Source organism: Eretmochelys imbricata, chromosome 10, assembly GCF_965152235.1.
Source record: "Eretmochelys imbricata isolate rEreImb1 chromosome 10, rEreImb1.hap1, whole genome shotgun sequence".
NCBI lineage: Eukaryota > Metazoa > Chordata > Testudines > Cheloniidae > Eretmochelys > Eretmochelys imbricata.
In genome coordinates this window covers 17946141-18090319 of record NC_135581.1, presented here as the reverse complement: position 1 = coordinate 18090319, position 144179 = coordinate 17946141, and the positions used below count along the sequence as shown (strand labels likewise).

The following is a 144179-nucleotide window of genomic DNA, read 5'->3' as shown; positions in this document are numbered from 1 at the left end:
ATTCCTCACAGTGCCAAAAGTCTGACTGATATATTTAAAATGGCAAAAAGTGGCTTTCATCATTACCCCACCCTTTCACATTTTGGTTCTGCAGCCTATGCAGTATGTATGACCACATGCTCTATTGTATTTACTTCATTATTCATGATGGAGAGCAAACTGCCATGACAATATGTTCTGCTACTCTATAGACTAGTTCACTGGAGAAAAATGACTACTGGACGTGACTGGAACCTTCAGTGTTCTGATTTGGCCCATTAAAGGGAGAGGTCAAAGCTGTAAAGTTCAGAACCAGACTTTCCTCCAAAATGTGATGGGCAGGATTTAGCTGGAGACCATCTCTAGTGACACTTTAAAGGTCTTCTGTAGGAAGCTGACAAAACAAGCACCCATTTATCATTTATCTGAAATAGGCCCCAAAAATCCTAAGAGTGCAGAGAAACCCTCGTGACTGTGTAGGAGTTAGAACAGAGTGGAAGTCCTTTGAACAGCATAATATTGTGATTGGGGCAATAGCGAAAACTTAGAGCACGTAAGGATTTGGGGTTTCCTCATCTGACATCTGGGTGCCAGGGTCCCCTAATAAATATGTAGTTAAGACCTGATTTTAATACTGTGACTGAGCTGGTGGCATTTCAGGGCCTCCCATCAGCATGGGCTTGGTCCAACTCAAACTGAAGTGAATGCAAATCTTTTTGTTGACTTCAACGGTGTTGGATTATGTCCCACGAACCTGCACTCATTCATATATATTCCATGTGGGCTTGAAAAGACGAACCATGGTGACCATAACCATCAGAAGCAACTAAATTCTACACTCTGAAGTCATGGCAAGGGAACTTTACATTTGTCATCACTTAATATGCATATCAAGCCATCAGTGCAATATTACTCTTATGACACACTGTACAACACATTGAAGAGAATCTTGCACAATTCTGGTTCTTTAGAACTTTCCCTAGTACTGAGAAGTAGGACCTCAGGGACACATAATGGGAAAACTCTGGATTCCCATGGGTCATTTAATGAAACCAATGCCTAGAAGAAATGTCACTGTGGTGTTGTGGGATAGGAATTTGTTTGTTTTTGTTTTGCTCTGGGTTTTTTTCCAGTGCCACGAGAATTGATTTGAAAAAAAAAAAAATAACAGCGTGTCAAAGGAAATGTCCTGTAATGAATCTAAATATATGGAGTTGTTTCAGCTCTTCGCTGATGTCTGCAAGAGCTTTGATTGGTAGTCACCCTGAATGCAGTTCTTCCTGCTGTGACTGTTTGAGACAGGAGCAGCGGTGGAAAAGTGCTGGCTGATGCTTGGGCCAAATAAGTAAAATAATTGAAGGATGCTGAGCAGGTGGACTGACTGTTTTTAAATGTTTCCTTTTCCAAGCCCACAACATCTCCTTCATCAGCTGAAAGGAAGCATTGTCCTCCCCACTGCTAGTCATTTAAATCTCTGCATCAGAATTATTTGTATTAACTCTTCCAATTAATAACTGTTGGTAAATTACTACCTTATGATCAGAAATAGCTTCTCAATGTGTTAGCAAAGAAATTCTCTTTATTTCATGACTCTGACAATTAGCTGCAAGGCATCCTATCCAACCACTAATGTCATCCCTTCACTGTCATGTCAAAATGACATTTGATGGTCAGGGAGCCGACATTCACTAAAAGCACATTGTGTATTTGTACTGGTACTCCTAAAGTATGATCCTTAGTTGTGCAATACGACTCCAGACCACCAGAGAATAGATGTAACTCAAAGATTCAATACCTAAGAAAAAATACTGGGCAAATAAAATTACTAAGATGGCCTTTAACAGTGTATTATAGTTGTACATTTTATTTCTGGCTTGTTTCACAGTTGCAGAATTGCACTCCCTTCTACTTTCCCAACAAAATGAAATCCATAGTAGCTTTCTGTAGTAGATATATTCACTCTTTATTCTTGTTAAGCATTTGTTTGGGGTCATAACATTGCAAGACACTTTACAGAGCTTAATAAAAACCACACTCTTACCTCAGAGAGCTTCCAATTAAAATTGCACAAACAGAATGTGAAGGTCACAGAGAGAGGAAAAGGGTGAAGACAGCAGGGATGAGGGTTAGAGCAAATAATAATATGATATTTTATAAATCCAATTCAACAGAGACAGAGTCTGACAAGAGAGGGAGGAGAAGATAGCATCAGTGTGGAATTAATCATGAAAGTAAGACAAAGAAAGTGGGACTGAAAGAAGAGAATGAGAATTCTTGGCCTAGAGGAAAAGGTATAACAAGAGGAACTACAAGAGCATGAGGTGAAGAGCAAATGGGAAATGAAGTGGGAGGCAGGACCAGAGCTGTACCCAGCATTAAGAGCAAGGTGTTATGCTGGAAGATGTTACTGGCTGCCATCAAGTACGTCTTTGCAAAATAGACAATCACAGACCCGGTTATAGCCAATGGTTGTGCTAAGTAACCTTCTTTCAGTCTCAATGTAAGGAACAATTAAATGCCCCTTTAGGTACTGAGATAGCTAAAAACAATAGAAACTACCACCCAAGGCAATAGGCCTCATGGCAAGGCCTGAGCAAAACTAACCCAGAGAGATTGAGGGATTTCCTTGGGACTGGTTGCAAACACAGGGGCTAGGGGATCTTTTGGCAAAAATCTGTGCATCTGAGAAGCAGGAAAGACAGCAGAAAGATGCAGTCATGTATTTGGCCCCAAAAGGGAGCAGACACATGGAACTCACTGAAGAGGCAGGTTTGGGGATATCTGAGCCACAAAACAGCCTGCTGCTGTTTGTTCCTACTGTGTTCAGGGAAACAGGACTTTGTGATTCTTTGTCAATAAACAGGATTGCAACAAAGAATGTATCTGATTGTATCATCAACTTTTCCTTCTACAGGAAGCAAACCTGCAAGGCCCCAGAAATGACTAATCACTCAGGCCAAAGGGGAAAGGGAGGACAAAAAGTTTGAATTTTATGCACAAAGGAACAGGGAGCAGGTGAAAGGACTTGGGGAGTGAGGTGCACCTCGCTCCCCAGGAATTCACAACGGTGATAGTTCTCAGGGCTCTTTGTAATGCCAGTCTATGTAGGACTACACAGCAAAGTGCTCGCTTAACATTAAATTAAAATAATATTTCATCATGCAATTTGAAGTGTCTCCCATGTTTAAACTTATATTTCAAAGGTTAATAAAAGTGCATTTTAATAGCTGCATTTATATATAAACTCAGAGAAGCAAAAGCCTAATGATTCCATTAGTTTTCCGTAATGGGTTAGATATTCATTTTGTACACAAAAGATGGATTTATCTTCAGATCTGACACAACATCCTCCTCATTCCTATTTTATCATCTTGTCTAGATTCAAAAAGAGAGGTGGGAGGCACTGATGTCAAATGCATTTTAGAAATTAAACAAATACTCGGCTGCTAACACTGAATTCTTAAAGTGTGGTTGTACTCTGGCTAACTAGCACCTTGAGGTTCCATGTTGATTATGTCTCAATAACGTTAAGCTCAAATCTACTCAATTTACAGATAAAAAGATGTTAGTTCCTATCTACCAGCCCTGAAAACACAAGCAAAACTCTGATAGGGTCTGATTTTCAGAGGCCTTGAGCATCAGCAATTCTTACTGAAGTCAATGGGAGCTGCAGATAAGAACATAAGAACGACCATACTGGGTCAGACCAGTGGTTTATGTAGCCCAGTATCCTGTCTCTGACAGTAGTCAGATGACCATCACCTCTGCAAATCAGGTCCTAAAAGTCAAGTTGGATACTTTCTAATTTATGCCTCCCCTGCAATAAAGACTGGAAGTTAGTTAACAGGATTCATGGAACAGAACAGACTCCAGCTCCCCCTCCCATAAGTGTACTGGCTTTATAAAGTGAAACAGAGAAAAGCAGTATGAACTTAATTTGGTCTGAATTTTCCAAAAACACCTAAGATTGTTAAACCATCCATTTCCCATGGAAAGTCAAAGTCAAATACAGTGTTTATATTGTATGTGAACCAAAGAACATCTCTCACTTTACAGCACTAGAGAGTCCCTGTGTAAGCTGGTGACATTCCACACCGCAGGGGCATTGATGTCACCAAGACTCGTTGTGCTGGGTGACTTTAACATTTACACAGGTGACATATCTTGAGAGTTGGCTCAGGATTTCATGGCCGTCATGACAGCCGTGGGATTATCCCAGAGGATCATTTGCTCAGTTCATACATATACGCGTGATCTAGCGTAGGGGTTGGGGATTGAAGGGAAATTTTGTCCCTTCCATGGACTGATCATCACCTCCTGCGGCATGAGGCGAGGATTCAGGACTCCGGTCAGGGCAAAGCATGTGTTTGGATGGTTTGTCCTCAGAGGCTAGTGGAATTAGACTAGTATTGGGGATTCATTGGGACTGCATACCAGTCTTTTGTCTCTACTATTGATGAAGTGGCTTTAGGCATCCTCTCCCACAACTTCATCCTCAAAGGTCACCTTGGTTTACAAATGACCTTCAACAGATAAAGCTAAAGAGAAGATGCCAAGACAGCTAGATGGTACATTAACCATGTCCTGAAACCCTGGTAGATGATAATACATGATAAATATTATTGCCTTTCTTGGCGGGGTTTCTAACCATATTCTAAGATCTAACAGTACATGAAACCCCAATCTTTTCCCGAGGAGTAAGACTTTCAGCTAACATTCTCCAAGCTCGTAGAGAAAACCACAGATATATTCTCCCCATCTGTTTGGAAGTGGTTAGTGAGTCGGCCGTGAATTTGATGATTACACAGGAAGATTGGCAGGGAATTTGTGGAGTGAAAATAGAAAACTTATCAGGTTTAACCTGCGAGCATTACAAAATTCTGTACACTGCTGTATGCCAAAAATAAGGGGACATTATATTAGTGCTCCCTTGCAATATAAAGGTTGCTGTGTAAGGAGCAACCTCGTCCGTCAAGCATTTCCCCTTCAAATGTAACAAACACAATAAAGTCATTAGGTTTAGAAAGTTCCCTCAAGAAGGGAAAACGAACACTGAAATATTTAGGTAATTCCAGCCAATTGTTGAATTGCTGTGACAATCCAGCATATAGAATTGGATGCATTTGCTGTTTGCTCTGGTTGAAGTGAGGAAACATGAGGCCAATTTAGTCCATGCTAGATTTAAACGGGAGGGACCTAGTTGTAATGTACATACTGTTCCAGCGAAGTTTCAGTTCGGAAATCTGCTACATAATTATAACAAAATCATCCAGACACAATCACTTATGACAGAGAGCAATGAACCAATGCAGCTATTTCCAAAGTTGTAAAATGATGTAATCCAGGGCCAATAATGACATTTTCGAGAAAAACAACAGAATAAATATGTAGTTGGCATGGCAACTAGAACACTTGGGTGTATATTTTTACAGACCATGACATATAGCCATATTTAAAAGAAAAATGCAATCACGTTACATTTGTAAACTCATGAACGGACACAATTCAAATATTTCTGATAACTGTCATCTTTGGTTTTGTATCCAAGGAACCAAGGAAAATAATTATTGTGCCTAACGAAATCAGTGACACTGTACATCGACAGGCTAAATTTTGCCCATGAGACACAGGTACGATCCTGCTGACTTCTGCTTGCATGAGCGAGGCATGCGGGATTTTGCCCATTAATTTTATTTGTATATTAGTTCTGAATTTTTACCGTGCTTACATTGTGTGTTTTCAATTTGTCTATCTTAAAAGGTAAAAAGATTTTTTTCAATTAACATACTTTTATCCAGCACCATCCCTGAACATGACACTTCCCAGACTATAGCAGAGGTGGCCAAATGGCGGCTTGTGAGCCACATGCAGCTCTTTTACTGTTAAAGTACAGCTTGCAGAGCCCCTCAGGCTCTCCCCATTCTCCATCTACCAGATTGGGGTGGGGAGCTCAGCACCTCTGCCTTGCAGCGGGGTGGTGGGATAAGGGCTTCTGTCCAGTGGGGAGGGGAGGGCGTCAGCAGGAGCGGGGCTGAAGGCCTGTCCCCCAGCTCTCAAACTCCTGAAGATTGTCGTATGTGGCTCGGAGGCTCAGTAAATTTGGCCACCCACTCAGTAAATTTTGCACTCCAGCAGTGCAAAGGGGCCATATTCTAGCTCAGCCCCACCAGTTGAGGATTCTCTTGGGACAGAGGAATCTCCTGCTGGAATACAGCCGTGGGTGCTGGCTTCTAATCCACACCAACAGTGTGCAATTGAGGGGATTTGCTGGGGGCCTTTCATTGACGAAAAGAGTCGTGACTGGAACTGCTATGCTCGACTGAAACTGAGCAAGTAGATACTCTCATTGGAGGATCATAGCCAACCAGTGGAAATTAGAGCATCCCTAAGACTGCTCTAAACTATGCCAGGGCCATATACTCCTCCTCTTTAATAAAAGCATTATGACTGATTCACAATTATTGGTGTGGTTAGTAGCCATTTCTTTATCATGTCACCTACATTCTGGCATGGTCTTCAATGAAGTTTTTTTTTTAATAACTGAGAATCGTACAAAAATTCCTTGTTAAATGTATTGTTTCTCTCCTGATTAAAATGATCTGTGACAATTTTCAGCCCAGAGTGAATGCTTAGAACCAAGGTATTAAGAACCAAGTTATGTATCCTCCATACAAATCAGGGGATTTTAATAAAAACGCAGACACCCCTTTCAACATAGTGCAGTCCAGGGCACTGCGACAAGAAAAGGGAAAGGCCTGAGAGTTCACTGAGTGCAGTTCTCCATTAGGACACTTACTTTGCATAAATGTTTCCGTGTCCAAAACCTGGTTCAGCCTTGGTCCTGCTTGCTCAACCCTCATTTCTCAAATCAGTGGCATTTCCAAGTTTAAATTTATACCTCAGTGATTTCTGGAGCAGTTTGTCCCTCTGAGGAGGGAACAAACACAAGGAGGGGAAACAAACATATCACTGCCCTCTTGAGCAGAAACAGCTGTATCCACAGCTGCCACAGAGCACTGCTGTGAAAAGTATACTGTAGCTTAGCAATCTTCTCCATAGGCTTCTTGAGTTTGAAAAACGTGGGGAAAATCGTTATGGAGGGCAATGTAGCAACCAGTAAAACAATATTGTGAGGGTGGCCTCAACAGGCAACCTTCTCACTTAAGTGACCACTTTAAAAGATCCTTAGAATTTTACAATACAATTTTGTTCAGCGTTCACTTAAAGGCCACGTCTCTGCTAAACAATCAGTTTGTGCTGGTATCTTGGTCAATCATTTAAGGTGTCACTGTATTTTTTAAATTAGTGCAAGTGGATATTTAATCAAAGGCGGCCAGTTTGCATAGTATGCAGATCTTACTCTTGCAGAAATCATATTATTTTCTTCCTGCTCTGCTCTGCTTCTGAATGGAAGAATGACCAGCTATCTTTCATGCTTAAAAATCTGCTTTTCTCACCCTGATCCGTACTCCAACATGTCTATAAGGAAGTTTGCTCCATAACAATTCACTTTTCTCCATTAGCCTGATGTCTTTCCGGTTTACCCATTAATAGCACAAGGAATAGCTGTCCAAAGACAAAGCAAGATAAGCCTCCCTCCAAACAAAAGAAAAGCCTCAGTTAAGCAAACCTGCGTTGGACATAATGAGAAGCTGGGAACATCATGTAGAGACAAATGCAGCTCACCTCATTCACACAAGCACACTTGCTGACTTCACTGAGGCTGCTTGCATGGGGAAGGCAAGGGGGATTTGGCCTAAAAGTTTTTTAAAATAAATTTGTAATGCAGGATGGGAAAGAGACAATGTAATTAGACATGCTAAATACACCTCTACCCCGATAAAACGCGACCCGATGTAACACGAATTTGGATATAACCCAGTAAAGCAGCGCTCTGGGGGACGGGGCTACACGCTCCAGCGGATCAGCGTGTCAGCGTATCTGGCTCCAACATGCTTTTCTCAGCTGCGTGTTAAGGGTGCTGGGCTGGGGCTGAGGGGTTGGATAAGGGGCACAGGGTCTCGGGGGGCAGTCAGGGGACAGGGCATGGGGGGGGGGGTTGGATGGTTTGGAGGTTCTGGGGGCAGGGCAGTCAGGGGATGGTGGCATTGGATGGGGGTTGAGTCCTGGGGGTGATTAGGGATGGGGGGGGTTTCTCTGGAGGGGGCAGTCAGGGGAAAAGGAGCAGAGGCCTTAGACAGGGGTGGGGTCTTGGGAGGGGTGGTTAGGGGCATGGGAGTCCTGGGGGGCCTGTCAGGGGGTAGGGGTGTGGATAGGGGGTGGGGCAGTCAGGGGATGGGGAGCAGGGGGGTTGGGTAGGAGGTGAGGTCCTGGGGGTGATTAGGACAAGAATCGGGGGGGGGGTCGGATGGGTCGGGGGTCCTGAGGGGTCAGTTGGGGGTGGGAAGCAACTATTAACAGAAATGCTCGAGGCCAAAGCAAGTTCAATATAACACGGTTTCACCTATAACGCGGTAAGATTTTGTTGGCTTCCGAGGACCGCGTTATATCGGGCTAGAAGTGTATGTAATTTAGACATGCTAAATCGGGGCAGTTTTGAAATTTAGGGAGATTCCAAATGCAATTGAATTGACAAACAATTGTGTTACAAAAACAACGAGGAGTACTTCTGGCACCTTAGAGACTAACAAATTTATTTGGGCATATGCTTTTGTGGGCTAGAACCCACTTCATCAGATGCATGTAGTGGAAAATACAATAGGAAGATATATATACAGAGTACATTAAAAGATGGGGGTTGCCTTACCAACTCTAATGAGACAATTCAATTAAAGTGGGCTATTACCAGCAGGAGGAAAAATCCCTTTTGTAGTGATAATCAGGGTGGCCCATTTCAAACAGTTGACAAGAAGGTGTGACTAACAGCAGGGGGAAAAATTAGCATGGGGAAATAGTTTTTAGTTTGTGTAATGACCCATCCACTCCCATTCAGGCCTAATTTGATGGTGTCCAGTTTGCAAATTAATTCCAGTTCTGCAGTTTCTCGTTGTGTTACGGATTACAGCTGTGTTACAACCTGTGAATTGTGTTACAGATTACAGCTGCATAAAACAATGTGTATTGAATTATCACTGAAAGGGAACCAATACTGACTTTCCATGGACATTCAACTCACTTTCTTTTATTTCAGTCTCCTGCCCTTGGGTAACTGAATTAAAACTACAAGCAACACATTGATTTGAATTTGGATATTAACGTTTTTTGATTCCACCTATGGAAAAGCATGAGATCTGGTAACCAGAGACCAGAGCTAGTTTAAAACAGTATCAGAAGAGACATAATTAACCTATTTAGCTCCAAATATTGCTAGTTAACTTCCTTACAGCAGAGTATATCTTATTCAGTAGGATTTTTGGAGGGCGATATCTATCCACACTTCAATTTATTCTTGTTTGAATTAAATTTTAAGAGCACAGCTTTTTTATGTTGTCTTTTAGAATGATTTTATTGTATTATGGTACAGTATCCTTAGCACTTGGATGGTAGGACATTTAAAATATACAACAATCATAATTATGTTGCCATGTTGTTGTTGCCATGTTGTAGCTGTTGGTTCCAGGATACTAGAGAGACATGGTGGGTGAGGTAATATCTTCTATTGGACCAACTTCTCTTGGTCAAAGAGCCAAGCTTTCAAGTTACACAGAGCTCTTCTTCAGGTCACCTATCACCTTGTCTCTTTTTGGCCCACTAAAAGGTATTACCTCACCACTTAGTTTCTCTAATCATAATTATTGTATTTACGCACACAAAGAAGTATTATGTATAAGGACCTGATCCTCTGCCCATTGACTTCTATGTCAAAACTGCTACTGACCCAAAGAAGAGATTCTATTGATGGACATGCACACAGCCTGCATAGATCCTCACCACCCACCCAAAGATAATAAATCATTGTAACACATTCAACTCATCACAGAAGACATCCCCTAGGATACACTGTGAGTTTACCTTCTTTATATGAAATCAAATTGGAGGGCAGGGGAAGAAATAGGTTGACAGTGTCCCCTTAAACAGGTAGGAATGTCTGATGATAGTGAAAAAAATAACCAAAGCTAATAACAAAACATGTTAAACTTAATACTGGAGCAAATTCAATCAGTCAGTCAGCATTGCATCAGTGCTGATCAGGGTCTTCTTTCATACCTACTGAATACTGATAAATACCGAGGGCCAGATCCTCTACTGTTATAAACAGGCGCAACCCTATTAACTTCAATGGAGTCTCATTCATCAACACCCGTGGAGGATCTGGCCCACTATTTCAATCAGCATCAAAAGGATTGTGTATTAAGTGGCTATGTATTACTGCTTGCTAGCATATGAATTTGATAATGTTATTAGCCCAGTCCTATGTGGCCAATGACATTAAGTATTAGCTTTTACTGTAAAACCATTCTACTTCTTAGTGCATATGACAAAATATATGCAGTGGTAACTAAAGCAGTGGTAACTAGCCTCCAATCAATTACATTCATCAGCAAGGAGGCATCTTAAAATAACTAAAGAACAGTGTATCATCTAAAGGGAAGCAAGGAAGGAGAAAAGATCTTCTGTGAATAAATCCTGACACAGGGACACATGCCTTTGAAACATCCTTTTGAAGTGGTCAAGTGTGAAGTCAGCTGGGACAATCAAAGCTTCTGATGGGAAAGCAAGGATGAATCATTTGCACTGGCCTCTTTTCACAGCTATGGGCCATGTTCACCAGAACTTCACTTGAAACCCAACTGCAGGACCTGAGGCAGCAAAAGCCATAATCCTGAAGAACTAATTAATAATAACAGAAATGCTTGTGCCTAACAGGACTGAGCTGAGCCTGAGGAAGGTGTCATGGCACTATGCATGAACACTCTTCTGGGAACCAGCAGAGCCTTGTCTCTCCATATGCCATATTTACAAAATGCTGATCTACCTATTTTAGGTACTTATATTATAGCCCTGTCTGAACGCCTCACAGTCTTTAATGTATTTATCCTCAACACCTCCATCAGGTAGGGGGCAGCACTGTTATCCCCAATTTACAGATAGGGAATGGAGGCACAAAAAGACTAAATGACTTGCCCAATGTCACACAGATAGTCTGTGGCAGAGCAAGAAAATGAACTTGGCTCCCTCATTGCCTAGGCTAGCCCCTTAAGCACTGCTAAGCCATCCTTCTTCTCTTAGGCCCTAAGGTCCTATTTCAGCAACATACTTAAGCACATACTTCACTTTAAGCATGTGAATAGTCCCAATTGATTTTAAGTGCATGCGGTTAAGTATCTTGCTAAACGGGATCAAAGTGTTGATATTAGTGACTAAGAATATATGGGAGGAATATCTCTGGTTTTGTCAGCATCCATGTCTGGCAGCCAGCGCCGGCCATGGCGGGGAGCAGATTCATTTTGTTCAGTTTGTATTTGTTCTGTGTGTGTGCTTTGTGCGGTTTCATTTTTGATTGCTCAGTTTATTTTATTCCTTGGTTATTTTATTACCTGGCTATCTTGTTTTTGGGTGGCTGCAGTGATGGGTTTTTATCTAATGCTAACCCTAGTGTGGGTAGCTGATGTAATTTATCTTTAGATTTGTTTTTGTTTTTACGAAGAGCCTTGCTGCCACAGTAAATGAATAATGTAATCTACCTTCTGAGCTGCAAGAAACTGTTTGTCCTCCAAAATATTTTCTCCCATTCCAAAACTAAAGACTTAGGAAATAAAGCAGGTTATTAATGAGGGAAAAAGCTCATGGAAAAAAGAACTCTGATGAGCAGTCTGGTCAACTGGGGAAACCAGGCCTGCAACTTTCCTCCTCCCAGAAAACAAAGCCTTTTCTGATAATCACAGCCCTGCGCAAAGTTGATACTCTGTTTAATTAATAAATAAAGGGAGAGCAATGCAAAAGAACAAGGGCCAAAGCAGCTGCAGTCTTTACATTCCCAGTAATAGTGAAGAAGAAAGAAAATTACAAAACTTTTAGAGGGGTGGAAAATTCAGCCCAGACCACCTGAAAAGTCACAATTAGAAACCAGAGAGGAAACGCATGTACAGATTGCTCCCAGGGCAGGCCTGCTGCTTGCCATTAACACCAGTGCAGGTTAGGAAGGGGCTAATAGAAAAAGTAACTCATCTTTGCAGGTCCTGTCCACTGAAAGTCAGGAAATAAAAGAAAATAGAATTAAAAGTTAACATGAGCTGTGCCAGGGACAGCTCTAGGTAATTTGCAGCCCCAAGCTCAGTTGGGGCTGGGGCTCACAGGCGGTGCTGGAAGCGGAGGGAGTGATGTCACCTTCTCCCAGCGCCTGCAGGGGCTTTCCTCCCTCCCCCGCCCGGCCGCGCAGAGAAGCCCCGATATAAGGGGTGGCACCAGGCAACGCAGCAGCCAGGGCACAGATGAGGCAGCGCAGCCCCAGCTCCCCAGCAGGACTCGCCCTCTCCTCCCCAGGTAGCGGCTGGGCCCTGGCAGCTCAGCATCCCAGGGCTTGGGCTTCCCCTTCCCACTGCGGCCGGGGGGGCGCGGTGCCCTGGCTCCGTCTAAGTGGTGCAGCTCCGAGAGCGCAACTGCCCCGAGAAAAAAGGATGGCTGGAATGATGCCGCCCCTGAAAATGTGCCGCCCCAAGCACGTGCTTGCTTTGCTGGTGCCTAGAGCCGGTCCTGAGCTGCTCTGTCTTGATCCTCTTCCAGTGCCCTCCCTTCCATCATGTAGCTAAGGGCAGCTCTCATCCTCTCCTTCGCTTCCTTGCTGTCATTCCATTCATCTCCCTCTTTCTCCTTCCCCCACACCACTCCAGCCTCTCCCCACTGCCGTAGGACTTCTTACATGATTAGTTATATAATATGGCCCCTAAAAACCCAATCCAAGATCCGGATCCTTTTGTGCTAGGCACTGTATAAACACGCAGTAAGAGTCAAGAACTTACAGTCTAATTAATAAAGGATGGGAAGGGAAACAAGCACAGAGAGGCAAAGTGAACCACCCAAGATTTCACAGCCAGTCAGTGGCAGAGCCAGGAACCACTACCCAGGATTCACGACTGCCAGTCCAGTGCCCTGTCCCCTGGACCTCATGACCTTCCCCCTTGCTACCTCTTAAGCTCTAGTTCAGTCATCTCTCTTTTCACACAGACCTTCTATACTAGCCAAAGTTATTCCATCTGCCACACACCTCCACCCTTTCCCCTGGCACTCACTCGTGCTATGCGGAATGTGTGATCTCCCTTTGGTTAGTTTGCAAACTTACCACATTGATTTCCAAACCATACCCCTTTGACCATTTCTGACTGGCAAGTCTAAGAATCAAAGCATCGCTGAAGCAGCCCTGTGACTAAATGATGATTGCATCAAACTAGAAATGATTATTGTTTATAATTCATCTTTTTCTTGGTTTCATAATTAAGGAGCTGTTTCTCAGAATGGCTGAGCACCAACAAATCCAATGAGTGCTGTGGTTGCCCAGCACTGCTGGGAAAAAAACAAACACCCTAACTGGCTCCCTAATTGACTCTAGCATTTCCCTACACAAGGGCAGTCCCTGCCTCAAGTTTTTATGCTGCAAAATATAGTCCAAGGGCTGGTCTACTACATACAAACCTGTCACTGAAATTACTACACCCAAAGAGATTGCCCTGGGATGCACTGATTCAGAGCCTGGTCTAACTCCCACTACAATTATTAAGAGTCTTTCCATAGACTTCAATAGGAAATTAGAGGGCACCCCACAACCAGTCTTTTGAGAAACATTGTATTACCACTAACCACCTTGAAGCAGGCTTTCTGCTGCAAGAGGCCTCATGTCCTGCAATATGCCAGCTGAAGCCAACATGTTCCAGAGCGGACTCAATTTCAATCTGTGTAAGCAGGATAAGGCAGACAGAGAAAAAAAAATCTGTTGTTTCTAATTAATCTAATCTCACAGAAAATTAAACCCTATTATATCAAAGAGCTAAACACAAACAGAAACTCTGCTCAGATAGTATTAAGTCTGGTGCCAAACACTTGTGCTGTTGGGCATTGGTATTAGGGAAGTTTCAGATCAGTGCATTAAGTGATGCTCTACAAGGGTCCACATGCCCTTACCACAGTGCATAGAGATTTATCTGCAAAGTGCCTATGGAAACTAAGGGAAATTAGGCAGTGTTAAGCCATGTGCACTGCTCCAAGTCTGTACCTACCCTGAAACCCTGGGTCATGAATATGAATGAAAGATGAAGCACTGACATTTTGATACTCTGTAATAACATACCAGATTAACAGGGAACACCAACGCTATGCTGCAGACAGAGAAAAGAAATCCAATCACCTCCTTGCTGTGGTACAAGGGTGATTCCTGCGAGTCCTACAGCATTAGAATTGTGATTGTATCAGAGCTGTGACCAAACATTTAGTGCTGCGTAGTTTTTTTATTTTATTCTCCTTTGCTAATATGAATTCAGTGCTGGGAACCTCACAGAACTGCAGACTGTAACCTCAGTGTACCCTCGGAAAGGATTATAGCAGGGACAGCAGCAATGGAAGCTTCCCCACACAGTTTATCTAATGCTTCAGTCCTGACCAGGAAGGTTGCAATACGTCCTTTATATTCCACATTCATTCAGCCGGTGATTTCTCTGCTCGGATTGCCAGCAAGCAGCAAATAAATGCAGATTGTAATGCGGGGTTTTGTGATATGGACATCCGTCCACCAGGAAGCAAACTGAGAACATCAGCCATTACCAGAGGATAATTATTTTTATTCACTACCAACTTGGTCCATATGCTACTTAACCTTATCTTGATTTTGATACTTCACAGAGGAAGATGCTTAGTTCCTAAGAAACACTAAGAGGGAAAAAATCCAACTGGATAGGTCATCTTAAAATGATTTACTGAAGATGTGTGGGTGAATCCTTTGGGTGTGAGATTTCTGTGATAGGTTCCTTTGAAGAGATGCTGATTGAGCCATATGGCATGTCACCATTGTGAAATTTAACATAAACCTCACAGAGAAGTTAGAAATCGACATTACACAGTGAGGGGAGGATACTAAATCAGGATGTCTAGTGTGTCATGCTCCTACCAGGAATAAGATCATTCTCTGGAGGATGTTTTGCCCCAGAAACTTAAGCGGGCAGCCACCAAGCACATAAAGAAAACTCAAGGAGTTGAATGGTGCATGATAAATGAGCAGGACGAGAATGCAACCCAGGTAGTGCAAAAATGCACATTCAAAGTGCAATGCAGACACTGAATTCAGAAGGGAGTCCTGCAGCAAAGCAGATTTAAAGACAGAATATTGTCGGCAGTGTACATTCTGCTCACATGATGTCAAATTTCTCAAGCACAGGGTTGGTTGGTACATTGGCTCATAGCACCATGCCACAGTCTTTCATTTCCTTCATAATTTAAAAATCCCAAGTTACACAGCTGGATAAAATGGCTGTAAGTCCTCAAAGATAAACAGCAGGTCTGATATTTAATTGAACAAAGGCCTTGCCTGAAGTGAAGATTTGCCAGCTCCCCATCAAGTTCATTATGCCAGTGATTTGTTACTGTTCCACAATCACTGGCATCAGCTTCTGAGTAGGTTTCTTTTATAGGTTTATATCCGTGGAAAGCTGGCACAGGAAATAGCCCTGGGAGACCATTAGCAGACTGCTGCTTTATTCTAAGAATGATCCCAAATTAGTTCTAATCCTATTGTTGACCTTGGGACTCTTATGCCACATACAGGTGGTGTGTTGCTTGTAAATTATAAAGTGCAAAGTGTTACCACGGTGGGAATAGAACCCAGGACTTCCTGCCTCCCAGCTCAGGGTTCTCGGTCATGTGACCTCTGCACCTCTGGCCGACTTTTATGTGATGTAAGAATCTTGTATCTTCTAGCTGCATGCTTCCTGACACATACCTACGACATGCGTACCTGGCGTTAGATCCAGAAAGGGACATAGGTGCCTTGCCAGCCAGACAAATCCACAACTTCGAGTGAGGTGCCCAGGTTCCCTATGCAAGGCCTGGGGAGAGGTGCCTAAGAGTGTGGGCCACAAAAGCCAGCTTAGGAGGAGAGATCCACCTAAGCTAGCCAATGGGAGATGCCGACTAGAGGGGTGTATCCAAGCTTAGGCTCAGCAGCATTCAATTTTTACTTTTCCAATCTCAGCGATTAAGAGCAATTTCTTTTTTGAAGTTTTTTTTATTGTTAGCTATTTTTATTTTTACAGTTGCTGGAAATCCAGAGTGGGTAGGGCCGGGGTTGGGATTAGTGCTGGCAGCAGGGCTGTTGATGGCCACCTGTACAGCCAATGGGCCCAAGTCCTGGGGTCCTGGCTGGGCAGAGAAGAGGCCTCCAGCCAGGACTGCAAGGAGGATGAAACCCCAGCTGTGGACTGCTGCTGAACAGTTCCAAGCTGGAGATAGCTCCTGGCTGGGGAGTGAGGGAAGGGGGCTGTGACAGCGGGGCTGCAGAGGGCTCCCTGCAAAGCCAAAGAGCCAGTGACACCCAGTCCCTGCTGGCACAAGGTGTGGTGAAGAGTGTGGTCAGTATGGGGCATGGCAGAGCAGAGACCCCTAGTGAGCACTGTGAGGAGTCGTCCTTGGCCATGGGAAGGCAACACCACTGCTGAATGGCTCCATCCCTGGGCAGGTTTGATGATTAAGTGCTCTCCCATAAGAATAAAGATTTACAGTGAGGCCCAGAGCAAGCTGCTGGTCAGAGACAATCACAGTGGGGTCACAAGAAGCAGAGAGTCTTCTTAAGAGCTTTGGAGCAGCATGTGAAACTGTCAAGGCTTATCTGACTGGACCCACTATACCATTAGAGGGGCACCAAGCACTAGGCTCAGCACTTCTGCTGCATGTAAACACTCTGGATGCCCCATGGCCAGAGAAGGCAGGAAGAGCAGGGCGATGTTCAGGATGGCCAATCCACTTGAGATAAAGAATTAACCTGAGCCTTCATCCTGGACTCAGGCTTATCCCCAACAAACTTTTTCTTTTGAGGTAGGAAGTAATTGACGTTTAGAGTAGACCCTAGTCCCCCCACCCTTTTTTAAAAAATCATCCCGCGCCTTTGCATTGCCTGAGTCCAGACAAAAGCTGGAGAATATTTCTGGCCCAACCAGAAGCAGCAAATCCCAGAAATCTCAGAGCCTGTTCTTAATTTCCAGCTCAGTACTCCAGATTCAAGACGTGTGGGTAGTTTGGATGACGTTCAGGAAAGCACCTGACCCAAACCAGTCTTTTGTTGTTCACCTATCACTAGACACCATGACATGCACAAATGAGTCCATGAGAGCAAACAAAGCTGGCAGCTCACGTTTGAGGCCTAGCAGCCTTGGCATCATGCCTGTAGGAAACTGGTTTGCTATTACAATTTCTCTTACTTCTGAGCCCTCTTGCAAAAGGAGAGATCATTGTTTTGAAGTAAGGGACCCTGGAGTTTGGAGAGAGGGCAGGCGTGGTTTGTAAAACAAAGACCCTATTAATTTTAAGGCTTGACTTTCAGTTTTGCCACCCAGGCATATCTTCTTTTTTAATCCTGGAAATGAAGATGTTAATTGGAGCTGACAGGTTTCCCAGGTTTTCCCCACTAACAATATTTTTAGTAAAGTCATTCCACAGTGGGGCCCAATTCTTCCATGACTTCAAACACTTTCCCAAGGGAACTTTTGAACCTTTCTTTTGAAATGTTTGATGCTACTTGCAGGGAAAAGAGCCCTTATTGATTTAACATCTATCAAGCACAGGCAGTTATGAATTCCAGGCTTTTCTTCTGAACTTGCAGAGGTCTGAGGCACTATGAATACTGGCAGGCTGCTAGTTTGTTTTATCTACCCAGCCATGAACCAACGATAAGCCTGAAGCACAAATCTGAACCTTGGGGAGGTTGGAGCCTGAATGCATAACTGCATACAAATATGGTGACTGGCCCTTATCACTGTAATGGTCTGAACAAAACAGGTAGATGCCATAAGCATTAAATGCTGCCATCACCCTACAGAATCAGAGAAGAACTGGGAGGAGAGCGCGTTCTTCGCAGAGTCTGAACTGGAAGATGGTCTTTGCCCTATTCTTGGGACTTTGTTTTGTCAAGCAGCTGATCTCAACGCCAGCAATGAGACATCTCTATAACCTAGGGGCCACTGACCCATTTACAGCAGTAACATTTGCTGCCAGGATATTAATTGCACATGTGGACAACACATCACAACAGAAGAGCACAGGAATAAGAAAAGGAAAACTTTGGACAATATAACAAGACTTAAAAGCACTTACCAGCTGAAAGAAAGGGAAATGTAGCAAGCAACAGCTAGTTACAAAATGGACACTTTAGGGCTGCAGCTGCTTGGCTCTGCCATATTTAAAGGGGCAGACCCAGAAAGCCATGGTAGGGGCAAACCCTCTCATCAGAGAGCAACCTCCCAGTGGGGAGAGGCAGCAGACTACAAAGGGTGCAGATGCAGCTGGGGAAGGTGCTGCTCCTGTGTGTTGCATGCTCCCCTGCTATCACAAAGTGTTAATTAAATTGATTTTTTTCCCCTATAGTCTGACACTAGCAGTTGCACAGAATGTATTTTTTTAAGTTATGGTGCTATAAAACACACTTACATGATCAAAAAGTGAAGATGTAGAAACACACTTAGCCACCTCACAGCTTTCCTAGACACATGGCCTAGAATCCCTTCGACAGCTGCCCAGGTTCCATTTTGATTTCTATTGTCACAAACGATACCTAACGTTTAGGGGGATTTGAAGTGTTGATGGTAGTGGCAAAATATTTGTACTGTGATGCAAATAGCTAAGAGGGTTCTTCTTAGCATTACCAGAAATTATAACACCTGGTTTGGAAAGGCCTCTTTGCAAAATGACTGCTCATTTGACAGTAGAGAGACAGGGTGGGTGAGATTATATCTTTTACTGGACCAACTTCTGTTGGTGAGAGAGAGAAGTTTTCGAGCCACGCAGCGCTCTTCTTCAGGCTCAAAAGCTTGTCTCTCTCACCAACAGAAGTCGGTCCAGTAAAAGATATTTCCTCACCCATCTAGTCTCTCTAATATCCTGGGATAGACACAACTACAAATACACTTCATTTGATAGTAGCAGCTGGCTTAACAGGAAGATTGTGTCAAAACTGACAGGGGCGCTTCTTCCTGGTGCTTCAACCCAGCTCTCCTCATAAGCCCACAGTTCCCAATGACTTCATGGTTCTACTAAGGTCAATATGAATTTGCTGATGTAGGGAATTCCCTAAGCTGCTGCTCCTCAGCTAAATGACCCCTGGAACTCACAGACAGGGCGGTTGCTTAAGTACTCCATTGCCACAGCGTTGATATTTTACTAACTTGTTGGATCCAACTATGGTTTGTTCTCACAGCTGTGATTACTGATTTGTATACATAATTTTATTGGTTATATATAACATAGTTTCCATATCATATACAAAGAAAAGGCTCTGAACAATCATGTAACAGCATTTAAATTCCACTCTGACTAGTTCTAGAAATAAATCCAAACCAACTTTAAGCCACGGATCACTTTTAACCCATTGACATCTAGGTATAAATAAGCTACAAAGAGACAGTGTAACCTAGTGGGTAGAATACTGGACTAGGACTCAGCTGTCCTGGCTCTGCTACTACTAGCCTGCTGGGTGACCTTGGGCAAGTCACTTTCCTTTTCTGTGCCTCAATTTCCTTATATCTAAACTGGGGATAAGGATGCTAACCTCCTTTGTTTCAAGATCTACTGATGAAAAGCACTATATAATCCCTGTGAGCTGCCTGTACTGTCCTTGTAATCATCCCAGATATTAGCTGTACAGTCCTAAAAATACCTTCCCATCATGTGGAAAAGAAAGGACTAGGTAAAATAGATGAGCAAGAAAACACATCTGCTGCATCAACAAAACATGGTGATCCTCTCCTCCATAGCTATTTTATTACTGATATATTTTTTATTATTATTTATTATTAATCTGTTGGCCAAGATCCTTTATTCTGGAAGTTTTAACAGATTTACATGTTATTGCCATGTAAATATCAGCAATAAAACAATCATTACAATAGTGAGCTTTTGTTTAGAGAAACCATATACAATAATATCAGATCTCTACATGGAACTAGCCCCGTATGGCTCTGAATTCATGGTAATTTGTGGAACATGAAACACAACATGCCTCCATCAGCATGGTACCTGAGCTCCTATCTGAGTTTTCATGATAACACAATATACCAAAACACAGTATTATAAGTGCAATATAAAAGAAAAAAGTTCATAGTGATGCTGTACTTTATAGAAGAATAGAGGGGGACCAGGAACCAGACAAAAACATGTTATTTATTGCCTGATTGCTTTACCTGTTACACATCTGTTACCTTTCCTTGCAAATGTCAAGGCCGATTAACAGTCTGGTTAAGGTAACCTGACATATGTGATATAAACAGATATGGTTTTGATACATAATACTTTTCATGTGGCTAAGCCTGGACCAGATTCTGCTCGTTTGCACCAGTATAAATCCAGAGAAACTCCTGTGAAGACAATCAAGTTAATCTAGTGTAAATGAGAGTCTCTATGAGCCAGACTAATACTCCTACATCTGCTGAGTAGCACCCGTACTCCAGAAGTAACCCCAGTAAAGTAGATGTGGAGTAAGATTCTACTTACCGTGAGTTAGAGGAGCAATTTGACTCATTATGAGCAGGGCTTTGCAGGCAGAAGCTGGATCATGATTTGATGCCAAGACTTTATAAGCAGATCCCTGCACAGAACCCTGAACATGGCAGACTCAGTTGTGGCACACAGACAAAGCCCTGCTTTAGAGGAGGTACGGAAGTGCAATAAACAGCAGGAACTCTGCAAGGCGTTCTCCTTGAAGCTGCTACCTTCAGTTCAGATCCTCAAAGGTATTTAGGCTCCTAACTTCCACTGAATTCCTCTGAGGATCTGGGTCTCTGTGCTCAGTGCAAGCTTATGCAGGGTCAGTCTTTTTGGGGACACACAATAAATAATGCAAGAGTTTGTACAATGGACATAATAAAAACATGCATCAGAAAAATGACAATTGAGAGACTTGAAGTCTGAAATACTAGAAAGTCACAATTGTCAGGAGACAAAGCTAAATGAAAATGAAATGTTTCTAAGACACCATGTCTATAGCCCTTTCCCACCACAGGACACTGCCCCTTATTAATTGTAAAATTAGGACTTCGCTCATCTAGCCTCTACGTGAACACCTTTGATCAAGATCCAAAGCCCACATTGACATCAATACTAATATTCCCCTAAGTTCAGTGGGCTTTGGATCAGGCCTTTACTGAGGAAGGGAATCCTAGGCCAGGTCTATGTTGGAAGGCTTTGTTGGTATAACTACACTGGTATACCATATTGGCAAAAGGCTCCTAGTATATACCACTAAAGCTCACGCTTATGCCATATGAATTATTCTAGCTCCCTGAGTGAAATAAACTATGCCAGCAAATGCAGTTTTGCTAGTATAACTGCATCTACATTAGGGGCTTTCGCTGGCACAGGTATGCCTGTCACACATTATACCCCATCTCACCCCTAGCAGACAAAGCTATGGTGACAAAACTTTGTAGTGTAGACCTGGCCCAAGCTAATGACCTCTCCCTAACTTACAGCTACATTAAACTCCCACACACGTATTTTTCTGACTCGTCTCTGGACTCTAATTTTGTCAAGAGTTTGTTCCAGGGTGAAATTTCACCACTTTGGCCTATAAACACAGATACTTGCTGTGATCATGATGAAGTTCTCACAGGCAACACTAAGTTTGCCTGAGTTGGTTCAGTTTTGCCATTTTCACAGCAAAAGAGGTTGTTTTTCATGGAGAAATAGGATTTTACCTTTTGGAATTTCATTTTCACAAAGGCTGACTAAACATTGGAAACACCCCCCATTTTTTTGTTTTGTTTTGTTTTTTTGTCTCGTGTACTAGTGCAGAGGATTTCCTAATGGTGAGAAGTCTTATACTAAATTATAACGATTATAATTACAGGTCTCTGAAGGGAAGGGCTGACTAACAAAATTAACCATTTAATTGATCTATTTGTCTGCCTGCTTAAATAAGTAGAGGAGACTATTCCACACCACAAGTGCTGGAGTTGAAATCTGGCTTTAATCCATGAGAAATAAAGTTTTCAGAGGTCTGATTCGGCAATCAAAATGACAATGTGAAATGAACTCATGTTCACCTGGGGCTTGCCTTGTCAGATACAATAATGCTTGTTCCAATCAGGTCAAATAAGCAATAACTCACTCGCCCAGTTTTTATGGGGGTCACTGCAACTTGTCACTTCATTATTAGATAAATTTGAACATAGACACTTAAATTGGTTTGTTAACTCCTGGCACTTCGAAATGTACTTTTGTTAACAAAATGAGTAGAGCGGAAAACATGTTTGTTACAAAACTGCAAGGTGCTGCAGACCGTCAAGTGTGCCCCCCGGCTCTATGACTATAGAAACCATAAGCCTAATTATATATGAACTCACAGGAGACTTTTGCATTTTGGAGACAGAGTTGTGCTCTGTGGCTGTTTGACAGAACTAAAAGTAAACTCACATGGATATTGCCTGACGCTGCAGATACAGGAGACAGAGCATGCTCTTTTGGGTGTTTTATGAAACTGTCCTAGAAAATGTAAAAAGGTAAAATACTCAAAAGCACCTAAGTGACTTAGGTGTATAGGTACATAACCCCCATTGATTTCACTAGGAGTCTGGCCCCTAAATACCTTCGAAGATCTGGGTCTAAGCTCCTTTGAAAGTCAATGGGATTTAGGGCTTGTCTATACATGGAGTTTCCCCAATTAACTCCAGGTGTGGGCACTCTACTCAGGAACAAAAGAGCCTTCTTCCGGTTTAGCTTAATCCACTTTGGAAAAAACCAAACAGCTATTGTACATTAAATCCACACATCACCTTAATCCACATTAACTTTGAAGTGTAGACAAGTACTTGAGCCCGCAAATCCTATACTTTTGAAATTTTTACTTTAAGGCCCCAGTTCAGATAGGTACTTAAGCATGTGCCTAACTTTAAGCACATGTGGAGTCCCAATGAATGGGACTCGCTGAATCAGGAGTGAAACCACCAGAATGTTCTAGAAAGTGAATAGGATTCTATAGAAGTTACTTGAAAAGCTCTATAGAAATTCTTCAGGGCACATGCCTGGAAGTCACTAGTACATGAATCTCTGTAACCAGATGGAAGGGGACACTTTTTTCCCCAAGGTTATTGGGGCATCCAATAGCAGTAAGGCTGCAGAATGATTTAATGGCAGGCAGATGCCTTACATAGTGGAAGATGTTGCAGATATGGCTAGTTCTTTGAAATGCTTCCCTCTTCCAACCAGCCACACCTTAGATGTGGCTGCATTCCTCTTCAGCCAGCTGATGATGATTTTGATAACCAGGGGGATGGTTTTCGCAAAACATTGAGAAAGCTGGGCGTTATAGTCCAGTAACCCCTATTCTCCCCCCTGCAGCCAGTCACGATCCAGCAGGGCCACGCAGGGGAGTAAATAGGGGACTTTACTCCCCTGTATGGCTGAGTCAGGGCTGCGACAGTCTAGCCCACTGTGAAGTATTTCAACAGCCACCCCATGACTTTACCCGAAAGATGCTGCAATAGGTAGTTTTTGGAAACATCTACACTGCACACCACAGGCGGCGCTGTGTATGGTATGTGTAGGTACTTGGTGCAGTGAAAAGCAAGCTGTGTCCACACTGCAGGATGTGTCAGTGAAAGGCTCCGGGAGGAGAGGGCTGTGGGACACTACATTACTGCAGTGCAGATGTGGGAGGCACTGCTTGGGTGGCCAGAGAGCCAGGTAGGGTACATACCCACAGGGTTCAGGCATGTCATGTCTTTACTCTACTTGCCTAAGCAGTGCGTCACTGTCTACACTTATTTATACCCATGCGGGGCGGGGGCTTGCAGTAGATGTACACTACGTGCACTGTAAGGAGTGTGCACTGTAGACATACCCTACAAATCCTTTCCTGCTCTTCCCCTCCCCCACACTGAGTTTGTAGTTTTGGATAGGAACGAAAACCCTTTAAGAATTCGACTACAGTAAAGGAAAAATAGTAGAAACCTCACCCCTAACAAGAGAATCAGAGGGCTTGGCCGTATTAATCCCTGCAAGCTGTACAGTAAACTATGTATCTGATGAAGTGACCTGTAGCTCACGAAAGCTTATGCTCAAATAAATGTGTTAGTCTCTAAGGTGCCACAAGTACTCCTGTTCTTTTTGTAATAACTGAGTAAACCCAGAACCTAATTAATGTACAAACATATTATCACTGCTTGTCATCCCGTCAGCTGAACAGACACCAGATTTCACAAATCAAGGAATAAGTGTTAATTGTTTTATCACACTTGGACCATGACTTAAAGTAGACTGGAATAAATTCTGGGTCCCCTAATTATGCCAGCTCTGTAGAGATTAAATAGACGGTTGTCAAAATCCTCAGCTTTCTCTCTGGTTTTATGTGGAACATTGTCAAGGTGAATAAGACCTTGTAAATATTTCCACTATTCAGGAACTGCCAGAGCTATCCTGGTTTCCCCTAGCAGCATGAGACAGCTCTTAGCCATCAAGCCAGCAATGCGTTTTGACTTTTTTTTACATTAATTCATTGCAATATCATCAAAAAATGTAAACAAAGGAAGCATAGACACTATGGGGACTCATGCAGAATGAACTGAAACATACATTTCTTTTGATGGAGATATAAGTTTAAGAAAGGCAAAGTGAAAACAGATGCGAGAAAGTTCCCACTCATCTTACGAATGTTAGACAGTAGGTGGAAAATTGTTCATTGGTAGGGTGACCAGACAGCAAGTGTGAAAAATCAGGACAGGGGGTGGGGGGTAATAGGAGCCTATATAAGAAAAAGACCCAAAAATCGGGCCTGTCCCTATAAAATCAGGACATCTGGTCACCCTATTCATTGGATACTTTCCTGTTGGGTAAAGATATACTATTGGTAAAAGAAAAAGAGCCTAATTTTTCACTACGTTACATGCTGTGCAAAGTGGGTGTCTAACACTACCATTCTGTTTTGATAGCATTTTATACCCAGTTTGCACAGGGGTAAGTGACTGCAATGCAGACCAGCCCTAAACAATATCATGGGTTAATTGCCAGGAAGAACCCACATATGCATTCAACTGCTCATTGTGCCTTAATTTTATTTTACCCTCTCACATTTTACTGTCAGCCTTGGAACTAGTTTGTTATATTGGTGCAAACCCAGTTTACCTTCATTGACCATAGCCTGTACCTCAGTGTGCCATCTGTGAACTGGGCTAATACATCCCTACCTCACAGGGGATATTGTGTGGGTAAAAATTATTATTAATGATTGTGAGGTGCTCAGATGCCCTCATGATGAAATCTATTTAAGTACCTGAACAGATAGAAGTACAGCACAGCTGGACAAAGAATATGGCCCTTTGTTTCTTAATCCTTGTAGCTCTTAGGGCCAAGATGTGGGGCTTGCTAGAGCTGGTAGGTTTTTAGATCTTGAAGTGAGCCTAAGTCTCCTAGCCCCAGGTCCTCAAAGGCACTTAGGAACTTAACTCCCATTTATTTCAATCCTTTTGAAGAGCTGGGTCTTATTTCTCTCACTGAAATAAATCCGGTGCTGGTTTTATCTATCAGAACTACAGCAAGGAAATCCACAGCTCCATTTCTGTGAGGGGTAGACTAAAATGGGCTAGGGTAAGTGGATGACTGTCAGCAGAAAGATATGAATTACCCATAATAAATTACACACCCTGTGAAGAAGCCTAATTTTTAAAATGGTTAAAGTGGAAAGTAAAGTACAAAGCAGCCAAAGGCACACAAGCCACCAGATGGAGGGAATGCTTTACAAACAAACCCCAGCTCAGCACCCACAAACAGAGCCAGCAGGACACGAACTGTAGCATCTTTTTAACACTTAAAGGCGTGTGAGTTTTGTTGAGGGGGTCAGAGACTGTGGAGGTTGGCGAGAGATGGAACAGAAGCTGCAGAAGCTTCCTAGAAGTGGGGGATACCCACTGGTGCTTGAATGGTAGCCCCACCCCTCCCCTTCCCCCAAGGTCCCACCCCTGCACCGTCCCTTCTCCCTAAGGTCCTTCCCTTGTGACCAACGGGAGCTATCAAAAGGTTTGGTTCCTGCATGTGGCTGAGGGCTCTGAGCTCCCATTGCAGCCAGGTGGGAAGAGGAGCGTGTTCAATACTGCACAGGATCAGGACCTTAACTGGAGGGAGGGAGCGAGAGATCACGGGAATTGATAGCTCCAGCCTGTGTTTTGGCTTGTACAGAGCATTCTTGAACTGCGCCAGAGCAGGATATTATTGCATGGTGAGTCTGTTATTTTGAGTACTGCTGTACATGAGCATCCAGACTGAGCACGCTGCATTTATTTCGTACACCTTTCACGCTCCAGTGAATCAAGATCCCAGGAAGAACGTGTCAGTGCTTTATATACTACACTCCCCAATCTGCAACTCGTGCTGCTTCTGTTTTGGCTTCATTGCTGCCAGAAGAATTACTTAGAGCAGTCTGGCAGACTGTGAGCAAGTTCAGCGCTCAGAAAAGCAAGAGCCAAACAGCACTGGGGGGTGGCACAGTGCGAGCAGAGGCTGCACAAGCCTCCCCAGGCTGCTCTGCCACCACACCTCAGTCCTGACCTGTAGTTAACTCAGCCAAATTGCAAGTGTGGATGCCTGACAGCGGGCTGGAGGAGGGATTGCAACATGTACAAATGGAGGCTGGGAAGAGACCATCAAAGTCATTCCAATTAACAGTCTAACGATTTGATTCTACGCCCAAGGACAGCAGTGGCAAAACTTTCATGGACTCAAATAAAGCAAGAAAGATCCCTAAAATAGAATTTATCCTTGGGTCTTTAGAGGTGACAGGCTAGCCCCTACAGTCAGCTTTTTGACTGTGATAGTCACACCTGGTCTGAAATCAGGTGCTCTCTGACTCAGTTTTCCAGCTCAGGGCCATGTGTCAGCAGTTGCCTTCTGGCTAGTAGAGTGCTTTGAGCCTTTGCTAAATTGGGGATTTGGCCTACTAGCCAGACCAATGAGGCCTCTCCTTCCCAGGGAACAAATGGAGTCTAAAACAACACACACCTTTGCCCCACCTAGGCAGACTTCACTCCAGATGATGAAGGGCTGTTGTAACAGCTGTTGACTCTCTGAATGCATCCTTCCTTCACCCTTTCCCCAGGGAAAAACAATTCTTTGCATTGTGTTGTAGCATCCTGCTTACAAGCACGTGGTGGCACCATAGAAGAGCCCATGCCCTCCCAATATTGCAGACCCCTAGGATATTAAACCATGAGCAGCAGTCTGCCTTAAACCAGAGACTGCCCAGAGCCTCTTCCTACTACTGTGTTCTCAGCTTGTCTGAATCACCACTCTTCTCCAGGACTCCCCACGCAGTCCTGGCCCTAAACCAGGGGTGGGCAAACTTTTTGACCTGAGGGCCACATCGGTGTTCCAAAATTATATGGAGGGCAAGGTAGGCAAGGCTGTGTCTCCCCAAACCCTAACCGCCCCATCCCACTTCCCACCCCCTGACTGCCCCCCGCAAACCCCTGACCCATCCAACCCCCCCTACTCCTTGTCCCCTGACTGCCACCCTCCTGAGACTCCCTGCCCCTAACTGCCCCCCTGGGATCCCACCCCCTATCCAACCCTCCCTGCTCCCTGACTGCCCCAACCCCTATCCACACCCCCGACCGGTTCCCCAGGACCCTACCCCCTATCCGACCCCCTCTCTAAAGCCCTGTCATAAATATAAAAGGAAGGGTAACCACCTTTCTGTATACAGAACCATAAAATCCCTCCTGGCCAGAGGCAAAACCCTTTCACCTGTAAAGGGTTAAGAAGCTAAGATAACCTCACTGGCACCTGACCAAAATGACCAATGAGGAGACAAGATACTTTCAAAGCTGGGGGGGAGGGGGCAAAGGGTCTGTCTGTGTGATGCTTTTGCCGGGACCAGATCAGGAATGCTCTTCAGAACTCCTGTAAAAAGTTAGTAAGCAATCTAGCTAGAAATGTGTTAGATTTTCTTTTGTTTAATGGCTGGTACAATAGCTGTGCTGAATGGAATGTATATTCCTGTCTTTTTGTAACTTAAGGTTTTGCCTAGAGGGATTCTCTATGTTTTGAATCTGATTACCCTGTAAGGCATTGACCATCCTGATTTTACAGAGGTGATTCTTTTACTTTTTCTTTAATTAAAATTCTTCTTTTAAGAACCTGATTGCTTTTTCATTGTTCTTAAAATCCAAGGGTTTGGGTCTGTGTTCACCTATGCAAACTGGTGAGGATTTTTAATCAAGCCTTCCCCAGGAAAGGGGGTTTAGGGCTTGGGGGGAAGACGGCTCCAAGTGGGTTCTTTCCCTGTTCTTTGTTTAACACGCTTGGTGGTGGCAGCATAGGGTTCAAGGACAAGGCAAAAGTTTGTACCTTGGGGAAGTTTTTAACCTAAGCTGGTAAGAATAAGTTTAGGCGGTCTTTCATGCAGGTCCCCACATTTGTACCCTAGAGTTCAGAGTGGGGAAGGAACCTTGACAAGCCCCTTTCAGAATGCGGCCCTGCGAACATGGGCAGAGGACTCAGGAGGAGCAGGGGCAGCTGCACAGCTGGAGAGAAGCAGCGGTTTCCCCTTCAAAGTGCCACTTCTCTCCGGCTGGCTGCTGCTCCTCCTGAGTCCTCCGCCCGCGTTCCCGCCACCCGCAGCTCCCACCTGCTCCCCTGAGGCTTCAGGTGAGCCTCCCTGCCTGCTCTCCCTTGCCCCCGCAACCCAGTACAGCCCCCTTCCATGCTGGTGGCACGGCAAGCTGAGGCTGCAGGGGAGGGGCCGGGGGGCCAGCCTGCCCAGCTAGGAGCTCAGGGGCCAGGGAGGATGGTCCTGCAGGCCAGATGTGGCCTGCTGGCCTTAGTTTGCCCACCTCTGCCCTAAACCATTTTTCAACTTTCCAGGAAGTTTCTTCTTAATGCACCTGTCTCTACCTGATGCACTTTGTCCTCACCTGCTACCTACCCCCAGAACCCTCTTCATCTCATGCTTCATTCTTACATTGAACATAGTGTGCACTTTATATAGTCCTGCAATCACATGATCCCCTAGTCACATGGTCCAGGACTATACCTCCCATTAGGCCCGCTGAACTAAATCTCCTCCCCTCCCCCCCCCATGGCTTTGGTCAGAGTTGACTGGAACAGGCTGCTTGGCCTATAGCCTCCCTTAAAAGTACAGTGCACATCCTGTTAAAATGCCATGCCTTTAATCATGCCAGTTAATGGGGTATTATGCATTTCAGCACTCATTTTTCTTCTGGAGATATCCTACAAATGCTTCCTTAGGAGATGTCCCACCGCATATCAAGTATGAGTGAATAGGCATATCCCCTGAAGTTCATTATAATCTACAGAGATTCAAAAATCTATGGTAATGACATGGTTAACATTCTATACGTCTGTCCTTGACAATGTAAGGTTCAAAATAAAGAGACGTTATCAACTTAAAAAAAAAATCTGTCTTTATTGCCCTTATTTATAAGCGTATAATGTTTTGAAAGTTAGGTGTAGCAATGGTCTGGCCTGCAAGAGCCATCAAACAAAGATTTAGCACTTTTCTTTTACAGCACCTTCCATCTGAGGATTTCAAAGTGTTTTACAAAGCTCACAACACTCCCAAGTATTATCACCTCCATTTTATAAATGGGAAAACAGGGGCTCAAAAAGATTAAAATGAACATAGTGCAAAAGAGACTTCTAATTTTGGGTGCCTCTTTATTTGTGTCCCCTGGACTCTCAGTACAGCCAGCTGCACTCACTCAGAGCAGTTAGAGGCCAGCATGTCATGCTCTACCATTTGTACAGGTTACACATCCACACTGAAAAGGACAACAGCCTGCTGGATTTGATGTAGATTCACTGTGTCCACAACACTGGGTTGGGTAAAGATTTGGTTCCTCAGTGCTGAGTATGAAAATAGATAATGCAGCAATAAGCTCTTTCTTCCTCCACTTACTGATTAACAAGCTATGAACTTGAGCAGGGTTTTGCATTTAGTGGAAAATGACCTGAGATGTGACAGTAGGATCTGAACTAACCCAACGTTTAAGAGAATTCCAGTTTGGATCCATCTTAAAGAGAACTTTGGTTTTGGATCTGAAGGACTTTCCCAAAGTTTGAATATCAGTAAAATGCCATTGCAGATTTGTACTTCTCATGTTTCTCAAAATGAACACACACAGATTCATTGATGGCAATTCAGTTAAAGAAGGTGGACAAGATGAAGTGTCCTCTTCACAACTGCTTCTTTATCATGTTCTCCCTTAGTTTCACTCAGGAAATTGAACACTTTAGAAAAGACCTTGTTCAAAATATCTCTGTGAAAGGTGATCTTCTGGATGACATTATACGCACTGCACCGTGGTAATTTCTCTTTCCTGTGGTGGTTGTTTCATACACCATGAGTGAATATTTCAATGTGGATTTCAAGTGCCTTTTTTTGGTGGTGGTGTTTTTTTTAAACCAAATAATGAAACAATGTATACTATACAACCTTAGATAACATCTATATCCATTTTATGGTGCTGTGGCTGTTGAAAACTGCTGGTACTATAAACATGCCTATTATGATTAATAAATGAACAGTGTGTTGTTTAGTAGGAGGCAGCACTGGGCTCTAAGGACTAAGTCTAAAGGCTATTAGAGTTAATGGAAATACTTCAGCGGGCTATAGATCAGGCCCAAACACACAAAGTCCAAACTCACTCCAAAAGATAATCTCAATACATTTTTCATAGATTGTAAGGGCCTGATTTTTATAGTGTCCTCAACCTGGTCTCCCTCTTTGCACTCACACTTTTGCATTTGCAAATAAATAAAATACAGTTTTGCAGATACACTGAAGCCATGTAGATATCTAACTGCCTGATTTGCAAATGAAATCCAGTTGTTAGACCACTCAGTGAGTGTTTTTGCCCACAGATTGTAAGATCACTGGAGCATTGTATTTGTTGTTGTGTTTGCACAGCCACACAATGGTGTCTTGGTCCATGACTGAGGTTCCTAGGCAATACCACAGTGCAAATAATTATTCCAGTGCAAAAACAGGGTAGCCAGGATTCATGCAACAGGCCATAAATGTTGCATCTTCCTGTTTTTCAACACTAAAAAATGATGTAACTTGCTTTTATCATCTTTTCCTTCATGTGTTTTGGGGCAGGGATTAGAAGCTTGTCTCATTTAACAACATCTGCTAAAACCCAATGGTTTCCATCTGGATGGTAAAGATTTATGCAAACTCAGTTTGAAATTTAACTGCAAACTTTTAGTAGAGGTTGAACGTATTTACTCCAGAAAGCAATGATATCAAGTTTCTACAAGCTCCTAATGGCCCTTGGCTCATTTTATTTAATGTAATCACTCGAAAAAAGTATTAAATTTCAAACCTTTCCCTTCCCCTCCTCATCTTGTTTCCAAGATAGTGATATCAACGGAGACCAAGCAATTTCATTGGGATGTGGACCTGAGCTTTTAAATTGCCTCCAAAAGGGAATAAACAGATACCTGTAAAAATAAAAAAAAAAAAAAAGTACTATAATAGCATTATAAAGCCAAGGAAAAAAGTCATTTTTTGGATCAAGCAGTGGCAACATCATTGCGTGAAAGAAATCAAGGAGAAAATGAAGTTTATTTTTATCTAGAAATCGAACAGCTAACCAAAGAACCTATGATCTATAGTACTCTTATATTCCTGTGACATGTTTAAAGAAAGCAATGATGAATATTTTAATTTTACATTTTTCTTTAACAATGGAAGCTTCACTCTCTCGCCAGCTGAAAGCCAGATAAATTCCAACACTCCCAGCCTGGCTGTACCCAACAGGGCTCTGCAGACATGTGTGAATCTGATGTCAAGGCACCCTTGTGCCCTTCCATATGACACAGAATTTATGCTTATAGGTCTTTGCTCCTCACATTTCAAGCTCCAATAGCTTTTAGAAATCTTGTCACAAGCATAGGCAGCGAGTTATATCTCCACGTGGGGTGCTTGGCACCAGCAATATTCAGAGCCCAGGGGCCCAGCTCCACCAATATTTGGGGCTGGGCGTCCCCCCTGGCCCCACCTGCCGCCCCTGCCCCCCCACGAATGTCCCCCGGCCTCCTCTTGCTACCCCCAAGCACCAAAGCAGAGGGTCCCTGCCTCTGCCCTGCAGCTCCATGCTGCCTCCCTGCAGCAACTGCTGCCGCAGGGTCCAAGTGACCCCCTCATCTCCACTGCCAGGGCAAACTGACTGAGCCTGCCCTTCCACCTCAGACTCTTCCCTTTTCCACCAGCACAGGGCCCCCCACACACACACACACGCAGTAACCGCTCCTGCGCCATGCTGGGCAAGCAGACAGCCCCATCCCTCACCCCCCAGTGAGGGGCAGCAGGAAGGGAGGAAGCGCATGCAGCACCTGCCAGCACCCACCATGGGGGAGGGAGATTCCTGGACCTGAGAGAGGCCCTAGGAGCACATGCAGCGACAGTGGTGGGGGTGAGTGTGCTGCTGGGGGGCAGGAAAGGGGGGCTTCTCCCCCAGAGCTCAGTGCTGCCAGGAGGGAAAGGCTGGGAGGAGTCCTCCTCTCTGGCCCCTGTCCCGGAGCAGCCTGCTTTCACCCCAAACTCATCCCCAGCCCTGCCCCACCTCAGAGCCCAAACCCCCAGCCAGAGCTTTCACCCCCGCACACACACCCTCAACCCTAGCCCTGAGCCCCTCCAACACCCCAAACACCTTAACCCCAGTCCCAGCCAGAGCCCTCATCCCCCTGCACTCCAACCCTCTGCCCCAGCCCTGAGCCTCTCCAACACCACAAACCCCCCACCCCCAGACAGAGCCCTCACCACCCACACGCCTACTCTCGGCCTGAGCCCCTCGCACACCCCAAACCCCTCGTCTGCAGCCACACCCCACAGCCCTCACCCCTGCACCCCCTCCCATCCCCAAACTCCCTCCCAGAACCTGCACCCCAATCCCCTGCCCCAGCCTAGGGCCTGCACCTCAGGCCTCCTCCCCCACCCAAACTCCCTCCCAGAGCCTGGGGCAGGTGTGGGGCAGAGTTTGGGCAGGGGCAGGTTCTGGGCACCACCAAAAATTATATAAAACTGCTGTCCCTGGTCACAAGCCATTCTTGAAAGTCTGGAAACCTCTAGCTGAATAGCTCACTCAATAGATGGCCAATATGCTCGGAATAAGCTGGAGAACTATTCCTGTCTCTCTTTGAGGAAAAAGAAAAAGATAAAATCAAAGTTTGTGACAGTTTCCAGGTTATGTCTGGACAGTGATTCACTGAACAGGAAGCATTTGCCAGCACTGTGTATGCTTCTCCACGCTACCCTGCCAACAGGCCTCAAACCTGACCAACTCCTGGGGTGAGAGTGCGTTTTAGTCCCTATGCCCATACAGTCCTTGGCCTCTCTGAGGAGCCAGCCACAGTTGCTAGCTGAGAAGTTGGGTTTGTGTATAGTGGATGCACGGCCCTGAGCAAGTATTGCCGCGTAAATGGCACCACCAGAAGCACAGCCCCAGGAAGGTTTGTGCTTCAGAGACACTCCTCCAAAGCACAGCTGCTTTTCGGTTTACTCCTTGGTTCCAGTCCCACAGCACCAGTGATTTACTGCCGGCCTAGACAGCAGTCAATGGCTAGCTGCGCCACACGGGCTCGGTTACTCTGGTCAGCGAGCAGAGCTGGAACCAAAACGCTGATCATTCCCCACCCCTCCAGGGGGAGAGTAAGTGGGCAAGTCCCCCACTTGCTCCTCTGAGTCCAGACTCAAGGTCTAGATAGCCCTTGTCAGGTGTTTCAGCCTCTGCATAGCACATAGTCCAACCCACAGTCTAGCCCTAAGCAAATACTACAGATGTATGCTTAGTTTATTACTATCTCTCGTTGTTTATTTTTACTATTTATTATTATATCCTAGTGAATCAATCTCGTCACTTGTTGATTGGAACCTCTTGTTGTTCTAGTTTACTGTTTATGTTTCTACTAGATAAATTTTTAGAACTGCAATAAAGTGTTTAACAAAATCATGTTATGGATTTGTTTGATCTTTTCCCACCCTTATTGCCAGCCCAGAGTCTTAGACAGCTTTGTCAAAGGGAGATGGAGTTGCTTGGTCTTTCTGCAGGAAATAATGCTATTTCTTAGAAACAGAAATAATCTTGTTTGAATTTCATTGGTTTGGTTGAATCAAAAGCACTCAGATAACACAGAAAACATGGTCTTGCCAGCTGAGCAAACAAGAGGTGACTGAGGGTGTTTATAACTGTACAGTATATGTCTTCATTACTTCTGTATGATGCTCACGATGTTTTTTTCCCAGCACTGGGTTATTTTAACTTGACAATGTAACTCATTTATCTCCTGGTCCCTTCAGCTATGAAGCAAACTTTTCAGCATTCTAGTGTGTTTCTCTCTTTTGTTTGCTGTTGCTATTTCTGGAACTCACTATCGCAACCTGCAGTTGAGATCATGAAACCCCAGTGATAATTCCAGCTGTTTTGGTGGCTCTGAACACCTCATGGCTTCGCTGGGGCTAAAGAAAGTGTCATGTTACTTTGTGAGGGTTGCAGGATAAGGGGGATGAAGATGAGGTGCTGCTGCATGTAGAGGGGATGAACTTAATTCTTACAAGTTGTTGTTAATATTCTCACAATGCGTAGTGCTACAAAGCCTTAGCAGCATACAGTGGTGCTGGAAAAGTTTTTATAGTGGGGGTGCTGAAGGTGGAAACCATCTATTTGGGTTAGTATTGCTACTTCAAGCCAGCACCCCCAGCACCTCTAGTTCCAGCACCTACGGCAATATACGCCAACAGAAAGATTATGTCCCTGCTCCAAAGAGCTTACATTTACTATCAGCTGCAATCATCATTACACCCACTAGTGTTTCCAAGCTGGGCCCATCAGATCCAACCATACACGTTTATGCATGTGAATAGTCAAAACCCTCCAGGATTGTCCTGGAGTCTCCAGGAATTAAAGATTAATCTTTAATGAAAGATTGTCATGTGATGAAACCTCCAGGAATACAGCCAACCAAAATTGGCATCCCTATCATAGGGACCACACACTTGTGCAGAGTTAAGTACAGGCATATGTGTCTGTAGGACTCGGCTCTTAAGCAGTGTCTTCACTAGAGAAGTAACTAGCTGTGAATCACTAAATTGTAAACTATTCAAGACATGGCCATTAGGCCTGATTCTGCTCTCAGTTAATAAAAACTTGATTAATTAAGTATTAAAGGAAGGTAATATAATTAATGCTAATCCACATGGGTTTATGGAAAATAGATGAGATTACAAGTCTAGTTGATAAAGAGGTAATACAGTAGTGTTAATGTAATATAGACTTCTCTAAGGAGTTTATCTTGGTATCACAACATTTCATTTCAAAACTAGAATATAAAATTAACATGGTACACTTTGAATGGATTAAAAGCTGGCTAGCTGCTGGGTCTCACAAATATAATCGTAAATAGGGAATAGTCATCTTGTGGGTATGTTTCTCATGGAGTCCTGCAGGATTGGCTCTTGCCTCTACGCTATTTAACATTTTTATCAATGACATGGAAGAAAACATAAATCACTGACCAAGTTTGCAGACAACACAAAGATTGGGGGACTGATAAATAATGAAGAGAACAGGTCACCAATACATAGCTATATGGTTCGCTTGATAAGTTGGGCACAAGCAAACGTCTGTCTTGATATGGCTAAATGTAGCCATACATCTAGGAAGAAGGAATGTAGGTCATATTTACGAGGGGGGGGGGACTCTATCCCTGGGAAGCAGTGACTCTGAAAGAATTTTTAAGTTGGTGGGGGGTGGATAATCAGCTGAACATGAGCTCCCAGTGTGATACTCTGGCCAAAAGGGCTAATTCCCCTGGAATGCCCAGGATTGTATCTCAAAAAGGAATAGAGGGGTTATTTTACTTTTGTCTTTAGCACTGTTACAACCACTGCTGGAATACTGTGTCCAGTTCTGGTGTCCACAAGTCAAGAAGTATGTTGCTAAATTGGAGAGGATCTAGGAAAGAGCCACGAGATTGGTTAAAAAATTAGAAAACATGTCTTCAAGGACTTCCAATCTTTTTAACTTAGTAAAGAGAAACTTAAAGGAGGACTTGATTACAGTCTATCAGTAGCTACACAGGGAACAAATATTCGATAACAGGCTCTTCATTTTAGCACAGAAAGTGCTCAAGAATATGGAGCATTGCTTCTGGGTTTTGTAGGACCAATAAAAATTGTCGTGTTTTTTGCTGGAAATGGTTTCTGGAGTGCCATGCTTTACATGGATCTCTTATAATGATCACTGCGTAATCTATTTTATGTAGGTTCCAATATTCCCCTCATCACTGTAGTATCTGTGCACCTTCTAGTCATGCATTAAGTGATGTGGCTAACAGCTGTTACATGCAGTTCATTCTCTCACATCCTCCATGTTTGCCTCAAGTATCAGTAATGAAATCACTAATCATGGACATGACACACCATGAAAATTAGTCTCTTGTTTATCCTGAGGTGGAAGATCTAACGTAACAGTAGCTTAGCCTATGCAGGACAGGAGATACCTGGGAGACAGAGTGTAGGGTGAAAGCTTAAAATGCTGAAGGCCTGCCTTGAGTCAAGTGACAAATGGTTTCAAATAATGCAATAGTTCTGCACCTGGGAAGACTGATCTATCTAGATGGTGATGATCAATTTTCCACTTTCCCTGCTAATTCATCTTGGATGATTCCGCTGGTGGTTACTGCTACCCACTTCGAATCCTCATGTACCGCAATGGTCAAAAATGGAAATACAATTAAAATGGGAATAATTTCAGGTGGTTTGTTTGTAAGTGAAACTGGAGCCTTGAGTAACGTTGTGCTTTGTGAGGGGCCCAGAGCAAATCTGGCACAAGTGGGATTAAATATAAACTGGTACAAACCCACTCATATCAATGCAGTTCTACTGGCACAACTGACAGCAGAATTCAGCTCATACCACATGAGTCAACGTTAAAAAGGACTCACTGAACACAGAGCATGGGCAAAGTGGAGGTAGTCTGGAGCGGTTTCAAAATATTCATATGTTTTATAATACCCTCAAATTCCACATGGACTCAAGTTTCCTAGACTACTTTGGCAAATCGCTAGCTCAGACTACCATATTCCAAAACATCTGTGCTAAATTTGCACTAAACTGTATGCCAAAAGTAGCAGAATAGTCCTCGGGGGACTACATGCCTGATCCAAAGCCCAGAGTCTTTGCATTGACTTCAAAGCACTTTGGATCAGGCCCTAAAACATTAGTATAGAATTAACTGCTTCTATTTAATATAGAGACATTTTAATGTTAATAAAGACTCTTAACGGCATGAGCCTTTACCTGTCTTTAGAGGTAAATCTCTGGATACTGCAGACCATCTTGTTCTGCCCTTAGCATCCCCAGAACTGTGTGTACAGGCTGATGGGCTCACAACAGAGCACTAATAAAACATTTAATTTTTACACGGGGAGAGAATTTATACAACATAAGCCAAATTTTGCCCTTGCTCCAGCATTGTGCAGACTCACTGAAGTCAGTGGAGTGATGTAGGATAGAAGTCAGCCCAGAATTTGGCACCATATTTAAAGAATTATTACTTTAGATGATGTAACCAGGTGACACTCAGATCTCATGAGCAGATGTATGTGCCTACACTCTCTCTGACTCAGTCATTTGGCCAAATCACACACTGTCTGTATGGGAGATTAAAAACCCAAACCCCTTCCCAGTTACAGGCCCCATGTTGGGCCTATCTCAGCACCCTCTATAAAGTCCCTTTATCCGTAGTCTTATTCCTAGGCTTGATTCTCAATCTGCCCAGCAGGGCCAATCCCAGTACCCTGGTTCAGATAGTCTCTCAGCCCTTTCTGGGTTCTCTCATATTGTCTGTGCTCTTCAAGCAGTCTTTGCCCTGGTGTGGGGCCACATCCCCCAGGACTCCCTCCCCAAAGACTCTTTGCCTCTCTGGCCTTTCAGGCCCCAGCTGGGCCACTAAACAGTTCAATTCCCCTTCTGGGACTGCATCAAAATCCAGGCCACTTTGTCAGTGACTGGTGGGGAGGACCCAGACTCACCCTCTACTCCAGGTCCCAGCCCATGGACCCTAACAATAGCAGCCATCCACTGTGTCCCTTTAACCAAGTTGTGTCGCCGCTACGATTCCCTGAGCCACTTTCCCGCAACCCCAGGACATTCTTCACCCTTACCTCAGGGCCTTGAACTGCCTGAGCCACCAGCCTAGATCACCTTCTCTCACCCCCTCAGCCAGGCACAGCATCTACACTCCTCCAGCTCCAGCAAGGAACTGAACTCTGCTTTGCACTGCAGCTCCTTTTATATGGGCCTGCTGGGCCCAGATTGGCTGCTACCTGCAACCCCTCTGATTGGCTGGATCCCACACTGCAGCCTGGAGAACCCTCTCCATTGCCCTTTTCTGGGGCAGGGTGTGGCAGGGCCACGAGGCCTCCAGCAGGGGGGCTTCAAAGCCTAGTCCACCCTGTCACAGATGGTTACTGTTTCTAGGGAGCAGGAGTAATAAATAAGTTATCTGTGACTTAGTTATGACCCCAACAACGGTGTGTACCATGCACTGGTCCCCTGCTTATACAAAACCCAATTTCCCAAAAGATTTGTGGCATTGCCAAAGACCTTGGGGGAAAATGGGGTTGCTCAATATCTGCATAATGGATTAGCAAGCTAATTACACCAAGAATTCAGCAGTACAAAGCATTTCAAAGGTAAACTTAACTAAGTAGCCGAAGATCACCTGGAAAATTACAGCTAACGAATTACAGTCCCTTCATGGAAAAAATGTTGCCAGGAAGCTATGTCTGCCGCATTGCCTTGTGTTAAGGTGAGCAGCTGTCAGATTTCTAAGAAGCATTGAAAGGCTGCCTTGTTTCCATGGATACAAGCAGAAAAAAATTGGCTGGAAAAAAGTTAAACTCAGGGGCTTGGCTCTCAACCATTTTTCTGAACATCAGGAGTTGCTTCCTAGTAGTTTGCAGACGACTGCTGCACTGCAGCCAGAAATAGAGAGCGAGAGAGCGAGCGAGAGAGAGAGTGTATGAAGAGTCAGCTACATGATATTCGTTACTTATTTCAATTTTTACAGACAGATCTGATTTGGTTGGGTTTACCCTAAATTAAAAATATAATGCCATACTACTTTGAACATCTGAGCTGTGGAGGGTCATGTGCTTTACAACTATCAGTTAATTAAGCACTGCAGCACCCCATGAGGTATCATACCCATTTTATAGATGAGTACACTGGAGCACACTTGCCCAAGGTTAGTAAGTGAGGTGGTGGCACCAATGAAAATACAAACCACATATCATAACTCCCATCCCCGTGCTCTAACTACTTTCCTCAAGACAAAGGCAAACTTCTCTATGATGAAAATTAGAGAACCCTCACAGCTATTGATAAGTGCACATATGAATCCCATTGCAATGCACTAGATCTTGTGCTGAGAATGGATTGGATATTATGGAGCTTAGTTACTGTGCTACCTTTCTTTTCCTGAGCTCTCTTTATCCTGCTCTAGCAGTTACATTTATTTTCCTGGCCTTATTTTGAAGTTGAGATATAGTCACTCTAATCAGTGTGCCAGTTTATACCTATCTGACTGAAATGTTCCATGGTTTTCTCCATTAAGGCCAGATTGTGACCCCTTTGCTCACAATGAGTAGCACTGTACTCCACAAATAGCCCCACTGGCTTCAGGGGAAGAAATTTTAAATTAAAATCTGGCTTTTTCAAAAAATAGAAATTTTCATGAAAATTTCCAGTTTTTGTCCCCAAAAAATGAACACTTGTCAGTTTAAAACAAAAATTTTCATTTTTTAGGGGGTTTTTTTTGTCAATGAAAATCCAAAAAACATCTAAGAAAATTTTTGACAAAGCCAATTTGTTTTCATCTAATATTTTCATGGGGGGAAGCAGAAAATTCCTGACCAGCTTTGTATACCTCAGCATGAGGGACAGAATCACCGTCCAGCCCTTAGTCATGAAGCTAGTCCTCAGCCCGAAGTACCAAATCACGTTTCCTTCCACAAAGTATTGACCATTAGTGATTCTTTCTATCTGTCTGGTTTTGTAATTTATCCCCTGGATAGAATGATTTGTTTCTTTTAATCAGTGCAGTTGCTGCGATGGTATAACAATGAGCATTAAAAAGAAATACATCCCAAAGCACCAGAGGCTACAGAGCTGCACAGAATGGCAATAGACTTCGCCACCTGCAGAATGAAAGGTAAATCACACTTTTCCATGGCCTCTATCAACATAGTATCTGAGCACCTCATTGTCTTTCATGTATTCATCCTCACAACACCCCGTCATCCCAGTTTTACAGAGTAGAGGGAGACTTAAGTGACTTGCCCCCCGTGACACAGGATACCTGTGGCAGAACAGGGAACAGGATGCAGAGTATCCTAAGTCCCAAGCAACCACACTAAACCCTGGACCGCTTCTTCTACTGCTGGCAGCTTTCTTTTAATAACCACACACTCTAGCAGAATGATTCCCTTTGACTGGAAGAAGGAAAGAGAAACAGTGAAGTTCCTTACACGATTGTTCGATGGAGGCCAGAGCTCTCCGCACCTTGCAGAAACCTGGTGGTTGCTGTACAATCCTGTGCAAAGGAAGCTACTGAAGCCTTAGCTGGATGAGAATATCATTGATACTCATTCAGTTCTAGGCAAATAATGACTAGCACGAGGCTTTGGGCAGCTAATACATGGTAGGAGATGGGGAGAGGTTTCATTTATGTTTCAAAGACAATATGACCTCAGATTTTGCATACAGTTGACACACCTGTAAAGGTAAAAAAACAAGGGGTGTCCCAGAAAAATGGGGCCTCCCAGAAGAAATCTGCTACTGAGATGATTCCTCTTTTGGATAAAAATATAATTGGCTCGTTGTGACTGGTGGTATTGGCTCCAGCTAACACATCTATCACTCCACAACTCAGCTGTCCATTGACCCTATTTAATACATCATTGTAATGACTCCCTGCTGCCTTTTAAATTTAACAGGCACTCACAGTAAGGTGCCAAATGACACCAGTTCAAGACATGAAAGTTCAGAGGCACGATAGAGGCTGAATATTTTACAGTCAATGATTTGTTTTCACCTGTTGTTCAAAATGATAGATAGTATGTAGGACAGTGGCAGTGCAAAAACCCAATAGAATGAGAGGATACCTGCTGTGAATGAAACAGGCTTTGGGTGAGACAAAAGAATGAAACCCTTGGACTGTGTGGGGCAACCATCTCAAGCAAGACCTTGCAATACTAGTTGGACCTGTTCTGGAACACACACACACACACACACACACACAAAATCAATGCCCTGAAAACTACTTAAAGTCACAGAATCATAGACATGTAGGACTGGCAGGGACCTTGAGAGGTCATCTAGTCCAGTCCCCTGCACTCAAGGCAAGTCCATCTTATTGTGCTGAAAATGGTGCTGGAAGGATGATCCTGTGGTTATGGCATGACTCCGGAGACCTGGATTCAATTCCTTGCTCTGCCCCAGCCTGCCTGTGTGACCTTGGATGAGTCACTATGTCTCTTTGTGCCTCAGTTTCCCTTCTGTAAAGTGATGCATCTTTTCTGTCATGTCTATTTAGATTGTAAGTACTTTGAGGCAAGGATTGTAGCATAGCACCTGGTACAACATGGCCCTGATTTTAGGGCCTCAAGGTGCTACAAGTGGTAAAAAATAACAAAAGTAGAATCATAGTGATAACTCTTCTTCTCCTGTAAGGAAGCCAGTAAGAGAAGCACAGCAGGGTCAGGACCTCCCAAACGATTAATCTGTTCCTCCTCAGCAGGAGCATCTGATGGTAGAAATGTCCATCTTGTGAGTGCAGCTTTGAGAACAGAGGCCGCAGAACACAGAGGTGAACTGGCAGCTGAGGATGAAAAGGTGCACGAAATCCCAAGGACTTTGCTTGGATTGACCTACATAGCAGATCCCTACCTTCCTTTGTAAAGCGCATCCTTGGCATATGAATCTGCTACAGCTAGGGCTGAACTGCAAAACTCAGATCCAGAGCCTTGTTTCCCCAGAGTTTGTTGAGGAGGGGTCTTAGTTCACCCCATTGTCCTATCATACTCAGGGAAGTTTGTACAACGGCTAGTATAAATAAAAATTGATTCTTCCTGCCTCCTCCTTTCAGCTGTGTCTGCTCCTGTTATTCAGACACAGCAAACTGGTCAACAGTAAGCTGTAGATATACCAGTCTCACACCACCCATCACTGAGGTGCAAACATATGATATCAAGAACAGCAGTGAGCAGAGACAGTCTCCATCTGCCTATGTAAATCAGTGTAGTACCATTGACTTTAATGGAACTATACCAATGTATACCAGCTGAGGCTCTGGCCCTAAATCTGTAAATCTACTCTTGCACCCCTTCATTCTAGGAGCCCTCTTATCCCACAGAGGAAAGAAGTGGTGGCAGAGAATGCGATTTATATTCATTCATTATCCACATCTGAAAGGAGCTAAAAAATCATAAATAAGTAACAGAAGCGTACCCAGCTGCACATGGTGTTAGTCCAGTTTGTTTTGTAATTTGTTAGTAATTTCTTTTAAAAACTCTCAATTTAAAAAGAAAAATATTTCCCACTGCAATTATTTTTGCAATCCCCAGTCCAAAAAAATAAATAATAAAATAATAGTCTTGCTTTTTATAGTAAAACAGCAGTTACCAATCACAGAGATGTGCTTTGTGCATCTCAGGTAGGCACCTTGGTTATTCTGACATGTAACAATTTTGTCCCCTTTTTTTGCATGCAGGCATGAGAGAGGGAGAGAGAGAGAGAGAAACAAAAAAGAACCCCCCCGCCTCCCGTAATCCTGAAGGAATGGTGTTAAAGGAAATATTTGTTCCAATATAAAAAGTTACTGCTTTGTATATTGAATAAAAGCTTTTTTCCCCCCCTTTTGATTTCTTCAATAGTCAATTGCCAAAACTGAGTATAAAAGCTGGTTTGGTTTGCACCAGTGTAAAAGAACCTGTATAAGCTAGTGAACATGTATATTTCAGCAGTGTTAGAAAGAAGAAGGAACTTCAGCAAGCTGTTTACAATGTATTTTAGTTGTGAGAAAGCAACATCAGCAACACATGGTATTTTGCATAACTTAGCAGAAAATGACAGTCCCTCTTAATTCCCACAGGCTAAATTATTTAGTACAGTCATCCATTACTTGATGATTACAGTTTGAGTGTTTGTAGTAAAATAATTGATTTCTTGTTATGTGACAGGTAGATACATTTAAAATCTAAATATGGGCTCATATCTAGAGGTCCTTACTTAGCTTTTACTCAGGTATAACTCCTACCACATTTCCTCTGAATACAGAGTGAATATGACCTGAGCATGGACTTCAATATTTATCCGAAGTTGCTTTATTTGTACAATACCCGTATAGATTTATCATCTTATTCTGAGTTCACACTAATATAAGTTATGAACAGTAATTCAATTGAAATCATCCAATATAAGTGAGATCTGATTCAGGCTGTTAGTTTCACTTCATTCTGACATCAAAGTTCAGAAATGATGCAGAATGTGTCTTCTGTAGTAATGAACTCTAGTTTGTCACTGCAAAAGGGTTATTGTCCTGCTGCTCAGAATGCTAGAGAGATTTCCAAATCCTAGGACCAGTTAGGCAGTCCTTTGTCGCACAAAACTCCCACTGAGGGCAGTAGGATTCATTTTATGGGAATGAGGACGCATAAAATGGGACATAAAATCAGACTTTCTCACTGTTGTGAACCTTTTCACCTCTTTAATTATACATATAGGTTACAACATTCTTTTCAGTCACAGAGTCTGGATGGAGACGCGACACTGAAATTGTTCCTAGACCATGGAAAATGTACTGGCTTGACTATTCACCAGTGCTCTTTGGTCAGCCATAGCACAGACAAAAGCAAGAGACAGGTAAAGTATTTTCTAGGTGGAGTAACTGGCATCAGACATATAACTAGTTATTTGAGCCACTAAAATTGTCTCTGATATAAAATATGCCTTTGGTCAGATTGACTTTATTCCAGTAGTTTAGTAGGTTGACTGCTGCTGTTTGTTATTGTGGGAGTGAGTTAATCAATTGCCAGTGATGGAATCTTGCAGACAAATGGGAATTCTCTGTTGCAGCTGTTGTCATTCCATGATCGTAAAGCTATAGGGGAGTAAGAATAAGGAGTTAGTTAAGGTTTTCAATGAAGGTGTGATCACATGATGAAGGATAAAAGTGCCTCTATGAAGAAATGACATACAATGTATACAAAAACACCAAATTTCCTACACAAAGGAGTTAGTTTCATCCCCAATCCTTAGCCCTGAAGAAAAGCCTTGTCAAAAGATTCTGTAATACAGACACGATTCTGACAAGTTCAAAAGCTGCATATACTTTTGCGTAGACACAAGACCATGCTGGCTGGATATAGAGACTATTACAGTCTTACCAGCCCCAGCCCTGCATACAATTATTCGTGCATATATGTTGTGCTTATACCTGTGCAGATTCCCATAGGACAAGAGAAAAAGACTTATTTGTAATGAGAAAAGGAGTACTTGTGGCACCTTAGAGACTAACCAATTTATTTGAGCATGAGCTTTCGTGAGTTACAGCTCACTTCACTGGATGCGATGAAGTGAGCTGTAGCTCACGAAAGCTCATGCTCAAATAAATTGGTTAGTCTCTAAGGTGCCACAAGTACTCCTTTTCTTTTTGAGAATGCAGACTAACATGGCTGTTACTCTGAAACCTGTTATTTGTAATGCTCCTTGTTCGAGTCTATCCTTTCCCCAATTCTGTTGTCTCCCTCCGCTCCATAGTGACTGCATCTCTGCTGGTGTCTCTTTCCAATAACATATCCCTCCCATTATTTCCTTGGTCTGGAAATGTCTCGGGGCTTTGTCTTCACACACAGCGCGACAGCAGCGCTTCTCCCGTCAGCGTAGTTCATCCATCTCCGCAGGAGGCGGTAGCTATGTTGAAGGGAGAAGCTCTCCTGCCAGCTCTGTCTTCATGGGGGTTTAGTAGGCATAACTACATCGCTCGGGGTGTGGATTTTTCACACCCCTGAGTGATGTAGTTATACCCATATAGGTGTGTAGTGTAGACCTGGCCTCAGTTGAGGGGGAAGCAGGCAAGCTGGTGTCTTTATACTGCCTTTGATTGACAGTTCTTTGCTTCTCGGGGAGAGGTGAAATTTCCTCCTCTGCAAAAACAACATGTAAAAATAATCATGCTGCCAGCATCTTTTCTGTTATGCATAGAAAAGGGTGATCCTGCATTTCACTCAATTTATTTACACATGCTTCTTGGAAAACGTGGTGTGCAGCCTGAGGCTCAACAGTGAAGTACCTACCACTGTTATATCTGTACCAGATCTGTACACAGTCCTCTTCCTCTGGAATAGAGTGGATCCCATCATCTGGCTGGTTGCCATCCCAGTAGTTATAGTCATAGGAAGAACCATCTGTCCATTCAAAGTGACCTTCCTATTAAACATCATCCGGAAATTAGGGGGAGGGGCTAATGGAGAAGTGCAATGATTTCAACAAATGATTTGTGGAAGTCTGGACTTCAGGATTGGCCAACAGAATATTCTCTTCTACCTTGTAGAGAGTGACGTCATCAATCTGACCTCATTCCTATGTCTAGAAGGCAAAAACTAGGTCCATGCTGAACAAAGGCCCTTCTTCTACTGAGTTTTGCACTCTGCTAGTGTATTGTTTGAGATCATAGAGTATGACTACACTGCAAAGAAAAACATGCAGCGTCGAGTCTCAGTTGATTTGCCCTCCTGGGGCTTGGGCTGTGGGGCTAAAAATAGCAGTGTAGACATTCCCCCTCAGGCTGGAGCCTGAGCTTCGAGAGCTTCCCCCTCGGCAGGTTTAAGAGCCCAGGCTCCACTTCATTGGGTTTCCTTTTGTTACTGTGTAATTTTTCAAAAGATTTCAAAAGTTACAGAGTAAGATAAAGAAAAATGAAAAAGTGGGCGAGGGGGTGGGGGGCTAGACATTATTTATTGTATTGCACTCAACATGGGTGCTGAAAGCCATTGAACCAAACTGCAAACCCTGAATATGATGGAAGCCATGCACTCAGTTGCTATTCTTCAAGCCAGGGGTGCTGGACTCCCTGTACTCACTATCCTTGTCCTCTACCCGTATACACACACACACACACCCCAAAAACGGAGAAAGTAGGAAAATATTTTGCACAAAATTCATACGCACATAAATTGTTCTGTTTCAAACCATGTCACATGGAAACAACTTTGAAATTTCAACATTTATCATGAAATTGTCTCCTCCCCACCCCCTTTTCTTAAACATTTCTTGGCTACCTCAGTAGTTGTGGAGATTGAATTATCCTCTAATGTTCATAGGTCACAGCTGAAACATTGGAAGGGCAATGTGGATAAGCAGAAAATCTTGCTCTCCAGGGCTGTCAGTCCAGCACTTCCAAGTTGTATTATAGTCAGAGGGCAGAAATTGAAAGGTGTAGAGGGAAAACAGAAAAAATAATTTTGCCTTTTATGTGAATCTGATGCCAAGGGTTACATCTCAGTGAGTTCCAGGTTGAATAGATTTCTTGTTCTTTTTATGAGAAAACCTGCTTGCATGATGATCCAGAGAAAAAGCAGGCGGTAGCTAATGTCGCGGTTTCTCACCTGTCTTAGGTCATGAAGTCCCATCCAGATATCGGTGGGTATTCCAGGCACTCGGCTGTTTACTAGGTCATATACAAAGACATTCTCTTCCCAGCTGGTAAAGTACCATAATATGAAATAGTTAGGAGGTTGGTATTAGTGAAATTAAGCAAATACTATCCCTCGGCATTCAGACTGCAGTTTGGCAAATGGGACCCAAATCTTTAAACTACCCTTTGAAACTGTCCATGGAAATTTTGGATTCATTTTCTTAGTTTGTGTAAGAGGATGGCTTAGTATGGCAAAACCCGGAGCTGGTTGGAAACGCAGGGAAAAATACATGGCAGTGATTTCAAATCCCCGAGCCCTTTCAAAATTAAAAAATTCAAACTTTCAAAAATTCAAAATCATTTCAGCAGCTGTAACACCAAGCAGGAAGTGTGATAACGTAAAGTGTCTACTGCCTGTGTTCTGCCGGAATGGTGTGAAATGAACTCAAGCAGGTCAATGAGCTTCCACATCTTAAACCAGTGCTCTTCACGATTTCTGAAGTGGGGGCCACTTTGGCAAAAAAACCTTCAATGTGAGAGCCACATCAACCTGCACAGATGGTTGAACACTCTGAGTTCTTTGTTGGTTGATATGGTAATATTACTGTTATTGGTAATATTGCTTGGGGTGCAGCAGGGAGAATGGGGGGCTGGCTCTGGGAGGGGGATCAGGGCTGGGCAGGGGCTTCGGGTGCAGGAGAGGGTGAGGGGGTGCAAGCTCTGGGAGGGAGTTTGGGTGCAGAAGGGGACTCCAGACTGGGGCAGTGTGTTCGGGTACAGGAGGGGATACAGGGTGCAGGAGGGGGTATGGGGTGCAGGCTCTGGGAGGGGGCTCAGGGCTGGGACAGAGGCTTGGGATGCAGGAGGGGGTAGTGGGGGCTGGCTCGGGGAGGGGGCTCAGGGCTGGAGCAGGGGATGCAGGAGGGGGTTTGGGGTTCTGACTCTGGGAAGGGGGTCAGGGATCAGGCTTGGGGTGCAGGAGGAGGTATTGGGGGCAGGGGTGGCAGGTTTGTAGACATTTTGGTGGTGCCCAGAACGCCCCCCCAAACTCCACCCCCTCCTGCCTAAGGCTCTGGGAAGGAGTTTGGGTAGGGGGAGGAGGTCTGCAGTGCAGGCCCTGGGCTGGGGCAGGGGATTGGGGTGCAGGAGGGGTGCAGGGTACAGGCTCTGGGAAGGAGTTTGGGTGCAAAAGGGGCAAGAGGTTGGGCTCCGAGAGGGAGTTTGGGTGGGGTAGGGGCTGGGGGTGCAGGGGCTGGGATGGAGTTTGGGTGCTGGGTGCAGGCTCCAGGCTGGGGCAGGAGGGGTGGGAGCAGGAGGGGATGAGGGGTGCAGGATCTCGGATGGAGTGCGGAGGGCTGGGGTGCAGGCTCTGGGAGGGAGTTTGGGGGCAGGAGAGGGTGTGTGGGAAGGGGGTGGATGTGCAGGCTCTGGGACGGAGTTTGGGTGCAGGCTCCAGGCTGGGGGTGGGGGGTTTAGGAGGGGGTGAGGGGTGCAGGCTCTGGGAGGGAGTTTGGGGGTTGGAGGGGGTTCAGAGGGAGGGGATGCGAGCTCTGAGAGAGAGTTGGGGGTGGGAGGGGGTTTGGAGGGAGGGGGTGCAAGGATGAGGGGTTTGGGGTGTGGCTGGGGATGAGGGGTGTTGGAGGGGGCTCAGGGCTGGGGTAGAGGGTTAGGGTGCGGGGGGGGTGAGGGCTCTGGCTGGGGGTATGGGCTCTGGGGTAGGGCAGGGCTGAGGATGAGGAGTTTGGAGTGCAGGCAGGCTACCCTTGGGCTGGGGCCAGAGAGGAGGACTCCCCCCAGCCCTCTCCCCATGGACATCAGTGAGCTCTGGGAGAGGGACCCCTCTTCCCCCCACCACACTCACCCGCACCACTGTCACTTCATGTTCTCCTAGGACCCCTCTCAGGTCCAGGAAGCCCCTTTGCCTCCCCTGTAGTGGGTGCCAGGCGGGGGCAGGGGGGGCTGCCATCACATGTGCGCCTCCTTCTCTGCTGCTGCCCCTCACGGCAGCCGCACTGGGGGTGAGGGATGGGGCTGCCCCTTGGCCAGCATGGGGCAGGAGCGGTAACTGTGGGCGGGGGGGGGGGGGGGGCCGTGCTGGTGGAGGGTCCTGCCGGAAAAGGGAAGGGTCTGAGGCAGACGGGCAGGATAAGGGCAACCTGCCCTGCCACGGGTGGTTGGGGGGCACTAGGGCCCTGTGGCGGCAGTTGATGCTGGGAGCCAGCAGAGCAGAGGCAGCGTGGAGCTGCAGGGGAGAGGCAGGGACGCTTGCGGACCCAGGGGAGGTCGCAGGGGCAGCAAGTGGGGGCCGGGGGACACTTGAGGGAGGTGTGGGGGGGTGGCAGGCAGGGCCGGGGGAGAGACCCGGCCCCATACATTGGTGGAGCTGGGCCCCCGGGCCCTGACTATTGCTGGAGCCCGGGCACCACAGGTCCATACAACTCGCTGCCCCTGATTGGGGGCTGGCTCTGGGAGGGGGCTCAGGGCTGGGGCAGGGACTTGGGGTGCAGGAGAGTGTGTTGGGGGCTGGCTCCGGGAGGCTGCAGGTTGGGCAATGGAAGAGCTATTCAGAACCTGCCCATCGAAGGGGGTGGCACTTACTTCGGGGCAGTCCCAGCCCCACGCCGCTCCTGGAAGGGGCCAACACGCCCCTGAAGCCCCTGGGGAGGAATGTTGCTCTGCATGCTGCCCCTCTGTGCAGGCTCCGCCCCCACAACTCCCATTGGCCACAGTTCCCCATTCCCGGCCAATGGGAGCTGCTGGGGCAGTGCTTGCAGGCAGGAGCAGTGCGCAGAGACCTCTGCTTACCCCCTTGCACCCCGGGGCTTTGGGGGCATGCTGGCCTCTTCCAGGAGCAGTGTGGGGCCAGGGCAGGCAAGGAGCCTGCCTTAGCTGCAGCCTCACTGCTGCCAGAAAGCGCAATCGACAGTGAGCCGCATTTAGGGTCCATGGGAGCCACCACTGGCTCACAGGCCTTGCAGTGAAGAACACTGTCTTAAACCATCAAGAGTGGCTGGCCTTGGGATGGAGGAAAAAACATGGAAACAGGACATCGCACGGTGAATGCCCATTCGCTCACTAGGGGCCTGCTTCAGTACTCCTTGATTTCAACGAAAACACTTCTGCAGCACCTCTGTTTTCAATATTAGTGTGTGTGGGGGGGAAGATTCTTGAATTTGAGATGAATTATAGATGTGCCCATGTAGCAAAGTCTTCCTCTGATATCCGAATGTTTAGATCCAGCATTTTGCTTTGGGCCCCATTTCTAATCTGGGTTTGTGAACTGTTCCATGGAACAGGGAATGGAAAACCTTTCTGTTCAGGAAGTTCTGAGTCAGACAAAATTGTAACCAAAGTTGTTCCCTTGAAACCAAAGCCGCCCTCCTCCATGCAGGGACTGATTAATATAATAGGTACAATGTGACTGCAGTTGTCAGAGTGGAGTCTTTGGTAACTGAGGGCCAAATTTTCAGAGTCTCCAAAAATATGACAATAAAATTGGATCAAGCATCTGATTGTGCACACAAAGCCTCACTTTTGCTCATGCACATCAGGTAGTTGGTGTGCAGTTTATATGCAAATGCATGGGGTTTGCACGCACATTCACACGGCCTCTTGAAAATGTGGTCCTTTCAATTATTATATTGTACAACTACAGCCAAACCCAGGGTGATCCAAATAGCTTTGTTGTAACACAGAGCATAAGGTGACAACTTGTTATTTATGTTAATGTAACTAAATAGTATTACAGAACATGGCCATTTCACAAGTGCCTCTGGGCTTGACTAAGAGCAATAGCGATAGATCTGCTTCAGAATTATTGGTTCTACCACTTGAGCTAAAGGAGACTCTCTGATAGACATCTAATTAATACAGTTGAGGAGTTTTGATTTTGTCCATTAGAGGGCAGAGATACACACGCACACTAGCTAGTGCATTTCAATACAGATACGCAGAATTTATGACAGTGGTAAATTAGGCTTAAATGGGTTTGCTTTCTCATAGGAAGGTTAAACTCCAGCTGAGGAATTATTTATATATATTTTTTATTGCCACAGACATTGTTTAGCTGGACTTTGACAATGTTTTAGAAACAGATTTCTTTCATTCTTACCTGTGAATCGATGCTAATTTGGCTGATTTTATGCCAATGGAAAATTCCGCACAATAGAGATCGGCTTCAGCCCATGTTTTATTGAGGGGAAAGTATCTGTAACAGTACCCTTCATATTCTGTCCAAAACAGTGGGCAGGAGTAGGACTGAATTGGCTCTGGCATAGCTGGGGGAGAAAGAAAAGAAAATTGGAAGAGCATTTGATACACAACAGCTGCAGGGACCCCGGCAATGGTGAATGTCTCTGTTTTTTAGGACATGTCTCAATGTCCTTGCTGGCTTTACAAAAAATGAAAAAAATGAAAAATTCCCCTAAGGGCTTAGATTTTCACGAGCAACTGGGGACTTTGTGTGCCTCCATTCTTGGATGCCCCCTCAAAATATCTGAATTTCTAAAGATAGGAGCTCAGCACTTTGGAAAGTTTGAGCAGAATTTGCCATTTCTGAGTAGTCCAAGCAGGGAAGAAAAATACTTTTGGATGCTACCATAATATAAATATTTACTAACCCTACTGTACATTTTCAAAGTAGGCTGGAAGTGACACTATGGAGTTCTGTAGGGTTAAGATCAGGTCTGGGCCCATTCTCATTCACATCAATGCCTGGAAAGAGCAAACTTGTAGGAGAGGTTGAACCACCATTGCAGATAACACAGAGAGAAGGGGAAAGACTCCAATCAAAGGGACCAGGAAAAAAAATTGGGGGCAGTGGTGGGAAACAGATACATGCAACTTCATGCAGTAAAAGCATTGAAAACAGTGTAGAAAGATGCCAAGAAACATTATATCCTAAATGGTCACAAGATACAAGACACTGAGGGAGAAATAGTGAGCAGAAATTTAAATCGATCAGTCACATTTCTGGGAGGTAGGTAAGAAGGTAAATAGGGCCCTGATTCAGCAAGATATTTAAGTACATGCTTAACTTTAAGTACATGACTCGTCTTGCTGAAATCAATGGAATGATCTATGTGTTTTAATCACCAGGACACATCACAGGCTCTGTCATCTCCATCCACGCTATCTCCTTGCCAGTGTGTGATTGTTCCCTGCACTAAATTCATTCTTGAGTGCTGTCCTTTGTTTGTTTGCTTTAAATCAAAGGACTCATGGAGTACTAGTCATCAAATGGAGAAGTGAGCCCCCAGCTGGAGTGATCACTGAAGACTTGGAAAAGGTAGAGCTGAGGGCAGCAAGGATGAAATGTTTCAGGTTTTGGAAAAAGGGGAAGGAAAATGCTGCTGATGTTCTTTAGAAAAGAGGAAGCACAACTGATGTGTATGAAATCCTAAGAGGTCCAGAGAAGGTGGATGCCACAAAACTATTGAAGCAAATAACAGGCTCAGAATCCAGGGAATTCCAATTGAAGCTAGGAAAGGATCTGGTATTCAGGGACTTCAAGGGGAATCATCTTTACAATGAGCACAATTAACCTGTAGAACAAACTCTGCTAAAGGCAAAACTGAAGCGGCAACCAGGAGCATGTTAAAAAAGGGGGGGAATTAGCCAAGTCCTAATCATCACAGGGTACAAATGCTAGAACTCGCTGGGCTGAACTCCTTCTATCCCCAAATGTCACTACATGAAGCTTCCTTTGGCAGTCATTTTGCACCCCATTTCTTTAGTTCCTTCCACCCAGAGCCCTCAAAGCATTTTACGAACATCAGCCGATTCAGCCTCAGAGAAGCCCCCTGATATAAGCATTACACTCAGTTTTCAAGTAAAGAACACTTAAGAGGCAAAGGTGCTCATTGATGGTAACACAGGAAGTCAATGCCACAGCCAGCACTAGAGCCCAGCTCTTCTGCTCCAAGGCCTGTCCTTTAACCATTACATCGCTATGGCTGGGTACAGAACATAAAGCTGCCTCTGGGTTATCGATCAGCTCCCCAGAAACTGGGAGATTTGTCACAGTCTGTGGCAGCAGAATGACTCAGATACCGGGAACTGACTGTTCCCAGCATTTCAGCGCTCACAACAGCACTGTGAAACAAACAGCAGGCATTCAGGGGAACTGGAGCGCTGCGAGTCAGTCTCTCCTGCTGACCCGGGGTATTAAATGCCTCCATAATGTCAAATCTAGTGAGCCCAGTTATTTCAAGTACTGCAAAACTGGAGCTATTGTGTGGCTAATGTAAACAGCTACCTTTTCATTGCTTTTCTCTGACAGCCCCAAGCCTCCACCAGCACTTTTCTATCCCTTGAGCTCAGATAAAAGATAATTATTCTTCCTTTGTGGTGACCCTTCCCCTTTCCCCTCCAGAGCTCTTTAGAGGATGTATCCTGATACAAGTGCTCTTGGAGCCAGTTCCAGTCATTATCGGCCCTGAGAAGTGCCATGCCTAGATAACTAGGGTCAGTGAGCAACTCAGATCTCAAGAACCAAGTAACATTGTAGAGATGAACGAGTTGCTTTCAGATCACTATGTCTGACTATGTTAGTGATGGGCTATGCAAAAGAGCTCTAGTTGAAAATCAGATTGATACCTTGAAAAATGGAAGCAGCTTTTTAAAAATTGTAGCAAATTTGTATTCAGTTAACAGCAAGATGCAGTGTTTATTCCCATGGGTCACATCCTGCCATTGTCTCACAGAGAAAACAGTTACTCAGGGCTACCTCACATCCTGTTACAACAAAACTGGAGAGAGAGAGGGACAGAAGGATCAAACACCAACGAATGGAAGTGAGGGATCGGCCTCCAGCCCCCACAGATCCCAGAAATCCCAGGACAGGAAGCACCAAATAGCTGCAATGCACCCTGCACTCCGCCTTCCCTGACATGTACTGAGGGATCAGTCATGGAGTATAGGTTAGTGCTGCTTATAACTTCTGTGCATATCTCAGCCTGGCTGTCCACAGGGTTCCTAGCCTCCCTCCTTACCCACTCCCAGAGCCCCTCAGATCCCATGGAGGGTGGAATTGCCTGGAGAAGCCTCAGTGAGTGATAGGGAGCATGGCACACCAGCTCTTCTTGCTCTCACCAGATGTATGTGGGGCTCTTCCATCCACTCATTTTACTTCTCTTTGCTCCCCATCACACCTCACTACAGGGTCCTCAGCCAGGCAAACCATTGACATCAATGGGCATTTTAGCTTAAGGGCCAAATCCAAAGCCTTTGGAGAGCAAGAGGAAGTCTCCCATTAATTTCAGTGGGTCTTGAATTAGATCTGAGTGGGCCCCATATTCTGATTTTATATATATATATTTATGCTGCTGATGTAACTTATTACCAATTCCAGATGCAGTAACATTGGGTAGACACATGCTTCTTCCTGCTGGGTGTGGGTTCAGTACAGCAAGGTGGTGAGGACTCCTGTGGGTTGAGGGCACCCCCAGCTTCTCAGGAACACTCAGCACCTGGAAGGACTCAGCCCTGCCCACCAAGCATTTAGAACACCTTGGGGTACTTAATTATTGGCTGGGATGACTGGAGACACTGTGAGCTTCACGGGCAGCCTAGTCATTGATATTTTTGGAACGCTTGTTAAAAATGACTGCGAACTCTTCACCTTTAGTTGCATGACAGCACAATGGACAAGCCAAAACCAGCAGCCGTCTCAGTGTTTTGCCTTTTCATGTGAAGTGTTATGGGCGTTTGTTGTGTGCTGGTTTGAAATTTCAGTTAGGGTGGTTTTGGCTTCCCTGAAATTTCTTGAGAAAATTGTTCCCCTTGATAGAAATGGTTGAAACGAAATCATCAGACCGAGGTGTTCATAGAGGCTTTTGATCTCCTACACCACTTTCCCGACTAGGTGTCATTAATTTGATTAGCTTCAGTGAACAAGAGGTGCCTGGAGGAATTTAAGGTTAAATATACCAGAAAAGAGAACGAGGGTAGGTCAATGCTTAATTAGCACCTTTCTGTTAGGTCAATGTAGGAAGCCTTTGCACTCTCTTTAGAAGAGGGGTTATTATTCTTAAATTCACAGGAAATAACCAAGGAACCACTTATATTCTAGAACACTTAGGTCTATTTTTATTTTCAAATCTGTCAGACATAGTATGGCAGACAAGCCCACTTCTCAGCAGGAAAACTTGAACCAAGCCCAGCCCGTCAGAAGGGTATTTGCTGGTATGGAAAATGAGGGCAGTGTCATCGGGTCAGTCATATCAGTTTTCTACATGTTCAACTACGTCAGCAGAACACCACTGTTTGACCTCCTTGGTAAAATTCTTGGAGATCTCCTTCAGAAAAGAAAGAGCTAATCCTTTATTATTTTTATCATCATTAACTCTTTCACTGAGAGAAGAAGGATCACCTGTGGTTAAGGATATGGGCAGGGACTCAGGATACTCGGGTGTAATTCTTGGCTCTTTCTGGGTGACCTTGGGCAAGTCACTTAATCTCTGTACCTTGGTTCTCCATCTGTAAAATGAGGATAACAGTGCTTCCTTTGTGCTTCGACTGAATGCTCTATGAGGCAGGGATGGCCTTTTACTCTATGTATTTACAGCATCTTGCACAACAAAGGCCCAATTGTGGTTGAAGCTTCTTGGTGCTCAGTATTCCCAATCAATATTTTCCCATGATGCTTCCGAGAAAGGAAAACTAACAACAACCTGAGCCGTACAGAAATCTGCTTCTCAAGTCATTTTTTTTCATAGCAGCTTCAAATTTAAGATTGGAGGATATTTCTATGATAAAAGTGTATAGCTCTGCAATGTAGAGACTGGGTCTAGAGCAAGACTGACAAATGACATCCAGTCTGGTAGCATTCCTGGCACTTCAAAGCACTCTCACAGCATCTTTTCAACAGCAGATATTACCAGGCTTGTGCTGGAAGCAAATCACATTCTTGCTGGAGACTATTAAAGGGCTTGATTTCATCATGGGCAGCAGGTTTATCAGTAAGAGTCTAAATTGTAAACAAGACATGAATGCCCTTAAAAAGAAGACTTAGCAACTCAGAAAAGAGGGTTCAGTCAAAGGGAGTCCTGTGGCTATCAAAATGTATCTGTAGGGCCCTACCAAATTGATGGCCATGAAAAATGTATCACAGACCGTGAAACCTGGTCTCCAGCTGTGAAATCTGGTCTTTTGTGTGCTCTTACCCTATACTGTACAGATTTGATGGAGGAGGCCAGGGTTCTCAGATTGGGGGTCCTGACCCAAAAGGGAGTTGCAGGGGAGTCGCAAGGTTATTTGAGGCAGGTCACGGTATTGCCACCCTTACTTCTGAGCTGCCTTCAGAGCTGGGTGGCCAGAGACTGGCGGCTGCTGAATAAGGGCCCAACTCTGCAGACAGCAGGGCAGAAGTAAGGATGGCAATACCATACCATGCCATCCTTACTTCTGCACGGCTGCTGGCGGCGGTTCTGCCTTCAGAACTGGGCTCCTGGCCAGCAGCCACCCTTCTACAGCCACCCAGCTCCGAAGGCAGCGCTGCCGCCAGCAGCAGTTCAGAAATAAGGGGAGCAGTACCACAACCCCCCCACCACTCCTTTTTGGGTCAGGATCCCTACAATTACAACACTGTGAAATTTCAGATTGAAATAGCTGAAATCATGAAATTTACAATTTTTAAAACTCTATGACCAGGAAATTGACCAAAATAGACCATGACTTTGGTAGGACCTTAGTTATGTGGCTTTGACTGTGCCTGCTACAGAGATCCAGAGATTTCAATCAACCGTGCTGTATTGCAAATAGCATACCTAGCCTTCATGAGATTAATGCTCTTCTGGGGCCCAATCCTCAGGAGGTGCTGAGCACCTTCAACTGCACTAAAGTTGCTTGGCATCAAGGGTCCCCACCAATACTCAGGAGGCATTGAGCACCTCACAGGATCAGGCCCCTAGAGTAGATTGAATGAGAGAAAACTCCCTTTACATGTAATGATCAACTGACCTTCTGCTATGGAAACCATTCCTGGAACTCTGCTGGGACTAGATGCCAGCAAGTGTGCGTTCTCTCTTACTTCTTGTACATGCAGTTAGTGTTGTCAGGATCAAGGGGTGAGCACATTTTTGGGGAAAGGGATGTTAATTTTTCTTCTCTTTCCTCTAATGTAGTCCTTTTGATTTTTCATCTCATTTAGTTTACAGCTTACCTTCAGCCACAGGAAAACCTGTAAATACAACATGAAAACATAGAAGGACCCGATGTTCCATCAATGCCCCTCCACTGCCATGTTCAATATATTTATCAGTGGGTGAAATCCTGGCCCCACCGAAGTCAATTGGAGATTTGCTATCAGCTTCAGCGGGGACAGGATTTCCCACAGAGTATGGACAAAAACAAAGAACTGAGAATTTAAAAATGTTTGGAGTAAGGAACTGAAATTGTTTTTCCAGGAGAAAATCCCAGTCCTAGAATGCTTACTCACGGCCTCATCTGCAATGGGACAACTCATGTGGGTAAAGCCTGCAGGTACATGCCTGAGCCAGGTACATGCTTTCAGCAATTCTCCGAATTCAAGCAACACATCAGGCGTCCGTTAATTCATTCTGGTCTGTCATTTTGGAAAGGGTTGGGAATGAAACATCACGTATTGGTGCTATAGATGATGTTAAGCAGGATCACAGAAAATGTGCACAATTACAGAAGGTGTGAGTATGCAGGGAATGGGACACACTTTACAAGCTCCACAAAACAATTCATATGTAAGACTTTGGCACTATCTTCTACAGACGTAACCTAACAATAACTATACACTCCCAGTGAGGATACAAAGTGCCACCCTAGGATAGATCTATAATACCTCACCAGAGTAACTTTTCTACATTCCTCTTACACTACACTCGTTTTAATCTCTCCCTGTTGTTGAATAAAACACACTGCCAAAGGATAAGCACCAAAAGAGGAGTTTATGATGGATAGAAAAGAATAAGCCAATGTCATTAAGTATGACCGAGAGATTCTATGTGAATAAGGGCTGCAGGTTCAGGTCCTTAAATACAGACATCAAAAAATACATAGGGTGTCTTCAATATTATTATCATGCAAAATATTTAATTTGTATGATTATTTTCTCCCTTTCATTACATGACTACTTTCAAAACAAGCAGGTCATGACAAGGCTTTATCTTAAGTGTGTGTGTGCACATGTATTGTACTCTGAAAGTCTCTTGGAAGCCAGCTGCTCCTTTCCTCTGCAGAACGGCAGGGCAGAGTTGGAAGAGAATGGTGTGTGGGGAGATTATAGCTTAACCAGGCAATGGAATGAAACTTTAATTGTGCTGCAAAAGTGTCACAATCTCAGACACCTAGGAGCATTTTTTGTAAATATTTTTTTATCAAAATGAAGTTATTTTTACGGAATTAAATTCTATGGTATTTGTATTTCAAGATGTAAAAATACTATAGCCAATTCTGTAGATCTCCTGCAATACAGAAATACTATACTTCTAGCTGCAACTGGATAGGAGGCATCTTTGATTTTTCTCTCCTCAATTAGGTTTTGAGGAAGCTCCCATTGATTTGATGCCTGGCACTAAAGCCAAGCTTGTGGTAATTATTTTTCTCACTAGTTCATTGAACAATACTTATTGGGTGAGATTCTGCTCATGTAAATTTAGAACACTATCAAAGTGAGTGTAGTTACACTGGAATTACATTGATGTAAATGAGAACAGAATTTGGCTTATTCTATCCAAGTAAAAATGTACTGCAAACCTGGGTAATACAATGAAATCACAAAGCCAGTTAAAATTTTGTTAAAATACTTCTCTCATCTAAAAAAGTACACTTTGTGATTAACTGTAGATAAACTCTGCAGCCAGTTGTGTATGTGTTATATGATCTAATATGTAGAGGGACAGTTCTTACATATGTTAACTTCACTTTATGTTAGAAAGAGTGAATAAAAGAAACGTTGCAAATCACAGTTCTTTACTTTTTGCACTTCCACAGAAAGCTAAACATCCAAAGAGTCACACTCCTTTACAACTTGCCATTGCTTTATTAATTATGATTGTTATTATTATTGAGTGCAATTACTATTGTTTGGACTAAAATCAGATTAAGAGCATTCTTTTATCTTGTAAACATATGTAAACTTCTTGGCACCATTGTACAGGACCACATATTGTTTATAAGATTAAACTGAACATGCCTCCAAAACAAAGAAATAAAGTCAACAGAGAGAATGCTTCAACACGCTGGAACAGAAAATTACTTGGTAATACACCTTCCCAAACTAAGCAGATTATTGAATTTACAAGTTTGGGTTTTATGGAGAAGTTAGCAAAACTGGTAAGGAGAATTGCATGCATTACAGGATACGTTTGTAAAAGTGCCTGATTTTAAGCCATCAATAACCTAATGTTTATTAACCCAAGCCACAGTCAGTGATTTGCACTCACCTTGACTGATTTTAATATTTGTCTGTGGGAAAGCCTGGGTGGCAAGCAAAACCATTGAGAGGAGCACACAGAAATCCCATCTGATCACCGTCTCTGATGGAGGACAAAATTTCATTTCCAGGTCTGCAGAGAGCCAATGACATGAAGCCTTTCCTTAGTTCGGTATCGCCTTGCTCTGCTGCTGAGATTCCTGGAGCAGATGTGAATATACTTTGTGCACTGCACCCTCCCCCGAAACTCCAAACTTTCACAATGACATGCTAGGAAGGCTGGCCAAGCTCCCTCCAGTGTAATACCACACGCTACACAACAACCAAGAGCTTCCCAGCTGAGACGCTTCAAAGAAGCAGCTACATTCCATTTCACTGGCCGAAGTTAGTGACTTTAAACCATTTTTTTTCAAAAGTTCTGGTGAGGTTTTAGAAAGCAGGCACGCACACCTCCTAGTTGTGAGCCTTCAAAGATTAAGTTCTCTATTCAAGCAAACCACATCCCCTTTCTGCTTTCATGGCTGCTTCCTGAGAGATTTTGTTTGTGTCTGTTGACTTGCCAATGTTTTACGCCACTCTTAGCACCGCATGGCACAAGTATGAGAGGTGCTTTCTGGCAGTGCAGTCCTACGTTCTGGAGCAGCAGCACTCAGAATGGGACCTAACTGGTTAGGCCTTACGGTTCGGTGTTGGAAAGATTTGTAGATTTCACATGATGTACAGAAAAGTCACAGCTTCAAACAAACAATATATCAATGGTGGGAGAAGTCTGTGTTAATGTCAGCTTTAGATGTACCTGACTGGCAGCCCTGGAGATATAGGGTATGTCTACACTACGGAATAAGGTCGAATTTATAGAAGTCGGTTTTTTAGAAATCGATTTTATATATTCGAGTGTGTGTCCCCCCACAGAAAATGCTCTAAGTGCATTAAGTGCATTAACTCGGCGGAGTGCTTCCACAGTACCGAGGCTAGAGTCGACTTCCGGAGCATTGCACTGTGGATAGCTATCCCGCAGTTCCCGCAGTCTCCGCTGCCCATTGGAATTCTGGGTTGAGATCCCAATGCCTGATGGGGCTAAAACATTGTCGCGGGTGGTTCTGGGTACATATTGTCAGGCCCCCGTTCCCTCCCTCCCTCCGTGAAAGCAAGGGCAGACAACTGTTTCGCGCCTTTTTTCCTGAGTTACCTGTGCAGACGCCATACCACGGCAAGCATGGAGCCCGCTCAGGTAACCGTCACCGTATGTCTCCTGGGTGCTGGCAGACGCGGTACGGCATTGCTACACAGTAGCAGCAACCCATTGCCTTCTGGCAGCAGACGGTGCAATACGACTGGTAGCCGTCATCGTCGTGTCCGAGGTGCTCCTGGCCGCATCGGCTGGGAGCGCCTGGGCAGACATGGGCGCAGGGACTAAGTTTGGAGTGACTTGACCAGGTCATTCTCTTTAGTCCTGCAGTCAGTCCTATTGAACCTATGGTGAGCAGGCAGGCGATACGGATTGCTAGCAGTCGTACTGTACCATCTTCTGCCAGGCAGGCAAGAGATGAGGATGGCTAGCAGTCGTACTGTACCATCTTCTGCCGGGCAGGCAAGTGATGAGGATGGCTAGCAGTCATACTGTATATCTTCTTGCCGAGCAGCCATGAGATGTGGATGGCATGCAGTCCTTCTGCACCGTCTGCTGCCAGCCAAAGATGTAAAAGATAGATGGAGTGGATCAAAACAAGAAATAGACCAGATTGGTTTTGTACTCATTTGCCTCCTCCCCCGTCTAGGGGACTCATTCCTCTAGGTCACACTGCAGTCACTCACAGGGAAGGTGCAGCGAGGTAAATCTAGCCATGTATCAATCAGAGGCCAGACTAACCTCATTGTTCCAATAAGAACAATAACTTAGGTGCACCATTTCTTATTGGAACCCTCCGTGAAGTCCTGCCTGAAATACTCCTTGATGTAAAGCCACCCCCTTTGTTGATTTTAGCTCCCTGAAGCCAACCCTGTAAGCCATGTCGTCAGTTGCCCCTCCCTCCGTCAGAGCAACGGCAGACAATCGTTCCGCACCTTTTTTCTGTGCGGACGCCATACCAAGGCAAGCATGGAGGCCGCTCAGCTCACTTTGGCAATTACGAGCACATTAAAAACCACACGCATTATCCAGGAGTATATGCAGCACCAGAACCTGGCAAAGCGATACCGGGCGAGGAGGCGATGTCAGCGCGGTCACGTGAGTGATCAGGACATGGACACAGATTTCTCTGAAAGCACGGGCCCTGCCAATGCATGCATCATGGTGCTAATGGGGCAGGTTCATGCTGTGGAACGACGATTCTGGGCTCGGGAAACAAGCACAGGCTGGTGGGACCGCATAGTGTTGCAGGTCTGGGACGATTCCCAGGGGCTGCGAAACTTTCGCATGCGTAAGGGCACTTTCATGGAACTTTGTGACTTGCTTTCCCCTGCCCTGAAGCGTATGAATACCAAGATGAGAGCAGCCCTCACAGTTGAGAAGCGAGTGGCAATAGCCCTGTGGAAGCTTGCAATGCCAGACAGCTACCAGTCAGTCTGGAATCAATTTGGAGTGGGCAAATCTACTGTTGGGGCTGCTGTGATGCAAGTAGCCCACGCAATCAAAGATCTGCTGATATCCAGGGTAGTGACCCTGGGAAATGTGCAGGTCATAGTGGATGGCTTTGCTGCAATGGGATTCCCTAACTGTGGTGGGGCCACAGACGGAACCCATATCCCTATCTTGGCACCGGAGCACCAAGCCGGCGAGTACATAAACCGCAAGGGGTACTTTTCAATAGTGCTGCAAGCTCTGGTGGATCACAAGGGACGTTTCACCAACATCAACGTGGGATGGCCGGGAAAGGTACATGACACTCGCATCTTCAGGAACTCTGGTCTGTTTCAAAAGCTGCAGGAAGGGACTTTATTCCCAGACCAGAAAATAACTGTTGGGGATGTTGAAATGCCTATATGTATCCTTGGGGACCCAGCCTACCCCTTAATGCCATGGCTCATGAAGCCGTACACAGGCAGCCTGGACAGTAGTCAGGAGCTGTTCAACTACAGACTGAGCAAGTGCAGAATGGTGGTAGAATGTGCATTTGGACGTTTAAAGGTGCGCTGGCGCAGTTTACTGACTCGCTTAGACCTCAGCGAAACCAATATTCCCACTGTAATTACTGCTTGCTGTGTGCTCCACAATATCTGTGAGAGTAAGGGGGAGATGTTTATGGCGGGGTGGGAGGTTGAGGCAAATCGCCTGGCTGCTGGTTACGTGCAGCCAGACTCCAGGGCGGTTAGAAGAGCACAGGAGGGCGCGGTACGCATCAGAGAAGCTTTGAAAACCAGTTTCATGACTGGCCAGGCTACGGTGTGAAAGTTCTGTTTGTTTCTCCTTGATGAAACCCCCCGCCCCTTGGTTCACACTACTTCTCTGTAAGCTAATCACCCTCCCCTCCTCCCTTCGATCACCGCTTGCAGAGGCAATAAAGTCATTGTTGCTTCACATTCATGCATTCTTTATTCATTCATCACACAAATAGGGGGATGACTACCAAGGTAGCCCAGGAGGGGTGGTGGAGGAGGGAAGGAAAATGCCACACAGCACTTTAAAAGTTTACAACTTTAAAATTTATTGAATGCCAGCCTTCTTTTTTTTGGGCAATCCTCTGTGGCGGAGTGGCTGGTTGGCCGGTGGCCCCCACACCGCGTTCTTGGGCATCTGGGTGTGGAGGCTATGGAACTTGGGGAGGAGGGCGGTTGGTTACACAGGGGCTGTAGTGGCAGTCTGTGCTCCAGCTGCCTTTGCTGCAGCTCAACCATACACTGGAGCATACTAGTTTGGTCCTCCAGCAGCCTCAGCATTGAATCCTGCCTCCTCTCATCACGCTGCCGCCACATTTGAGCTTCAGCCCTGTCTTCAGCCCGCCACTTACTCTCTTCAGCCCGCCACCTCTCCTCCCGGTCATTTTGTGCTTTCCTGCACTCTGACATTATTTGCCTCCACGCATTCGTCTGTGCTCTGTCAGTGTGGGAGGACAGCATGAGCTCAGAGAACATTTCATCTCGAGTGCGTTTTTTTTCTTTCCAATCTTCACTAGCCTCTGGGAAGGAGAAGATCCTGTGATCATTGAAACACATGCAGCTGGTGGAGAAAAAAAAAGGGACAGCGGTATTTAAAAAGACACATTTTATAAAACAGTGGCTACACTCTTTCAGGGTAAACCTTGCTGTTAACATTACATACATAGCACATGTGCTTTCGTTACAAGGTCGCATTTTGCCTCTCCCCACCTCGTGGCTACCCCCTCAACCCTCCCCCCTCCCTGTGGCTAACAGCGGGGAACATTTCTGTTTAGCCACAGGCAAACAGCCCAGCAGGAATGGGCTCCTCTGAGTGTCCCCTGAAGAAAAGCACTCTATTTCAACCAGGTGACCATGAATTATATCTCACTCTCCTGAGGATAACACAGAGAGATAAAGAACGGATGTTGTTTGAACGCCAGCAAACATACACTGCAATGCTTTGTTGTACAATGATTCCCGAGTACGTGTTACTGGCCTGGAGTGGTAAAGTGTCCTACCATGGAGGACGCAATAAGGCTGCCCTCCCCAGAAACCTTTTGCAAAGGCTTTGGGAGTACATCCAGGAGAACCGCGAATGCCAGGGCAAAGTAATCCTTTCACATGCTTGCTTTTAAACCATATATAGTATTTTAAAAGGTACACTCACCGGAGGTCCCTTCTCCGCCTGTCGGGTCCAGGAACCAGCCTTGGGTGGGTTCGGGGGGTACTGGCTCCAGGTCCAGGGTGAGAAACAGTTCCTGGCTGTCGGGACAACCGGTTTCTCCGCTTGCTTGCTGTGAGCTATCTACAACCTCATCATCATCATCATCATCTTCTTCGTCCCCAAAACCTGCTTCCATGTTGCCTCCATCTCCATTGAAGGAGTCAAACAACACGGCTGGGGTAGTGTGGCTGAACCCCCTAAAATGGCATGCAGCTCATCATAGAAGCGGCATGTTTGGGGCTCTGACCCGGAGCGGCCATTCGCCTCTCTAGTTTTCTGGTAGGCTTGCCTCAGCTCCTTCAGTTTCACGCGGCACTGCTTCGGGTCCCTGTTATGGCCTCTGTCCTTCATGCCCTGGGAGATTTTGACAAAGGTTTTGGCATTTTGAAAACTGGAATGGAGTTCTGATAGCACGGATTCCTCTCCCCAAACAGCGATCAGATCCCGTACCTCCCGTTCGGTCCATGCTGGAGCTCTTTTGCGATTCTGGGACTCCATCATGGTCACCTCTGCTGATGAGCTCTGCATGGTCACCTGCAGCTTGCCACGCTGGCCAAACAGGAAATGAGATTCAAAAGTTTGCGGTTCTTTTCCTGTCTACCTGGCCAGTGCATCTGAGTTGAGAGTGCTGTCCAGAGCGGTCACAATGGAGCACTCTGGGATAGCTCCCGGAGGCCAATACCGTCGAATTGTGTCCACAGTACCCCAAATTCAAGCCGGCAAGGCCGATTTAAGCGAAAATCCACTTGTCAGGGGTGGAGTAAGGAAATCGATTTTAAGAGCCCTTTAAGTCGAAATAAAGGGCTTCATCGTGTGGATGGGTGCAGGTTTACATCGATTTAACGCTGCTAAATTCGACCTAAAGTCCTAGTGTAGACCAGGGCATAGACGTGCTAATTTAAGCCCTGACACTGCAAGTTTTCCCAAATGGGTGGACCCCTGCACTCATATGGACACCCGCTGAAGTCCAACCCCATTGAAATCAATGGATATCTGCATGCGTGCAGTGGGTCTGCCTGCTTGGAGCAGCTTGCAGGATTGGGGCCTTATTTGGTGTATTGAATTTTTTTTAAAAATCCCAACTTGATTATCACACACATTGTAAGGAGAGTGATCACTTTAGATAAGCTATTACCAGCAGGAGAGTGGGGTGGGGGAAGGTATTTTTTCATGCTTTGTGTGTATAAAAAGATCTTCTACACTTTCCACAGTATGCATCCGATGAAGTGAGCTGTAGCTTACGAAAGCTTATGCTCAAATAAATTGGTTAGTCTCTAAGGTGCCGCAAGTACTCCTTTTCTTTTTGCGAATACAGACTAACACGGCTGTTACTCTGAAACCTGTCATTATTCCTGAATGTTATGAACCTTTTCTGAAGGCTTTCAACTCCACATAGATCGAGATGCTAGAGCCTGAACCTGTATCTGCCTGCATACAGCTATGCATGGAGCCATGGGATGACCCAAGCCTTCACCTTTGTTTGACCTCCAGACTGAAAGGCTGGCTGGTTATTAAGGAATTACATTCAGAATGAAGGGCAGGCTAAGAGCCCCAGGGCTGTCTCTGACCATTCGAATTGGCCACAGGCATTGATGTGGCAGCATAGCAAACTCACACTTCCAGGCCGGGGCTTCCCATCACAACATTTCAGAAGACAAGAGGGATATTTCTCCCTCTAAAATGGAGATACAGAAAGAAAACAAAAACCAACCATCAGGTCACGCTTCCTTTAATTCCATTATTTATTTATTTGTATATGGACTCTGTAAACAAAGTGGTGAGATTTATGAGAATTTTGTGCTGATGTGGCCATTTTGATAGCCAAAGAGATGAAAATGTCAGTCCATGGGCCTGATCCTGTAAAGGGTTGAGCTCTGTGGGCCTGATCGGAAGCCCTTTGGAGTTCGATTCCTAATGGGTTTTGGATCAGAACCTATATGCAATTCGAATTCTCCTCCAGCAGCAGATTTACACCAGCGTAACTCCATTGACTTCACTGGAGTTACTCGTGATTTATCCAGGGTAAGTGATAAGAAAATCAGGACCAACAACTTGGCTTTTCTTTGTGTTGTGCAATGGACATAACTGACCAAACTGGACACACAGCTGAGTCGGGCTAATAAGTACCACCTCAGTATACATGGCACAAATAAATAGATCTTTATTTTCAATAAATATACACTCTCCATCATACCAGACAATATGCCATGAAAAAATGTACAGAAGCATCCAGCAAAACAGACAGCTTGACTGTAGCTAAAACTCACTCAGTGGTTTGAAAAACTATCTTGTTTAGTACATAAAACACAGAAAGACCCACTGCAGCCTGCTAAGAAGGGAATTAAAACCATGTGTTGTTTTGGGTTTTCTTATCTGCAAAAGCTCCCAAAGCAGGATCTTTTGCACAACATAAGAAAGGTCTTTAAAAGCTTGTCATGGCTTTTCCAGAATGCACTTTATTGAAAAGGTTTATTTTGCTATGTCATACTCTATCTACTTTACATACAGAGATTGCTATATTAGAGTGGCAGGGTCTCATTACTGACAGAACATTAGCTCCATGTTATACATGGTTGTATGTGAGGGCCTGTGTGTGTAACACTGCACATGTACACACACAAACACATACACACACCCAGACCCACAAAGGCACAAATACATACTAACAGGAGTTTAATTTTGTTGAACAAGTACAAAGACAAAACTGTAGTTAGAAGTGATTTTACCACATGTTCTATCATTTAAAAAAAATACTCTAGCCCATTTACCACATTCACCAAAGAGAACACACAAATACTTACATCTCCAATAAAATGAGTCATGGAGCGGTACTGTAAGGGTAGCGGAGGCAACTCAAAAAGTTTTCAGTTAACTCAGAATCTCCACGGCAGATCAGCCTATAATCTGCTCTGCAATACGTTGGAGCAGGTAAAGAACGCTTCTGCGTTAATAGTGACCTTTTGAATAGTCTCCATTGTAATGAACGTGGATTAAAAACAGTGGTGTGGATGCAGCAGATGATGCAAGTAGTAACAGGTCCAACAGGCCACATTAGTAGTGACCCTGTGAAAACAATGGGCACATGAACAAGTGATACATGGTTTGCATTATGAAGGTTCACTGAGGCACGTAGGCTAACGCAGCCAGTTTGTTACCAGCAGCTGTAACAGTTACTTTCAATTCCATGGAAATCACATGGGAGCGTGTGTGGGTTTGATTTTTTTTCCTCAGTTGTTTGCTTGTGTTGGTGATGGAGGACCATTCTCACGTCACCTCAAGAGATGCTGGAGAGACGCGATCACACTCAGCCCGGGACCGCAGGCTGTGCCATTGCTCCACCGCTGTCCGATGGGAATTGAGCATTCGACGCCAGTGGTTTGACTCTGGTGATCCTGTCGAATACTGACCAATCACAATCCTTCCAACAAAGTCATTGCTGCTTTTCACGTTGTGGCCATAAACTGAAGAAACAGAAACGAAAGCGGGTCAAGATCAACACCTACAACAAACATCCCCATCACATCTACAGAAAGCCGCCTTTCTCTAGGTTACTAACACCATATTTGGAGAGTGCAGAAATCCCACCAGGCAGCAGAGACCATTTTAAAATCCAAAGAGCCATTTCGCAGTCGGATTTTTACAGGAATGAATCCAGGTAAATTGCAGAACTTATGTACAAACCAAGGAATCCTCATATCCCCACAGCACAGCGAAGAGCAGAATAATGCAGCAAAGGAAGGGAAAGATTCATGGGGAATCTAGAGCAGTCAAAAAAGGAGCTCAATAGCAAATGGTCCTCAAGAGTGAAATCCTTGCCTCACGGATTGGGGAGCTTTGCCATTGACTTCAATAGGGCCAAGATTTCATCACTAGAGAATAACATCAGAGTAATGCAGTACGGGCATAACCCAGAGACTGAAATCAATGGGAAAAGACTCCTCCTGACTTTGATGGGTTTTGGGTGAGGTCCTAAGATTAGCAGCACCTTTGGCAGAAGGGAAGAAGGAATCGTCCTGCAGTAGATGCCTGCGGTGATTAAATGTATTTTTGCATTAGGCCATATGCCACATAGAGGACAAGGACAGGGCATGGAATATGGTATGTACAATTCTGGTTATTGTATGGAAAAGACTTTGCAAAAATTGAAAGCATAATGCCCGAGCATTTTTGCCTATGAAAAAGGTTATGCAGACCTGGTCAGCTGCTTGGAAAAAATAAATGTTATTTTATACATTAAAATAAGATTCTAATCTGAGACAGATACCTTGGTGCCAACAGATTAGAGCTTGTTACAGTGATATTTAGCAAACAGGAAAAGTAAGGGGAAAATAACTAGCCCAGATACAATTATAGTAGAATTTTTTTATATAAAAAGAGGTTGAAATTTTGGTCCAAACACACTCTAAGGATGAAACAGGTAAATATAGTGAAGGATTTTAAGTGAACAGATGCTATATATACTTCTTTCATTTTCTAGTTGCAAATGTGCTAGTTAAAATGACCAGAGATCTCGATCTACAGAAAACAATCAGACTTGACAAGGCTGTCCAGTGTGATGTCTATAAAGGGCCAATTTTCAGTAATTATCACTAGAGCTACTTGTGAATAGTCCAGCTAAGCAACAAAGAGGGAGGAATAAACTTAATATCCTGTTCCTTCTATTAACCTCCCCTAGTGGAACAAATGCCCACCCACAGCAACAGAAATCATCATTATGCAATATAAAGGCATGGCCCTGGAAAGCATGGAGCACTCCTGTGAGATTGGATTGAGGGCACTCAGCAGCTTGCAGGACAAAGTCCTCCATCAGTGCAGCAGGAAGGTGGATGAAGAGGTTTGAGAAAGCCAAAGGCCTTGTCTACACTAGCACTTTTGTCAGTCAGAGGTGTGAAAAAACACACCCCTGACTGACATAAGTTTCACCAAAAAAGCGCTGGTGTGGACAGCGCTATGTTGGTGGGAGACGCCCTCTCCCACCGGCACAGAGCAGCTACACAGGAGACCTTACAGCGGCTCAGGTGCACGGTACAGCTGTGCTGCTCTAAGCTCCATAGTGTAGGCATAGCCAAAGTCAGAGGATTCCCAGGCACTAGCTAGAATCGGAAGTATCAACAAAAAAATCTTTAAAACTGGATGGATTTCTAGTCTTCCAGTATAAACTGATGGAGAATGTAACTCTTCCAGGGGATTAATGGAGCCAGTTACCAAGCACTGGATGCTCTATCCCTATTCCCTACAAGTGTCTTTTTATGTTTCTATATTTGCTATTATACTAACACCACTCTGTAAATAATGCTAATTAACTATGTATAATGTACTTTTCTTAGCATGCAGCAGAGATGGATGGCCTTTGGCTTGAAAACAATCAGAGCCTGAGGCTCTGGGCTTCCCCTTTTCTGTCCTTTTGGCTAATACATCATGCTGCCTCAACCTGCTAACTCAGGGCCCAATCTGGCTCCCATCAAAGTCAGTAGCAATATTGCCATTAACTTCAGCCAGTGCAGAATTGAGCCCCCTGTTCCTGCCTGGGCATGGTTGGTCACATCCCATTTAGGGTTACACATTCTTAGTTTACGCCTTTGGCATTATTCGCTTGTTAAAACAGGAGCAAGCAGAAGCAGGGGATTGAACTGAAGTAGTGCCAGTCAAAGGGTTGCATATACAAAGTACCATCTGCAGATGGGGGAAGTTTACTCAGGAATCTCCAGACACAATGCCTGACTCATCATCACCTGGGGAACAGGGTTTTGCAAGGACAGGGCATAGACCTGTCCCTCTGCCCTGTTCCCTGGGGTCTCCTCCCCTCATGGCACAGGTAAGCACAGCTTACATACCGGACCCTGACACCCCTGGAGCAGGAGATACAGCTGCAGCTATCAGCATGAACTCCCACAGCACTCCCAGTGGAGCTCTCCCCCAACCAGCAAGCCATTCCCTCTAAACCTGCAGCTCTCCAAATGCATGATGTTCCTTACGGGGAAGCAGGGAATAATGCCAGCTCCCCTTTTCTACGCTCACCAGCCAGATTTGGGCTATATTTGTGGGATACATCCACTCTGTGCTGCATAATGGGGTTGGCGTGATCACTGAACATCCATTGGCCCAGGACATCTGGGTAAACTCTATCTTTATTACATAAATGGCACTGGTGCTTTAACCCCATGCCCAAACAGGGCAGAGAGGGTCTACTTTTAGGTTTTGGACATACACAGTAAACTGCAGGGAACTCAGATGGCCAAATTCTGTGTTTATTTAACCGTTCAACCCCATGAAAATGAACCGCGTTTAAAGGGGTATACAGCAGGCACAGAATTAAAGGCTGCTTTCGTCCTATTAGAATCCAGATCTGTGAGTCTAAATCTTTCAAACCACATGCTTAAACCATTCAGCCATCAGCTCAGGCAAACCTAACAACTAGCTCCCCAAATCCCAGTATACGTACCCTTTGGAAGTTTATCTATTTTGATTTTTGTGGCGGTGGGAGTTTATAAGGAAGCAGTGACCCGACTCTCGGCTACATGGGTTTGAATCTATAGCTGAGAGCGCAGTTTGTCTCAGTGGACAGTTTCACATGCTCAGTATTTCAGAAAAGATTCAATGCTGTAGCAGCCTGCCTTGAAAAATCTGTTAACTTTATATCTGAAACTACAGTACTGAGGACATATAGTGCCACTGTCATCTGCTGCTGGAGGAGAGACACCCCAAAAGTCATAAAGGCAAAAATGTGACACAGAAACACCTACAGATATTGCTTAAAACAGAACCCAGTCTATCACGTCAGGAAAGACTCTGGCAATGCTGTGTTCAATTATTTCTATTACAACAGCAAACCAGTGCCCCACTGTGCTGCACCGGCACATGCAGAGCAAGAACCAGTCCCATCCCTGAAAAACTTAGTCTAAATATTTTACACATTTGCAATTATACCTTTGCTCTACAAAACTTTCAAAGAATAACAAATAGCCCAGAGGAAAATACTTGCCCTATCCATGTTTATGCAAGATTCTGAAACAAAACATTAGGCAATGTGCTATGAGGAACAACCCAACAATGGCAGGAAGATGAACTAAATGACCTAATGGTCTTTAACTTCTCTATTCTATTCTGTATATGTTCTTATAGCGCCTTCATCTCCATAGTATCTGAGTGCCTTCCACAAGCTCATTTAGCAAAGTATCGGTCATGGGAGGTCTGGTTCTGGTTGCGGTTCCCAACTTCTCTGATACTTACGGTATATCCAGATGCAACTGATGTTCTAGCAAACTATTTTGGAATATTTCTGGTTGAAACTACAAAAATGCATAAAAGTTTTCTCTCTCTCAAATTCTTGACAGTCCCAGTTTAGAAACAGTTAACGTCATTTTGCTGAACCTGTGCTATAGAAACAATATGAGCTCCAAACATGGAGGGCAGTGTTTGAAAAATCCACTTTAAAACTCTGAATGCCGTAAGTGTGTGTCTTTAAACTACAATCAATATTTATATTTGATTTATAACCCTAAGACAGGAGGTCGGATTCTGATCTCAGCTACACCAGTGGAGATCCGAGTAACTCGATTCGCTCGAAGGGAGCTACTGCAAAGGAAAGGATGGCGTAATGAGAATCACCCATTTTGTGTGGAATGGCCACTCGTCAGCATGCAAGGCAGAATTTCAGACTATCCATCTCTTTAACTAGTACACAGCCTGTCAGAGTTATTAATGAGTTCTCATAGTAGGCAAAGCATCTCAAACATACCCAGCAGGACTATGAGAAATGCCTGAAAGATACCAAGGGGGATTTATGATCTGACAGTAAACAAACATGCAAAAAACAACAACAAAATTCCCCCCCAAAAAAACACCCCCACCCAACTTCTATAATGGTATTTTTTCTCTTTGTTTCAACAACAAAAGAAGAAGCAGAACCTGAGACAAAATACCATGTAATTTGAACCATCAGGGATAGGATGTTCTACACTAATTAATCGCAGCACAGATTAGCAAATACAAAGTATTCCAGGCAATAAAAGGTTTCTTAACAACCAGTTAATGTTGGGACTGTAAACTGAGTAGCTGAGTTCAAAATGTGGGGATCACTTATTGTTCTGTTGATGCGAGGCAGATTGGATTCCAGTGATTTTAAGTGCACAAGTTGAAACCTTGCCTTTTAAAGGATATACATTTCAAACCATTTTCTTTAATTCCAAGAGAACTACCTGAGGGTACAGCACTTGTCCCCCAGCCTAAGGAGAATTCCAGGGCTTATCTGGCAGAGTCAGATAATTAGCATATGGAATCTTTAGGGTAGCAATATGCTAATTATCCTACAGCTTCCTACCACCATTATTAGTGCTGCTATTATTGCTAGCGCTGGTGCAGTTCCACGATTTCTGAAAAAGGGGAACAGAAATTTCCTGGTGTTAGACGTTAGACTTACTTCAGTCAGGTGGCATTTTAGGACTGCCACAGATAGCCCTGTCCTCTACTATAATGTCTACAAACAGTCTCAATGAATTCACACTTTGAGATAATAAAGGCTGCTGCTTGCTAAGATAAAACATCTTTGTCTGCCAAAAATTCAAGTCCATTGATCAGTCCATGAGCTCATTTTAAAATTCTAGGCAGTTCATCATGGGGAGCGAATTGTTTTATTCTACTGTTAAAACTGTCAGCATTTGCTTGGTAAACCATCTGTAATGGCTCAGAGGAAAAGAACTGCTTAACAGGCACCACCAATCAGAAGGCTCTAAAGATACAGCTGTGAAATTAAGCCTCTTTTTAATCAGATCCAAGCGCTGAATTTCTTTTCCTGCTAATTTTGTTTCTTACAAGAACAGCTTGGGAAGGGAAACTGGAAGACTCCATACACAGGGGTAAGAGAAGCTCAAAATAAAAATGACAGGTTTCAGAGTAACAGCCATGTTAGTCTGTATTCGCAAAAAGAAAAGGAGGACTTGTGGCACCTTAGAGACTAACCAATTTATTTGAGCATGAGCTTTCGTGAGCTACAGCAAATGGGATCTTTGTAGTCTGCACCAGTTGTCCCGCAGATTGTACCAGTTAGATGTGTGACAGGTTTCCCTCACTGGGTGTATGTTATAATGTACTTCATCTCTCAACTACAGAGGAAGAAACTGTTGTTCATTACCTGCTTTAGAAGTAGAACTTCCTTTATCAGCATGCCGATTAAGCACTGCCTGGTGCATTGATAAGGGTGTGCTAGCCATTCTCCCTTCTCTACACTATTTATGCTCTCTTAGTAATTGCACACACAGAGGGTTGCTTTAAAGGGCAAATAGCACATGCTCTCCTTTCCCAACGTGTATATACTCAGAGTGCTGGTGAAGACACTCAGCTGCTTCAGACATGGCCATTGCTAGGTTTGTCCCATTATACACACTTGCAGGTCTCTGATCTATTTATTCACATTAAGAGAATTATAGTTTTGCCAAGGTACGACACAAGACACAAGCAACCCTAGCTGGCACAGTGATGCCACTGAGCACAACCTCTGTGACAGGAATTACTCTGGCCAGGCAAGATTCCACAGGGAGAGGTGAGAGAAGCTGACCAGCAGTATCCATTATCAGACAACGAGCAATGGCTTCTAATGGTCACATCCGTGCTAGCTGAGGAGATAAAAGTGCCCCAGACACACAGGGATGTTCTGAGTGAGACAACTGCCCTGCGTACTATGGATATATCCAGCCTACCTGCCTTCAGGCACGGGGAAGAGGCTCCAGATGCTGTCTTTCCGCCTCCCTTGTGCACCAGAGTGAAGCACATAAGCACTCATAATTGGGATTGCTTCAGACGAGGCAGCTCTTGTAGGTGTTTGTCTCTGTCTGAGGGGTTGGAGCAAATGTGGTTGTTGGCAGAACTTGGCTGTAGACAACGGATCGTGTGGTGTGGGCAGGGTGAAAGCTGGAGGTAGGAATAGCGGTCAGGAAACCTACTGATCGCTATTCCTACCTACATGCCTCCAGCTTTCACCCTGCCCACACCACACGATCCATTGTCTACAGCCAAGCTCTGCGATACAACCGCATTTGCTCCAACCCCTCAGACAGAGACAAACACCTACAAGATCTCTATCAAGCATTCTTACAACTTCACACAGTAGGCTACAGAACCGCACCCCCCCACTCCTGTCGTAGGCCACTAACCTCTGTCCTCAACACTTGATTTAAAGACTTCAATTAAACTGGTTATAGGTCTGCAAACCTGATAACCCGGCAGGGCTTTTTAAAGCATAAAATAAAGTCATTTTCTCATCATCTGGATTCCCCCAAACTCAGTCAAGCTCTGGTTATGACGAGGTAGACATTTATTTTCCATTTTAATAATCTCTCTTCCTAACAGAAATTGCACAACCGGATCCCATGAGGTATTTCTACACGATAGTAGTCATTGCTGTGACAACAGCATCCATTTCGAGGCCAAGATAGAGCAAAAAGCAATTAAAAAAAGAAGAAAACAGGTGACAACATACTGTGCTAATCAAACTAATTCCATCTGTATCTGCACATACTGCAGCTGGTCATTCTGGAATAAAAAGGCCCCCTTACCCTTTTCATGGAAATGTTGAAATATACATGAAAATTGGGTTCATTTCTGTGCACTAAAAGGACTGCATTTTTAAGGATGAACAATATGGTGCAAATAACATATTTGTATATTATATATTTACTTGTGTTCTTCCTAAATGCTTTTTTCCTAACTAAAGTATTGATTAGACTTTGTGCACTGTGATGAGGTTTTCTCCAAATTCAGTTGTGAAGGATTGGGACCAATGGATCCAGCCACGTAACTCCTACCTCCCACGAGCCCTCATGTAAGTACTCCTGATGACATTGCCCACTTTCCATGCCCAGTGTCCAGCCTGAGTAGCCAGGCCAGGCACTGGGCAGATGTGTGGAGAGACCTCCTTCCAAGCCTGCAGAGTATCTGCTGAATGGCTCTAACAGACTACTTCAGTGCTGTGCATGTTCCTAATGCAGAGCCCCCTGGTACTGGCCATTGGGAGACTCAAGTAGCAGCACATTCCCAGCCATGTTCATCTCCTAGCCAGCCCATGCATTGCCCCCACCAGCCCTCTCTCTGCACGCTGCGACATAGGGGTCCCTACAAAGCTGTGTGCTGGGGAGCAATCTACGTGACATCTCTTGTCCCCTGTGCATTGGAATGGGAGCTGGTGGGTGCAGAACTTTCTCAGATCTGGTTTTGTGTGCCCACTGCCCTCTTCAAAGACTTCTCCATGATCTCACTGGTCTTCTAAAAAAAACCCATGCAGACAATCCTGTCTCCTGATTATCTGCAATTGCTTTTCATTTGGTAAATGTTGCTAATGGTTTAAGGAGGTTTCTTTCTTACAAGGCCAGTTAGCCTGTGGGCAAAGTGACTCATTCCAGCCTCCTCTAGCTACACAGATGTAACTCAAACTTGTGCATAGGCTGTGCCGGTGTAAAAGATGACTTGCAAGGGTGCAATTTACCCAGGTGTCAAACACTAATGGTGCAAAAAGAACCTAACAATGTAGGCAAGGCCTAATTGAGAAGTGCAATAAAAGGGAAGCAGTAAAACAACCTTAAGGAGAAAACCACCCAAATGGCATAGTTATAACAACAGTGCCCAGCCAGCTGCATACAGTGCCCTTAGATCCAGTACAATTAAAATAAATGGTTGTTTAAAACACTACAGTACTTTGCTCTTTTAGAGGAGAGACGGCTCTTTTTTGGCTCATTCTCAATTTGAAAATACACCCCATGGAGTGTGCATAATGGAAAATGAATCAACTATATGTGGGGATGGGGTAGAAAGCAGATAGGATGAGCGAATTAACTGCTTGTGCACTCCAGGCTCCCCAGAAAACCAGTGGAAACGGTACCTAGCTCATTAGAGACCTCTTCCGTTTGCATTACCATAAAAATCAAATCCACTGGGCTCAGCATGTTTGCCACTATGTAATATTAAGCTGACTTTTGCATACTGAATATTTTGCCTGTACTGTACAGATTTAAGGGCATGATCCTGCCATTCTTGCACAGAACTTCCACTGACTTGCCTGTGATATCATTTTTCTTATCAAACAAGACTTTCAATTTAAGCAAGTCTCATTGAAAAGTTGGATTGGAAAGCATTAGCAAGCACAGATTTTAATAAATTGGTATTAAAATAGAGATTCCTCCTTTGAATGATCATAATAGTTATGAAATAATCTGCACAGAGGTCCTCATTCAGCAAGGTACTTAAGTATGTGCCTAACTTTAAGCAAATGAGCAGTTCCACTGAAATCAATGGGGCCACTAAAGTCAGTGAGGCTATTTACCTGCTTACAGTCAGGCAGAGGCTTAAGTACCTTGTTGAGCTGGGGCAGTAAACACATATATCTATATCTATATCTATATCTATATATCCTAATATAAGAAAAATATGTCAAACTGAGTTATTTAGCAATTACTGTATCAAGCGTTACGTATAAACAAGCAGGAATTCTGCTGCCCCCTGCAGGCGAACAGGTTCAATACCCAAGTAACAAAATAATTTAAAATTAATTAATGGAATTATTTATTAAGCACCTGATCTCAAAAGTCAATGGGACTTGCACGTTCTAGTAAACTTCTCTCAGGATCAAGCCCTAAATCAATTACATAAAGAGATGCTGTACTAAACTGTTTAACTCCAAAGGAAAACAATAAGAGAAAAAATAATGAAATGAATGAATCCTTATTAGTTTATCATCCATGATATAATTTCAGTAGCTTCAGAAGTCCCTCCTTGCTTCAAATGGAACGTTTCCCCTCAGTTAATCTGAATTCCCCATTAATTTGTCTCTACCGTACGTAATTCATTTCCTAACAAATTTTACCAAAGTTCTGTTTAATGTATTTGCTTTCACATTGCATATTTTAAAAACCTTTAAATAATTAAGTGCTGCTTTGTGCACATCACATGCACATATCTGCCACAAGAAATTGCACCACAACTCTGACAGTACACCCAGCATGACAATGGAGCCAGTCCAACACTGCCCTGGGGCCATTTCCTACCTACCCAAACACAGCCAAACAAACTACACGGGCAAAAGGAAACCAAAACAGAATAAGAAAACCCTGAAGTTTTTCTATTTTTATCAGTACAATATAAACCTAATTTTTGCCCAAACTCTATTTAGCAAAACTCCAGTTTCATCTTTTAGTTCCCTGGGGCTGTTCTGGGTGAGACCACCCCCTGGTTATGCAAATAATTTGCTTTAAAGCTATATAAGAGTTTATTAATTATTATATGTATATTATTGGTATTACAATAGCACCTTAAGGACCCAACTGAGTTCAGGGCCCCACTATGTTAGGTGTTGTACAAACACATAGTAAGTGACATTCCTACCCGATGATGTGAGGTGATGAGTCATCCCCAAACTAGAGCCTGATCCGGTACGTGGCTGAAGTCGTTCCTGTGCCAGGCTCCAGCCAGGCCACAAGTCAGGACCTGACTCACAGGGCAGGTATTTAAGCTTCACAGGAAAAACAGCAGCTCAGTCTGCCCAATGTAACTTCATGGTTTTTAACTCTCCCCTGCCTGATAGTGGTGGCAGACTCCCCAGTCCTTAGGCTGCTCCAGCCCTGTTCTGTCCTTCCTCCAGTCCAGCTCCCAGCCCTATGATTGCTTTGTTCCTGTTCTTGTTTACTTATTCCAGCTCTAACCTCTAGCTCTGATTCCCAGCCCAACTGCCATTTCATCCACCACTAGTCCCAACTGCCACTGCTCCAACCACTAGGCATGACCCTCCACATCTCAGTTTCTGACAGATAAACAGACAAAGGGTGGGGAGGGAAAGAGACTTCCAGGTTCCCCAGAAGCAGGTCAGTGCCAAGATTAGAACCCCAGGTCTCCTGACTCTCCTGTCCTAACTACCAGACCACGCTCCTGCTCTGAAATGTTCAGTGCTCCAGTTAGCACAGCTTCTTTAAAGCCAGTTGACATTTTCTCCTTTACACTCCTGAGCACCTGAAATCTTAGGCTAAATTAGGGATTAACTGTACTTTTTGAACTCCTGACATCAATATTAAAAAGCTAGTTAGTGAAAAGATCACAAAGTTAAGAATATACAGCCACGACGGGATACTAATGATATGCTACTGGTGAACAACGATTAAGACTCTAAAATAAAGAGCACCCCTCATAGCAAGATTACAGACAAATTTGTTTTGTTTTTAAAATGGTTTATAAACACGATGTTGGACGTGGCATGGAAAGTCCCTTGAAAACCCGCATGTGAAGATGACAAAGAAATAGTGTCATTTTAAAGCCACAGTGCTCACTAACCTTTCCCCCCCGCAAATATATTAAGGGTTATGTTGATATACATATATTAAATTATGATACTGAAACATAAAGATTAAGAACTGCTAAATGGTAAAATTAAGAGCTTAATTAGTTATACTTTAATAACTTATAATTATGGAAAGTGAATGAGTTTAGATAAGGTAACACTTGTCTCAGCCAAAGCCTCAGCCTTACTTTGTCTGGCTTGAGTGTTATTTTGCTATTTTTCCCCTCTTACATAGATTTTCTTAAATAATGCTATTGCTGGCAGAACAGGGGATGGTTTGTTCATGGCATATGTTGTGTTTTAGGTCAAAAGCAAAGTTAATTAGCATGATCAATATACATCCCTGTAATGTTAAAAGTCCCCTTTCCTGGGAAAAATAACGGCAAGATGACATGAATACATAATGCAATGAAAATGGTATAAACAGCAAAAGCTGTGTAAATTGATGCTTGCTCATATGTACAGTATGGTTACATAAGACAAATGCTTAATGCTGATTGGAGAAAAGCTAATGAATATGTAAACGTAGAAAGGTATGCAAAGGAGGAGCCCTAACAGGAGAAATAACAGACTAGATAATGAAGTAATGAGACAGAAGGACCAGACCTGACACATCAACAACCCTTGTGAAGTACAGGAGAACTTCCCAGTACCCCAGAATTCAGTGACATGGGCCTCTACCTATTCCGTCTTATCATCTGGCATAAATATATGTTCAGACACTACAACTGATAAGGATTCCGTCTGCATTTTATAAATAAAGATGAAAATTTAAGCCTGAATAGGGTGGACTCATGACTCAGTTTCCCAGCTTATGGCCCCAACAACTGATTCACGAGTATGGAACAAATTCTGCCTTCAGCTATGCTGAGGCAACTCTATTGAAGTCAACAACTTCAGTGTAACTAGAATTCAGCCTATATCATTTATCAGAGAAAAAAGTAAATCAGAGACAAGAGGCAGTGGTTTGACATTTATGGATTTGGTCTAAGTGAGTCTGTGAACTGAATGTAAAATTCATTTCTCAGAATTTTCCTTCATTAAGCTACTCTCTGCAACATCTGCTAACGTTAAACTGCAGATGGAATTTTAATCTCCATAGCTAGTTATTGAACGCTTGTGCTAATGTTGGGCTGCTGGGATTGATGGTGCAGAGAGTGCAATGCTTGCTAAGCAATACGTCTCTATCATCCAGCTGCTGCCCCCCACAGGATAACAATACTAACCAACTTAAGGAAACTCTGCCTTGGCAAAATTATTTCCTGCTCCTGGTCCTGCTGCAAAGACAGCCCCATACATTGGCCTGCACAGCATCTGGACAAAAGAAAACTCAAAATATGCGATTGCCCATGGGATTCTCAAAAAAGGGTTGGCTGCTGGTGTATGAAGTTGGTCTAGTAAAAGATACTACCTCACCAACCGTCTCTCTCTAACGCCCTGGGACCAACATGACGACAGCAACACTGCATATTTGGAATGTGAAATTCAGGCATGGCCCTGGGAATTCCCTGACTGAGCCTATAAAAGTACTGCACTGGATTTTGTGGGCAACATTGACTACCATGATATGATTATGAGCTCAGTGAAACCTTGGTTTGGTTTAAGTTAAAACCCAACTGAGATTGATAGGTGTGAATTCCCCAGTCAATTAACATAACTAAGCATAAGGCCGATACAGGATTCAATTAATAAAGACGTTAAAAGGGTAATATAATTAAAGCTAATGAACATGAGGTTATGGAAAATATCCAGTTAGTTTGACAGGATATATTTTTGATGAGATTACAAATTTGGTTGATCAAGGCAATAGTGTTGATGTAATATGTTTATACTGCTGTAAGGTATTTGACTTGCTACCACAGGATATTTTGAGTAAAAAACTAGAACAATATAAAATTAACATGGCACACATTAAATGGATTAAAGCTGGCTACCAGATAGGTCTCAAAATATAATTGTAAATGGGGAATCATCATCAAATGGGTGTGCTTCTAGTGGGGTCTCACAGGGGTCAGTTCTTGGCCCTGTGCTATTTAACATTTTTATCAATGACTTGGAAGAAAATATAAAATCATCACTGACAAAGTTTGCAGATGACACAAAAATTGAGGGAGTGGTAAATAATGAAGACCACTAATACAGAGTGTGACAAAGTTGGGGAATTTTGTCGTGTTTTACATAAATAGTGTGTGGACACCTCAGTTCCCCTGTGTGCTGCATGTTTAACAAGGTGGTGGGAGAGGGTTTGTTGTTGCAGAGGACCAGGTGTGACCTCGCCTAGCAGCTGGGTCCCAGGACAATGGCCTGGAGATGGGAGACCCTAGCAACCAGTGACCTGATGACCAGGAGGCCCAGCCCAGCTTGGAAGGATGCCAGTTCTGGCCAGCTGGAGGACAATGGGCTGAGGAGAGAGGACCCTGGTGACCTGACCAACCAGTTCCAGCCAGAGGGGAACAAAGGTCAGAGGCGAGAGGGCCCCAGTGACCTGTTTACCTGGGACGGAAGACAAAGGGACCTGGGAGGAACTGTTGGGGTACGGTGATATAGGATGCCTAAGCTGGAAGGAGGGGGCTGCTGGACTGGGGAGAGAGAGCAGCCAGAGTCCACCTGGATGGAGGAGAGACCTAGATGTACTGTGCTGAGGGATGCTAGCCCTGAGGGCCCAGAGAGTTTCCTGTGCTGAGTTCAGATGCTCAATAAATCTTTCTGTTTTACACTGGCTGAGAGTCACTCCGGTCTAGAGATCAGAGATGCATTATTCCCTCTGGGGGTAGAGGCCCCGGGGGTCCAGAGTGAGTAGACTCCCTGAGGTGGCCCACGGCGAGAGACAGGCGTACTCAAGGCTCAGAGATGTGCGGTTCCAGAAGGCGGAGGAATCTCAGAACAAAGAATGGAGGCCATATTTACAGGATGGGAGTCTCTATCTCTGGGAAGCAGTGACTCTGAAAAAGATTTTGGGGGTGGAAAGTGGATAATTAGCCGAACATGAGCTCCCACCGTGATACTGTGGCCAAAAGGGCTAATGTGATCTTTGGATGCATAAACAGGGGAATCTTGAGTAGGAGTAGAGAAGTTATTTTACCTCTGTATTTGGCACTGGTGCAATACTGCGTCCAGTTCCGGTGTCAACAATTCAAGGATGTTGAAAAATTGGAGAGGGTTCAGAGAAGAGCCACAAGAATGATTAAAGGATTAGAAAACATGCTTTATAGCGATAGACTCAAGAAACTCAATCTATTTAGCTTAACAAAGAGAAGGTTAAAGGGTGACTTGATTACGGTCTTTAAGTACCTACAAGGGCAACAAATATTTAATAACGGGCTCTTCAATCTAGCAGAGAAAGGTGTAACAATCCAATGGCTGGAAGTTGAAGATAGACAAATTCAGACTGGAAATAAGGAGTGAATTTTTAACAGTAAGGCTAATTAAGTGTTGGAATAATTTAAAAAGGGTTGTGGTGGATTCTCCATCAGTGGCAATTTTTAAATCAAGATTGGATGTTTTTCTAAAAGATCTGCTCTAGGAATTATTTTGGGAAAGTTCTCTGGCCTGTGCTATGTAGGAGATAAGACTAGATTATCAGAATGGTCCTTTCTGGCCTTGTAACCTATGAGAGCCCTCACCTAAGAGAAAGAGTATGTGGACCCACCCAGGAGTTTTGTTGAATATTGTTTTGGGTAAGGGGGTGGGGGATGCGTAGACAGAACAGACAAAAAATCTGGGGGAAGGAGAGAGAGAGAGAGCGCGCCTGAAGGAACAGCTGAAAGCACATGCCTGACCCTGGAAGAAATATGGGGAGAGGTTTTTGGAACAGTGGTGCAGGCTGAGAAGAGTGCTCTTGGTGCTGTCAGCAAAAGACACTGTTTCCTGCTATTTGATTCCTTGGATGTTCAGAGACACAGGGTTTTGTACATTCTTTGCAAACAAATAAAATCGCACCAAAAAAATACCCGTCACCAATTTCTCTTCCTAACGGGAACAACTTACTAGACCCTGAATTTTTGCCTAGCCATTTGGGTCAAATGGGAGGCAGCCTCTATCAGTGCAGTGATTATATTCTGGAATTTCCACCTCCAGTTCACACTGAATGTCATCTACTCATGGTAATGCTGGTAATGCTACACAAGCCCTAAAAGTTTCTCCTACACATGCTACTGTCGCTACTACATATTCTTGGGAAGAAGGACAAGGGACCCTATGGCACAGTGCTGGGACTCCTAAGTAGCAAGAAATGTGTAAGCACAGACACCTGTCAAGATCTTGAATACAGCCAGAAATGACACCACAGGAAAAATGATCCCAGAATGAGTCAGAACAAAATACTAGCTATACCAATGTATCATTTTTCCAATTTAAAACAGAAGTTGGTAAAGTGAATACATGCAATTTCACATGAGAATAGGCCCGATCATCTCCTTCTCTTACCATCTATTCCCTGCACCATTGGACCCGGGCCCAGCTAAGCACTTAAGCACGTCAGTGACTTTAAACATATTTCTATACTTCAAAGGAATTACTTATATGTCTAAAGGTACCCATCTGCTTAAGCGCTTTTCTGGGTCAAGACCTTACTACATATGCAGTCCACCCTCCCCTCCCCACCCAGCTACCTACGAGACCAAACTGAAAGAATTGTTGTCTGTGGTGATGTTCCTATTTGTAAACCTTGACAGAATAAAAACAGAATAAATCCATGCTAACCTCCAACTCTAAACATTGCATGACGTCAGTGTTAGTCAAATGGAAGACAACAAAATTAACAGTGAAAGATGCTTTATTTGCAGTCATTCCTGTGTGTATTACAAACAATAGAGAGGGGGAAAAAACCTCTATGAAATGCTACTTGACACTTTCCTGTTAAGTAGCACTTCATGGCATTCACAGCAGCAAATCAATTATCCAAGAGGGGGCATTTTTTTCTCTGGGCCCTATTGTTTGTTTTCTAATCAAGCAGGCAAATAAAATTGGAATTCATGGGAATTTACCTAATGACCAGAGAAACCTCTCAACTACTGGGGTTGTGCAAACATCATGCTCTGTGAGGTGATCTGTTAAAACTATCCATGCACTACAGATTAGAAACAGGATATTTGTTCCAAATACAAGTGTAGAGAACAAAAAGAGGCTTATATAGTGTGAAATATAAATCAAAAGGATGCACACTGGCAAAAGCAAAGGATGCTGTGCAGAAGAGTTTGGAATCTATTCCACTGCATTTACATAGAATTCATCTCCTGCATCAGTTCTTTGTATTTTCTTTCCCCCCTATTTCTAAATCCATTTGAATTAAACAGATGAGCACGACCAGATACTGATTCTCCTTTCGCTTGCACTAGTTTCATATTGGGACAAATCCACTGATTTCACCCAAGTTAGTCCTGAGTTATCCAGATGAAAGCAAGAGCAGAAACAGGGCACTCGGGATTATTCCTGAGCTGCACAGAGCTCACGTTTGCAGCAGATGGACAAGGAGGCAAAGACTGTTCAAAGCCACCTTTCTACCTCTCCAAATCCTAGAGGTGGTTGGGATTGAACTGGTGCTCGGCTCTTGTGCCAGAAAGGATGACCAGAGCATGAAGCACAGCAGCTCTGCTCCTTCTGCCCCCTGGAACACCTCCTCCTACCCCAGAGTGCTCTCTACACAGCAGGGTGGAGGCACCAGGAGAGCTGGCGCAGAGGGGGCTAGCATCAGCTTTATGCCAGTTGAGGATTTCCCCCACATTGGAGCAATGCCCATTTAGCTCAGGTTTAAGGTCACTTTGCACCATCCCATAGGCGCAATGGGACCCTAGCTGGGCTGACAATCTGGTTCTGGGTGGTTACACATCACCTGACATTTTGGGGGAAAATCCTGCATTCCTATTTCAGGCAATACTCCCCCTGAAGTCGTGTGAAAGAATGCAGGATCAGACCCAAGTGCCTCAGGCATCTTTGCGGGGCCTCCAAACACAACCAGTGGCTTTGTTTACAGATGTGATCTGGCTCTGAGGACCCAGCAGTAGGGCGGTATATGGTAAGCCTGAGCATGCAAACACACAGCACAGCATAGCCCCCAGCCACCTGCATGTCTAGCAGAATAAGCTAACCTTGAAGGGGTATATTTTCAGGCAGTTATGAGGCCAGGGCTTATGCCTGCATTTTGTCACCTGCACAGTGAATAGGGTTGCCAACTTTCTAATTTCTGAAAACTGGACAGTACAGCAGGAGAGCCAGAACCTGCCCGCTCCCTACCTCTTTCCCCGAGGCCCCGCCCCTGCTCTACCTCATCCTCCAATCCCTGCCCCCGCCACTCTCAGCTCTCCCCCCTCCTATTTCCTCCTCCCTCGATCCTGTCCACCTCCCTCCCCGCAACCAGCTGGGCTCCCTCTGCTCCGGGGCTAGGATGGGAGTCTGCCCGCCCATGAGATGCAGGTAGGAGGTGGCCCCACCTAAGCAGGGGCTGGCATGGGTTGATGACCCAACGGCTCCTCCCTTGCCGCCCCCCGCACCCCAACCTGTGGTAAGTGGACTTTTGGTGTCCGGTCAGTACATGTGACCGGCCACTGTACAGGTCCCCTTTCAACCGGACTTTCCGGACTTAATTAATTAGCCTCTTACTCCACCTTTCCATGTTCTCTGTATATATATACATATATCTTCTTACTATACTTTCCACTCTATGCATCCAATGAAGTGGGCTGTAGCCCACGAAAGCTTATGCTCAAATAAATTTACTGTTCTTTAAGGTGCCACAAGTACTCCTGTTTTTTTAGTGAATCACAGGCATCAATATGAGTAGTTACTCCTCTAACCTCTGGATTTACAAACTCCCTTTGGGATGCCGTGCCTCAGATCACACTCACAATGGAACTGTGGGTGCATATTTTGCAGGTACAAATCAACACCGCAAAAGGAGAAGCCTCTATCTCCAAAAATCGTTCCTAGTACCAGAAAATGTCAGGGATCGCATTGAAACCCAGTTCCAGATAGAATATTTGAATAGAATATTTCACTCTGGAGTTTAGGAGGGGAATATCTGCGCTGATTTTAAAACCGTCGCAGGAAAGGTAATTATGTTATCAATTTCACTGCAGACAATTTTATTAAGAGAGAAGCAGCACTGGAAACAAACTAAGGAGATAAAGGAATCTGATGGGAAAGAGAAATGTAAAAGCCATATTTACATATGAAGAGTCTCGAATGTAATCCATTATTGCCTAGCCTTCCTCTGGAGGCAAACTGGATAATAGAGCGAATCCTTCAATACAGTAGCTATGCCCTTGCTATGCTGCATCTCAAAGTCAATGGTCTCCGGGTTACAGAGACAGACTCTGCCACCACATTCACATATATTATGTGACAATTATGGAAGGAAAGATAAATATCAGGTTGAATGAGAATGCTTTCCACACTCAGTATTCTAGTTATGGATACTTAGGGAGTTTTAGGGCATAGAGCATAGAATAGATACAGCCTAATAACAAACTGTAATGAATCCTTTCACCATAACAAACAAACCACAAGACAGATAAGCCAAAGAGGCAGAGAGACATAACACAGTACAAATAAATGCACTTGCAAAATTGGCTAGTAAATCAGCTTGTAAATAAGAGTTTTACTAAGTTATTTTTATTATGCCAGACTCAACAAAGGAATGTTAGACGTACGGGAAAACCAGTTTATTTTATACTATGGCTAAAGTTGTACATACTCTGACATTTCACACCTTATTAACACATTCAGTTGAATCTGAGTCTAATTTTACCTTCTAATGAGATGATGCCACACTGACCAAGTTACAGCAATTGCGCTGCTCCGCAAGGACTTCTTGTTTTCATAGGTATTAATTTTAAAGAATATTAATATTCTTTCTTATTTAACTTATTAAGCCATTCACCATGATATAAGGAGCCAAATTCCAAAGTGGAGCAACTCCACTGACTTCAGTGAAGTTATAGCAAGAATGAATCTGGTGAAGTTGTCTAGACTCCGACTGCCTGCTCTGCACTTAACTTCACTGGCCACATCTTGAAGTGCTTACTGAGAGCTGGATCCTGCAGGCTGCTGAGTGAAGCACAGAGAGCCAGAGGACCAGAACTCCAGGTCCCGGGGCTGCTCAGCACTTGTGCAGGGTGTGAAAAAGTGCAGGCAGAGCTCAGCAGCGTGAGCAAGTGTCTATTGCACATGCTGGGGAGTAAAGGGCTTGTGAAGGACATGCTGAGGCTAGAACAAGATCAGGGCGGCTTGGGGGCTGGTAACAAGAGACAGATTCTTCCTCCTCTAGGTCACCGTTTCAAAATCAGTACAGAAGAGTTTGTGGCTGAAAGTCAACGCTACCAGAAAGTAGTGTGGTGGGCTGCTGTAGTGGTACATTACAGGAGTCAGGCAAATCAGTTGAGAACCTTGCCCTGCTACAGTCCAGTCCTATGAACAGAGGATACAGCTTTACCCTGAAAAGCGATGAAGTACTGTAACGTTTAAAAAGGAAGCCCCCTGAGGGAGCACCCTTCGCTAAAATGCCAGATGCACTGCAGGCTGGCCTTCATGGAAAAAGTTATGCCAGGAATGATAAGTCATGGGATCCTGTGGTTGTTTCTCCATCATTTCAGCGCTTATCCAATAGTACAATACCAGACAGGTGGACAGACTAAGAGGATTCAGAGTAACAGCCGTGTTAGTCTGTATTCGCAAAAAGAAAAGGAGGACTTGTGGCACCTTAGAGACTAACAAATTTATTTGAGCATAAGCTTTCGTGAGCTACAGCTCACTTCATCGGATGCATTCAGGGGAATTCCTTCTCAGAACACACTTTACATCCTAGAAACAAGGCTATAATTACTACAGAGCTCAACAGAAGGCAGAGTCACATCCTCATACGAAAAGCATCTCATGATCTACCTTGGGGTTTGGGAAAGAATGTTCATTAGATTCAGATTCTATCTATCGTTTCCAAGGCGTCAAGAAGGGATGTTCATTAATGGATACAGAAAAAAACCCACATTACTTTCTGGTTCATTAACAATATACCCATTTTTGACCAAAGGCTTCCATGGAGTAATCATTCACTAGCAAACCATGCACTTGAAAACGATTCATTAAACTCCCTTTACACAACTGGCTGCAGCTAGCTATATGCATGTGAGAAGGGAGCTCATACTTAACAGTAGTGCAGAGAGAAGGGAAAGGAAGCAGGAGAGGGATATATCATTCAATCCTGGCATGTGTAAATTTCTTTTTACTATTAGACCAGCATCATATGCAACTTGGAAGGTGGTTTGTATTCTGTTAATACTGATACATCCTTTACAGGAAAGCCCCAATTTGGTTATCTTTATAATTAAATCTTAGCTCAGATTTCTGGGGTTTTTTTTCAGACCTGTCCCCATTCCAAGCTTGGAAGCAGAGTTCAAGAGAGTGTTGTGCTGATACCATGTAGCGAAAGAAGACAAGCAGCATCCCAGCTCCTTGCTGGGGAACTGCCACTGGAGCGTTTTCCATTCTCAGTCTCCTGTCTGGGTCCAGCACCCGAGGGCTTCTATGATATCTGAGCCACGTCAGTGAACAATCACTCTCATTTAAACCACAGGATCACTCAACTGCTCCTGATGTCTAGGATGAATTCACATTACACTTCTGCAATAGGTAGGTCAGCACCCTGCTGGCAGAGCTTATTCATACATTCCAAGGCCGTAAAGGATCATTGTGATCATCTGGTCTGACCTCCAGTCATCATGTAGCTTCTCTTTCTTCATCTGCTTTCCCATGGCCAGATGGATTTAGAAAGCTTGCCTTTTACACTTTTAGTTAGACTAGAACAAATACATTGCCTGCCACTTTGTGCTGTGCTTCGGTTTATTTAATTAATTATTAGCTATTATTTTTATAAGAAAGTCTCAGCTTGCAGCTTCCATTCTGCATGAATTCCTACTAGGGGTTAAGACCATTTCCCATTTATTGCCTACATGTCCCTGACCTACCAACATTGCGCCCGAAGGACCACTGTTCACTTTCCCTACATGTTCTAGCAAAACCACTAGGAACACATTCTGAAGCCTCAGGGACCTGGAAGAATGACCTGCCAGGAACATGAGCGATGCTGACAGCAATTGTGTGCTCCTGTTAGACCTTCAGATCAAGGGCTGTAGGGTGTGCGATGCACACATTTATAAATGCTGAGTTAAGGGTATTTTAAAAATCCTGACATAAAAGGCCAAATTATGATCTAAATGCAACGGGTGCAAATCCTAAGTGACTCCACTTACATCAATGGAGTTTCCTTTGCCTATGATAGCACTAAACAGATTTAATGGAAATCAGCTTCAGCCTTTGTGAGTCAGGTATGTAGAATCTTTGGAGACAAGGAACCCAGATGTTTCAGAAACAGCAACCTCCACTGGACCCAGGCTACCCAGAATGAGCTAATTTAAGGGGAATGAGCCCATCAAGGTAGGGAATTCAATAATGAAAGCCTGAGCCTGATAAAAGGCCATCAAGGGTATGTCTATACTGCAACAAAACACCTGCAGCTGGCTCGTGTCAGCTGACTTCAGCTCAGGCTGCAGGTCTATAAAATTGCACTGTAAACGTCAGGCTGGAGCCTGAGCTCTAGGACCCCACAAGGGGGGGGGGAAGGTTCCAAAGCCCAGGCTCCTGCCCAACTCCAAACCTCTACATTGCTCTTTTATAGCCCCACAGCCTGAGCCCCATGAGCCTGTGCCAGTTGATCCAGCCAGCTAAGGCTATTTTATTGCAGTGTAGGCATACACCACTGCTCAGCTCCAGTGCGGTGCTCACAGCGATGGAGGCGCAGAACTCCCCAAGTCCACAGGCCCCAAGAAGAGGAGGCTGTGCAAACCCTGAGTCAAGGGGAGAGATTTCATGTCAAGTTTATTTGTGTTTAATAAAGTATCCTCCCAGCAAGAGAATTTTGTCTTACACCATTTTGGACTCTATGGAGTCCTGAGAGAAAAGAAACTGAGGCAGGGAGTACCTGCAGCATCACGCTAGATCTGGAGAGGAGGGGGATGCTACAGGGCAGGCGTGCCCTGGGACAGCACTGAAATGTAATTTTCAATGGAGGTTGCCTAGCAGCAAGATAGCTATCCCTGTCTGTAGCTAGGTACTTATACAGCTCCCATCACCACAGCATCAGAGCGCCTTGCAAGTATTTTAAAATAGAAATAATCTCATTTTCTTGTTTCCCAGCCTGGAAGAGAAATAGCTTGATTTGCTTTCAGTGAGAGGGGGGTGTTTATTTTGTTTGGGTATGAAAGCAAGAGGCTCTCTTGTGTGTCTAAAAGCATGAAGAAATTTTTGACAGACAGCTAAGTCGAGGAGATGAGCTATGCTCATTGAAACATGTTCCGGCCCCACCCCTAACACAGTTTGCAACCCCTGCAAACTGACAGTTAAAGGGGATGTTGACATTTAACTACTTCAATGTTTGAAGGTCAAGTTTCCACATACTGTATTCAGGCAGCTCAAAATTCAGGTGCATCTCTGGTCATGCCTGCAGCTGAGGCCAATTTCATGCTTCAACATATGAAGCTAACTGGAAAATTTAAAGATTTGGCTCCTTATCATTACAATACCAGTGAAAAGCACTAATATCTCAATGTCTTGATCATGTGATTAATTTTTTTGCCATTCAAATACACATCATAATCACCACTCTAATATGGCCAGAGGTACTGAGGGCAGAAGGCCTACTCCATTAACTGGGATTGCTATGAGGCACGGACAAGAGTCAGAATGATTTTCCATCAGGTTTTGTTTTTCCAAAAATTAAACCAGTGATAGGTCTGATTTTATCTAAGTCCCAAGGTTCAGATATACAGATCTTGTTTCTCAATCTGCATTTCAATCACAGATGGGCCAAATGGGAGTGGATGCGTTTGTTTTTACAAAACTTTGTGCCATGGTGTTTTTGCTTTGCAAATCAAGGAGGGTTCAGATCCATTTTCCAAAACTTTGGGTATGTCAGTCAGATAAATGGTTCTGGTTTTGGCACATACCCTATTTACAATCTTTATCTGCAGATAAAGGGCCATATTCATTACTGGCATAAGCAGGCACAACTCTGTTAATGTCAATGCATTGCTCCTGCTTACACCAGCAGGGTATTTGGTCCAGCACCCTGTGTTCTGGTTCAGCAGTATGCTAAGCACATTTTCACTCAACTAGAACAACATCAAATAAAGCCTCACCACTGAATATGTCCCGCACAGAAAAGGTCTCTACCTCATTCAAGCGTCCTACTATGAAGTGTTTAGAGTACAACACAGGCAAAGTAAAGCCTGTAGAATAATCACTAATAATTTGAGATGTAGAATAGTGACAGGTTACACTACTTCACTGTTAAGCTTGACTAGCCATTAGTGTCCATGTATTCCGTGTCACAATATAGTGCCTAAAACAAGGGGTGCTGGAACAATTTTTATAGTGGGGATGCTGTCAGCCATTGAACCAAACTGCGAACCATGTATATGATGGAAACCACTTCAAGCCCGAGGGTGCAGCTGCACCCTCAGCATCTCTAGTTCCAGCACCTGTGCCTAAAACAAGTATCTATCACCAACAGCAACACCGAATTTCATGGACGTGCTAGTTCTTCTCATCAGGTTGTAATGGCTTAAAAAAGGAATAAATATCCTTAAACACAAACAGTAGGAATCTTTTTCAATAATATGTGGATGTTCAAAACCAAACCAACAAGAATAAAACCCAAACCAAAAATATTCTGCGGAAATTCAGCTGCAATTAAATCTCCCTTGAATATTCCTTGGCCAGGGGGAGGAAGCAGGTTTGTTTTACTACTGGGCAGTGTAATTTGATTATTATTTTAGCCAAAGCAGTTTCTATTAAGTATAAGTTAATTTAGAGCCCTGGGGTAAAATTTTCAAAAGCACCTAAGTGATTTAGGAGCCTAAGGGCCAGGTGTCATAGGCAGTTAGGCATCTGAAGATGCAGATACAGCTAGGCACCTACTGGAGTTTCCATAAGCACCTAGGTACCTAATTTCCATTGAAATCAGGCACCCCCCTCAATCATTAGGCACCTAAATATCTTGGAAAATCTGGCCTTAAGTCACCATTAAAAATGGGACGTAGACACTTTAAAAGCTGTACCCTCATAGTGTACGGAGAAATGGCACCATGAGAAGTGGAGCTAGCCAGACTGAAATCTACAAACAATTTAGAAGAAAAGGATTTCACTGACGGTAACATACACATACCAAAAATTATAGCCAGATCCTGCAATCCACAATTATACAGTGCCGACAAGCAAAAATGGCACAAGCTCCCTCCCCCGCCCTTGCTTTACAACACATCCTTTTAAGAGTGCTCTGCTGTATTTTACATTTTAGGGTGCAGCAAGAGGATTCCTGCTATGCATCCATTTTAAGAGCAATCTCCCCACTTCACCTCCTATTGTTTGTTACACAGACTCAGGTTTAGAATGTAAACTCCTTGGGTCAGGCCCCATGTTTCTGTTTCTCTATGTCCTTGCACAGTGCCTAGCACAATGCAATTATTAACTATTATTTACATTATAACCGTGTTCTGATGCCTAAGTCAGAAGCAGGGCCCCACTGTGCTCGGTGTTGTACAGCCATAACGGAGAAGACATTTCTTGCGCCAACAGCTTACAGTCTAAATAGACACAACATGGATGTGTCAGAGAAGGAAGAGAAGTGTGACAGAAGTAGGATCACATGGTTGCCTATATTCTCTTACTGGAGGTGTCAAAGGATTATTGTTTTATATCAGGTAAGTGAAGAAGAGATGTTAATGAGTCACTAACAGGCCATTTGCCTGGGAGTGACTAGTCCTTTGGGGGCCATCTGAACAATATTGCAATGCAAATATTATTAATATTAACAACAATAATACTTATTAACTAGCTTACAGCATTGAATGACCACATTTCTTGGATTCTAAGAACTTTCTTTCCACTTTATAATAAAGTCTGTTTTGGAAAATGATCAAAACTCAGATTAAAAAGTATAGTCCAGCAAATTCCAGCATCGCTCTTGACTGAGGTGAGTGGGTATCTTTACATCCCCAACACTGGCATCCATAAATGCACTAGGAGGTATTAATCTCTACGGTTTAAAGCTCCCTTTTTGCTTGCCTGGTGTACTTGGCAGGCAATGATCCTACGGCTCCACTTGAAATAAACTGCCAATAATTCTGGTGGTCAGGCCAAATTCCATCTTTCCTTTAGTAAGAGAGACATGACAATTAACACGTATGTTCACAGGTGTATGAAGTATTGTGGGGGAAACATACCGTTCTTTACTGGCTGCTGTGTTTGTCTGCATAGAGACAATCCATGGTCTCTGTGCAATTAACCGGCTGATAGCACTGGGGGCTGTCTATCAAGTGCACAGAAGGCTAAGATAATAAAAACACAGTGCATTTCTACTACGCTTTGTATACAAATGCACACCTTCTAGTCAATAGGTTTGAGGCACCAAAATAAAACAAATGTCTCCTCTAGCTGTTGACATGCTATCTTTTAGTTGTAAGAATATTTAGAGGTAGTGGAATGTATTAGTAGTATCAACAGCTACTGTGCAAACAGCACCTTTTAAGCATTTTACAAACTACAGCCAACATTTTTAGAAGTTTTGACGGACTTTCAAATGCAGCACCCAAAAATGGAGGCCTCCAGACATCTAGGCCCAGACCCACAAAGGTATTTAGGCTCCAACTGAATTGAAATTAAAATCAATGGAAGGTAGGGGCCCAAATACCTTTGTGGATCTGGGTCCTAGTGCCTGGGACCACTTCCTTCCCCCATTCCTTATCACCTCTGAAAATTAGGCACAAAGTGTCTCCAGTGGAGCACATAACATATAACTGTATATTCTTATGAGAACCATTTCACCAACCACTGAAAGGGTGGAGGCAGTGTAGCAGACAGATGACCAATACAAAACACATTGCACAGAAGCAGGAGGAAGAATATTTTGGCTTGTAAATGCCAAGGATTTACATCATGGGATATATTATATTTACAAGGAGCAAATAGGATCTCAGCTTTTAAGGTCTTACTCAAAAATACCCAACACCATGAGCTAAACAGGGCTCAATTTCTCTGCACTACTGGGTTGCCTTTAGATCTATGTATGCTACTGTCAAAGGCCAGTTAAATTCATGATGGATCTCAGATAAAAGATGAAGAGCAAATATAGCATCCACTGTGGATTGCCTGGCAGCGAAGCCCAATTGCTCTGGGAGATGGAGTTTCACAAGGCAACGCTGGAGCCAGGTGAGTAGGACATGTGTGATGACTTTTCCAAGAACAGAGGGCGGAGTTAATTGACCTATAGTTACCACATTCAATGCGGGGGCTGTTCCCTACTTACAGAGCAGAATAACGATCCCTTCCTTCCACTCTGCTAGTAACTTCCCAGTAGTCCAAGCCCAGACAAAAAGTTGGTGTAATGGTACAGTTATAGGCTCTATGGCACATCTGAGAAATTCAGGCATTATGCTGTCAGGTCCGGTAGCATGCCCGCTTCACAGTTTCTTTAGAGTGAACCTCTTCCAATGTAGTTACATTTACAAAAGTTTGCAGGACTTCTTCTTGGATAAAGTACATTTTACCATCAGCCTTGTTTGTCAGCAAAGATCCTGCAAAAAGTTCATTTTTGGATCGAAATGACTGTATAGCTTTGAATGCCTGTCGAAATTTATTAGGTCTCCTTCCCTCTTCTGCCTCTTTTGTCAAGTTCTCAAAATAAGCTTCAGGAGGCACTTTTGCTCACACTCAAAAAATACCTTGTAAACATTATAATCATGGCACTGTCTATTTCTTTTGCAATATTTGAAACGTCCCATTGTACAGCCGGAGGCATCACTTGTAGCATTTCAGTTCTGGGATGGCATCTACTGCTGTTCAGATGATTGTGCTTATGACTGTCCAAGCTAATTCTACATCATCTGGGAGAGTGCCAAGTGTGTCTAATTTGTTTTTCCACTGAGACAGACTACTTATTAGCAAGTACTGAATTTTTACAGATGCCTTGTGCTTTATGTATCACGAGGAGTACACTTTTATGTTAAAATAGAGGAGTAATTGGCATTTTAGCAACAAAGCGACAATGATCAGCATTTGCCAGGGCTTATGCACCTCTGTAGACCCATTATGACCTTACTATACTACGATTCTGATCAATATATGGTCCAGCTTCTCCCTCGTCCACCCATCATTGAACATCCACATCTCTTGACAGATATCTAGGTGCCTGAACCAACTGCCAGTGTTGGTAATGCTATGAAAAGCACAAAAGAAGAGTAATCTCACAGAGCTGTCATTTATTGTTCCAGAGCAAAATGGCCCAAGAACGGTTTTGAAGCCATTTCTGGGACAACTTGGTGCAGCGTTCATATTTACGAGTACAATAAGTTCGTCGTGCAGTGGAACAGATTGCATCACAGCTGCTAGCTGCTAATAAAATTCATCTTCATTAGCATCTGTAGCTTCTTCAGTGGCAGCACAGGCTACATTGATGGACAGCTGCCCATGGCGATGCCTCAACCTGGCATATAACAGTCAATCAGAAATAGGGTGCTATATTGTAAGTCAACCACACTAGGGTTCAAACTCATGGTTCATCTGTGTGTAGGTAGATCCAATGCTGTGCTTAAACATGATGGTTACAATTCATATTTTCAATCCAAAGGTAGAGAGAATCATATGATAAGTGTGTGGGGGGTATAGGTGTATGCGGGGTGGGGGAATTTGCAGAAATGAGACTTGCACAAAGGGAAAGAGACATTCATTTGTCAGCGTTGTCTGTGCAATGTTGCACACTCAACTCTCATTAAAAGTAATGGGAGCTGTATGCACTTCCCACCATAGTACACTGAAAACTATGCTGTTTAAATAAATGTACACAAGAAAAATATGCGCAAAAGTCCTATTGCTCTAAGGGTATATCTGCACTGGAGCTGGAGTTGTAATTTCCAGTTTGGGCAGATATATCTGCACTACCACTGAGCAAGCTAGCCCACTAAAGACAGAAGTATATCCATGGCTGCATGGGTGGTGGGAGAGGCTAGTCACCTCGAGCACACACCTAGGGTTTTAGATGGGATTGCATTGTGGGGGCGAGCCTCTCCTGCCACTCACGCAGCTGCAGCTAGGCTGCTCATTTTAGCGGGCTAGCTCAGTCAAACCTAGAACTGCTACATCTATTACACCTCCCAGCTACACCATGGGTATATCCTAAATCAAACAGTGTGTCACTTCTGAATCGATCACCAACTACACAGAAACAACAAGGAATCCGGTGGCACCTTGAAGACTAACAGATTTATTTGAGCATGAGCTTTCATGGGTAAAAACCCCACTTCTTCAGGTGCATGGCCATGAAGTGGGGTTTTTACCCACAAAAGCTTATGCTCAAATAAATCTGATCTGGCTACTGGCTGGCCTGGGTGCTTTTACAGATTTATACACCTTCATGGTATCACTAGCCAATCTTCACCGCATGATTACTTTCCTTTTTAATTGGCTCTTTTCTCATCAGCAAATTTAATTAACTGACTTAAGGGATGCTAGAGCAAGCAAAACCTAAAAGAAAAAAAGGAAGTGGCTTTAGTTCCTGTTGTGCATACATGCAAAATAAGCAAAGGATTTGGGTTCTGCTCCTCTCATTTTCAGACAGAAATTCAACTCCACTAATGATAATCTGCACTTCTAGATCATCTTCCATTTGAGGGTCTCAAAGCACTTTGCAAGAATGAACCAATTAAGCCACACTATACCCCAGTGATTCAGGAAAGGCAATGTAGGGAACACTTACCCAACACAGAAATGCAGCCACCCTTGGAGTAGTCACAGCTGCTTAACTTTATTTATTTAAAAGCACACACTGACATGACATGAAATTGGACTAAATTTTCTACTGGTTTAAATGGATACAACTGCACTGATGTCAATGGAGTTTTGCCCATTTACATTAGCAAAGAATTTGGCCCAGAGTCCTTACCATCACCAAGTCCACTGGACTATGTTATTTCCATGATATTGCTTCTGGATATCCATTCTCCACTTGCTTCTACGTGGCTATATAGGATTCCTTCTTCACCACTCTTCATAACAGGCCAGGTTTTGATACCCCTTGCTAGCACGGAATAGGACAATGGAAAGGCAGCGTAGTCTTTGTGGCTAGGGGATGAGAGCAGGTTCTAATGCTGGTTCTGTAACTGACCTGTGATGTAACCTTGGGCAAGTCAGTTCACCCTCTGTACCTCTGCTCTGCTTCCCCTTCCACACTTTGTCTCTCTCTTTTCTAGACTGTAAGCTCTGCAGGGCAGATGCCGTCTCTCACCATGGGTTCGTATAGCACAATGGGGCCCTGATCTTGGCTGGAACCTCTAGGCATTACTGCAATATCAACAGCAACAGGGTTACTCAGAGTGATACACTACTCAACATGAGGAAGGTTATCAGAATCTGGCCCTATCGATCTCGTCAAGGACATGTACTCCATGCCACTGTGTTCTGATGAAGTAGTAGATAATCACAGGTCAACGATTTCAAAAATGACTATTTTGTGCGCTCTGGTACAACGCGGTGATGTGATCATTTCAAAGATCATCAGTTAAATCTAACTGCTGTGTAAGAACATGTGATAGTTTATTTTTATGAATCAGTTAGCTTTTGATTAACTCATTATAAAAAAAAAAGGATCCATAATAAAAGGTCAGCCATCCAACCACCTGACACCAACTTCATTTGCTCTAATGAATTGCGTTGTATTTCATTCCTTGTTCCTGATCATAGGGAGCTGGTATTCTGTAGGTAAGGACTGGAGTATTGCACTCCTGAAGAAAGAGATCACCTGACTGAAGATTCCAGGAACAAATTCATCATTATACATGAAAGGGAACATTCAAGATGGCCTGCATGTAAAGCCATGCTTAAATATAGCCTTTTTGCTGTGGAAATTCTGTGCATGAAGGGCAAGATTTAAAATGCTGATCAGCATCACTTTTGTTATGAAATGTTTGGAAACAAGCTAATAGATTGAATTTCAGCTTTTTTCACTGACTTGACAGCCGTTTCTGCCATGTAAGAAATACAGAGCTTTATAATAATATTTTTGGGTACAGATTCTCTTTTTAATGGCTCAGAAACATTATCGGAACATTACAAAAAAGAAAAAAAAATCCTTCCCTCTTTTCCTTTAACTCAAGGAGCATGAACTCCGCTTATGGCCCTTGCTTGACTGCAGGACTGGGGCACATCAAGTTTCAGGATCTCTACAAGGCTGCAGAAGAGGCCACCCACAGTGGCAGCCCCTCTGTGCTCCCTCAGCTCTAGGGACTGCTCACTCCTGCTCCTCCCAGAGACCACAATGCCAAAAGGGGGGCAGGTGGGGTGAAGAGCAGATGGACTCATGGCCATGGAGGGAGCAATGTCTAAGGCAAAATTCACCTCCTATACAGCGCTGGGAGAGACTGTGCCTGCCTGAGACAGTGCTCCTCCAGGGACCATTTGGCTCCACGCTGCCCTCTGCACCACAGTGGCATGAATGCTACCATCTAGTCCAGTGTAACAACTGGGACCGAATCCTATTTGCATTATAATTTTTAGCAAAGCCATTGTCACCATTCACAAAATCAATTTAACAGAGAATGCTTGGGGATGAATTTTGCTCTTGGTTACCCCAGTGCAACTGCACTGGTGCAGACGAGAGCAGAATTTGGTTTTTAATGCTTCTGAGCATGGCATTAAAAAGTGGAAATGAAAGTTAAAGAACAATTCAAAACGGCATCTGGTGCGGTTTTTTGTATTCTTGAATTTGGTATTTTCTCCTCCTGGTAAAGAAAGCATGTATTAAAATATGACCAACAGATGTGGTCTTTATACAACTCTGTTCTTTTCTACAACTTGTTTGCCCACAGAAATATCATTCAAACCCATACTACTGAAGACAATTGGGAGAGTGGACTGCTCAGTCGATGAATAGTGAGCTATGCAGCCTTTCACTTCTAGGTTACTAGTTCAAATCCGACAGAGGTCAACAGAGACCAAAATTCCCATCATCCAATGGCTGTTCAGTGGCCAACTGAAATGAGCCAGTGGTCTCTGCCTGATTCTTAGTGAACAGATGTCCATACCATAAAATCATCACAACAGGCATCGTGTCAGTTGACTTGGGCTTGTGGAGCTATAAAATTGCCGTGTAGACATCCAGGCTCTCGGGCTGGTGGCCTGCTTGTGGGGTTCCAGGGCTCAGGCTAGAGCCCAAGCCCAGACATCTACATTACCATTTTATAGCCCCGCAGCCCAAGTCTGAGGCCGCTGACACAGGCCAGGAGTGGGTGTTTTTTTGAAGTCTAGCCATACCCTTTACTGGCAGTCTCAGCCAACAAGCCAAGGACTGAAGAGGCATGAAAATCTAAACTACCCTCTTCATTCCTTTTGCTACAGTAGAAAACCCATAAAAACAGATGCTTCAGGTCTGGGTTAAGACACTTCGAAAGGTAGCACATGGAAGCCTGCACTGCCATTTCTTGTACTGCATATACTGTGCAACTACTAAGAAGGCTGCAGTTTGCAAGGGTGTGTCTGCCCTTAGAAACTTCTTAAATGTTCTTCCACAATAATACATCTTTTCCAGTGCTATCAACCAGATAAGCCACAACATAGACCAGGAGCAGTCATTTTTACCACTATGTTATCTAACCCTGCTCTGAGAAACTTTTGTGTGTGTCAGTTTCCATTGCATGTTTTCATAACTGAAGTAAGCAAATCCCAAATTCAACAATGCAAAAAACCACCAAAACACCACCTGGACATTTGTCATCAATCTCTTTTCAGAGTGTTACAAAAATCCAAAGAGTCAACAATAAATCTCAGCACTTACTTTGGAAGCTCAGTACCTTAATAGTGTCCCTTTAAAAATACAGCCATAAACAAACCAATTTATATAACAGTGGTATAATGGGCTAGCACAAGACGTGCACAATCCTCAAAGTAAAATTTATGTGGAGTCGCAAAATGAGTATTGTTGTAAGGTCTAGGTTGATCATCAGATACTTCCTTCCACCTATCTCTCATTCCTCTGACTTCTCCAGGAAGCACTTTAGGACCCAGTTCAATTAGCCTGCCTCTCTTCTCAGTGGAAATGCTTTCCCAGTAGCACCAATTAAGAGTGAAACTGACAAGGTGAGTTCCTAGACAGTTCCATATTACAGGTGACAACACCAGGAAAGCTTCTGTGCAGAGAAGCGTGATGCTAATTAAGCTCCTCTAGAAATGACAGAGCTGACTGTCCCATAAATGTTAGCTTGCTGAAAAAGATGAAGACATTGCGTAGGCTAAAGTGCATGCATGGGGCAGCTAATTTGTTTACCTCGGAGACAGCCAAGATAGCATCAAATCAATAGCAAGAATGCTTTTACCTGTAAATACTAAGCTGGCATTTTCCAGTTCTTCTTGAGGAACCTTGAAACTGAAGGACTCATTGTAGAAGGGATCTATTGTACCCTTCATGCAAGAGGTTTTCTTGGTTTTGGCTAATTTTAATCCATGAACCAGCTGAATTTTCACAAAGGGATCTGAAAGAAACACAAACAAAATTCCAGCTTTACAGGTGCAGCCAGTCAATGTTCCTGTCTCAGAAAGGTTCTGCACAGTTGGGACCAGAGTGTGGAGCGGCACTGTGGAGGAAAAATAGCTTTGGGGAGGGATCTGGACTCTTATCATGTCAAGGTACCAGGTGACTTGCAGTGGAGATGTACAAGTCTCAGGCAGCAGAATTCAGAATGTTTCTGTTGACTCTGCATGGAGTGCAACAAATGGTGACCTTGACAAAAGCCAGGTATGTTGTTCTCACTGACAGATGTCAATAGTCTGACAACAGCAGCAGCTGGAGTAGGGAGTGAGGGAACTATATCGTGAGGGAGAGGGAGAATCACCAGCTGCTAGAATGATGAAATAGACCTTTCTCCATACTCAGGTGAGGGGTGAGTGGGCATTGTCAAAAATCACACAGCAGAACAAGTTTTGCAGAATTAAACCGCCTTTATATTTAACACTCACACAACACTTTGTGTCTGCAAAGCACAGCACAAACATTGAGAAATAATCCTAAACCACAAAAGCAGAGGCAGGGATAGCATTTGGAAATTCCTGGTTCCCAATCCTAGGCTCCGGCCAGTAGATTTGGACTCTCAATGTTTGATTTATATATATATTTTTAAAACCACATATATGAGAGCTTTTCAAAGCCATGCATTAATTTTAATGGGAACAAAGTGTCCAAATCATTTAGGTGGAATCAAAAAATGGCTGCCTAACTATATAGGACAATTTTAGAGCACTCACAAACATGCAGGAGTGATCTGAGAAATACACTGCCCTTTACCTGAACCTTGGCTCATATCTGTCTGAAGAAGTTGTTTTGCTCGAATAATGTCTACATTCAGTCTTCCTGCACTGGGAAGGTAATTTAGTGATAGCAGCAGCTCTCCCAACTCGACTTCATTCTACAAGGAAAAGGAAATATGAGAATATATAACTGCAAAGTCAGCTAGAGAGACAACTGCAATTCAACCAACAAAAACAGATCCCCTAATGGACTGAAATGGCAGAAAAACATTTTAAGTCACATTCCATTTTCATCATCTTCAGGAACCATTTGGGGCCTTGCACTGAATAAGGTATAAATAAGGATACGATCCCCTGCTAGTAGGTTTGCTTCACTATATTTACACATCAATCACTGAACATGGTTCCGTTTTAAAATTGCCATCATTACGCCGTAGTCTGCTTGTGACAGAGTTCTGGGAACCAAGAACTGAGCCAGCACTCTGGTCACTGAAACACCAATTAATTCTCCCCAGGGCCTAATTCGTGGATTACAATGGGCTGGAGGAGGACCAGTGAGGAACTTGGCCCATTAACCCAGCAGGTTTAAGAAAGCACAGGAAGGCAGTGCAGGAGGGAGAATGAGAACCAGTCTCTGGAGAGAGAGAATGCTCTCTCCCCAGTAGAGACCTGAGGAGGAGAAACTGAAACCGTACCTAATATGGTGTGTGGAACGGTAAGGTGATGGGAAGAGCAAATGTGAATAAACTGCACTGGAGTGTTTAGCAGCTGAAGGGCCCTCATCGGCATAGCGAGAACACAAGGCAGGAACGGGTTGTCACCCTGTCAGAACTGTTTCAACGGGATGCACAAGGAGGAGGAATCGCAAGAGCTGTAATTTTCTTTTCTCGCATTTGAAGTTTTTCCATCTAGTCCTAACCTTAACAATTTAACATGACTGATCTGCGGTTAACATCCAAAATACTGGCCCAATCCTGCAAAACAGCCACACACAGAACTGCCATTGACGACCCTGGAAACTGTGGGCACGGAATGCTTAGAGAATCAGACTCTATGGGATTATGTAGCATTTCCTTTGTGGTATAAGCTGACAATAGGGAGGAAATTCAGAGGTGGCATTCACTTACGAGCTTGTTCCCTTACTCCCTGATATTGCAGCATGTCATGCACTTATCTGAGAGCCGGGCTTACCAGTGTCCTTGCTATTCAGCAAACTGTGTTCTGACCTTAGCTTTATATAAACATAGCTGTTTATCCATTAATCCCACTTTCACTGACTTAACTGAAACAAGTAAAAGTGTCTGAGAGCAGATATTACTAAAAGCTGCCTAAAAGTGATTGCTTAAAATACTAATGATTGACATGCACTGCCTTTGAAGCTTCCTGATGCTGTTATTGTATGAGTGTGATGAAAATACGTATCCAGTGAGCACCATTGTTGGTTTTACATTCACCTTTCCGATACCTGCAATAACCATGGTATCTTTCTATTCTCACCACCAGAGCTGAGCCCACCCCAAAAACTCCCACATCCAAGTACTGGAGAAGTTCAGACCCAGGTCCCGATCTGATCTGTGTGGCCCATCTCAGCAAGGAATAGGAGAGACAATGGTCCACAATCACTACAGAAAGGACAAGAACTTTTAAAGGCACCACCGCAAGAGATGTTATTAACCACAAGTGGACACAAATTACAACAGCAATTAGTGTTGTGGGAAATGTCTGTCACAAACCTGAAATTAGAGGCAAGTTTGCCAAAGTATACAAACCCAAGTCAAGTTTCAGGTAAACCCGGGCAGGGCACTGAACAAACTGGGGCTTGGATTCCAGTGAAATTGGCCAGTTAATCATTTTTCAGGGGGAAACTAGGCAAAATGTGACAGTTCCAGCTGAGTGTGGCATTTGGGGCTGAAATGAACCATAACACTCAGAACAAAACTCGAGCAGGTTTGGAGGCTTCCCCTGCTCAGGAGAGCTCCCTCCAGAAGTAAATAAAGCCTCGGCATTCCTTCTAGGTTTGGTAAGGACCCTCCATTTCCTGCCACCCTCCCCCATCCTCAGCTGGGAAACTCTAATCCCACCTGCGGCCTGCGGCAGGACATCACAGAGGTGGCTCCTGCTTCTTAATACAGGCCCTTTTTGACTTCCCTCATTAAAGATCCTAGGGCAGAAGATGAGTAGGGGCCATTATATCTGGTATCCTGGTCCAATCCCAACTGTGGTAATTACATTCTGTCCACTCAGATTCCCCTGCAGTAGTTTCTCTTCTATATTGTTCTTATTGACGTTTCAGGACTACATGACAGAGATGCTTTTGGAACACAGGTAAACATGTAGTAGATTGAGCAAAACTCTGCACTTCAGATCTGAACTGAATATGGCATTCTTTTCCACTTTATGCCCTAAATTAATGTTTAGCATCACTGTGGGTTAATTAATTAATTGTCTGGTTCCACCCCTAGAGGTGACTGCATTTCAGTAGCGAGTAACATAATTCCTGTGTATTTAAACCCACATTCTCCATTCTGCTAACACAAGCTGAAATTAGTGACCTCGGGAACAAGCCAGGTGGTGTGGCAGTATCTGCCTCACCCCCCTGATTGCACAGTGACCTTTCCACTGTATGTCTGTGGGTCAAGGCTGGGAGGGGAGTGGCTAGCCTGGGAGGGAGAAGATGGGTAGATGGCATCATCTCCTCTCAAACCTGCATGAACTCCTTCATGGGGGGAAACACAGTCAGTATTTGGAGCAGCAACCAACAGGAAGAATATGGTAGCAGCGCCTACGGCAGAGGGATTTTCTGGCAGTGCCCACAGCCCTGCTTTATGAATAGGTGAGGGACAAAAGGTTAACCTGGAAGATTTAGGCAGACAAAATGTTACGTGACGTGGCACTGCACAACTTTTTCATTAAACAACCAGAACATACAAAATTAACGTGGCACACATGAAACAGATCAGTAACGGACTAACTGCTGCTGGAATACCATGGCCATTTCTTTAATATCCACTACTGAAGGAGGATGTTGATAGATTGGAGAGAGTTAGAGATAAGCCACAAGAATGATTAAAAGACTTTTTTTTAGTGCCTTTTAATGACAGACTCCAGGAGTTCAATCTATTTCGCCTAACACAGAAGGTTATGGGGTGATGATCACAGTCTAGGAGTACTTACACGGGAAGCAAACAAACATTTATAATGGGCTCTTCAATCTAGCACACAAAGGGATAACAAGATCCAATGGCTGGAAGTGAAAGCAAGAAAATTCAGACTGGATTAAAGGTGTAAATTTTTAACAGCGAGGGTAATTAGCCAATGGAACAATTTACCCAGGGTTGTGACGGATTCTCCATCACCAGCAATTTTTAAATTAAGATTGGATTTTTTTTAAAAAAAAAATAGAAGATCTGCTCTAGGAATTATTTTGGGGAAGTTCTATGCCCTGTGTTACACAGGAGGTCAGGCTATGTAATCACAGCCATCCCTTCTCACCTTGGAATCCATGCTAAAAGAAATATGAAAGGGGGTTTCCGGTCACAGAGCCGGGTTCAGTCAATTGGCTACGCAAAGTGAGTGTGTGCACTACTTAACAGACCTAGCGAGGCAACTGGAGTTGCTGAGTGACCGTCCAACTGGGAAGACCCTGCCCATTGCATAGGCCAAGGAGATAAAGTTGGGGATGACCCCACCAGGGATGGCCAACCTGGTCAAAGAAATCAAGCAGGGCAATAAGTCAAACCTAAAATCTGAGGAGATGGAAAGCATCAGCCTTTATGAGTCTCCCTGAATGGATGCCCTGATCCTGAACCCTCATCATTACTCCCTTATCCTGGTTACAACAGATGGCAATATAAATAGATGCAGTGCACACAGACTCCAAATTAACCATTCACCACTCTCCATTTCTTCCCACGGTAAACTTCATTCTTGTTTTACCTCAAAGAAAGATGAAGAAAGCCCCCTCCACCCCCCACACACATGCACTTATTCTTGTCGGCCCAAGGACTTCAAACATTATATTCACACCTCAACTGCTAGAAGAGGGCCTCATCCTCCCTGATTGAACTAACCTCGTTATCCCTAGCCTGATTCTTGCTTGCATATTTATACCTGCCTCTGGAAATTTCCACTACATGCATCCGACAAAGTGGGTATTCACCCACGAAAGCTTATGCTCCAATACATCTGTTAGTCTATAAGGTGCCACAGGACTCTTTGCAAACATTATAACTGTGATACTAAGAGACTAGCATTGTAATCTGAATCTTCAATGCACAGGTAATTCCCTCTGGTCAGGAAGGCACTGCCCAGGGGAGATCTAAATCTGAAAATTTACACACTGTACTCTGCACCAAGGATAGGTCCAAACCCTACCTAAGCCCATGACTGTGCCCAGTCTCAGCACTGAACAGGCAGCTGAGTGGGTGTTATTAAAAGGTGTTTAGAAAAATGAGTGGAAATGTACTGTCTATACCAGACGATTTTTCCCAGCCAGTTTCTTATTGAGATTGTGCCATCCGCTTGGGGAACTACTGCCAACCATCTGTGAGATGAGCCCAAGCCCTTAATAGCTAGCTTGAGCTAGCAGAGAAGCCTTAGGCATATTATTAAGGATAGTTAATGCCTTCCTTTTGGAGAGCAACACACCATCCATGCTTCAACAAATACTGTCTAGGCCCTTGCTCAAAAAATCATCATTGCTAGTGGGGCACCTAGGCAATTGTAATATCCTGAGCCCTAACCCTTCACTAGTACCACAACAAACCTTAGGATAACTGATTATCTACTTGCTTACATATGGCTGATGTAGACAGTAGCTTGACACTGGGTCGCTCCCAGCGTGGGTCTTTACACTCTGTGAAATCAGTCCTGGATTAGTCTCACAGACAGGAAAAATTTCCCAGACATCACTGCACTTCATCCGATCACTGCACCACAAAACAGGCTGCTGCCACTCAGGACAAAGCCTCTTGAACGGCTGATTCTGAATCCTGATAGACTAGTCACAGCTTGGCATGCAGGAAGTGGCGTGGGCCGCAGGGGCGTGCTGGCCTCCACTTCCCGCAGCTCCCATTGGCCGGGAACGGTGAACTGCGGCCACTGGGAGCTATGGGTGGCCGTGCAAATGTAAACAAACTGTCTCACGGCCTGCCAGCGGATTACCCTGACAGGCCGCAGGTTGCCCACCACTGGTGTAAAAGGTCCACGCTGTCTATAAGACAATCTGCATAATTCTGAATCCTGTCACTACCAGCAATATCATGTACAAATTGAATCTGAATCCAGTATTCTTCCATCCCTATTAACATTGTTATAGCATACCATTGGTTTAGGGTTACCAACTTTCTACTCACACAAAACCAAACACCCTTGCCCCACCCCTGCCTCGCCCCTCCTCGAAAGCCCCGCCCCTTCTCTGAGGTTCCGCTCCCTGCTCACTCCATCCCCACTCCAACTTCCCACCCTCACTCACTCATTTTCACCGGGATGGCTCAGGAGGTTGGGGTGCAGGAGGGGGTGAGGACTCTGACTGGGGGTGTGTGCTCTGGGGTGGGGCCAGAAATGAGGAGTGCAGGAGGGGGCTCCAGGCTGAGGCAGTGGGTTGGGATGCGGGAGGGGGTGAGGGCTCTGGCTGGGGGTCCAGGCTCTGGGGTAGGGCCAGGGATGAGGGGTTTGGGGCACAGGAGGGGGCTCCGAACTGAGGGGTGGAGCTGAGGGGTTCGGAGTATGGGAGCAGGCTCTGGGCTGAGGCAGGGGGTTGGGGTATGGGAGGGGGTACGGGCTCCAGGCTGGGGGTGTGGGTTCCATGGTGGGACCAGAAATGAGGGGTTCAGCACATGGGAGGGGTGCCGGGCTGGGAAAGGGAGTTGGAGTACAGGGGGGTGAGGGCTCTGGCTGGGAGTGCGGGCTCTGGGGTGGGGCCAGAGATGAGGGATTTGGGGTACAGGAGGGGGCTCCAGGCTGGGGCTGAGAGGTTCAGAGTGCGGGAGGAGGCTTTAGACTGGGGCAGGGGTGGGGGGGGGTGAGAGGTCTCCAGCTGGGGGTGAAGACTCTGGGATGGGGCTGGGGATGAGGGGTTTAGGGTGTAGGAGGGGGCTCCGGGCTGGGGCTGAGGGGTTCGGAGTGGGGGAGGGGGATTAGGGTTGGGGTAGGGGGTTGGGGCAGAGGAGGGAGCAGGGGTTCAGGCTCCAGGTGGCGCTTACCTCAATCAGTTCCCAGAAGAAGTGGCATGTCCCCTCTCCAGCTCCTATGTGAGGCACAGCCAGGAGGCTCTACGTGCTAACCTGTCTGCAGGTGCTGCCCCTGCAGCTCCCATTGGCTGTGGTTCCCGGCCAGTGGGAGCTGCAGAGCCGGTGCTTGGGGTGGGGGCAGCGTGCGGAGCCCCCTGGCTGCCCCTACTCGTAGGAGCCAGAGTGGGGATATGCTGCTGCTTCCGGGAGCCACGTGGAGCTACAGCAGGCAGGGAGCCTGCCTTAGCCTCACTGCGCCGCTGACTGGACTTTTAACAGCCTGGTCAGCTGTGCTGAATGGAACCGCCAGGGTCCCTTTTTGACCAGGCGTTCCACTCAAAAACTGGACACCTGGCAACCCTACATTGGTTTGGGTTTTTTGTAACGTATCCATTCTTACTTGTCACTTGCAGTCATTGTTTAATCTGGTTCATTGCACAGCTCAGCTTTTGCAAATTCCAGTATGCTTAGAAAACACAAATTGGAAAACTGTGTTATATACTGTAAGATACCTATAACTTTTCTCAGTAGCGTAACTAACAACCAGTAACACCACCAAACTATTCATTTTGTAAATATCCATCAAATCATAAATATAAGATGCAGGGCAGACACTAAGACTGTGTACAGCAGTGGTTCTCCACCTATTTACGCATATGCACCTCTCTATGTGTTATGTGGGCCACGTCCACACAATATATATACTACCCTTATGGGCCTGAGAGTGTCACATGGGCTGCAGTTTTGTGCTGATTGGGCTGCAAGAAGCCTGTGGGTTGAGAACCACAGCTGTACAGAAATGCAGGGCTCTTCAAGTCACCCTAGGCTCAAGTACTAAATATCTGCACCAAGATTCAGGGGAATTACTGCTGGGTCCTGGTAGTAGGTGGCAGGGCTGTCCCTAGCCATTCTGGTGCCCTACACAGCCCCCTGCCCCCACAGGGGGGAGGGCCAGGCCTCTGCAGGGGGGCAGGAGCAGGCTTGGGCGGCAGGGGGGAAACTGCTCCCCTGCACGAGCCGGTGGAACAGAGCAGGTTGTGGCCAGGTCACTCCACTTCCTGCCGCCCGGTGAGTGCACGGCAGGCCTGACCCCCACACTCATGGGGTGACGGAAAGTGGAGTGACCTGGCCCCAGCCTTGTAGGGTGACCAGCTGTCCCAATTTTACAGGGACAGTCCCGATATACGGGGCTTTGTCTTACATAGGCACCTATTACCCCCACCCCATGTCCTCATTTTTCATGCTTGCTGTCTGGTCACCCTACAGCCTTGGGACTGAGGGGCAAGGGGAAACTGCCCCCCAGCACTCACCAGCAGCGTGGCTGGGGCCGGGTCGCTCCACTTACCGCCTCCGGTGAGCGCAGGCCCGACCCCTGCTGCAGTCCTCAGGGGGGTGGGGGCGGGCCTGGGGTGGGAAGAGGCGGGGTGACGGTAGAGCATGGACGGGGGCTTTGGAGAAGGGGTGGAGTCGGGGCAGGGGCTCGGGCAGATCAGTGGCAGAGGCTTTGGGGAAAGAGTGGAGTGGGGGCGGGGGCTGGGGCGGAGCAGTGGCAGAGGCTTTGGGGAAAGGGTGGAGTGGGGGGCGGGGACCCTGGGGAAGAGGTGGAGCAGGGACTGGAGCAGCATGCAGCTCGTACTTTGCGTATGGGTAGGGACGGCCCTGGTAGGTGGACCCATTTAGTTTCAGCCAGGATCTACAGGAGTTTAAAGTATCTCACTGGCCCAAACGGAACTCCTAGGAATAGCTATCCTTATGCTGAAGTTTATGTGGTTTTATAAAGCATAGCCAGACCCCAGGAAGTGGAAGGGAGAGGGCGGTGAGTCTGGGCATGGACCAGGGCCTGGCGCTCTGTTACAGACAGCGTAGGGACTCCATGTATTCATGGTAAGCTTTAAATAAAATTAAATTTGTATATTCAAAAATTTTATATTCCAAAAAATTTTAAACATTGCTTCATTTTGTGCACACACAAAATTGGTGTGTGAGTGTAAAGCTCAGATTTATGCAAAAACACAGATCAGGCAGTCAGGCACCTACCCACACGAATTTATGCCGCAAATGCAGGTTTTGCAGGTGCTAAATGGATGTGGCTATTCAAAACACTTTTTAAATTTGTTTGTAAAACTTGGTCTATAGCAGGGGTGGGCAAACTTTTTGGCCTGAGGGCCACATCGGGTTTCTGAAATTGTATGGAGGGCCGGTTAGGGGAGGCTGTGCCTCCCCAAACAGCCAGGTGTCACCCGGCCCCCACCCCCTATCTGACCCCCTCCTGCTTCTCGCCCCCTGACAGCCCCCCCAGGACTCCTGCCCCATCCAACCCCCCCGTCCCCTGATGGCACCTCCAGGATCCCTGCCCCTCCCTGTCCCCTGACGGCACCCCCAGGATCTCTGCCCCTCCCTGTCCCTTGACTGCCCCCGGACCTCCCACCCCTGACTGCCCCCTGCCCCCCCATCCAACAACCCCTTCTCCCTGACTGTCCCCAGAACCCCTGCCCCTGACTGCCCCCCGCCACCCCATCCAACCCCTGCTCTCCTTCCTGACTGCCCTGTGGGGCCCCTGCCCCATCCAACCATCCCTTCTCCCTGACCGCCCCCGGAAACCCTGCCCCTGACTGCCCCCGCCAACCCATCCAACCCCCCCTCCTTCCTGACTGTCCCCCTGGGACTCCTGTCCCCATTCAACCCCCTTGTTCCCCACCCCAACCCCTATCTACATCTGACCACCACCCTGAACTCCCCTGCCCTCTATCCAACCCCCCCGCTCCCTTACCGCTACAGCCGCACCGCCCAGAGCACCAGGACGGGAGCTGTGCCGCCTGGCGGGAGGCAGCCGTGTCGCCGCACAGCACAGAGCACCGGGTCAGGCCACGGCTCTGCAGCTGCGCTGCCCGGCAGGAGCTCACAGCCCCACCACCCAGAGCATTGCACCGGCGGCGCAGTGAGCTGAGGCTGCGGGGGAGGGGAAAAAGCAGGGTAGGGGCTGGGGGCTAGCCTCCCGGGCCAGGAGCTCAGGGGCCAGGCAGGGGGGTCCCGTGGGCAGGATGCGGCCCGAGGGCCGTCATTTGCCCACCTCTGGTCTATAGTGAACTACCCATAACGCTGCCTACTCTATGATCCCGGATTCGAATAACACAAAGATAAGGTAAGGTCCTGATCTTCAGTCGTGCCCTTTTGCACATGCCTGACTTGTTCATGAGCAACTCTGGCAAAGCCCCCGTGAAGAACTGGGTCTATATTTTACTAATAGACTTGCAGGCAATATTCAGACAGAAGGTGATGAGTTACAAACTACTGTGCATTATGTCCAATCCAAAACCCACGGAACTGAACAGAAAGACTCCCATTAACTTCAGTGGGCTTGGGATCAGGCATCATCTGCCTAAATTTCCCTTGAGGACTTTTTCTGTGTCACACTGCTTTCCAGCTAAGTGTCAGCAGTGTCCAAACACTGCATGTTTCCATTAATTGCCTTGAAGGAAGTAATGTGCAATCCAACCCACAAAGACCACATCAGGATGGGTTTGCTGGAAAATAGTCTTAACTGTCCCATTGTTGAGCACAGCTGGTAATGCGCTTTCCGGAATGACAAACAGCATTTTCAAAACAGAATGCAGTTCACTGACTAGCCTACCATACAAATGACTCAGCGACTTGAACAGGCATTTAACTTTAGCAGTGAACTATATCTGATCTTATCCATGTATATTTTCAGCTCAGCTGTAGGAATATGAATGCTGGATGGTTCAAATCCTGCCACAATGCAGGGAGGTGGACCAGATGACTACAATTCAGCACTGAAAAATTTTCTTTGAATTTGTTTGAAACCTTGCACTTCTCTCCTGGTGCCTTAAATTTGATCAACCCATTGTTCATTAATCAGGTTCATATGCTGAACTATGCTTGCTAACTTTATTCTTGTGGTTTGGTCACCTGTGATTCACTGTCCTCAATAGCTCCACATGGCATCCAATTAACAACCAAGTTACAAACGGATCAGTTGCTCCAGAAAAACCCGGGCAAGAGTTAAAACTTCTCAAGTTTTAGTTCCTGCCTCTCCCATACACTCTGCAGGACAAGTCCACACTGCTGAATCTGAGCACTGATATCTGATACTCTGTCTAATTAGAGCAGTGGTTCTCAACCTTTCCAGACTACTATGCCCCTTTCAGGAGTCTGATTTGTCTTGCAAACCCCAGGTTTCACCTCTCTTAAAAATAGACTTGCTTACAAAATCAGATATAAAAATACAAGTGTCACAGCTGACAATTTCTAACTTTCTTATTTTGTCTGTATGAAATTTTAGTTCATGCTGACTCCACTAGTGTTTTTTATGTAGCCTGTTGTAAAACTACGCAAATATCTAAATGAGTTGATGTACCCCCTGGAAGACCTGTGTGTACTCCTGGTTGAGAGCCACTGAACTCGAGAAGCCAGTGGAAGAGATGAAATCCCCAGCACTAGGAAGAATGTGTAATATACAGAGTCATTTGTTCAGCCAGCAAAATGGAGACAATTGGGGAAAGTCAGCAGTTGATGTGAGATGGCTATTTTTATTACAGCAGGTCAGCTGGGAGAGCTGATCGAGTCAGACGAGATTGGTGGAGGGGTTTGTTCTTAGTTTGGTGGGAAACAAATTAGAAGCCTCAGGCCAATTCAGGTTGGCATAACTGATTGGAAGTAACGTTTCTCACTTCTGAGTGCCTGTCAAATTTGGGAGGGTTCCCTCTCAGTGCTCTGCATAAATATGGCATGACTCCATAATCATCAGCCCTTTGGTTTCCTTGCTTTTATTATATAAATATATGTCATGTATAGAGGAAATGTTACAATATTTTTTTCCCTAGTGACTCTGTGCACGTAAGCATCTTTTTGTTACAACACTGAAGCCTTTTCAGGCAGGATAGGGAAGGTCTGATAAAGACATCTCTCTCTTCCACATAAGTGCAGGGTTTGAACAAAGAAAGGGGGAAGCTTATGTATTTGGTGCCATATTTATTTTATTGGTGCTCAAGAAAGAGAAGAGTCTGAATTTTGTTTGTCGAAGACCTTTTAATGAAAAAAAGTGCTCTGGGTTTTGCCTGTATTGGTCCACTTTATATTTTGCTCTCAGTAGTTATGACAAAACCTCTAATATTTCCCCACTACAGGATCCAGGGATACATTTACATCCCAAAGTTTGTAAATTTAAATGCCTAACTTGACGCATAAGGAAGAGAGATTACACCTTAAAATCACAAACAGAACCAGTATGTGGCAATCTTTATACCCCCGTTTAAATGACTGTTCATTTTTTTCTGATAAAAGGCATGTATATAGTTCAGTATTACAGGTGGGTATAGTTCCAATTCTACCTAGAACTATTGTAGAATACCACAGGCCGTGAGTTTTTGAACCTATGCTGTTTGCTGTATATGTCTCCCTTAGGCACCGTTATTTAAAGGCATAATTTGAGTTACAATTGTAATGCTGATGACACACCGGTTTGGGTTTTGATCCCAGGTGATTCTGGAAAAGCAATTTCCTGTTAGATTAGGTAGCTAAGTGACATCCAGTCTTGGATGTCCATTATTTTCCTGAAGTTTTGATTATTGCTTCATCTTTCACAGTGCCTTTTTATGGGTGCATTATGCAGCCTGTTACTAGAGTGTGTAACCTTGGGGTTGTCTTTGATGCAGAACTTTCTGTAACTATCATTGGGGCTGAATCTAACCCTCACAGAAAAGGCTCATTTTTTCTGCCATCTCTGGAACACAGCAAGGCTGCTTCGAGGGAAGCAGAGTTTAATTTATGCCATTAGCACATCTTGTTTGGATCAGTGCAGTGCACCATTCACAGGCCTTCCGGACTGTTTGAGATCTCTACAACACGCCCAGAGTTCTACAGCTCAAAGGCTCCCTGACTCCTGAGGTACATGGTGCATTACATCAGTGTACAGATCTATACAGTGCTTCTAATGAAGGTTCAAATTGATTTTCCTCAAGGTTATCCATGGCATTACCTGCTTAGGTATATTAGAACACTGCTGCTTTAGTACACCCTGCTCCCACAGGCTTCCTGCAGCTTCCTACAGTAAATCACTAAAGATTTTTGGAGGTCTGAGCTGCTGTATAGTATGCCTTGGCAACAATTTACCCATCTATGGTTAGGGGTACTGAGCACAAAGCCGGGTTAAAACAGAGTCATGAGATCTGGGTTGTAGTTCCACTAGCTTTGCCAATGAATCCTTCTAGAACTTGGACAAGTCACTTATTCTCCCCAGCCTTACTTGGAGAGAATATTTTCCACCTTGCAGGGCTGTTGTGAGGCTAAATTCTTTCAAATTTGTCGCACACTTTGAGCGCCTGGGATAGAAGGAGCTAGTGAGTAGCACAGGATTATTATTATATTATCAATGTGCCGTGCCGTGGTTTAAATGCATAAAGCCCCTTCAAATTAATGGGTATCATTTGGGCAAATCCCCGTGCAGCACCCTGAATATTCATCCCACAAGTGTAGCCCATAAAGCTAGCTTAGCCTTTTATCATATTCAGCAGCAACTCAAGGAGCCTACAGGCCTATATCCTGTAAGACATTAGCTTAAGCAAGTTAGCATAAATATAGCCAAGCCTAGTAGGTCTGTGACCCTTGGGATAGATAAATGGCCTGTCAGCTACCTTTAGATTTTGGGGAACTAGGATTAGCTTGCTCAGTAGCAGGAGTTGGAACCTAATGGTACTTGGCAACTGTAGGAACACTGAAGTGCTACTGGCCTGGATATTTTAGGATAGAATCATTGGCAGATGTCTAACCACAAACTTGGCTGAGCAATAGGTGACATATATGATAATGAGTTAAATGGCATTAATATGGATAAGTACACCCCAACATTATGAGGGCAAGGAAATCAGAATTGGACATGGAAGGCTGGGCATTAGCATGAATATTCATGATAGTGCTCAGGCCCTATAACAGGACAAACCTCCATGTGGAGGGGGTTAGCTTTCCATCATTCGACCCTTCAGCTCTATTGTTATCTATCACCAACCTTGGGCATTGGGGAACTTGGACCGTCAGACTCATTCGGCCTGCCAGAGGCAAGGCTGGTCCTTTGTCTCTCACCACCAGGTTCTCAAGGAAGGTTGTACAGTAAAAGCTGAGTTATCCAGCTCTTTACCAACCGGAAAGCTCTATTAACTGGCATTTCTGATATCTCCCAATACAAATCTTCAATCTAGTAACCAGGACAAGTCCACTGCCCAGGAGGTTATGCAATTGCACATTCTGCACTCTACTTTCATGCAAAAGAGGCAGAAGACAAGTACGCAAGCTGATATCAGGGATTTAGTCAAAAAAGCAGCTTCCAAGCTGTGTCATAGGGTCATTACAGATTTAGCTCAATCTCTTACACCTTCTATATTTACAGCGATCATTGATGTTGATAATAACGACCCTGAGGCACTGCAAGATCCTGAAGTGCCTTCCGAATCATCAAAGATTAAATTATGTTCAGTATAATTTAGTGTTAAGTGTATTTTTAGTGATCTGGGTGTACGCCACGCGTGGCCCATAGTGATATGTAGTGTCAGAAGATAACCTACTGTATAGAAAACTTTACCTGTATACACTTAAGTGCTTCAAGAAACCAATCACTCTGCAGTGCAATACAACGACTGGATTGGTGAGTACCTGTAGACTATTTAATACTTTATTCATTTTACTGTATTCTAATTCTTCGAAAATTGGTATTCCATTGGTAAGTCTAACTCTTAATTAACCAGAATATTTGATTAAACAGCACCCCCTGCCATTCACCCAATATGCTGGTAACAAAGCTTTTACTGTATATAAGTCTAAGAGCTTATGCAAGGAATGATACCAGAGATATCCCCAATACTGCATTATTCCTCTCTGTGGTTTGGAGCTTTTCTGTCTTTATCATTGGCTCTAATAAAAATCACCAAGGCTTTGCTTTGCCTTCAGTGTGAGTGTCCTTGCCATACACCACGAAGTTCCCTACAAGATACTGAACTTGTTGGGTTTAGTTCTTTGTAGCCTGATTCTGGGACAAGAACTCTATTACTCTCAGATCATTAATTAGGATCAACTGGCAATCAATACTATCATTATTAACCATTAAATAGGATCAGGCAACACATATAACTGATATTAGACTGAAGGAACATTTGTTCAGCTCTGCTTCCACCTCAATCCTCCCATCTCCTCACTGTCTAGTGAGGGAAGGACTCAGCAACAGAACCCTGGTTTCTCTCTCACTGGAAGTTCTGCATCACTCGTTTAGTTCAACAGCTGCTAGGGTTTGGGGCATGTTCAAAATACCGACTGGAGTCTCTGGCATGCTCAGTGGCTTTGAGCCAGGTTTGTGGAATTAGTTTCTATGTGGATGCACAAATCTCTGAACCAACTGCTGTTTCAAAACTTTTGCCAAAGAAACAGCTGTCCGATGATCAGTTTTACTGGTTTTTAATTTTCTGTCCAACATCTTTGGTCTGTCTGTGAATGGCATTATGGAAATCTGCTTTAAAAAAAAAAAAAAAAAAAAGGATATTACAGCCAAATGCAAATGTGCACATTTCCACAGAATGGCACTTGCAGTTCCACAGACCCCAAACCGAAAAGTCTGGGGAATCTGCAGCCAAGAAGGGATTCAGTACATTCACAAGTGAAGACTTCCAAAACACAGGACATAAACGGCGGAGAGTTCATTATAAGTTGCTAAAGAAATGCTCAGAAATGACCTGTAAACTGAGAGTCTTTAATTTCTCTACCCCTCTTCTTTACTAATCAATATCTCTGCTGGGGTCAGAGAGGAACAATGAGGACACATATTTTGTGTTTACTCTTGAGTCAGAAATCAAAACTAGAGCTTCAGAGAGCTGTTGGAAGCTTGAATCTCTTGAATTTCTTTAAGGCTGAGCGCAACATATAAGCAAGAAGCCCATTAGACTCCCACTGAGCCCTGTACTTATGAACCTATGTTCCCAAAAAGTGAATGCCACTCAAGTGTACTAGTGGGATGAAGGTTCAAAGGAAAGGTACAACAAATACCCATGTCTTTTATCAGACATAGCTCCATGACCATCTCTGGGGAGGAGAAAGGAGTTCTTATGAATTTTCACATGCCAGCAAGACATGAATTTTCACATGCAGAATAAAGATCTCTCAGCTCTGATCAACACTGGCCCAAAACATTTCAACTCAACTATTCATAAACACCTCTTCCCTTCTGCCCCTGAAAAATAATGTGTTGGTAAAACTAGGGGTGCGCCATACTCTATTTTAATCAATCTTTACAGAGAAATGTGAGACTCTGAGCATAGATATAGCAAGTACTTTCAACCTACTTTACAACAGTCAGGCAATTCCATGGTATGGAGTTATTTAAGGAGGGTAGAACGTTTCCTATTTTCAGGCTCTGGTACTATTTGAACTGGCAGATCACTGGCCCTCTTTCTGGACTCAATCCTGTAAGGTGCTGCCACTCGGGCCCCGATTCAGCCAAGCACTGAAGCACATGCTCAATTTTAAGCATCTAAACAGCCCCACTGAAGGTAAGCACCAGCGTAAGTGCTTCACTGGACTGGCGCCAGAGTACTCCACTCCTTACAGGATCAAGCCCTTCATCTTCCTTGTGAATGTAGTGTCTATGGAAGGCACTAGGTCGACAGCCTGTGTGAATATAAAGCCCTCTATTGATCCACAGAAGAGGGAAGGCATAGGAGGTGATGCCCTGCCAACATGCCCCAACCCTGAGCTGGAGAGATCACTCCTACACGCTGAGGGGACAGTACAGTGCTCATGCACTTTCAATCCTGAGCATTTCTATAACAAAAATGTCTGCTGGGATGGTGGTTTTTGTAATGTGGACTCCTGCTCACTGGCCTGGGAACTGAAACAAAAATAATTGTACATGCTGTTGACTAACAAGCAGCCATCAGATGGTAAGAAATGTTGGTTTCAGAGTAGCAGCCGTGTTAGTCTGTATTCGCAAAAAGAAAGGGAGTACTTGTGGCACCTTAGAGACTAACCAATTTATTTGAGCATAAGCTTTCGTGAGCTGAGCTGTAGCTCACGAAAGCGTATGCTCAAATAAACTGGTTAGTCTCTAAGGTGCCACAAGTACTCCCTTTCTTTTTAAGAAATGTTGGTCACTATTGATCTGGGCTGGATTTGAACCAGCCCCCTTGAAATTAAAAGCTGTATTCCATTATGAATCTTGTGAGGGCTAAAGAGCTTGCCTGATCCAAACCCCAGTGAAATCAGTGGAAAGACTTCCATCAGCTTCAATAGGAGATGGATTATCCCTTTAATTTAGCGAAAACATGCCTTTGCTTCTGTCCACCTTCTTACATGCAAGAAGATGTGTGCCCACAATTCTTTGTGTCTGCTCATTTTAGGACCCAGTTCCAAAGAGGTACTCCTTTTTAAAAGGAACCATCCATGGATTTGCTTCACCCTACACTGCCTCACAGCCTTTGGGTCTGATTCTCCATTACCTGGCACTGTGTGTTGTCATTTACACCTGGCCACACAAAGGAGTTGCCATTCTGATCTGGTAGCTTTTTACAGCCACTTTCTCCACTCTTCTAAAACCCTTGTCCTCTTTGCTTTTTCTCTCTCACCACTACTCAGTTCTCTCCTCTGTAGCTCTTGCCATCTGGACCAGCCTTCCTGTATCTTTCCAGCTCATGAAGTTTCCATCTATTTTTAAATGCCACCATAAAACAGACATCCTGCCTTCTATCTTTACATTCCTCGTCTATGCCTTTTCATTTTTCTCTCCTTCTGTTAATGGTCTTATGACTGACCGTTTCAGCATTTTTCATCACACAAGTTTCACCACATTCATTGCTTTCTTTCTCATACTGGGGCAGATCCTCAGCTGGTGTAAACTGTCATAGTTCCACTAACTGCAACTAAGAATCCACACCACAGAGCGCCTGTTTTGTATCAATACTTAATTCTGTAAGTGTCGGGGGATACCTTTATGCAAAATCAAGTTTCACTGCATTGTATGCAGATTTTTTTCTCCCAATGTATTAAGATTCCTAGAATTCGTTTGGAAGATACAATGGTAGCACTTTCCATTTAAATGTAGTTGACAAGAAATTTAGGAAGGCTGACAGTGAACTTTCTTCTTCATCAGTCTTGTCGGAAGCCTCCTCTCGGCTTCAAACTCAGCACTTTTAAAAAAACAAGATGAGTAGAAAAAGCTTCCTTAGCGCCGGTATAAGCAACACTTTTTGTTTTTAATTTCCATTTTTGTCATCCTGCAGATGGAACTTTCTGTTTATAAAAATAATAGATACAAATTGCAGGCATACACCTTACCCTTTCACTATAAAATATTAAGACAGTACTTTAAATTAATATGAATTAAGATTTTACTTACTGAAATATCTATTTCTTCCCTTGATTCATGAACAATACACTTGTTATCACGAGTCAGCAGATTTTGCATCTGTTGTTCTGGAAGGGCCTGGTGGTGCTTTGAGTTGGTGTCTGGGGTGGTGCTTCTGATGATGAGCTTGGAGAGGTGTGGGGGGTTGTTTGAAAGCAAGAAGAGAGGGTTCAGGAAAGATTTTTTTTTCAGGATGGGGTCCCCATCAAGTATGGGTTGTAGTTGTTCAGTGAAACTCCACATGGGTTCCAGTGTGGGGTGGTAGGTGACAACGAGGGGTGTGCAGTCAGAGGGGGGTTTATTTCTGTATTGAAGCAGGTTCTCTCGTGGTATTTGGGTGGCCCATTCCATGATGCAATCTACTTCTCTGGTGGACTGCCCTTGTTTGGTGAAGGCAGTTTTGAGTGTATTAAGATGTATATCCTGGACTTTTTCCTTTGAGCATATTCTGTGGTATTTGAGTTGTCATCAACCACCCCACATAGGAACCCATACAGGGTATCATCAGAACAACAGATGCAAAACCTGCATCTCCACTGCTTCAATGATCAACCCTGCCCCCCAAACTCTCCTTTCAAGTGCCTATCACAACAACATGTAGAGTACTTCATCCAGTGCACGAAACGCCCCAACAACAACTATGTGGGTGAAGCCAGACAATCACTACTCTCTCAAATGAACTCACACAGGAAAATGATAAAAGACAAAAACACCCTATCACCTGTGGGTGAACACTTTTCATAAAGCAATCACTTTATATCAGACGTATCAGCACTCATCCTCAAAGGAAACCTGCATAACACTTTCAAAAGACAAGCCTGGGGGCTTAAAATCATAATTTTGCTAGACACTAAAAATCATGGTCTTAAAAAATATACTGGATTTATGGCTTATTACAACAATTTTTAACCCACTAACCCCCCTTTTTGTCCTGACTACAAGGGTGTTAACAAGCCACTTCACCTTGAATGATCCTTTAGAATATGTGCTAATGACTTATGACAAAGTTTGTCCCCAAACTTTTTCCGTCATGCCCTTCCTAGAGGGTCATGCCCCATAGTTTGGGGACCACTAACTTATGCTAAACTATCTGTTCCATCTGGTATTTAGCTGTGACAGTCTAAGAGCCTTTGCCAGACCTGGGAAAGAGCTCTATGTAGCTCAAAAGCTCGTCTCTCTCACACAAACAGACGTTGGTCCAATAAAAGATATTACCTCACCCACCTTGTCCTTCTACTATTCTGGGACCAACACAGCTACACCAACAGGTACCCCTATAGCAGCTGTTCCCTGATCCCTCACCCTCCTCTGGTTACAAAAAGAATTCTGTGGAACTGCTCGGGCATATGCACTCTGATGGACATGATGTTTCTTGCAGGAATATTGATACCACAAAGACTTATTGAACTTAATGATCTTAAATAAATAAATAGAATCCATGGTCTCAACTTCCCAGTGCTTTTGACAGCTGCATTCCAGTTCAGCCTGCACGTAATACAGACCAGGTGATGACTCTTGTTTAACTCGAAGAAACATTTTAAACTGTCCTTGCATTTTAATTTTTAAAGAAAGCAACTCTCATTCATCAACCAGACACAGGTACATTAGGACTGTCCCAGGTTCCAAAGGACTGACAGTTCATCTGACCTGAGGATGTTTGTTCCCCCTGGGTAATGCTCTGGCTTAAAATGGCCTTCTCAGGGATGCTTAAGGGATGCACTGCAGCCCAGAATTTCTGGAACACTAAGTGGCATGGCTACATTCGCTCCCTCATCAGTCCACTGACATCTAGAGTAGTGCAGGGGTTCAGCACCTCTTGGGATTTAATCCAAAATGTGCAACCTCAAGGGCCAAAGTTTTGGCTGGCCTGGGGGCCTGATTTTCAAAAGCATCGAGCTCCCGGAATGCCAACTGGTCTCAGTAAGAGTCGGATTAGGCTACTATCCTTTAAAATGAAAGCCAGCCTTGATGGAGGAAAGATACAAAACAAAAACTACTTCCCAACTAAAGGAAAGGAATCATCCTAGCTTCCCAGGCTTGCAAAATCCAAGTTCAAATGGCTCTCTCTGTGAAAAGCGAACTACAGAATCACAGCATGGCCTGACTATCAAAGGAGATGCATCCATTGAAGTCAATGGGGTCGCCAAGTGGTAAATGAGGGCAAAATTTAGCCCATTAACTTCAATTTTCCAGTCAGGAACACAACCAGTATTTTATTGGTCCATTGGGGCTCAAATCTTCTGGTTCAAGTACTCCTGAATTTTAAACTCAGCAGAAATTCTAGCCATAGCTTGTCTTTAAAAAGTCATATTCAGATACTGAGGGCCAAATTCTCCTCTGTTACAGTGATGCAATGCTAGTGTAACAGAGAGGAGAATCAGACCCACAGAATTATGATGTAGAGTTTGGGGTGCTCTGCACCTCTGAGGATCAGGTCCTAAATTAGCAAGTGAAGAGTAAACTGCACAAGTGCAGCTCTTCACATAACATGCATGTACCACATGACATTTCAGTTGCTACGCTAATAGAAATACATCAGTCTGCTTGTAGCTTGGTTTTTTATACAGACTTCTGTCTGCCAACTTAGAGATAGTATGTATCAGCAAAACTCTCCTTGTCCATTAACGTAATGATTAATTAATACATGATTTTCACGGAGGTTTCGAGACACTTGGCCAAATATTGCTCTTGCTTACATCTATGCAACCTCATTAAATTCAATGGGCCTGGAGAGAGCAGAATTGGACTGACTTACTTTAATGCAATATATGTGGACTAGAAGATTGTATAATGCTCTCTGGTGGGGAGGCAGACTGCCCCAGCAGGAGCTCCGCTGGATGTAGGTAATGGTGAATCAGGCTCAATGTGCCCTGTACTTCATGCTGGCTCACACATCAGTACAAAGTGGATGTAAGTAGCTACTGGCCCAGAACGTTGGTGTTTTAGAATCACTTTGCATTGGTGAAAAACAACAACATAGGGTGAATTGGGCCTAATACCTCTGGAATCCCTGGGACAGCCCAGACCAGATCTTTCCACATTTCTGGAATGGTATAGGGAGCAGGAGCCATGATCCCGAGCATGCCCCTCCCTACCTCACCCTCTTTTGGGAAAGACTGCATGTTGAGAGAACTAAGCTCAAGAGGTTCTTGCGCACAAGGACTCGCCACTGCCCAGGAATCCACGGGTGGAGGAGGCTCCTTGCATCATCCCCACACAAACTAGCCACGTATGCATATACTGGGCTAAATTCTAACACACTGTAGTCTGAAATGCACGTCACAGCTCTATGTATCTATCTTGTCATTAATCAGAATCCATCAACTTTCAAATGCAGTCTACTTTATTCACTATGTGAAACGCTTGTGGTATTGCACCCTATGGGTCAGACCCTCCGATGGCATAAATTGGCATAAATCAGCTGAAGCCAATGGAGTTACACCCATTTACATCAGCAGTGGATATAATACCATAGCATAGAGGCCAGCATGAAGTAGATACTATTACTTCCTTATCACCAGACATGTTAGGACCAGATCCTGTAAGGGGGTTGACTTGAAGGCAGTGCACATCTTACATACTCAGTCTCTTAATTTGCATTAACATGATACTGTTATATCATATACATCAGGTGTCTCAAACACGCGGCCCCGGCCCGCCAAGCTCCCTACGCCAGCCCCCAGGCCAGGGGTGGGCAAGCTACAGCCCGCGGGCCAGATCCGGCCTGCAGGATTACCCCCCGTGGCACCGCAAGCCCCACACTGCTCCCTGAAGCAGCTGGCAGCAAGTCCCTGCAGCCGGGAGGGAAGGAGAGTGCTCCGTGCGTTACTTTCACCTCCAGACACCGCCCACCGCAGCTCCTATTGGCCGGGAACCGGGAACCGCAGCCAATGGGAGTTTCGGGGGAGGTACCTGGAGGAGCAGCAAGAGCAGCGCATGGAGCTCTCTGCCCCTCCCCTGCCCCCGGGGCCGCAGGGATGTGGTTCCAGCTGCTTCCCAGAGCGGGGCCAGGGCCTGGAGCGGGGCCAGGGACGGCAGGGAGCCTGCCCTGGCTCTGGTGCGTGCTGCTGCCACCCTGGAGCCGCTTTAGGTAAGCGGCGCTGGGCCGGAGCCCACACCCCGCACCCCTCCTACACACCACACCTCAACCCCATGCTCTGAGCCCCCTGCTGCACCCCACACCCCTCCTGCACCCCAGCCCCATGCTCTCAGCCCCCTGCCAAACCCTGCACACCTCCTGCACCTCAACTCCCTGCCCTTAGCCCCCGCCACACCCTGCACTCCTCCTGGTCCCCCTGAAGGCAGGGAGGGGGCGGAGTTGGGGTGGGGACTTCGGGGAAGAGGTGGAAGGGGGACGGGGCCAGGGGCAGCGAGGGGCTGGGGGTGTCAGTGATGCGGCCCTCGGGCCAATGCATTAGTCCTCATGTGGCCCCCATGGTCATTTGAGTTTGAGACCCCTGATATACATCATATAGTTTCAGAATGTGCTACCAAGCATTAATCATAGGGGAGAAAAAAAATGCAGGCTGCAATGGGTTTGCATGGCTATAAAGGAGAACAAAATTTGGCCCTCTGCCCTCAGATACACCGATGGGATGTCCACTGCCAGCAATGGGAACTGCACACATGTATCTGAGGGCAGAGTTTAGCTATAGGTATTTGTAAATATGGACTTGGGAGAACAAGCGATAGGATGCAAGATAAGCCCTGTAAGGCTGGTTAAATGGCTTGCACATTTAAACGCAGAGCCGTTGGGCTGTTCTCCCACCCCTCCCAATATCAGACTCTAACCAGCGGAGCTGAACACTGCTCTCCTTTTCACCCACAGAGCTACTCAGTTTGGTTGGTGAAAGAATTTTTCCTATGCATTTACAAAAAGTGTTCTTGTTAATCTCATCATGCTACTAGCTTTATTATAACACACACCTTAGTCATCTGCATCATAATAAATAAATAATATTGAGAAATCAAGGGCCTGATTGTCCACTGCCTTGTGCATTTATAGCAGTGCAAGGTTAGAGCAAAGGGGGTGCAAAACACTTTCCAACCACTTTGCACAGGTGCACAAGCCTACACAAGGTGCCAGACAATGAAAAATCAGGCCCCAAGGCTTTGGGGTTTTGGACATAAATACTGCCTCAATAGATTTTAATTTTACAGCTTTCTGAACTCAAGTTATACATCTGGGCCACATTCTGTCCTCAGTTGCAACAATGTAAAACTGGGAGTAATGCCAGTGAAATCAGTGGAATTACTTCAGATTTATACCAGCATGTCTGAGATCAGAATCTGACTAAACCCTTATCCATGGCTATATTGGCCTTCTGTGAATGTTTAGGTGCTGTTAGCCACCAGAGAGATCAGTCAGAGCTTTACCCAAAAGACTGACAAATCACACATCACACCAAGTGACGAGAGAGGAGAGAGAGAGATCGAAGCGTATTATACTAATGCTAAAACAGAGTCTCTTAAGCTCAGGGCAAACTCCTACCCTTAGCATTAGCAGCTGTGCAGGGGATGGGGAGAAGACATAGCTATGCAGGGCAGGCTGGTTCAAGATGAAGTAGTACAATGCACTGCCATTTGTTTCTTCTTTTACCCGAGCAGCATGTACCCTTACGCTAGCGGCTGCTGCTAGCATACTTGCTAACTAGCCTGGGAACTAGGCACTCCCACAAGCCAGCTTGTCATCCCATTTAGGGCCATAGTGGGGTTGGTGCACTGGCCAGGAGTTTTTCCTAACACTCTTGTGAGTAGTAAGGGGAGAGACCCTGCCCCAATGCTCCTGAGAGAGGATATGGAAAGACGAAGAACCCTACACCATCTTCCCCCTCAACACATCACAGGGCAGGGGCTAGCCCAGCGAGAAGATTAGAACATGCACACGTGCAAAGTGTCATTACAATCCAATCGAATATGCTGCACATTCAACTTCCCTCTCACCCTCACCGATCTTTGGCCACATGTTTCTAGATAGGTCTGTACAGAAACGCAAGAAGAATCCTCTGACACTTGGACTACCAAGATGTCTCAAAGAGGACCAGTCTCTTATGCATTTGCTCACAAACAAACTGTGCAGATATCAATGGCAAAACAGACACACACACACGCCCAAAGCATTGTTCTGTTTTGATCATCATAGTAGTGCTTTTCTAACTTGGATAATAAACTCCCTACAGCAGTGGTGGACAACCTACGGGCCGCAGGTTATCCACCACTGCCCTACAGTGGCTCTCAGTGACAGTGAGCACAGCCCACAGCAGGGAAGGATTTATCCATGAACCTGCATCTGCAAGAAAGGATCTCCCAGAAGTTGCAGATTCACAAATGAATTTCCAGCCGTTTCCATTATGCACAATAATTTCTAATTTCATCTCCTTTATGATGATGTTCTTTTAAAGCCAAAATGGTGGGCTTGGTTCAGGTCTGTCTTACACCAATGTAAACCAAAAAGAATGTCACTGAATTTACACCAGTGTAATACAGGTATAAGCAAGACTAGAATCAGATCCAATGCCTTTTCAATCTAGAAGGTGCTTTAGTACATGAATGATCATGGCTATTTAAAAACCTCTCATTAACCCCAAACAAACAAAGGAACCACAAAAACAAAGTAGAAATATTACATAATAACCGCCTTATAAATTCCATTACCTGCGAACTGGGAACAAGGGCCTTCCACCAATGTCCGCCCTTCACAAGGTCAACTTCATTTAATGGCATTGACACTTTGCCTATGACACAGTGGCGTGAGAATTTGTCAAAATCCACTATGGTTAAAAGTAGAGTTCTTCTTTGGGCTTCTAAAAATGGAATTTCAAAGGTGTACCTCTCCTCAAACACTGGGTTCTGGGTTTTGCGTTTTACTCCTGTCTGCTTGGAGTTCTTCTGATCTGGAAGGAGGCAGATCTTGACATAAGGGTTGGAATGAGCCATATCTTGTCTTGAACTGTCATACGAAATTGGAGGAGGCAGATCTTTAGCCTCAATTACCCTCACTATTAGATAATTATGCAACAGATCATACTGTGTGCTAAAATGCAGCATGCCCAATTGGTACTTCGATAAGATTTCCTCATCTGTCAAGGAGTCCATGTCATCACTATTAGAGTCAAGAGAGTAGAGTCTTGGTTCGAATTTTCTAAAATAGTCATCTGGGGTATACGTTTTTCTCAGGATAGTTGGCTGAACTATTTCTTTTTTAGCTCCTATAATTCCAAACTCAATAGGTTTAATGTCAATTAGTGGAGAACTTGGCCTTCTCGATTCTAGACCTAGGCAAAAGAAACATACAAATAGCAATGTCGGTAACTGGAAAGATCTGATTATATCCCAACTTAGTCTCTGCCCCAAAGCTCTTACAGTCTGTCTTTTTGTTCTGTTTGTACAAAGCCCAGCACAATGAGGTCTTGGCCCATGACTGGGGCCTATCTCAACACAAATAATAAAAACAAACAATAATAATATCACTAGTTAATCTTTAAGTGCAAACATCAAATAGATTTCTGCCCCCTACCCCTGTCTAACTCTGTGATTCTGCCTCATTCATCCTTTAGCAAAAATATAAGTTTGGCCCCTTTCACAGTCTCTTTGTGGAACAGTTTAGGATTTTAATCAACATACCTTAGGCTTGACTTGGATCTCTCTCTAAAAGCAGGCACTAAACTAAGCTTTGGTCTACTTGGGAAATTACGTTAATATTGTACAGCTGACAGCCTTACTTGAAATCCGCCTTGTGAGGCTGTAAGTAGACCGTGATGTATCTGAAGATGATCGCCTTCTGTCAGGAGAAGAGTCTTGAGGAGTTGGAGGTGGCTCGCTGGTTGTGTTATCAGAGTCTCCATCTTTGTCCTCATTTTGATTGCTTATCCTGTGAAAATGAAAGACCTCTGGATGTGTGAATCCAGTAAGTGTACTGTACACATAACGAACAGGATAATAAGCCCTCTTCTCTGATACTTTAGATTGAACCCTGGATGAATATCATGGATGCTAGAGCTTATTTTCAGATCTAGTTGGAAAACAGAAGAGTGCTGAGCTCTGTGGCTTCAGGGCCCTACAAAGCATGGATTCTCTATCCTTTCTTTTGTCTTTCATACTTCTTAAAATGCAATGAAGCTTACTAGCAACAGTAAGGATATACACCAGTATGCACTTTAACACACATCTATACAGATGTGCTCATGTTTCAAATACATGCATGCGATACAGACCTTGTGGCATTATTGATTTATGTAGTGAAAATATTTATACCATTACTTACAGCTGTATATTTAGGATATAGACCTGGAATTATGGCTTTCATTAGGATCATCAGATAGTCACATTATTAATAGCATGGGAAATAACCATGATCAATCTTCTCACATCATGTTTAATATTAATATATGGTGGTAAATGAGCCATTAAGTTTTGGAAATGTGGCCCTGTAAAGCAGGATTTGTTGACATACCTTTTAAGCAGTTCCTGTCCCCTTTTTATTTACTCTTTTGCATAACTGGATAGGACAATAATTCTGCTATATCTTGTTTTATTTGTGGGAAATATATAAATAAGCAAGAAAGGTTACACACCCCTCACTGAAACTTTGTGAAGGTTTAAAATGCACAAAGTGATTATGAGAATGGGATCATACAAAAGTCCACAAGCAATCCCCTTGTCAATTTAAATCTTCTACATAAAGTAAGCTCAGTGAAAATCTCAGCCTCTCACAGATTGCAGCAACTCACATTAAACAGAACAAATCAGAACCTCTTAAGTGTTCCCCTCAAAGAAGAGCAAGAGCAGACAGGAACAAAAGTCTATAGTTCAAGATTCTAATGTCAGTTGCACTGGTAACAGTCTGGAATATGTCCAATGAAGTCAATGGAAGAACAATTTTATCCTGACATAATTGAGATCAGAATCTCACTTTTTTTTTAAACAGTATTCCATTCTTTATAGTGTACCAAGATAAAATACACTTTTCTGGTTAGGCCACAAGCAAAAGAACACTCAGAAAATAGAAATTGGGCACAGCCAAAGTTCAGCATGAAATAAGCAAATCAGATGGGAGCAGTGCTTGAATTTTGCTCCTCATTCATTCTTTCTATATTTTTGGCTATGCCAGGTATAAGATGTATATGTTGAATCATTTGCCTCACAAACCACTAATGAAACTAGGCTGATAATATTCTGTAGCAAGTAGTAAACTCAAAAATCTAAATCCAAATTTAGGAATAGACTAAAAATGGATTCCAGATCTGAATCTACCTCTCCCCCAAGTTTGGGGGAAGAAGTTCAGATCTGGATCTTGTGGTGCTTGGAGAGCTGAACCCACCTGAGCTTCACAGTCCATTGATATTTAATAGATTTTTGATAGAAAATTAAAAACATACATTAAATGGACAAATAATACCCAGCTTTCAAACGCAGGTTGCTCAAATCCTTCAACTGGATATAAAAATCAATATTTAGGAGCATAAAAGTCTGATTTTCATGCCAAGAAACGGATTTGAACATACTTATTATGATCCACATGCCTGAAAATTAAACCTACAGAATGGGGGCAAAGCAGGGGCAAAAAGAATCAGAAAAAAATCATTAAGGATATTCTACACGTGCTAAACATAATAGTGAATTAACTAAGTAACAAGCAGGTGACCTTTTGCAGGGAAATTGCTAGCAAACCACGATAATTTTTCCTCAAATAACTTTGGCTGTGTTTGGAACAGCTCTGTTCGTATTTAATCAGAACCTTTGGTAAAGAGAATTGAGCTCTAATTTCAGTTTAACCTTGCAGAACACACAGTATTTATCTTCGAGTTTTTATGTAGGAGATTTCATAAGATGCAGAGCTGACAAGCACCCCAGTTCCCTCCCAATTTTTTTCCTAAGGCTAGGAAGCAAACAATAATTATGAAATAACAATAAGGATTGCCATGCGTGCAAGTCAATACAATTAGATTTGCTTCAGCAAGCTAAACATACTTCCTTTATCATTGACGTTATAGGGTGCTGTAAAAATTCAGGAAGTGCAAAAAGTCAACATCTACCAAAATAAATTACTTAATTTCACAGCAGTTGGGCCCAATCCTGCTTCCCTAGCATACCCAGAGCTTCTACTACTGACTATGGGAATGTTGCTGATGCAAAGAATGGAGGATCGATGCAGACATTAACAAGATTGCTCCCATTCATCTAGAGACCATGAGAAGGATTGGGTGTGAGGGAAAAGCACACCCCGTATGACAGCAATGGCCATGTCAGGTGGACAAGGATAAGAGGATTGAGCGCTCTTAGTTGTGAGCCTTTAGACATTTTTAGATACTTTTTTGGGGGGTGGGGGGGAAGAAAGGGCAACACAAGAAACGTACTTGTTCCCCAAACTCAATACATTGAGGCAGAACGTGAATCTTTTTAAATCCAGGTCCTAATTCAAGGTGTTATACTGCTGCCCAGCACTATAGTATGGGAACATCTACCATGCAAAAACAATTAGTGTAACGAGACCTCGGAGCAGTTCTGAAATACATATACACATTAAAATAGCTCATTCACAGCTCAATTCTGCAACTCTTACTCATGTTGAGTAGCACTTACTCATGTGATGAGTGCAGTACTGCAAACTCCAAACATTTAGAAACCTCCCTGCACCCAAAACAACAAGACCAGGCAAAGGACACCACTTCTCTCTTTTAACTCCTGAGGTGTCATTCTGTCCCTCTCCATTCTCCTCTCCAACTTTCCAGCCCTCCCCTCTCCGTCTCCTTACCCCCTATACATATATTCTCTCCCTTTCCCCTCAGTCACCCACATTCTCCCAGCATACCCCCAAATCTCCTTCCCTATGCCCAGTTTCCTTTACAGTCTCTCTCAGCCCCCCTCCCTCCATATTCCTTGGATAAACTCAGCTGCCACCGCCACCATACTTTCCCCTGTCCCCTCACTGTCTCTTGCCTGGGCTGCATACAGGAAACAGAAGCTACCATTTTAGCTGAGGGCATCTTAGGTTCAGTCACATGAAAAGCAATGGGAGACAGCAGCCATTTTGAAGCATTTTGCTGCCCAGCTTCTAGAGACAAGAATTTTTTTTAAAAACTAAACCAAACCAAACCCTAAACTTGTAAGATTTGTGAAAATATCATGAGAGCTGAGGACTTTGATAGTCCCTAGAGGGCTGCTGGCCTGACTATATGTAACACAGCATAAGAAAGGATTGCAGAATAGGGCCCTTTAATATAATTTTCCACTATTATTTATGGCAAAAGTTATCCAGGAAGGATCCTTGAGGCAGCTGAACCGGCACGGATCCATGACACAGGTGGAAGGGAGTACTTCTGGAGCCCACAAAGGGGGTCCACATTGCAAAGTCCAGCTCCCCAAAGGAACTGAAGAATCACCACACAGGTGGGTTAGCAGGGGGCCAGAGAAGGAACAGAAGCCCAGAGGTGGGGGATCTACCACTACACGGCCCCAGTGGCCACATGGGGAGAATCAGAGATGGTTGGAATTACTGCGTCAGGGCTAGGATTGCCATTTTCTAATTGCACAAAACCGAACACCCTAGCCCTGCCCCTTCCCCGAAGTCCCGCCCTATCCCCCCCCCCCCGCTCACTATATTCCCCCTCCCTTGGTGGCTCACTCTCCCCCACCCTCACTCACTATCACTGGGCTGGAGCAGGGGTTGGAGTGCGGGAAGGGCTCTGGCTGGGGATGCGGGCTCTGGGTTAGGGCCGGGGATGAGGTGTTCAGGGTATGAAAGGGGGCTCTGGGATGGGGCAGGGGATTAGGGTGCAGGTAGGGTGAAGGCTCCAGCTGGGGGGGGACAGGCTCTGGGGATGAGGGGTTTAGGGTGCAAAAGAGCATAAGAACGGCCATACTGGGTCAGACCAAAGGTCCATCTAGCCCAGTATCCTGTCTTCTGACAGTGGCCAATGCGGTGCCCCAGAGGGAATAAACAGAACAGGTAATCATCAAGTGATCCATTTCTTGTCGCCCATTCGCAGCTTCTGGCAAAGAGAGGATATAGGGACACCATCCCTGCCCATCCTGGCTAATAGCCATTGATGGACCTATCCTCCATGAATTTATCTAGCTCTTTTTCGAACCCTGTTATAGTCTTGGCCTTCACAATGTCCTCTGGTAAGGAGTTCCACAGGTTGACTGTGTGCTGTGTGAAGAAATACTTCCTTTTGTTTGTTTTATACTTGCTGCCTACTAATTTCATTTGGTGGCCCCTAGTTCTTGTGTTATGAGAAGGAGTAAATAACACTTCCTTATTTACTTTCTCCATACCAGTCATGATTTTATAGACCTCAATCATATCCCCCCTTAGTCACCTCTTTTCCAAGCTGAAAAGTCCCAGTCTTATTAATCTTTCCTCATGTGACAGCTGTTCCATACCCCTAATCATTTTTGTTGCCCTTTTCTGAACCTTTTCCAAGTCCAGTATATCTTTTTTGAGATGAGGGCGACCACATCTGCATGCAGAATTCAAGATGTGGGCATACTATTGGGCGGGAGGAGGCCTCAGGGCTGGGGCATGGGCTTACCTCGAGCGGCTCCCAGGTAGTGGTGCAGCTGGGCTAAGGCAGGCTCCCTGCCTGTCCAGGCTCCGCACTGTGCCCCGGAAGAGACCAGCAGGTCTGGCTCCTAGGCAGGGGGCCAAGAGATTCTGCACACTGCTCTAGCCCACAGGCACCGCTCCCCAGCTCCCATTGGCTACAGTTCCCAGCCAATGGGAGTGCGGAGCCAGTGCTCTGGGCGGGGGCAACACACAGAGCCCCATGGCCCCCCTGCCTAGGAGCTGGACCTGCTGGCTGTTTCCAGGGTGCAGCGCAGGGCCAGGACATGTAGGGACTAGCCTGCCTTAGACCCACAGCACCACTGAACAGACTTTTAACAGCCCAGTCAGCGGTGCTGACCGGAGCCACCAGGGTCCCTTTTCGACCGGGCATTCCTGGCAACCCTACTCAGGGCCTGCCACTCCACAGATCAAGTGAAGATTTCTTCTATCCCACCCCTTCCTGGAGCCCCTACTAAGCCTAGCCACTTGTCCCCAAGTACTCGATCATTTCTGGAGCATATCTTTCTAAGTCCAATAAAGTGGTCTCATCATTTTGTTCACCTGCACACGATGTTTCCTTATTTAGCAGTGATTTTATTTCCAGTTCCCATTAGCTGCAGATAAATGAGTTTCGAAGCACAATTCTGACCCTTAAAAAACTGCTCCCTGTTTAAGAAGCACTATAAAGCTCTACTGCTAACCTCTCTGCACCTTCTTCCTACACTAATTCAAAACAATAAATAAGATACTGTAATTCAAACAGAAAAAGATGAATTTTATATACCGTTTACAGACAAACCTGATAGATCTGGCAGGGAAAAAAAATGAAAGCAAGGAAGTTCCCGGGGAGAATGATACTGATCACGTCTTCCTATCTATCGTCCAGCAACACAGCGAAATGTGGTGCATTAGGGAAGCAATTAAGGGGGCACCTCACCTGTTGTGGTTTCAGAAGCACATTACACATTTAACTCTTGAGTAGCAATTACTCTGCTGCTATGGGAGGCAGTGAGGCCTTGCAGCTAAAACACTGAACTGGCACTAAGGCTCCTGCTCTGCCAGTGGCCTGCTGGGTGACCTTGGGTAAGTCACTTCGCCGCCTGGTGCCTCAGTTTCCCCAGGTGCAAAATGGGGATAACAATACTGGCCTCCCTTGTAAACTGCTTTGACATTGTTGTTTTAGGATCAGATTTTAAAAGCACTTAAGTGACACAGGAACACAAGTCCCATTAGAAATTCAGTTTTTCTAGGGGATATACTCTCTTATGTCACCTTGGTGTTTTTGTAAGTTTCCCCCTTTAGCCTGGTTAAATCAGACTAACATTAATAAGATCAGTATCTATTTCTTACTCTTATAAGCCTCAAAACATTCTAGTAGATATTGTTTAGTTTCACTGAATGCTGATTGTATGCTATTTTTCTGCCTAGAATGATATCTTACAACCAACCTAAGCCTTCCTAAGAATACAGATTTATCCTGGAAATAGCTAAAGTTAAGTGTGATTTCAGCCATTTTCCATGGGGCTCTGCATGGGCTCACCAACATGCAACAAATTGCCGAATTAGGGCCTGTGCCTGAACCCCTATTTGTCTGAACAGTTATCTGGTGTATTACATACTGTATGTCTATCTATGGTTAAGGCAGATCATAAGCTCCTCTGGTAGGAACCTTGTCTGTTATGTGTTCAGAAAATACAGTGCATGCTCTAAGTAATAATAAAATAATAAATATAGGTCCTCCTACGTAGTCACTTGACTGGCAGTCTGGAAAATTACAGCAATCAAAGGGCTAAAGTGCTCAAAATAAACAGTCCAATTTAGAGATTCAACAAAAAGTCAAATGAAATGTATTGTTCTCAGCATGGAATACAAAGCTAGGTCAATTACCAACTTGCTGTGTTGGCTTGCAGGATAGTTTCTGACTTAAGAATTGGGGTAGCTATATTTCAAAGACTCCAGCTACCTGAATTAGCAGGACATGTTGTTTAGCTTTGCTGCAGTTATATGCACTCTTTATATAGTTATATACACTGTTCCCACTCCTAACACCGACTCTTCCCACCAATCTCTTATTGTATGCATGCCATTAGCCAGGTGTGTGGCATTTTTGGATTCTTATGGCCTCATGTTTATGCCCTCACCACAGCCAAAATAACATTACCTTTGTCACCCTGCTATAAACTGGAGATAACATTTGCTTAATATGCACATCTAAACTTACAGCCAGGCTGGCGTCTGTGCAGGAAAAGGTCCCAGGATTTCAACTTCATCTTCGCTCGACTGACAACAGCTACAGTCAAAACACTTCTGACAACAATTTCTACAAGTCCATCTGCACAGCAAGAGATCCAAGAGTCTAGAGAGCAGACCCTGAGGCCATTGGAAACCAAAGAATAAGATTACAAACAGTAGATCATCGGTGAGAAATAACACTCAGCTGTATTTATGTTTTGTGTCTCTGCAGCAGAACATTTGGAACTATATTTATTCCATTTATATAAACAGACAAGTGCCGTGCAGTTACTGGCACGATCTCACTGAAGCCATAACTAGGCAGGGAAATAAACATTCACTGCAGGTATTTTCTTTTATAGAATTATTATGTACGTGGGCGAGAGAGTGATTTACAAAACACTATGCCATAACAATATGCTAGAGCAGAAACATGCCCATTATTTCACCTACATTAACAAACTAATATATCAACAAATGCATGGCAGAGAGAAGAAAAAACTGAAGATCTCAACTTAATTTCACAAGTTGTTGCACAGCTGAAAAAACCTAACACAACAATATGAAGGTATTTTAATACTGTAGGCATGTAACCATATGATATTCATATGCTCCATACATGCAGTATTACAGCCTCAAATTTGTCAGCAAAATGTATCAGCCTAGGTACAAAATCTTGCCTGACTCTTACTATGATGATTAATTTATTGAAAAAGCTAATGATTTTTTTAAAAAACGTTATTTGCGCTCGGTGAGTGTAGAAGTGCCCCGGAGAACAGAATTTTGTATGGTGGCAGTAGTAACTCCCTAACAGTGCTATTACATTTATTACATGTACACACATTATATATATGTAATAATGTACACAGGTTAATGTATACACTTAGCCTGTGTATATATGTTTATAACATTATAGCGTAACATATAAATATACAAAGGCTAAGTGTATACATTTATAGCAAGGGAGAAGTACATCCCAAGAAAGGAACTGTCTGAGGAAGCCACAGTTCCCTTCCTTCTCCCCCTTGCTTCAAGAGGGTATAAACTTGCTGGTGGCTTATACCAACGACAAATAACTACCCCACTCCCACCACACCCTCTAAGCTCAGCTTGCTGGTGCACTGGAGAGAGAGGGAAGGAGGCATGAAGCCAGGGTTCTGCTCATTCCCCATCCACCCCTACCCACCTTTCCCAGGTGGGGGAGTGGGGGGAGAAGAAAGTGTTTGTAAGAAGGCTCGCAGAGCAGTACATGGGACACAGACAGACAGATTCTAGCTATCTGTACTCAGTGATAGGTGAAAACCCAGAATGCATTATGAAACCCTCACAAAGTCAAAATTTGAGAATAGCCTTTTTAAAATTGTACTAGAAATTATTGAATTGCATCATGTTTGCAGTGTTCAACACTGCCTGTAAAAGGAAGCAGTCGGCACTCACTGGGAGGCCTTCACTGGGAGCACAGGGCTGCAGAGGACAGTAGCAGATTGATAGTAAAACAAATTTTTATTCCACACCTATAAAAAACTGAATTTTCCTGGTATACGAAAAGATTAATTTTTCTATAAATGAACCCCAGAAATCAGAAAAGCCACAAAGCAAGGAATCTGGCATACCATCTATACCTACGGCATTAGAAAACATTCAGAAAATGCAGGACAATCTCCTCTGGACGATGAGATGAGACAGAATAGGGAATGAATCATCAGATTAACTCACCTCATTTATCGGTTCCAACTGTCCTTTTAGATATCCATGATGAAGCAAAGGGGAACAAAATGAAAAAGACAAAACCAGTTTAGCAATGCTCAAATAACTCTAAATTAGCACCAGCCAGAGAACAATTTCTTTAATTTCTCAGGACATGCTATTTCCCAAGCTTGTCCTACTTAACTTTAGGGGAGGGGGAAGAATCTCCTGAAGGAGCAACAATGTCGTCTTCTCCCCTTCCCTTCCTGCTGCTCACCCTTCCCTAGGAGGATCCCACCACTCTCACTCACCCCTGTTTACAGCAAGAGAAACGTATGTATTGCTTCTGCTACCATCCCCCTCCCAGGAGACATCATGTGCAACCACACTCTTCATGTGTCCCTAGGAAATTACTTCATTTCTACAACTACTGTATTTACTGCATCAGTAGCAAACCACATCCTGGTCATAGATACACTGCGAGCTCCTGGTAATAGAGACCCTAATCTCAGTTCAGTTCTGGCAAAAATGGTTGCAACTCCAGAGATATTAAGACCAATAGTTTCAGAAGTGGACACTAATTTTTGAGTACTCCCATTTCTTAAGGGGCTTGCTCTCCCAAAAGCTTCTACTGGCTATACTCTATGGAAAACATAGACAATACAACTTTTAAAAAAGAAACTAGATTAGATTAGATTAAATTTAGCTCTACAATGGCTTCCATAGAAAGCATTTTAACACAAACATCCATTGCCACGTTCTCACAGACCATTGCTTAGTGAAAATTCCGCCACCTGTATGAGGTAAGGTTTGCAAGGACAAAAGTGCTGTATTTTGATATGGCTATACCCAAAAATCATTTTTAAAAACCCCAGGGTTCTATCATCCCCCAATTTACATACTAAGGTCCACACAAAACTGGTGTGGCTTATTCCAAGCCTGCACTAAAATTCCTATTCTGCATTAAACCAGGTCCATTGGATTCATGGCCTGCAGCCAAACAGCCCAGCATGTAGTGTGAGGAAAGGCCATGTGGCATGAGGGAGTGGGGTGTGGTAACTCCAGGCAGGCCTGTATCAGACAATCCACCTGGCTAAAATGTTATCAAGTAAAACAACCTAGATCTGCTTTAAAATAAAACAGGTCCTTGGGCAGCCAGGACCCCAGGAGCATGAGCAATGCTACCCACAGACTCCATCATAAAGTAACTGGAGTTCCATCCTGACTGTGTGCTCAAACTCCCGCAGAAACCCTAGCCAGGCACACAGGAGTGACGACAGAGACTACAACAGGCAGGAACTAATCACCATAGCACAGCAGAAGCAAATGAACAGCCAGTGCCATAAAATACATAAATGCACAGATCCATGAAATAAAAGCAAACACAAACAGCTGTCTGTGTTCATGCCAGTCACATGCAACAGGGGGACTAGCTCTGGGGGAATGACAAAGGTTTATAGAGTACAAATGATGTGACTGCCAGCAGGTGCTGGGTAAGCTCAGTTGAAGTTTAAGAACATGGACACTAGAACAAACCCAGCACATAGAGGCAGCCATGACATTGGCCTAGTCCACTGGGAATGCAAAAGGAATACCACTCAAGTTACAGCTGCTGAGCCTAGGCTTATTGTACCAGATCTGCCCATTCAAGGTCAACTAGGGTGACCAGTCAGCAAATGTGAAAAAACAGGACAGGAGGTGGGGGGTAATAGGAGCCTATATAAGAAAAAGACCCAAAAATCAGGACTGTCCCTATAAAAATCGGGACATCTGGTCACCCTAAGATCAACTCTTCAACCCAGGAGCATAATCCATTTGGGAGTCCTGGTGCCATAAACAAACCCCCATCACAAAACAACACATTGTATGTGTAGGGTGGCCTAGGGGCCCCTGCACAGTCATTGCTGCTTGATGACCTTGCTGACAGCTGTTCCTTGCTACCTTGGTTTCCAGGATCTGCCATACGTGGGGCTGTTTTTGTTATCTTTACCCTTACACTCCCTGTGCCCCATATGCTGCTGTGCTTAGCTGTTCCCTGCATCCTCCAAATCAAGTGTGACCAGCATTTTTAAGGCGGGTGATATTGCACAGCCAGGGCTCGCTTTTTCTAGCATGAATATACTTACATACATGCATGTATGGACATACACATGTCCCCTCTGCTTCTGTACACTTTGGTCAGTTGGGGATGACAGGGCTCCAGTACTACAACACTGATATTACAGATAGAGGGCAAAGAACATTAAGGGTGGCATTTTCAAAACAGCCTGGCTTAGGAACACAACTCCCAGTGAAAGCCAATGAGTCGTGTGCTCTTAAGTCACTTATGTACTTTTGAAACAATAAATCGTAATACTTCACACACACACAAAGCCTGATCTAAAGCCCAGTGAAATCAATTCAAAGATCCCTACTGACTTCACTGGGCTTTGGATCACCATAGTATCTTTCATCCCAGGATCTCAAAGCACTTTTTAAATATTAACTAATTTGCAGTCAGTACACCCCTGGGAGGTAGGTCACTATTGTCATTGTCATTTCAGAGATGAGAAACTGAGTCACAGAGAGGGTGACTTACCCAACAGCATTTTACATCCACTGTGCACAGATGTCACTGTCAGTGACTATGCAAGGCAGTGGAGAACCAAACCAAGTCACTGGCAGAGCTCAGATAAGAAGCCAGATTTCCTGGCTAACATCTTCCAGGAGTTTTTAAACCATAAAACCATGGGTATCAAAACTCATTCAGGGGAGCAGGTGAAATTACATTTTTAATTATACAGCATGGACCCAGTTTACAGCATTAGGGTCTCATGTACACAACAGCCTATCCACCAAAGAGCTCCTTCTACCCTGGCACAATTACACGATGGACAGGCCGGGCTGGGAGTAGTGACAAACCTTGGGGCTCAAGGCCCCCAGCCCATCTAGCTCCCAAGAGCCCCGGAAAGTAAGGACAGCTTTAAGTGAGTGCTGGTTTTCATGGCCTTGAGCAAGTTGAGTGGGTCCCTGTTTTGAAGTTCATAGTTGGTGGTAATATGTCGGTATACCACATTGGGGTGAGAGGGTCCCTGTGTCTGTGTCCACAGCAAGTCCCTTTATTGGTGTGAGGGCCCCCGTTTCAATCTCTGCAAGGATTCCCATATGTGTGGGAGTCCCCACTTCTAGGCTTCCACGGTAGGGGGAAGGTGTCTCACGTAGGTGGGGTTTCTGAGCCTGCGTTCTCAAGGGTCCACGTGACAGTGTGAGGGGCACATCCCATCCCTGCTGGTGTTTCACAGGAGTGTGATTAGCAAGGTCATCTCACACTCTGGGGGAAGCTCTGTGCCCTTTCATTACCTTCTGGCTGACTGATTCCTGAGCCTCCCAGGCCTCTTCCAGAGGCTGCCCTGCCTAGTCCTCCTCCCTCAGCAGCAGCCACCTAAACTCAACTCAGGAGCAGCAGCCATGGTAATGCCAGCTGGATGGATGGGGGAGGAGTTGGTAAAGGACCGCTGGCTGCTCCTACTCCCATCTCCCTGCCCGCTCTTGCTCCTACTCTGAATTCAGTCCTAGACACGGAACAAGCAGTCCACAGCTGGATCGCTGAACATGCAATAGAACAGAAGCAGAGGCAGCTGCCACAACTGTTGCTCTGCTTCTCTTTGTGCCTTGTATATGCAACTCTGCACAAAGGCATCACAAACCTCTCACACACACAAGAACTCACATATATGCTGACATTCACACGCACAGACCACGCACAATCCTATACACAGACACACGCGCACAAACATAAGCACACCTAAATACACACACACCCACACCCCCTATACATACAACCCCCTCCATAGACACAAACACAATCAGGCCCATACATACGCCATCAGTCAGATGCACAAACACACAAGTTCACACAAACAAGCACAAAAGGGGATGTTTGGATTCATTCTTAAGAAGGAGGCGAGTTCCAACCACAGGCAGGAGTCCCCCAAACCCTTCTCCTGTAGGACTCCACAAAGTGTTTCCAACAACCCACCGTCCTGGTCTGAATCGAGACGCATCGGCTGACCGCTGCTATTAAACAAATGCAAAAAGCCGAAGCACTCGTGCCTCAAGGCTTGTGTATGTCACGGGAGAGCTTCACCTTTTCGGCAACTACCTCACTCGCACACCCCGGTTTACCGTTAAGCGGGAGGGGGAAATCACTAGCCCGGGCTGGATTAACACGCAGCTAGTGAATTGAGGTGAGCGCTCACCCAGGTTAGAGCAGACCCGGTCTCCCTGCGGTCCGCACCCCGGCAAAGAGGACATCGCCTCCCCAGTGCTGTCCAGACCTACCTGTATATACGCCATCTTCACTAGGTATCACATTAGTTCCCAGCACAGCCCGAGCACGGCGTCTCTCTCCCCTTTGCCCTCAACAGCACAAAAAGACGCGACTTGTGTGCTAGATGAGCACTGGCCATCCCCGCTCCCCCGGCTGCTCGCTGCCTCTCGGCGCCTCCTCCCCAGCGCTTCCCGAGCCCGGCGCGGGGCGGGGGGGGACGCGGTCTGGTTCTCTGGGATTTCGGGCAGGTTGTGCCGGGGCCCCGGGCTCCCTGTGCCGCGCGGGGCGGGGAGGGGAGGGATGGGCTCTGGCAGCCTGTCACCCGCTGCACCCTCCTGGGCATGGCTCGGGGTGAATTTCCCCAGCTTGGGCAGCCGCGGCCGCCACCCTCCCTCTTCCCGGGGTGGCCCTTCGCCTCTCTCGGGGCAGCCTCCCAGCCCGCGGCCCGGACCGTCACCCCCTCCGGCCAGCAACACGTGGCGCAAAACAAGACCCAGCCGGAGCCCGACGCCTTCCCCCGGGGACGCCGCACTCCGCGCCTGGGCCGCCACGGAGAGCGACTGGGGCATAGCCCCGGACCCAGCAGCGCCCCCTGCGCTCTGGGCAGCTGGAGCCCAGAGGGGACCGGCCCCGCCAGGGGGCGGCGGCTGGTGCTGCCGCCCCGGGGAGCCGCCAGGGGGTGGAGGGAGGCTGCCGCGGAGGCTGCCAGTCCCGCTGAAGTTCGCAGAGCCCGTGGAGCCTGGGCAGGCGCTGGGCATGGTGAGACGCCGCGCCTGGTAAAGGGGGCGAGAAGCGGGGGAAGCTCTTGGGTCGGGGGCAGGCCGCCCAGAAGGGCCCTGTAAATCTGGCCTGTGACTCTGCCTGCTGCACAGGATGGGAGCTCAGGGTGGAAAAGGAGTGAGGGGCCGAAGGAAAGTGCGATGGGGGAGGGATCCCCTGGCACCTACACGTGCCACAGAGCCGATGGAAGCACCTGCCACCCACATGTGCTGCCAGTCTGCTAACGTGTGCGATGGGCTGGGGAAATCCCCAGAACTTATGCACTGGTGGGACTTGGAGGGAATCCTGCATGTAATGCCACGCGGGAACTCACCGGGAGCCTGTCACATAGTAAAAAGACCTTGAGCCAGTGCTGCTAACTCCAGGGTTTCACACATTACCTGACTGGTCCCAAGCCCCTAGCACATGTTGGTGACAGGCAGTTCCGTAGGCTCTGTTGCATGTTAGGTGCTGGGGGATCCCCCACCACATCGCTCACCTCAGCGTCCTTCAGCCCCTCCAGCTGCTGCTCTCCTGTTAGTGCTTGAGAATCACTACTTTCATTGCTGTTCGTTTTAAAGTAAGTTTCTAGCCCTAGGGGCTGTCGAGAAATGCTTGAAAAGGTGATTCCTAAATGCCAGAAGGCAAATAAAAAGAACCCAACATTTATTATACTTATAATCTCTCAATTGTCTAGGGGAACCTGACTCATGATTTTTAAACACTTGGATTAGCCATACTCATTATTACAATGCAGAATGTACTCTAGGAAACTTACACACTGTGTGTAGTAGGAAGGGGCATATAATTACTGAGGGAACAATCACAGTACAGGCTGTTTGCAGGGGTGCCCGAATGGGAGGGTGTCACATATGCAAGTTAGGACCCCCTTTTCAGTCTCCTCTGTGTTAGGCTAGCCCCATTTTGACCTTTGCATGGGGACTCCATGTGGGTGTTGTGGATGCACAGACAGACGGGCCCAAAGATCCCAGGGAGTGTGTGTAGAGTAGACCCCTAGGTTTTAGATTCACAGAGATCACTGAATGCATGCAGGAGTCCTCCTTTCAGTGCTCACGGATGAAGGGGGCTACATATAAATGTGGTTCTCAAGGCCCCACATGACCTCCCGAGGAGCACTTCCATGCTGGCATTTCACAGGATTGCAGGCTACAAGTCACATGGTTAGCCAACAATATCAGGAAGCTCTGCCCTTTCATGCCCTTCTGGCTGAGTCCCAAGCCCCCCTCCATTTGCATCCCCAGGGCCTGCTCTGCCTGGATCTCCACCTGCTGTCCAGCAGCTGCAAGCTCCCCTCAGCTCAGCAATTAGGAGAAGTATCCATGGTAACACTGTGGATGGGGGCTGGGGTCGTTGCTAGAGCACCCCTCGCTGTTCTGACTCCCATCTCCCAGCCTGCTCTTGCTCACACACCAAACTCAGACCCAGAAACGGAACCCTGGAGTTAACAGATGGATCATGGCACATAGAGAAGCACCAGGAAGTGCAGCAGGGCACAGTTGCCCACACAGTGCAATAAGGCATCAAACATTTGTCTCATCCACACACATATATGCAGACATTCATACACATAAACAACAGCTACACACAAAGATACCAACAATCACACATGCACAATGTGTATGTCTGAATGAATGCAAGTGTCTCATACCCACAGAATCTCACTAGTACATTCACTCACACACACACGATGTTAGTTTCCTTTTGTTTTACTGATTTGTACCAACACAACCTTAAAAGGACATGCACCCAACACATAGCTAGAAGGGATGCTTTCAATTTACCTTTTTAAATTAAGGTCCAGTCACAAGTACAATTACCCCCAAACTTATCTGGGAAGAGATTGTTTTGTAACCCTACTCGGGATTGTCAACCGCCAGTAAGCCACAGTTCTTGTTTCTAAATACATTAGAAGCAAATATTACCATTGAATGCAAAAAATCAGAACCAATAATAATGCTACAGGTTGCATCTGTCACTAGAGAACTTGACCTTTTCTGTAACTAACTCTCAAGTTTCCCATTAAGTGGGAGAGGGAATCACGAACCTGGGCTGGATGAACATACAACGAATAAATTCAGTTGAGTCTAAACCAGGTTAGAGCAGACCCAGGTTCCCTGTGGTCCTCCCTCCCCAGATAACGAGGACATTTCCTCCCCAGTGCTGTTCAGACCTACCTGTATATACGCCATCTTCACTAGGTATCACATTAGTTCCCAGCACAGCCTGAGCATGGCGTCTCTCTCCCCTTTGCCCTCAACAACAACAAAAAGACGTGACTTGTTTGCTGGATGAGCACTGTTCATTCCTTCTCCCCCTTGCTGCTCACTGCCTCTCCATAATGATCAAGGATTCTTTCCCCGTATTTTTTTTAAGCACAGAGGTGTTGATTATTTCGTTTGTTTCTAATATTTCTTTTATGGTTTTCTGGGTTCTCAGGCTCTCTGTGCTGCGAGGGATGTGTTCTGTCAGCCTGTCACTTGCTGCATGATTGATTTCCCGCTTTTCCTTCTTCCCTATGGTAGGCTGGTGGTGAATTTCCCCCTCTTGGGCAGCAGCTGCAGCAGACTTTGCACTTCCAGAGATCTGGATTCCCCTCTCTCAGTGCATCTCTCCTTGGATTTGTTTTTCCAACTTAAAGCCTGAGGCTGAATCCGGGGGAAGTATCTCCTGCAAACAGCATAATCCATCTGTCTGCAACCAGATGGACAAGAGACTTTGAAACAGCAACATGTAGGAGGGTCCTTTTTGTCACAGAACAAGAAGCAAAACGTGTCTGAAACCTATTGGTGATCATTTTCCACCCGCAAACCAAAAACCTTGCTCTTATTTCAAATTATGTGTGACCAGGTTAGATATTTATATATTGAAAGGGAATGGTGTATTGAAGGATACTCTTTCATGATGAGTTTCCAGAAGGACCTGCAATAAATCATACCGAGGGTACCTACCACCATCTGTAGAGAATGCTGTCAATGTGCAGTGCACACGGTCATTTCATGTACACAAGGAAGCTGACATAAGTATGAGTAGAGGGCACTGCAATGTACATTTTGCCGTGTAAGATACTGAAAGAACCATCACCTTAATAACCCTTTGATTTGCCAGCATGCACCTCTCACTTCTATTTTTATAATTAAAGCGGGCATTAATTACACCTTTTCCCTTTTACAAAGGGTTTAGAAGAAGTATTTCACTACAGCTGTTCCGCAATAGGTTGATTGCGTTTTTTAATTTGGGGAAAGTGGTATTGTTAATTGGTAGAGCTAATGAAAAGAATTCATTAATAAATGAAGACGACTCGTCTGTAGATGGCATGTGTTTGCATTACGGGGCGGAGCGCAGGTTCCTTTGGAAGCGGAATGCAAGTGTCAAAGCTGCAATTGCAACAGGTCTTGTGCAGAAAAGCAGAACAGCGACATCCAGAGGACAAAGTGAAAAACTTCAGGGAACTGGAAAACATTTCCGAAGCTTACGAATCAACTGAGAGGACACAACTCATTTTGGGATGTATACGTAGGGGCATAGCGAGCAGATCGAGGGACGTGATCGTCCCCCTCTATTCGACATTGGTGAGGCCTCATCTGGAGTACTGTGTCCAGTTTTGGGCCCCACACTACAAGAAGGATGTGGATAAATTGGAGAGAGTCCAGCGAAGGGCAACAAAAATGATTAGGGGTCTAGAACACATGACTTATGAGGAGAGGCTGAGGGAGCTGGGATTGTTTAGCCTGCAGAAGAGAAGAATGAGGGGGGATTTGATAGCTGCTTTCAACTACCTGAAAGGGGGTTCCAAAGAGGATGGCTCTAGACTGTTCTCAATGGTAGCAGATGACAGAACGAGGAGTAATGGCCTCAAGTTGCAGTGGGGGAGGTTTAGATTGGATATTAGGAAAAACTTTTTCACTAAGAGGGTGGTGAAACACTGGAATGCGTTGCCTAGGGAGGTGGTGGAATCTCCTTCCTTGGAAGTTTTTAAGGTCAGGCTTGACAAAGCCCTGGCTGGGATGATTTAACTGGGAATTGGTCCTGCTTCGAGCAGGGGGTTGGACTAGATGACCTTCAGGGGTCCCTTCCAACCCTGATATTCTATGATTCTATGAACTCTATTTGGATTAGACTGGCTTCATAACACACCCGTATCACATGCTGGTAGAGTGCAGTACACTACAGTGCTAGTAAAACCTTATCTAGTGCAATTAACTAACAGGTCTCAGTGGAAGTGAATGTAGCTAAATATGAGTTTTATATCATTTTCATAGGTGTACTATTTGACACCAGCAACCTGCATTATTATTGCTGTACCCCT

General features: G+C 44.7%; 2 protein-coding genes across 3 annotated transcripts; both read right to left on the bottom strand.

Moving 5' to 3' along the window:
* Positions 1 to 44220: 44220 nt before the first annotated feature.
* On the bottom strand, positions 44221 to 59306 carry CLEC19A (C-type lectin domain containing 19A). Its single transcript, XM_077828753.1, has 5 exons — positions 59252 to 59306; positions 50947 to 51112; positions 46807 to 46900; positions 45496 to 45628; positions 44221 to 44300 (listed from the first exon to the last, which is right to left on the bottom strand). The coding sequence occupies exons 1-5, from the start codon at positions 59304 to 59306 to the stop codon at positions 44221 to 44223; spliced, it is 528 nt and encodes a 175-aa protein (XP_077684879.1).
* A 6929-nt stretch (positions 59307 to 66235) lies between these two features.
* On the bottom strand, positions 66236 to 139214 carry SYT17 (synaptotagmin 17). 2 transcript variants are annotated; one of them, XM_077828340.1, is made up of 8 exons: positions 139105 to 139214; positions 134712 to 134832; positions 133088 to 133236; positions 126041 to 126189; positions 124974 to 125593; positions 100729 to 100849; positions 99764 to 99919; positions 66236 to 67503 (listed from the first exon to the last, which is right to left on the bottom strand). In XM_077828340.1, exons 2-8 carry the CDS (start codon positions 134712 to 134714, stop codon positions 67307 to 67309), a joined length of 1395 nt encoding a protein of 464 aa, XP_077684466.1. In that variant the 5' UTR covers positions 134715 to 134832; positions 139105 to 139214; the 3' UTR covers positions 66236 to 67306. The 2 variants fall into 2 exon arrangements, with proteins under 2 accessions (XP_077684466.1, XP_077684465.1); XM_077828339.1 differs by having other exon boundaries at positions 134815 to 134832; positions 139105 to 139124.
* Positions 139215 to 144179: the final 4965 nt, after the last annotated feature.

Bases quoted from the DNA above. Each gene is read 5' to 3' on its own strand.
- CLEC19A (XM_077828753.1), bottom strand. From the start codon at position 59,306: ATGGTTTTGCTTGCCACCCAGGCTTTCCCACAGACAAATATTAAAATC. The intron at 45,629-46,806 runs GTGAGAAACCGC...GATGTTTAATAG, and splicing joins GACTTCATGACCTAAGACAG to GAAGGTCACTTTGAATGGAC. The intron at 44,301-45,495 runs GTAGGTACTTCA...ACTCCCCTATAG, and splicing joins CTGGTACAGATATAACAGTG to CTTTACGATCATGGAATGAC.
- SYT17 (XM_077828339.1), bottom strand. The intron at 126,190-133,087 runs GTAAGTTTAGAT...TCATTTTCACAG, and splicing joins GCACAGACGCCAGCCTGGCT to GATAAGCAATCAAAATGAGG. The intron at 100,850-124,973 runs GTAATGGAATTT...TTTTCCTTGTAG, and splicing joins CCCTTGTTCCCAGTTCGCAG to AATGAAGTCGAGTTGGGAGA.